Source organism: Rhipicephalus sanguineus, chromosome 1 (assembly GCF_013339695.2).
Source record: "Rhipicephalus sanguineus isolate Rsan-2018 chromosome 1, BIME_Rsan_1.4, whole genome shotgun sequence".
Classification (NCBI taxonomy): Eukaryota; Metazoa; Arthropoda; class Arachnida; order Ixodida; family Ixodidae; genus Rhipicephalus; species Rhipicephalus sanguineus.
In genome coordinates, this window is record NC_051176.1 from 190,146,125 (window position 1) to 190,290,303 (window position 144,179).

The 144,179-nt window shown below is 43.4% G+C and overlaps 1 protein-coding gene across 5 annotated transcripts; it reads right to left on the reverse strand.

Annotated features, from left to right (window-relative positions):
- Positions 1–1,423: 1,423 nt before the first annotated feature.
- LOC119404214 (golgin subfamily A member 2) lies at positions 1,424–115,182 on the reverse strand. 5 transcript variants are annotated; one of them, XM_037670789.2, is made up of 23 exons: positions 114,973–115,182; positions 114,494–114,574; positions 114,358–114,395; positions 112,753–112,857; positions 106,279–106,504; positions 104,766–104,961; positions 96,832–96,938; positions 96,054–96,112; positions 95,884–95,944; positions 79,557–79,727; positions 71,682–71,789; positions 69,525–69,609; positions 64,835–64,917; positions 54,754–54,972; positions 51,625–51,738; positions 45,481–45,630; positions 38,986–39,099; positions 30,998–31,127; positions 20,030–20,212; positions 16,787–16,893; positions 15,071–15,188; positions 9,502–9,723; positions 1,424–3,561 (listed from the first exon to the last, which is right to left on the reverse strand). In XM_037670789.2, the coding sequence occupies exons 1-22, from the start codon at positions 115,048–115,050 to the stop codon at positions 9,518–9,520; spliced, it is 2,739 nt and encodes a 912-aa protein (XP_037526717.1). In that variant the 5' UTR covers positions 115,051–115,182; the 3' UTR covers positions 1,424–3,561; positions 9,502–9,517. The 5 variants fall into 5 exon arrangements, with proteins under 5 accessions (XP_037526717.1, XP_049274264.1, XP_037526710.1 ...); XM_049418307.1 differs by having other exon boundaries at positions 114,358–114,420; XM_037670782.2 differs by having other exon boundaries at positions 9,506–9,723; positions 114,973–115,164.
- Between the last annotated feature and the right edge of the window lie 28,997 nt (positions 115,183–144,179).

Sequence of the window (144,179 nt, forward strand, 5' to 3'; positions counted from 1 at the left end):
ATTCGCACAGCTCTACATATAACACTTTTTCGGTTCTCTTCAAGTGATGAAGCTACATTGACCAAGTGCTGTACGCAGCAAGGTTTCATTAACTTTATGGTAAATGTGGAGGCAAACGAACACGGCTAGAGCCACTTGTCACTACAACTCTAGCAAAGCTTGTACACATTCGCAATGACAATCTTCTTTCATTCACCGCTGAAATTAAATATACAGAAGCCTCCACTATATATATGGGCCTCCACTGGCCTCCACTATACATTTCACTGGTCAGCTCAGCCCTGTAAGATTTTACACATAAAGGTATGCAGGTAACTTGTAGTATACTTATTTAACAGAGGATAATCGTATGTGTGCCGTGTACATTGTACACTAAATTACCATAATTATGTCTTTGTCCATGATAAAAGATGCTCCCATGTGGCACAATATTTCAAATGCTGCAAGACCCTCTATCTAGCACACACAATGCTCATAATTGTCCACACAATATTACACCTAGGTAAAGGAAAGTGGTATACTTATCTAAACAAATAAGAGACAACAGTAGTTTTCTCCAGTACTCGGACATTTTGCTTTCAAGCAGTTTTTTTCATGTTTTGCAACAGACCATCGAACAAGATGTTGTTTGAAAATGTGTCATCTTTTTCAAGGTCTCAACAGGCTATGGATGCATCCTTTTCTTTTTTTCCTTTCTGGGAGGGTGTCTAAGTTGCCCTTGAAGAACACTAGCAATAGTTATCAGAAACCGTCAAACAAGGAACGTCGCTGGAACAAACGTTTCGACAAGAGGACTTGTCTTGGTCAAGGCAGATGCTGCTCTAACAAATAATAATAATAATGTAGGGTTTTACGTGCCAGAACTACAATATGATCATGAGGCACACCACAGTGGAGGGCTTCAGAAATTTTGACCATCTGGTGTTCTTTAACATGCACTGACATCGCACAGTACACGAGCCTCAAGTATTTCCTCTTCCTTGAAATGTGACCGCCGCAGCCAGGATCGAGCCCATGACTTTTGGGTCAGCAGCTGAGCACTGTAACCACTGTACCACCGAGGTGGACATCTGCCCTAACAAAGACAGGTTCCTATGTTGAAATGTCGGTTCCAGCGACATCCCTTGTTTCATGACTTCACGTATCTATCTTACCATAAACTGCTGTGTTGTTTGAGTTACCAGCAATAGTAGAAGCATAATTTAAATGTTATAGTTGGGTGAGCAGAATTTCCACTTGGGCTTGTTGGTACAACATAGTGAAGAGAACAGTGCAGATAATAATGAGGACGAAGAAAGGCACAAGTTAGACAAACGCAGTGCTGCTTTAAATTGTGACTGCAACCAAATTGACTCAATAAACATAAGTCAACATGGTTCTGTATAACTAGCCCATAAAAACTTAAAATAGGACCAGTAGTAACTCTCATATTAAAAATTTATTAAACCTTCACACATTTACAAAAAAGCAATGAACAGAAACTGAAATGCACAAAATTTGCAACAAAAATAATGTACCCTTACTTGCGTACTTCCAACATTGAAAATAATGAACAGGACTAACAAATCGACACTTCGAACAGAGGCTACCTACACATACAGTATAAATTCCGTATACATTCTACTGTTTGCAAATAGCAAAGCATCTTTACAAGATCACAGCTATGCACCTTCATGCAAATGATCATGTCACACTACATGAGAAATCATTAGCTGCACAGCTCTCCTAACAGCTGAAGCAGTTTCAGTATAGTCAACTTTACAGAACCAGTCAGTATAGAAAGAGTACAAAAATAGCATTGTTGATGACAGACTAATGTAACATGTATCAGTACCTCTATGTGGTTGCAAAAGAAAAAAGAAAAGAAAAGCCGTTCTTGAGCTGCAGGATTCCTACTTGTATGGTTAAAGTGGAAGCAAAGGCATAGCTGCAAAGGAGACAAATGTAGGTTTTGTAATCTTCACAGTAGATCTACAAATATCCCGAACAATCACTGACTTCCAAACAAAATCCACACTCATGCTAGCAGCTTATACATAAATTGCTTGGATGAAGGTCATCCAGGCAAATTACCAACTTGGCTTCATCATTCCACCGTGACCTTTACTTATTCACATGCTCAGGTTTCACTGTAGTGCAGAAGTGATGCTGTCTTGTTCTAAACTCTTCTGAGAAGTGAATGCTTTCAAAGGTGAAAAGTGCGAAATTAGAAATCAAGCAATAAAATACTGAGAAAACTGGGAACATAACGTGTAATGGTTTTATTTGCCTCAATTCTATTATTGTCATTTAATGCTCAGTGGCCACATAGCGGCACACAAGCAAATGATAAAAGGTGAAAGGAATGAGGGAAATCAGAATTATTACAAAATGCAGCCTCTAGTGCAAGTTATAAATCTGAAAGAAGTGGGATATACCAAAGAGTGCTATTTCGAAAAGCAGCTGCAGTGTCATGATAATGGAAGGTTTGGTAGGATCAATGTTGTTAAATAGTCTTTACTCATCTGGGTCATAGAGCTTTTATTTTGCTTTCAACTACCTAGCCAAGCAAGCCACTCATGCATTTTACAGCGTAATTCCTGAAGTTACTAAGCGTTCAAGCAATTATATATTTATAACATGAGTTGATAGTAAACCTTTCTTAAACAAGTTTTCCTTTGTTCTGGATGAATTTAGGTGAAACTTTACACTACACTTTTCAGAGTGAAAAACTGCATGGAAAAAATTGACAGAAGAAAGCAATTGAAAAAAGTCTGTTTTTTCTGAAAAGAAAACTTGGTAAAAAAGTCCGACAAGTCGCTGTTAGCTCCTATTGTGTTATGGTTTAAAAACTTCTATTTACTTTGAATGGTTCCGCAGCATTCAATTTCAAGATATAACTGTTTCACCATCAATCACCTTATAAGCAGAGGAAATAAACATAACACATGTAATTATAAGATGAAGCGTGCACACAATCGAAACCTGGCAAATTTTTTTACAGTTACCTAGCATATTTTTTCCCTAGTTTACTTGGGCAGTATTAAGGCATGTAACATCCCAGTGCAAATTGCTTTTCGGAGGTTAACAAAATAAACTGTATGTTTTTGCAAAGAGTTCACATAAAACCTGAAGTTCTTCTTCATAGAACTCTACAAGGCCTCGTGAGGCTTTACAGCATGAGCAGGACATGATCAAAAACACATTTTCAGAGATTTGAGTCCTAAAATATCGATTTGCATTAGCTACAACATGCTTCACATGCAATACAATCATGTGCACAAAGGAAAGTGACTCATAGCTCAGCCATGCAGTTAAGCAATGAAGAAAAAAAAAGAGGTAAATATGTATCATTTTGAAGGGCTTGAGGAAACATACACTATACAACATATTAAAACATTCAAGGCACTGTGGCTGTCTATCTTCCAGCTCCTTGGAGCCCTGTGCTACACTTTATGAACCAACAATAGCCACTGATGGAATGTTCCTCCGTGACTGGGACGGTAACACCAAAACACTTCTGTGCGTTTATGTGTTTAACATAAAGCTGGGTTTCTTCCACCACATCCAACAGAGATGACACTGAAAAAAAAGAAAAAGAGAGAGAAAAAAGGGATTAAAACATAACAGCCTCACACTGTCAATGTTGAAACTTTTCAAATTTGTCCTACATAGTTTGAAGGGCTAAAGAGTGTTCCCAACAGAATCATGACAGCTGCCAATTTGAATGCAAATTAATACGTTAAGAAATCTGCTCCAAAGAGATGACAGGAGCAAAAGAAGTTTGGTAACAAAGCCAAAAAGGGACCTGGACAGGCTTGCAGACATGTATGTTAATATGTGAGTCAAATATGAATGTTAGCAAATGTACACCTGTTTTTACTAAGCAACATCTATGGAGTTTATATTTATTGGAGTGCTTCGACGCACTCTGATAAACATCTTGGCACAGCCAAGCTCCACTGATGGATGTGAGTTTTTTTTTACCACATTTTGAAATGCAAATATACTATCACAATTCCGGTTTAACAAAGCTTTTTTAAACACATGTACGCACCACAGCGCTCATTATCAAAGGAAGAGGATAGTAAGAGAGGAAAGAACCCTGCAGTGACAAACACCACCATTTCCATAAGTCTATCCACTACAGCACTGAAATGAAATTTTTAAGTTCCAGTTTCTGTTTTTATCATAATTCACATAACACCACAATTCTGCTCGAACTCCAGAATAACAAAGAAGGTTTAAAGTGGTTCAAGGGCTAAGTGAAGGCTAAATGAAACCAGCACAACATGATTTTGTATGAAACTAATATGCTTGAATCAGCTCCCTAAAGAGCAGCAAAAGTGACAGTCCCTACAGTAATTTCACAGTCCTGCACAGAAAAACAGTACCCGCAAGTATAGGACTCGCAAGTGCTGGAAACGGCAGCTCAGGGCGTGGATAAACCAAGGCTTTATACCTCGTTGCTCAATAACTGTTTCCAATTGATGTATTGCTCCTAGCTTTGCAGCAGATGACTCCATACTGAAACCAAGCATTGCAATATCGCAGAATGCATGGGGAAAACAGTGTGCACCTTCAACCTGTACAGGTGGCGATGGTGCTGTTGCTGTAGCCATGGCATTGTTTAAACTCCTGTCATACAGGCACCAGTACACTCCTTCATTTTTATGTAAGAAAGGTACACTCAGTGTCACGTAACCTCCATGTAAGGAAGTTTAATGCAGTTTTCTGCAAAGGGAGTTCTGCAATTCCCATTGACAACTAAAGGGGGTACCCTCGCCATCAGCAAAATGAAGCTATGAAAAGATTCTGAACACGCAAGTGTTGCAATCAACCCAATAATTATGGAGTGAGTGAGACAGGGGATAGCAATTCCAAAGAACATTGCAAAGAATTCCTGTACTTGGGTCAGCTGCTCTACCAGTGGCCATGGCTCAACAAATATTCACCAAAACAAGTGTGCTATTGCGAGAACAATCGTCACCACAGGCACAGGTTTCTGCGATAAGAATGAAAACATAATGTTGCTTATATATTAATCAATTATGGATTTCCTAAAAATAATGTATGACATTTAAAGGGTTCTTAGACACAAAAATTTGTAAACAGGTGTAAGCACAGCAGCAGTTAATGGGCTCCTTGCAGCTTCTTTTCCAAGCTCGTCAAGTGCTATGTAACATGGTTACAACAATCTAACCTAAATCTTTTTTATAGAGTTTTATATTTATGGATTTCAAAGGAGTTTGCATCTGCCTGTGTGATAGATCGGCATTACACATGTATAATTTCAGTTTTAATTTTGTGTGATTGGTAGACTCGGTGATTCGACCGCATTATTCATGAATTGCAAGCATCCTTATGTTAATTCCAGGCAATGTTGGCGGTAACGTGTCGCAAGTAATGGCATTACCAGTAAAGTGCAACTTTTTTCAGTAACTTATTAACATAATTGTTACCATTTTGAAACTGTAACGGGTAACGTACTTCCATTAGCATTTTTCAGTAACGTGAGATGTCAGATTACTAGTTACTATTTATTCGAATTATGCTAGGAATTTTACACAAAACTCCTTCATCTCGTAGGTGCCCATTGCCAGAGCTATCAATTGTCGCAGCAGTGGACTGCTATAGGCCTGCCAGGCGTTGAGAATAGCAGCGTCATCTAATGCGTCCATTGAGCGCCTATTTACCTTAGGTGCGGACGTATTCACCAAGAAGTGAGGCAATCTGTGTGACGACAGCTTTGAAATAGAGCTGTTGCTTAAATTTGACAAGTTGTAGTCGCCAGCAAGTTGTTCCTGCAATAGTATGGCACTGTTTTTCAGTTTTGTTTTCAAGATAAAATCTTCTTTATGTCTGCAACTGTATACTTTTCTGGTTGTTGAATTCTTGAGCAAGCAAGGCTGACCTTGAACACTTCACATAGACCTCGCAATTTTCCCGGTAAATGTATAGATGGAAGGGAGGTATATTATGTATATTGCAAACATTTTCCCGGAAATATGCAATTTAAGCATTTCTTTACTGCTACAAAAGCTGTGCATATATTTCGTACATTACTAGAAGCTCACCATCAGAATTACAGTAAATTTGTTGAGAGATCAGTGATGTTTTGTTTTCTGAGAGCGTTGATGATGAAATCTCATTTTCTGTTTATTGTCACTTTACGAAATGGCTTTACCATGTGCCACAAAATTATAAGCCATCCCACACAACTCTACAGTTAACATTATTGTGAACGTCGGCCGCCTTGGTAACACACGTTGTGTGAGAATAACGTTCAAAGGTGACTGTCTCTCCTCCTACGTGAAGGTTGGCCAATTTCCTCACCAGGTTTGACCATTTATTCCAAGACCTATGCAATGCTTCAACTGCCAGAAGATCGGCCATGTGAAGTGTGTTTGCAGGAACTCTGCAGTGTGGCCCCCAATGCGCAGAACTGCACTTAGAAGACAACTGTAGCGCAACCATGTTGAAGTGTCCTAACTGTCAAGGTGCTCACAGTGCTTCTTCTAAAGACTGTACGCACATAATGAAAGAGATTTCTATTCTTAAGCAAATGGTGCGAGACAGCTCAATCCACAAAGAAGCCGCTGAAACAGTCCAGCAAAGATGACGTCGCTGTCCTCACGACAGACAACGTCAACTTTAAGAAGTAAGTCACCTCTTCCGGGAATACCGCCAGCTACAGTTAACAATATGGCAAATGCAGACATTCGAAAAGAGAAAACGAGCAGATGTCTCTCTACCAAGGAATGGCTGCCACTTACACATACGCAACTTGTGGAAGAATCACAGCAGAAGTTGCCTCCATCACACCAACCTGCTTCAACAGAGGAGTTGTGGAGTACAGATCAGCAAGTGATAGCTGTTCTGCGACCCTTAAATAATGCCTTTCGTGTATTGTTAAACGACATGCACACAACGTCAGCCAGAAGTGCACTTCAAGTACTGGACACTCTGAGTCCAGTACTGGCAAACCTTCAGTAGATAATAACTCACCAACCACTGTCTTCCAGGGATGAGGTATGAAAGGCAACAATATTTCATTGGTGTGCCCAGTGACTGAGATCACACACTGCCGATTTCCGTAGGTTCGTGCACACCAATATGTTTCCCATCATTGTCATCTGCGAATTGAACTTATCGAATGCAACCAGACTCTCCAGATATGAAATGTTTATGTCGGCTGCTGTTGGTGAAAACAGCAAGGTTCTGTTGTTTACTCGCCGTGGCCTCACGTACATCCCTCAGTCTGTACCACCTGATGATGAGAACCAATATGTATGCCTAACAGTGAAGGAAAAGGGTCTTACTGTCACTGTTGTGGGCGCCTAGCTGTCTCCACCAAGTAGATTTGATCACAAAAGACTACGATACATCCTGTCATCCACTACTGGCCCATGGGTCATCATTGGGGACTTCAATGCCCACCATACACACTGGGGAAGCACAAAGATCAACACGAAAGGCAGAAGTCTGACATCTTTTGCTTCAGACAATGAGCTTTGCTTGTTAAATGATGGCAGTCCCACATTTTTACGTGGCTCTACATACAGCAGCTGCCTTGACTTGGCTTTTGCCTTACAGACCCTCATCAGACGTGACGGGTGGTTTGCGGACATAGAAATGCATGGGAGTGACCACATTCCCACATATGTAAAGACCAGAGGACTGTCGCCTTCCAAGGTACACGACATCATCCAAAGAGTAGACTGGATCAAATTTCAGTCTCTTATGGAAGAACATTGTCAAGACAACATCTCTCTTGACTTGGAAGAGACAATCAAGAGTACAGTGCAAGACGCTATGTGTACTCTCACATGCTCATCGAAAGTAACGGAAATCGATGTAGAATTAGAGCAACTTCAGGCACTCCGACGACATGCTGAATGAAAGTACCAATGCACGAAGGCACTGTACGATTTACGGACTGCTGGATGCTTACAGAAGATGATCTAACGCCGGATAGACAAGCCAGAGTCGCAACGTTGAGCTGCCTTCTGTGAGTCGTTAGACCCTTGTAAGCCTTTATCCCACTTATGGAGGACCGTAAGAGGGCTCCGAACAGCCCCCTGTCCAGCGGTCTCCATTCAACGCTTTAGCCCTGTCTCAACAGCAATCGGATGTCGACGTGGCTGAAGAGTTTCGTGCCAAGTTATTCGGCCAGCTCACTGATCACAATGATCACAACAGATCACAACAGATCACAATGATCACTGCAGAGGTAATACACCACCAGATGACAAAGGACATCAAGTCACTTTTCAGTGGTTACCTAGTCACTGCGGTGTCATCGTAAATAAGCAGGGCGATCAAGCTGCCCGTTCAGCCCATACAGAAGAAAACGAACTAACCCTACCGCTTTCTAGGACCAAAGCTGCACAGAGGCTTCAATTGCTTGCTCGCCAATGCACCATGTCGCAGTGGAATGAGCCGCACTTCAGGCATGCCTGATTGCACTCAATTGACCCAACCTTAAGTCTTCGAACCCCATCGAAGCTTCACCGAGCAGACGCTACCCACTTGTGTAGACTATGGTTGGGCGTTGCGTTTACCAACGCCCATGTGTTCTTCACTGGGATGGCTGACACAACAGCCTGTGACCACTGCGGCAATGAAGAAACCATTGCACATAACTTTTGCGACTGCCCACAGTACAGTACACAGCGACTATCCCTTTGCAACGTGCTCAACAAATTAAACGACCAACCTCTGTTGGAAGAGAGTATTCTACGACATTGCCATGACACAACGTCACAGACGAAGGCCCTGCAAGCGCTACTGTGCTTCTTGCAATCGACCGGTCTTTCTGAACAACTGTAATCAGAATGCCCTTACTGTGTGTGTTGTTCATTTTTTTATCCTGTGTGCATGTGCGTTTATTTTTCCGTTCTTTTTGTTTTCTCTCTCTCTCTCTATGCCCTCTTTCCCACTTTCTGACCCCTATATCCCCACCCTAGTGCAAGGTAGCAAACCGGATGCAAACACCTGGTCAACCTCCCAGCCTTCCTCTTTTATCTCTCTCTCTAGGCCGTCATAATATTGCTAAAGTTCGGCACACTTGTGCAAAGTATTCTCCTTATATCAGTATTTCAGCTAAAATGTTTGTTTGGGCTGGAGATTTTATGTGAAATATAAACATGAGCTTTATTAAATTGTTATTCTGGGTTTCTGCAGCGAAGGCGCACTGATTAAAATTTGTGACAGTGAAGTAACGGCAGAAGTAACATGCATTACTTTTTTTCGGTAACGGTAATTAACGCGTTACTTTTTTTTTTATAGGTAACGTACAGCAATAACACGTTCCTCTTTTGTTAGCCTAACGAGTAACATATTTAGCTACCTTTTTTTCTGGTAGCGCTTACAACACTGATTCCGGGTCAGTAAAGAAATCATAGCAAGCAAAGAAAACTTGCCAAACCAGAAAAAAATGCATTTTTGTTTAACAATGTCCTTTATATTGATGATATAGCAATCAAAATGTTGTTCATTAGTACTTTACAAAACACAAACCTGCCTCAGTTTGCTCCTAGACAGTCAGCAAACGTCCTGAGCACACAGGGCATGGATGGAACGTGTCCGGAACAGGTGAGCCATCAACAGCACTTGAGCTTTCAATCTCGGTTAACAGATGCATAATTTTTTGTGCGGTGACATCTTCCTGCTTCTCATCTGAGGAGCCATTATAAGATTTGCTCCCAGTATCTCCAGCGTTTGGTCCATTTTGAAGAGCATCTGTAAATGTTAGCAAAGTATTGATTAGCTCTACCACATGAACTTCAATCATTTCACATATAAATTGTAGATTGTAAACATTAGTAGGTACAGAAATTTAAAACGTTATTCCCTGTTCACAAGACATAAACAAAAAAAAATCTGTTGAGAGCAAATATAACCATTTCATAAATAAGTTTGTAATGCATTTCAGGCACTTGCCATTATACTTGAACATGTATGCACGCTGTCTATTGTAAACACATTGTCGATCATATGGAACATACATGATACAACAAAAATTTTCAGCTAGTAATTCATCAAAGGTGCGTCAATAAAGTTGTTTTGTTTTACTGGCAAAGTGCTGATGTTTGTAGATGCAACTGAAATTTGCGACGACATCCATCCATGATGGAGGAAGTAGGTAACGCCCACTAGGCACTATCATAGAAGTCACAGCGTGTAGTGTGCAGTGGCTGTGAGTGGCCATCAGCAGTGAAGGCTGCATCTACTGTGCCCCTGGGACCAGCTTGGATAAGAGTGTCAAAGTGCACATGAAGCGTGGACACGTGTTCAAAAAGTAAGACCTCCTAAGACTTATCAGAATAACAAAAACGTAATCTGCAATCACTTCAGGGCAATCCACAAGATTCCACATCAAGCATGTGTGATCCACGGACTTTCTCGAGAACAAGGGATGCTGTTCTACAGCATCAGAACTGACTCTGCATACAAACCGGCTTGGTAATTCAAGACTGGGCAATGCGCGTCCAAGCTCTGTGCCTTCTGCAGCGACAATGGCGACATTGAAGACTTTATTTGGCTTTGCCCGCAGTTTGATGGGGACAGAGCAGCAATGGTCTGCAGCCTGCAAAGGAGTTGTCATAGGCACTGGACATCTTAAGATGTCGTTTTCCCAAAGGGCCTGCGGCAACAAGGAGGAGCGTGCAACGAATTTTGGTTGCCTTCCTGCGAGACACTGGGCTGTTTGACGTGTTGACTGACCCCTACAATTCACGGGACGCTGAGGCGGAACCATTGCCGGCCATGTAGACCAGGCTAACCCTACCTGCTGCAACATCACAACCACCACCACCAGCAGTACTGCTTCACTGGGCCCTTCCACTCCTCGGACGCATTTGCCAATGCCTCCAGGAAGTAGTTCACTTCTGTCAATGAAAAGCTGCAACTTACGGGGGAGTTGGACCGATGCACACAGCACTGTCAGAACTTAAATGAGTTTATCTACTATGTGGCGGCCACACAATATGACAGGATCAGATAGAAAGTGCCCTAGTTGGTGAAGGTGAACCGAGTTCTGCACCAAATGCACATCACTGGCAGGATCTGGCAGCAAGGTTGACCTCTCCAAACTTGAAGGCACTTGCAACTGTGACCAATGGCCTCTTGGAGTGAGCACAGTGCTGACCACAGAATTGACCTCCACCACCCATAACAAACCAGGTCACGTACGCACAACCAGGCCCGTAGCCAGGAATTTTTTCGGGGGGGGGGGGGGGGGGGCAGGCCCCCAGGGCCCCCCCCTGGCTACGGGCCTGCGTACAACCTCTCATGTTTAGTGCATGGCGTTTCTGAGTAAATGACAGTGACCCAGCATGTGGCAGCAGTCTTCTCTGCGCTGAAAGCTATGACCAGTTCGGTACCTGAGTGCATGTGGACGCTTAACTAACCACCAGTGAGGTGACAACTGCAAAGAGTGTAAAACGATATTGTTTGTCAACAATGCAGTAGCACTGGCCACACTGTAAGCAACTGCGCACACAGATGGCACCAGGACTGCACTATTTGCTTCCAGTGCAACTGGCCAGGACACTTTCAAGCCCAATGGTCTAGAAATGGGTGGCACTAGGTACTGGCACAGCAGGTGCTCACAGTGCTGCTATGCAAACTGCATCTGCAGCCGGAGGGAAACAGCAGCTCATAGACGTTCCAATAGGATAAAATACATTCCACATTCTGCTCAACACAGGGTCTAGTGTGACCCTACTCGGTCTACCAGCAACCAGTGTGCCATGGCCTTGGGGAGCCAAGAAGTACAACAGCTACCACGTGCGGAATGAAGTGGGATGGCAGTGGCTACATTTGTGCCAGGACATTGTGCTTAGCAAAGACTACCTGACAGCCACAGACATGTCCTTGCAGATTGGCTTGGGAGTGTTGGCAATAGGCATGAATCACATACTGTTATTCCATTTGCCAACACTGACAAAAAACCTAGCACTGGACCCAATGAAGGATGCATTTTGCCTGGAAGGCTGCTCAAGCAACAGACAGATATTGTGGCCTGCAACACGGTTGCTAGCTTGAGGCAACATGATAAAGTGATGGACAATTTTAAGCTGCTGGAAGAGTATGGGGTCTGACCCCCCTTCATGCATGGTCGTGTATGTGTTTGTATGTGTGCATGTACCCTGCCCGTGCATCAGAACTTCATCAATGTAGACGTGGGTGGTGTACCAGTTACGGCTCTAATTGACACTAGCGTGCACGTGTCTGTTATGAATGCTAAACTTCAAAATCACATGAAGAAAGTCGTGACTCCTGCTCCAACGCCTGTAGTCTGGGTTGCTGATGATGTAAAATTAAAAAATGTACAATATGCAAAAACTTTGAGGTGTGTGTGTGTGGGGGGGGGGGGGGGGGGCGGAACCCCCAAGCCCCCCTTTCCACCCAGGCTTTGCCACATCCCTGTGGCACCCTGCTGAAGACATGAAAACATGCAAGATGCCAAGACTGTCACATCAGTTCCCCATGCTTTCACGAGACAGAACTTCAGAACCAGTCGGCAGAGGTCCTGGTCCACACCACAGCATCAGCAACATGCTTTGCATGCCCCAGAAGCAGCACTATTCTCTATATCCCAATGGTTGCAGCAGGGTGAAAGCTACGAAATGTAAGCAAGCCACGTGCTTGCGCAGCAAAACATAGTTCTATTTGTAATTTCCTTACAGTTGGCAAGGTTGAGCCATTTCTTTTCGTGTTTTGCACATGCTGTGTCACAGCAATACATGATACGTTAATCCCACGTTGCATGTGCTTCATATACCTTTAATTATTGTGTTGGTAATCAAACAGTAACTGTGGTTATGAAGCAACGTGGCAGTGCCAATGCAGACGAGACCGCCTGCTTTGATCCGAACTTGCACTTGCTACTTGCCCATTATCTTCACAGCAATAAATAAACGGTGAAATCTGCTATTGCTTTGTGTCGTCTTACGCTGAGAACAAAGCATAGAACTACTTGTAACTACTTTTCCAGTTGCCCTGTGACTAGAGGTAACATCAGTTGAAACCACCTCACAACAAATTAGAGAAAGCACATAGATCTGCCATTACGCTGTGCCAGAAATACTTGCCGAAAAAAACAGATATGCACATGTCCGCAAGCATGATTCCAAGAAAGCGCATACCTCTAATAGCCCACAATAAGGATATTTATAGGTAGCAAGAGGTACGTCAACCAGTGTGTGTTTCAGTCAAGCCTCCATTTCCCCTGTATTTAGCCACAAGTGCAACTCAGTTAAGACATGCATACCTGTTAAAATGATGACAAACGACCTAAGCCTAAAATTGAAAGAGTGTAAATGCTCAATTTTGGGGTTAATATTCTTAAATTGCACAATGGGATATGAAGGATGCTGTAACAGATTGCGTTAAGATTAATTTGTAACATCCAGGGTTCTTTAAAACATAACGTAGTTCAGCGCAAAAAACAGGCAACAGACGAGTGAGAGGACAAGGACACAGCGCATGCGCTGTTTTGATAAGCCTGTTTTTTGCGCTGAACTACGCTATGACTGACTCGTTCCAACTCGCCCAACAAGCAACGTTGCTTCTTTAAAACATAACTAAAGCATAGGGGAAGAGCACTTTTGCATTCTGCCTTCGTCAAAATAAGGCCACCATGATTGAGAAGCATACCTGTGACATTGTACTCGGTGCCGAAAACACAAGTTGCTGTGATCACTTTCTTGCAGATATCTGTGAAAACGCCTGCTTTGGCACTAATATGCACTTCTTGAGCCTACAGAGTTTTTTGTACAGTGCATACTGTGTACTGTATTTATATCCTCGGGATGGCTCATGTAGTTGTGGCAGCAATGCCTTCATTTTAAAAAAAAACCTACCACTTTTTTTTTTCAGCTTCCTCTGCTGATGAAACTTTCTTTTATTTACAAGACGTGTCCACACTAAACAGCTTTTTAGCATTTGCAGTTGACTTTTCTTAACTTTTCTTAACGGATGTATGATAAAGCCCAATATAAAACAACCACCATTCCCAGTTTCACGCATCTCAGACGACATTTAAGGTGTTTATTCAATCAAGACGATCATAGCTAAGTTTCAAAAGTCCAGGAATATTGGTCAAGGTGCCTTGAACTTCTAAGACTATGCAGTGTTTCTATTGACTAGCTGATTTAATTTCCTTCTGGTCTTAACAGGCGTTAAGGGTGCGTTAGAAAAAGAGGGCACCCAAAAATATACCAGTGTACAGTTTCAGTTAGGTTCATACATATGCCAAGATAACTGGCTGAGAGCATGGCTCAGTACTCACGTAAATTATGGCACTGGTGTAATTTTCAGTTCAGGTTCAGAATAGTAAGAATAAACCATGAAATATCCAGAAAGTTAATAAAAACTTTATCCAGAAAGTTTTGATAACTTTATATGGGTAGCACACTGAAAATTGGCTCCAGAGTTTTGTTTATTAGGTAGCATTTAACCGCTCCTAGTAGGTTGTAATGATCTCATGGCATAGCAGCTCTGAGTTTCTAAATTATACTTAAAATTAAATGGAAGATGGGACACTTTAATGGATCAACAACAGGTGAATACAGATTGTGTTTGCCTTTGTTTGCCCACTGTTGATAAATGGCAATTAAGCATTTAAATCTAAGCAAGAGACAGCCAGATTCTGATCTCCCATTTAGCCGTACAACAAAATCATATCAACGTGTTACCATTTCTCACTTAAAGTACATTTCATGCAAAAATTTAACACGAAGTGGAATGTTCCAAGAAACCCACGCAGCTCTCTCCCCTCAGGTGCATAAACTGTAGGGACCATCTCTGTAATATGCCGCCATATCACAGGCTCCTACAAGGCTGCTGGCCTTGCAAACATAAAGGTATGCATTTGCACCAGATGCTTGTTTCAGTTTTTTGTAACAAGCACATAAATTTCACCCTTGTATAGCAAATGGCGTGAAATTATTTTAGATGCTCTGATTTCACAAAGAAAAGTATGTTACTTTCTAATTTTCAAATTCGAATTCAAATAAGTTTTGAGATGTTCTTCAATGCCTTTCTCTGCAACAAAACAGATACATAAGAAATGCACACTCACCAGCAAACGACGACACTGTGAGGGCTTTCCCTGGAAGAGGCAGAAGGGGCTCACCCGATTGCTGTTGGCGCTCTTCCAACAAGCGCACAATGAGGCACTGTAATTCAGCCAACTTGGCCTAGAATTAATGCGAAAGCCACAGTTAAAACCTTGTAACCGAGGCTGAAGACACCAAATACATCAAAATGCTGAATATTGTAATAGTTAGAGTGCATGCAATGACGCTGACCTTCATTCTCTCAATTAGTGACTGAAAATTATTTGAAGCTTGACTCCAACCAGGAAAAAACTTCTTATTCATTTCTTAAAAGCCAATTGCAATTTAACTTCAAATTAAGTAAAATGCTTCATTTGACAGGGTATAAACCCTCATTGCAAAATTTTTCGACTGCAATAAGCAGATGCATCACAAAAACCTAGTCAAGATCAACATGCCTAGTGCCAAAACTTAAGGATACCATACATGATGATACCACAATTCCCGTACTTACACTTATTGGTGATTGTTCTCAGAAAGCTTTAATTTGTCCACATACACAGCATTTGCAGCTTATCAGCATGTTGGAGAAGAAAACATGAGCAGCTAGTTGCAGCACTTGGCAGCATAGAACTCGACTATGCCCTAGCAGCAACTGTGGAAGGCGTAGCCGTCACCAGCCATAAGTTGACAAGGAAAAGCAGTGCTAAGAAGGAGGGGCCTGTAGCTGCCTTGACACAAGGTGTGTCTCTTAATTTATGGTGTTTGAAAGGAGATCTTTTTTTAGGGGCTCGTTTCTTTGTTAAACACAACGAGCGCCTTCCATCGTAGCTGAATTGGTAGAGCATTGCACACGCAATTCGAAAGTTATGGGTTCTGATCCCATTGACAGAAAGGACGATTTTTCGTGCACTTTAATTCATTTCAGTTTGCGCCATAATTATTACACTGCAGTCGAAAAGAACAATTAATGTCCCCTGTGCTTTCCTTGGTTTAATTGTCTGTTGGATTCATTTGGTTGTGTTTAATTTATATTTATGGTGTTAATGGTTTGATTATTCTGTAACCTAAATGCTAATACTATTTAAAAAAACCTTTAACGGACCCAAGTTTAACAGTGGCAGGGTATGAGTTACCAAAAAGGATGGAAATAAGGTGAGAGTGAGCAACAAAAAAATGAAGCATTCACAAAAAATAATTTACACAGATGGCCGTGCATTTTTCTTTCATCCAAAATTAAGTTTCACTTGTTCTAGCAGAATTCTGGTTTGAGCTAGTTGGTACTGGTTCATAACTGAGGATACATTTGGCACAAATCTAACGAGGACACACAACACAAAAGAACAGGACGCGCACTCATCATGTGGTTTGGCTTGTGCTATAAGATCGTCTTTCCGCTGTGAAATAAAATTAGTTGGAAGTTCGGCGCCCGTCCTGTTCTTTTGTGTTGTGTGTCCTAGTTCGATTTGCGCCAAAAGCATCCTCAGTTATAAGTTTCACTGATTATTTCATTTTTCTCAAAAGAAAATGGTACATTTACCATGGACTGCATAATGTCTACATATTTGTCTTTGATGCTAAGCTCCCTCCCAATTTCTATAATATATAAATGGATTATAAACATTAAAAAACATTGACAGATATTCCAGACATGCAGGGTGTATTCAAAAGGCAAAGAGAACTGTATAAATTATACCCCCACTCATAGAGATGTGCAAAAAAGAAAGAAGGTTAAAAACCTTGAGATCTTCCCGATCCTTAGCAAGCTGTGAAATGTAGTCATCCTTCTCTGCAGCACGCTTCCGCATAATACCTCTTTGTACCTGGTACAAAGCAATGTAGTCAGCTGCAAAAGGATAGAGGAAGAGAGAACATTCGCAATTACTTTAAAAATAAAAAAGCTCTCAATCGCTGCTGGTCATGCCAGACACAGAATTCTAAGCTATTTAAGGCAAATCGGAAGCTTTTTTTTTTATAATGCGAACATTTATTTATTTATTTATCTTGTGGTCTAGCATAAGACATTAGAATGGCTGGAGCAATCATTTAGCACACTAGAAAATATAGCTAAGCACTAAAATTTATGACCCCGGGCTCAGGTGATTGTATGGAACTAAAAAAAAAAAAGAAAGAAAAAAAAGAACAGTAAAACATGGTTTGTATGGATGATAAAGTCCAAAAAAAGGACACTGTTTAAGGTCCCTATAGAGACACACCTATGCATTTTTTCTTCTTTAAATACATGTTGCAATAAGATATGAGGTATAATAATAAAAAGCAGAGATGGTCATGTGACTTAACACGCCTAATCAAAAGTTTATTTGCACGATGTGAACACACATGCATATGCACACACACGTAGGAAGGAAAGAGTAAAATAATGAAAATTCTAAGACCTAAATATGAACAATGACCCCTGCAGATCATTTTTGCATAAGAACAGCATACATAAATTATAATTTACAGAAAATTCATAAATGGTGTGAGCAATGAAAAATGGTTCTCAACGCCCAGAAAACTGTTTTCATGAAAATAACCAGAAAAAGCTATTGTCTTTCCTTTCCGTACTCGCTTGCATCAATTCCGCTTGTTGAAGTTACAAACTACAAATATCTCGGTGTCACTATAACAAACATGCTGAAATGGAATTCACACATATCAGACATATGTGCGTCCTCCTTCCGAAAACTCTGCTTACTCAGACATAAATTAAAACAAGCATCAGCTAGGCAAAACAATTAGCATACTTATCAATTATTCGACCGAAGCTTGAATACACCGCTATTGTTTGGGACCCACATATGACACAAATCATTGATGTTCTCGAAAGGATTCAGCGAAAAGCTATACGGTTTATTTATTCAAAGTATCGGAAAACTGACTCTCCAACACTTTTAATGTGTGAACATGGTATTCAAACATTGCAGCTACGGCATACGATACAGAGACTGAAGTTTCTTTTTCAGCTAAAACACAGAAAAATAGCTTTAAATCCAGATGAATACATATCACCCCTTTTAACCCGAGAAACGAGGCATCGTCATGCTGAGTGCATTACGCCCTTCAGCACCAGAACCAATGCACTTAAATTTTCATTTTTTCTATGTACGACAAATGAGTGGAATGCCCTTCCATTGACATGGTTGCATAGTGCTGAGCTAATAGAGCAAATGATTAAATAGATGTATTAGTATGTCGTTTTGTTTTGATGTAACCATACCTACTGTATTTTATGATTACTGTAGTAATCGCGTGCGTATATACATTCTACCTTTGTTGTGTGTATCACAATGCATGGTGATTTGTTTTGCCTTTTTGTTTTGTTGCACGGATCTGTGTACAATGTATAATGCTCAGTTGAATGTATATGTAACCACTCCTGCTTGGGCCGCTCAATGGGCCTGCAGTATCCTATAAATAAATAAACAAATAAATAAATTTGCCTAGAACTAGCCGGGCTGACCAGTGGCATAGCCAAGGGCAGCACACCGGGCACGTGCCTCCCTCCTGAAATTTCTTTCCACCATGGGATATAGAGCACAAAATGACACTCGACCACACTTGCCTGCCCGGCCCCCACTTTAGATCAAGGGTGTACTCTGTCATACGAACAAAACCCGTAGGCAAGGCCAGTACAACCCCCCCCCTCCAACCCCTTCTTTTTTTCCCCCTCCCTTAGTTCCCTATTTGGCATGCCAACTAAACCCAATAGCCCCTTCCTGTCTTTTTCTTCCCTTCACCCCTCTTGCTTTCTCTTTTCCTTTTCCACTTCTGAGGTTGGGGGAGAGTGAGCAAAGCATGCACAAATGCACTGCTAAGGCAGGCAGCTATTGCTTTGACAAAGACAACTCCCCTTGCCAGAATGTTGGCCCCAGTGACATTCCCTGTTCAATTATTTCTCATCACTTCAAGCCTCCATCATCTCCAGAATGTCTCTCTTGTCTGGATTTCCTGAGGCTAGTAATTGGTAACTGTAAAAAGTTACATTTTTTTCTATAACAATTAGAAGCCAGCCAAAAGTGTACAGCAATGATGCCTAGAAAATTACGCTGCAACCCTAAGGTCTTTATTGATTTGAAGATTTAGAATTCCACTTGCTCTGGTTACTGAGCCACCAGCAATTATAGTGATAAATTTTGCGATTACAGGATGGGATTAGCTTATGCAAGATTAAGGTAATTGGAGATCGCTGGGGACGGGTGGGGGGAGAGGCTTTTTTTCTTGCAGTAGTCATAAAATAAGCTGGTGAAGATTACGAGGGTAACCAATGAAAACTAAGCAATGCTTTCCGAATCATTTACTCATTTACTCATTAATTATGTGGCGAGTACCAAAAATCTCTTTTTTATAGCAATACTACACCATTTTCAAACCTGACATTCATTTTATGGACATGCTATGTTAAATTTATACGTATATTTTAGTATTCTTTAGACATTTATTTGAGTTAAAAGAAGTTTGATAATTAACCTTCTCACATCCAACAAAATCTGAGAGACACAGCACCTTCTAAGGTCGGTTCTTACACGTCGCCAGTCTCTATGATTTTACGAAAGTACCTGCCTGAATAGATTGCATGGGCATGTGACATTTGTATCAGCACCTCAATGCTATATGTGTACAGAGCTCATTTCCCTAGTTCGTTCAGATAAAAGCATAGTTTATTTTCTTACACACATAGATACAAGTTAAGATCACATCTCAGTTCCCCATTTTTACTCCACTTGCTGGATTGCCACACCATATGGTGGCAGTTATAACATGCCACCAAATGATGTGGCTAGTTACACAAAATGCACACAAGGATAAACATCCTTGTGTGCTGTCCGCGAGCTTTATGTTACTTTCAAGAGATAAAGACAGGCACTTACACAAGCACACAGTAGCAATAATAAAGTTTCTGGCTCAATCAGCACAGCAACAGAGCACCCATGACTGGGTGCTCCTCTGCAGTACGTATGCACCCAAGAATGGCCACTCACCTATGGTATCTGTCTCCCCTTGCAGCTGAGTGACCAAGTGCTCCAGCTGCTGCTTCTGATCCGACAGGTCAGCTATCTGTTCCATAGTAGCCTTGAAGCGGTCCTCAAGCTGCTGCATGGCTCGTTTCATTTTGGCATAGCCTTCACGTGTCATCTCCTCTTGCTCATGTGACAGGAACTCCTCTGTAAAGTATACCCATAATCACATGGTGCAAGATATATACCACAACACCTTGAAAAAAAAGAAAACAGCTTGTGCAATGGAAAGACGAATTTTTTTTCTAGTACAGAGGTGCAAACAAAAACTCGGGGTATTAGCCACCTTAGCTTTTATTCGAAAGACTCTCAATACAATAAGAAAGCACTTGTGCAAGCATCAGTCCACAGAAATGTGCAGTACCCGTACGGCGGTAGAAGGGCGTTGAAAGGGTTATGGTTAACGAAAGTTACACCCTATCACGCTTGGAGTCCAACTACACTACCATGCAGAAAGAGTGCCTTGCCGTTGTATGAGCACTTGCTAAGTTTAGACCCTACCTCTACGGCCGTCCACTGAAGGTCACAGTGGATCATCACTCGCTGTGCTGGCTGGCAAAACTAAGAGACCCTTCTGGACGACTAGCACGGTGGAGCCTACACTTGCAGGAATACGACGTCACCATCATGTATAAGTCAGTTCGCACACCCGAAGACATCAACACGTCACACACGCCTATTGAACCCACCAATCAAAACCTTGAAGGTGACAGCACTTTCCTTGGGGCTTCAGCAAGCAGATGCTGAATTGCAACCAATAATTGAAAATCTAGAGGGCTGCAATGTATTTCTGCCTCAGCACATAGCTCGCAGATTTTCGTCCTTTTGTTTGTGACAGTGAGCGTTGTACAAGAATAACGCTGCTGCCAGCAACAAAACTTATCTACTGGTCATACCAGCAGAGCTGCATGACAAAATTCTGTTCGCCTGCCACGACGAACCTCTATCTGGCCACTTGGGCATCACCCGAACCCTTGCTAGGGTATGCAAGCTTTACTACTGGCAGAAACTTGCCACTTGCGTCTTCAAGGGTACTTGAACACGTTTTCCTAAGTTACACCATCTATTGCAAGACAACAGCCTATGAGCTGCCTATGTACACCCGTGAGCAAAAGTATATACGGACCATGGAAGCACGAGCCGAAATCGCTGTATACGTCGTCTAGTCGCGAGCCGTCTGCTGTCGAGAACATTGCTTTGACGGAATAGCTGTCGAGAGCATTATCCTGACGGAATTTGTCAGAGAAATGCTCTTGACAGCAGACGGCTCGCCACTAGTCGGCGTAGACGGCAAAGGTATACGGACAACAATGGTCCGTATACTTTTGCTCACGAGTGTACATAGATGTACAGCACAAGATGTGGGATGAGGCATTGCCTTACATAATATTCGCGTACAAAAGCACTACACATTGTGACATTCATGGTTTTAGGGACATTAGATCTTTATGACTATCGTAAATGCTTCATTTAGCACCGAGGCGATGCTCTTCCAGAAGGAGAGGTAATGCCATGCATTTAATCCACCTGTGAGAAAAAAGCAGCTGAAGATGCAGTAGTTCATGTGCCAGTGCCTTGGTTTTGACTGCGCTGCGTTGACCCCTTTTGGGACTCGGGCCTCAACACCTTCATTTTGTAAGCATAGCCTTTCTTTTGAACGTGAAAATATCTACAAGGTTTTCTATGTGTAACGCAGTTCCTATATTTTAAAATCTTGGTGCTCGATAGCTGGGACACCCTTATACATAAACCTCTACAGGTGGTCGGTATAGTAATCTGATTCTTTATTTATTTCATTATATAATAGCAAGTGACAGACTCAGAAGCTCAGTAAATGCAGAGTGCTCCCTAAAGCTGATTTCAGATCAGATCATCAACTACTAATTGCAGAGGTATGTAAAACCATTCAAGGTTAAAAAGACAGCTATACCTGCTCATGACAATCTTGATCGTGTCCTACATGAATGTAATGTAGCTGTCAGATATCCATTTAAAGATTTCGATCTCACTGACAGGGTTCCTAATGAGCTTTGGAATGATATAAAAAAATTTTTATTGCCAAAAAAGCTGAAGAACACATTCCGAAAAAAGAAAAGCAAGAAGAAAATCTTGTGCATCTCAAAGGAAGCAGTTAGCATAGCACAAGGAAGAATGTTGGCCGAATCAAATAATTACAAAGCATACACAAAATCACTAATTGGCAAAAACAGACTAGGGTATTAAAAGTGCAACTCAGGCTTATTGGTATGGCGTATTTTTGATAACTATGGTAGCACAAAGAAACAGGACACAAGAAAGGCACAGTGTGTGTCTATTCGTGCCTTTCTTGTGTCCTGTTTCTTTACGCTACTATAATTATCACAATCAGACTAGGGTAGACAAGGAAAAGTATATAGGGCCCAGTGTAAACAAATATCAAAAACTTTTGTACTTTTGTTTGATCAGTTATAGTGAATCTTTTGATTCAGTTGATGACACCAAACCCTCAGTGTATTTTAGAAAAATGGGAATTCCTGAAAGCCTTGTAATTCTACTAAACAAACCTTTCCACAAGACGCATTTAGCTCTTGCTAAAACATATGTTGGTAGCACAGACTGGCAGTTAGAAAAGGTATTAGGCAAGATTGTATTGTTTCCCCATACTTATTTAATTTATACATAAAATATGTGCTCAGAAACTGTGGTTTCGATTTAAAAGAAAGGGATATTATAACAGTAAAAATTTGCGGATAATATTACCAGGGTCATTTAATACTTTTCTTCTGGTCATGAAACTCCTGCCAAAATTTTATATGGAGACAAAAGTGGTGTCAGAGGTGCCGTCGTGAGTAGAAGGCGGACGATCTGCCGTATTTGGAAGGGCAGTCACGCATTCGCGTGGGTCCAGAAAAAAAAAAAAATTTGCTCATATTTTTTTCAATGTGTTCGCGTGTTCGCTAATTGAACATAGAAGCGATGAGTGTTGACCAAATAGCATAGCGTGTGGGTTGTTTACTAAATCAAGTCATTAATCTTTAGCAATGGTCCATCCAAGGCTGCCTGTCAAGTGATGCAATTGCCCTTGTGCTCATACCAACACCAGTGTTTATTGATCCCGGTGTATAGTTTAAAAGTCAAGCTTAAATTGTGCATTACACCATGAATAAGTTTAGCTGACCCACATATTAACATCACTTGCACAAGAAGTTATGGTGGGCCCCATCACGGGCTGAAGGTCCACAATGCTTATTCTCCCACTAATTGCCTATTTATTCAGGGGCATCACGAAGCTGCCAATGAGAATTTCGTGTGCAAAACAAGCAAGTCAGAACATGAAGCCATCTTGGCACCTACTGCAGAGGAAGCTGTGAACAGCATGTGCTAAATATAGGCAGTATTTACGATTTCCAAGCGAAACTTCTTGCATTTACACATACATTTTTATAACACTGATCAGTTTGTACCTACAAGGCTTCCTTTTTTTTATTCATTCATATTTAGTGTCTTAGTGACCATTAGTTCAAGGTTGGCATTCCAATAATGTTGCCTGCATCGAAGTGTCTCTCGCACTTACTTCGATTGAACATACTTCAATTAAAAAGAGGGCACGGCTCGATTCCTAGCCACTGCAGCCGCTCTTCAATGGGGAGAAATGCAAAGACTGCCTGTGTGCTTAGGTACACACTAACGAATGTTAGATGGTCAGAAATAACCCACAGTCCGCCACTATGGCGTGCTTAATAATCATATCGTGGTTCTGGCATGTAAAATCCCAGCAATTATATTATTATTAATATTATTATTATTATTAATTCGATTCAAACAAGAATCCAGCAGTACTTTGTCGCAGGATGGCTCTGTTCCACCTGTCGCTTAGTTTCGCATAGGCTGGTAAACAGAATAATACTTTTTCGTCGACACCATTATATTTGGAGTGGCAGCTTCGTACACAGCAAGTGTTCAGCATTGCTGCTATGGCAGTTCTAGCATGGAAGCTTGGTCATAATACATAACAAAACAAATACAGTTCAAAATAAACGGGGACAAGAAAGACTAATAACAACGACCAACACTGTGTGTACATCAGTCTTTTTTGTCCCGTTTATTGCAAACTGTACTTGTTTTGCAATGGCAAATTAAAAACATTGATGTCACCACACGGAGAGACATGTTAAGGTGAAACAAATACAAGCATGCACACACCATGCCGACACCGCAACATGCCACCTTCATAATGACTAGAACACTTATTGCGTCTCCTTCTAGCTATGCTATGCCACGACGCAGCAACTGCAGGCGCTATATGAGGCTCTCCCATAGCGTTACGCGGGAGTTTCACGACAAGTACAAAAGTACTGAAAGGCCCTGATATTACTTTAGCAGCAGGAAGTATAAAGGATTAAAAAAACAGTGTTGTACGGAATGGCGTTTCAAGGAAAGACGTTCTAGGAACTAGTTCCATTTGGGAGGAACGGAGGAACACCATCACTACATTAAGGATCGTTGGAACTGTAACAGTAACTCGTTACCTTTTTGAAGGAATGGCAGAGGGAACGGCGTTCGATCTGTAAACATTGCACATCATTGAACAGACACACGCACGTACACCGTACATAGTGCAGAGCAGGGCAGATGGGCGACTGCGTGAACTAAAAAAACTACCGCTCGCCTGTAACGTGACTATGCTGCATCCTTATTTTCACTTCAAGGAACGTGCTGGGGACACAGGAAGCATGCAGCGCTGAGACCAAACACGTGCGGGAGGGATAGCTGATTTTTTATTTTCATTTTGTCTGAGCCATTATGTACAGGAACCAAGAACCGTTCTGGAGTCTGGACATACCGTGGAGAACTTTTACTTGACATTTGAGACTCATGGAATTCCAATGTAAGGCCGCCAGCAGAAAAGGACACACTTTTTTTTTTTTACCTTTTCAATTTTTGTTCGACCCACTCGAAAGTTGCTTTTTTTTGGCTGCCTATTTGGCCGATTCAACTATATGTGCCCCCTTGACCTTGAGGGCACAGAGAAAGAGGAGGGGGAGGGAGGAGGGGGAACCATACAGGTTACAGGAGCCAAGGTGCCTGCTCGTGGTTCCAGGAAGTCTTCAAACGTCAGGGATAGCAGAGCCAATTTTGGGGTGTGATGCACACGGGACAGAGGAAACCACCACAACGCTCGTGGCCGCAGAAAGTGAGTGAAACACCAACGTGCTCATCATCGAAACTGCGCACGGTGGCCTCCTGTTGCGTATGAATGAGTTGCCTGCTTTATGGGCCCTGATGTAACCATGGCGAGGTTACACTTTGGTTGGCCCGTTGGGTGGGAGCAGCTTGCCGTGTGCAACATACACTTCCACCGTTTTCTGTTCGTGAGCTCACCGTCTGTGTATCTTCGGCCAAGTTCCTGGGAGTGTTTTTTATTGTCGTGTGGTGGGCTGGTTTGATTGTCCCTTTAAGACATATCTCGTGCATGTTGCCTGCAGCTGGGGACAAATCTCAGCCTTTTGACACCCGGCTTTGGGGATGGTGGGGAAGAGGACAAGCAACGTAGTGGATGTGGGTGTTGTAGTGGCACCTGCCCAGTGCCTTCAATGGTTACGTCTGGGCAGGACTTTCTTCAATGTGCCAATTATCTCTGCGGGTGTCAGTCCAGTTCAGTTCAACAGCCGCCGCACTGGAAACGTCTCTCATACAATAAACGACAGGGCGAGGGCAGGCTCAGCTGGCGCTACAAGAATGTATGCTGATTGTTGCTTGGTTGACTTTTTCTTATTTTTGTACAACACACCAGTACTCTCAAGCGCTTCAGTGGAGCGGCTCTTCAACATTGCCAACGAAGTGCTTGACGAGAAAGTTTCTCTGTCAGACTTCAACATCAAGATGCAACTCTTGATGAGTTCAAACAAGGGACTTACTAAGTTGCAAATATGTATGCCGGACATTCTTTTTCAATCATACTGCAATATTGAATCCGTACTTATTGAGCGACTACGCATTGTTCCCATCGATGCAGTTTCTTGAGCAAGAAATTTAGTTATATTGGGGCATATGAGGAACTTTCTATATGAACATCTGAAGTGCAGTTTCTGACTGTGCATCTGAAGACAGACTTCGAAAGGGCCACATGTACTGCACTTTTTTTCTTTTCTTTTTTATTGGCGCCAGTATGCCCTACGGCATAAGTTAAATAAAAAGAAAGAGTTCAGTTTCACGGATAAAGGCCAGGAGCGGTCGATGCAAAGGCCCTTGTGTCCAGCGGGTTAAGTCAGGTGGTCGACCGGGGTGGTAGTCAAGGCCTCGTAGGTGGCGGTTGCGAGCCTTGTGAAGGCCCGGACAGGTCCCGAGTAGGTGATCGATAGTTGCCTCTGTGGCTGGGGCAACGCAGAAGGGGCATGTCGTTGGGGGAGGCTGTGCACCGGATGTCCATGCAGCCCGGATGGCATGAGTCAACGCGGCGCCCACACGAATCCTCCTGAGCACAACCTCCTCTCAGCGAGTTAAGCCGCCGGGAAGGTCCGATCCACGCGGAGGAATGAGTGCACGCGTGGAGCGCTGGAGGGTTTCTTTGTGCAGGAGCAAGCTGTCTTTTGGAGACAAACGAAGTAGGGGCAGCGGGTGTTGAACTTCCGCTGGATGGCAAGCGGCATCTGCGGCTATTTGAGACGGTGTAGACCGACGGGTCCACAATATACGGACAGGGCAGGCGCGCAAGTGAATTAGTCGGTGCACATCAGAAGCGATATAGAGGGAGCTGGTTAGTTTCCGCAACTCTCGAACTGCCTGCGTGGAGTCCATATAGACAAGCAACCTATTGAGTGAGCAACCTAACATTCACATCATGAATGTTAAGCCGTCCCGTATAGCTGTGAGCTCCGCCAACACTAATGGGAATGGTGCCTCCGTTACACAGCAGCACGTATGTTGCGTTTCAGGTAGCGTGGGGACGAGGCCGGTGTGCAAAACGCAGCTATCGATAGCTGCATCTACATATACTGCTAGTGAGTTGTCGATGGTAGTGACGACGGCCTCCTGTACCACTCGTCGGTTCAATTGTCGCAGGCGAGTCAGTGGTCGGTTGTCGCTGGCCTGTGCCTTGAGCCATGGCGGAATTTCTGGCAAGGGTGCGACAGGCTGTGACAGCGTTGAATGATAGTAATGAGCTAGAGCCGCCGCCGCAGGAACAGCTCGACTTTTTAGGTGGCGAGCCATTCGACGCTGGTGTACGATTTCGTTGATGGTATTGAGCTGCGCTTCCATCTGGAGGGTCGCGATAGGTATTATGCGAGGAAGGCATGTGAGGCGAGCACCAAAGTTGCAGTTAGACATGCCTAAAGTATGTCTGGTGCTCTCCAAAAAATTCGTCTAGGAGCGTTTCATTCAATTCTTTTTTATCTCCTTATAACCTGCTGCCGGTGATGTTCAAATTTGTATAACATACATAGTTCGATGTGAGGTTTAAATTGCTCGCTTTATTTCACCTCAGGACTATCGGACATTAATTTAATATATAATATTTTAATTTAAAAATCAAGTGCAATGTTAATGTAACGACACATTCCAATGTTGGAAATGTAACTGGAACGGTTTTAAAGGAACGAGGAACACGCTTTCATTCCTCTTTTAGAGGAATGTGTACAACACTGTAAAAACCCTCATTCTCAAGTTAAAAGAAAGCGAGATCACTGTTTCTTCTTAAACATAAATAAGAATGAAGTCATAACAGGGGAAGAATAGATGACTGAGGTAGTCCAGAGTTTGATGAAAAACCATCTGGCGAGATGGACACATACTAGTGAGAACAGAACAGAAAGACATTCACCACAATAAGAAAAAAAAAATGCTTCGAGGCTTGTATGGGCCCCTTGTACCCAATAAAAACAAAGATCCACGCGGTCCTTGCTAATATATGTCAAAAGAAAGGAGCAGTGCGTGACAAAAAAGTCTCAAAGCAATTTACCAGGCATGCACCCATGCTCACTGCACCACGTTTCTGACACATAAGGAAGTACTCTGCACCACTCTTTTTGTTATGAACAAGGAGCCCATAGGGGCCTCAAAATGCCGTTTGATGCGGTTTGTTTTTGTTATTAGGCTTCCTTACTTTGGCAAGTATCTGTTTATCCTTGCTTCATGATTATGATAAACAATGAAGTCATAACATTTGTAGAACACTACAAAAAATAGTTGGTCTACAAACGAAATACAGCAGAAACTAGTATTAGGAAAGAGAAATATGGGTGGACTCTCATAGAATACGAAATACAAGGATGTTAGCCTCAAAACTAAAATTTGACAGTTTCATGCCCTGGTTTTTTTCCCCATGGTGATGTGGGGTGTGAGTTGTGGACATTGTGAGAATAAGTCAGTCCTATTGAACTATGGTGCTGGCAAAGAGTTTTGAGAATCTACTGGACTGCCAAACGAACAAATATCTTGGTCATAAGAATACAAACCCGAATGTTTTTCAGAGCAAAGATCCTGAGACCTCAAAGTTGTTTATCTTGGTCATGTCATGTGGACGCATGACATGACCTAGCATTAAGGTGGCTCAATGAAGCACAGCTTAATGCTAGACAAAGTGGAAGGTGAAAGAAAATGGAGCCACCCATGCACAAGATGGTTAGATGGTGTTCTTCAGGTCACAGGAAAATTCCTTGCTGAGACTGAAGAACTTATGTTAAATGGATCTCACTGGTGTTCAAATACTCATGGCATCACTGAAAGTTGAAAGTGACACAATGGTTCTTAACTTCCCGTTCACCACACACATGCCACTTAAGAATTCAGAAGAGGGGAAGACATTTCTTTTTAAAAAGTGTCTTTTCCATATTTTAGTGTACATCTACACTTCGTAATGAAAAAGATGAATTACCTATACCTTGCCAGAAAAAGAGCTACATATTTTTCATACTGTTTACTTACTGCATAAGGAGAATTTTTTTATGACATCTTCCAAAGAAATTTCAAGGGTGTTTTTCTTACATCTCTTTGTAGCAAGTCAGAATTTACAAATTTAACAGGAACTATTTTATAATTGTTCTTTTACAAGTACTTAATAATAATAATATCTGGAGTTGAACATCCCAAAACCACGACATGATTATGAGAAATGCCATAGCGGAGGGCTCCGGAAATTTCGACTGTCTGGGGTTCTTTAACGTGCACCTAAATCTAAGTACACGGGCCTCAAACATTTTCGCCCCCATCAAAAATGCAGCTGCCGCAGCTGGGATTCGATCCCGCGACTTTCGGGTCAGCAGTCAAGTGCCATAACCACTAGACCATCGTGGTGGGGCCAAGTACTTGGCAAGTGAGAATTTATGCCTTCATTTGTAGCAGAAAAAGCTGTAATCGTCAAGTTTTGGACCAATGTAAAAACATGCACAATTTCTTACTTTCATTTTAAAAGTTTGTTCTTTCGAAGCTCCAAACGCAAGTTTATCTGAGACTTTGTTAATGACTAAAAACATGAAAAATTTCGTTTTCATGGTTTTATGCCTGTGCTTATCAGGTAGCTTTGAGTTTGGGAATACACACATCCCATGAAAATAGTGTATCAGAATGACATGCTTTTGTAACTTTTTTTAAAAATATAATAATATTAGGGAGTTTTAGCTTGTAACGTATACTTCTTTACGTTACCGTGTTACCGGATACCGGATGGAATCTGCGCATGCGCGAACCTTTACGGAACCGTAAAGGTTTACGGAACGTAAACTACTCGGCGTATAGGCTTTACGTTTACGGCCCTATCTCGCAAATCCACCTTCGTTCGTGGCTACTCGCGATATCCGCTTCGTGGAGACTCCAGCCACCGAGTCAAAATAAGCCTAAGTGCGAGCACCACTTACGATCACCTTATTTCAGCCGGATTACCGAGGCTAGAGCGACCTGGAATACGGAATCCGCAAACGTAAGAGGCCTAAAGACGCTGACAGGCTGGATAGGTGGCGCCATCTAGCGGGACCAAGGTGTACCAGGCTAACACAAAATTGTTATTGCAGAAACATCGGGCATTCTACTCCTAATGTAAATGCCTTGCAGCAGGATTATTACGAATGAGTTGCCTTTTCAATCATTTTTTCCCCTCAAGAACACTAAGCAAGAACAAACATGTCCATGATTGTGGTTGCGAGAAGTGTCACAAGATGTCGACACCATCGCCCGGTAACCTGGTATTGCTACAGTCCTTCGCTTATACCGGGATACTGCACACGTTAAAAACCTCTCTTATGATTTTGCCGCAGCGTAATTCAATATTATCTAAATTAAATGTAGTTTAAATGCTGTTATCATCACTATTTAGTGGTTTGCGCAAACGTAAAGATTTACGTACGTACGTAAAGGTTTACATATGGGCAGCTAAAAAACTTTACTAAAACTCGAGTTCCGGTAAAACGGTAAACGTAATCCGGTAATGGTAACGTAAAGAAGTATATGTTACTAGCTAAAACTCCCTATTAATATATTTCTTTTAGTTCCGAAACTGCAGCAGACCAAGGAAGACTGGGATCAAAAGACTTTTTACCACACCTGACAAAAGTTCAGTGACTAATTCAAGCACATGAAGTTGTAGCATAACATTCACATAATAACATTCTCACACAATGATTTACGTAATAACATTCTCAAATGGGCTAAGTTGAATTGAAATGATGTTATTACTATGTCACAAAATAATGTAAAGGAACACTAGTTACCTTTAAGGGAAATGAAGTTTAGTTTTATTCGTTTAAATAATGCAAGAGCAATATATAAAAATGTGAAAAAAAGAAAGGAATGTGGAATATACTACCTGTTTGTATTATCTCATAGAATCGCTTTCAAGACAGCAATGAAGAATATTCAGCTTGTCTCACTGATTAAAAAAAAGCAGCAGTTTTGTTTAGGGTTTGCATAAAGATACAGGAAGCAATAGCATTTCTTAACTGAAAGAACTTTCTGCCTGACCTTCACTCTTTTTGAACTCCAACAGCTGATGTTGAACTGCCTCTCTCTGTGTCCGCTGTTCGTCCAACTGGTGAACTAACTGGTCTCGTTCAAGTTCCAGCTGTTGTACAGAAGCTGATAATGATGCCACCTGTAAAACAACAGAAAAACCACTTTGCAGCTTAGAAAAAATTTTCCCCAGACACATGTTGCTTTTTTGTGACAAAGCTACAAGATTGTACACCATGGAAGCAAATGGTCTGACGTTCTTTCTCCCATATTTTCAGAACATGAACGAAGAGGTCTAAGTAAGATTTAATTTCTTTTTCTTCAGATAAAAAAATTCAGGCTGCAATAGGCTGAAAAATAAAAAAGTGAAAGAAGTAATTATAATAAAAAAAAGTGGTACTTAAAGAATGGCATTGTACCTTCAAGGGTCCCTGCAAAACCTTTACAAGTAGTCATCAAATGACCACATCCTCGGAGCTTATTGCCTCATAAATCTCTTGCTGCAAAAATTTTTCAAACCTGTCAAGTATAATCAGCGTTCCAGGGATATGTCACAGGCTCTGAGCACTTTTTCTGTTCTTTCATCTCGATGAACGCGGAGGAGATGGAAAGAGGGCAGGAAGCTGCATCAGCACACGTTGTGGCCTTGGACATGTTGGAATGCCTCGTGGTGGCCACAGTACCTTCACAGCACAAGAGGACAACTGTCATATAGCTGTGCTCCGTGAGAACCTGGTGTGCAGCGACTTTGTCCTGTGTCAGCTTGACTGACAGATACACTCAAACCTCGATCAGAATGGCTGTCAGTTGGGCTTGTTGGTTCAATATCTTAAGGGTTGAATCGCACAAACGAGACAGGGACTAAAAGAAGAGACGACAACACACAAAGTGCAAACTACCAACAAAAGTTTATTTCCTAAGCACACAGTTTTTATGCACCACTCTTGCGCCACCAGGTAAGTACAACAATGACAACAATGAACTTCTTAGAAATGCGAGCTCTTTGCTAGATAAGTTAACAGACGGTGTGCTGACACATTCGGGGCCTAATCTAACAATGCCACCGCCATAATAGCAATATGAAATCTAATGCATGTACTAAGAAACACAAAGTCACCTATGTTCCTTGCAAGAGTAATGTTGTGTATCGGATTCCAATTTCTTGTGGTAAGATATATATAGGTCAAACCGGAAGGTGTATTAATGACAGACTTAGAGAACATAACAACAATGTAAAAAACGGACATGACGGATGGTTTGCGATTCACTGCAAGACATGTGGGTGCCAATCTGTGTTCAGCGCATGTACAGTTGTCGCATTGCAGAACAATAAATTGACGAGAGAAATTATCGAAGCTGAGAACATTGTTAGATTAGGTCCCGAATGTGTCAGCACGTCGTCTGTCAACTTATCTGGCAAAGAGCTCGCGTTTCTAAGAAGTTGATCGTTGTACTCACCTGGTGGCGCAAGAGTGGTGCATAAAAACTGTGTGCTCAGGAAATAAACTTTTGTTGGTAGTTTGCGCTTTGTGTGTTGTCGTTTCTTCTTTTAGTCCCTGTCTCGTTTGCGCGATTCAACCCTTAAGATCAAACCTTGATATAATGAATATGGATATAACGAATTATCGGTTATAACGAAGTAAATGAAGAATAGTCTTGTAATAGATACAGTTAATTTCGTGGCAGATGTGACTTTGTCATAATGAGGTTTGAATGTAGTCAAATACAGATAGTGCATACTGAAGTGGTTTCAATTAGCTAAACACCAGGCGATGTTTGCCAAGGCCTCTAAGTAGCAAGGTATATAGGCGAGAGCAAGAGTGCACTGGCAGTGTACCGACACTTTTGGAAATGACGATGTACATTGGCAAGCACAATCATAGCAAGTTCAGTACAGGAAAAGTGACAGATTCAGGCCCATAATGTTCGAAATACCATGGGTGTGTAGGCCCAGTGCTGCCTTGCATGAATGTAAGAGAAAACAAAACATTAAGCAGACGACTGTCAATCGAGACCAGAAGTGCAAATATAAGGCTCTTTTTTAAGTGCTTTTGAAGATGGAGACATATTTCCTATTTACTGAACTGAAAACAACCAGGAGTACTAACGAAGATGTTTTTGTGATCATGAAATCAGCCAATGGTCATGTATGTCCCAACAACTACATAGTTTGCAGAGAGAAGAGCAAGAGATTTGTAGCTGTCTTTGAAATAAAATAGTGGGTTACCTGCAGTGTGAAGTGCTATAATATTTGGCTCACATGTTCACAGGAGCGTAGACTACTGATTGGCAACATTCTCTGATTATGTTCGAAAAGTGCTGCAGGGCCCCTTTAATGTATTAGCTACCTTATTTAATGAATGAAATGTCAACACAAAGGTTGTATAACTGGCATACATATTGGTTTATAGTATAAAATGTGGAGAATTGTTTACATAAAAATAAAACGGCCTAAGCACAGAGCCTTGAGGCACACCATGCATTGAGGTAGTGCTTATAAGACATGACACCTGAGAATATTCAATCGAATTTTATGCTATTCAGTATTTTCTTAGGCTTAATAATAATAATAATAATAATAATAATAATAATAATAATAATAATAATAATAATAATAATAATAATAATATCAAGGGTTTTACGTGCCAAAACCACAATATGATTATGAGGCATGCTGTAGTGGAGGGCTTCAACATCAGTATTCAATGTACTAGAAACAAACAAATAGGCCAACAGTTACCCCCGAATGCAGAGATGTTACTTGGCTCGTGCCTTCAACTTGACTTGAGCAAGTCGGCCCGAAGCAAGCAGCGGACTAGAAAATGCCCAAGTCGGGCTTCGCGTTTCATAGACGTTAGGCTGTCTTGCTTGGTCAAGTCAAGAACAAGCTTCAATGCAGAAACACGTTGCTCGCCTGGTACCGAGGTTAATAATGAAGTCGTTGGCGTAAGGCACGTGTTACAGCAAGAAAAGTTCGTATATTTGAAAAGAACTATCCCATCAAAGTGCTACAAGCATATTTTTGTCATTTTACTGTTAACGAGCGGCACGTGGTTCCCGCCGCTACCGCCGCAGCGATGCGCAGTGTTGCTTGTGTAAAGCGTCCGTTGCCCGCTGGTTTCAGTGGCCGCCCAAGCGCGGCGCGTTACTCCAAGCTTGCTTGTTTTGGCGTGCGCGCTAATAGAATTTCCCATAAAGATGCGAAACAAGGCATGGTTTGCGTTGTGTCCTTTCGTCGTTTTTTTTTTTCTTATCGAACGCGGAGTGTATATGCACTGCCCTGGCTCGCAAGTTTTAAGCGAGGTATCGCGAATTTTCAAGGTACTAGCCTTTCTATTCGCCTATGGACATGCTTGTAGCGAGCTAGGTTGCAGTTATATATGAATAAATAAAAAATGCAACAAGTTCTGGAAACAAAGTGTACAAAGCCCTTATTCAGGCCCATGTGGGTGCCGCCACCCAACAAAAGAAGCTAAAGAATAGAACTGGAAATGCTAATAATTTGTCTACTTTCGTTGAACATCTGATTCTTGGTAAACAAGACAAGAAGCGGGCGTCGGGATCATGGGCCGCGGCGGAATTTTGCCTCGCGGTGTGCAGCAATGCCGCGCTGCATGTTGGTGAGGGGAGGGTGGGGACGCACATGGTCAGGATATGTTATCTGCTGGAAGCTTTATCGCGAACAACGAAAAAGACACAGCTAGGCCTGCCATGTGCGTCCTGCGAGGTGAACGAAGAGCTCATCCACGTATTTGTACGAGAGCACCTGTTTGTAATACAAAGCGACGAGGGAGTCCCAAGAAAAGCTTCGCCTTGTCACCAAAAAATTTGTGCTGGTCCGTGGATTAAACCCGCACTAGGGGAAGCTCTTTTTTTCTGAGAAAAGCTTAAGGAATTTTTCGTATCGTTGTGCTGCAAACTGATGCCTGTCAAGTTTCTCAATCCCACACAGCTGCACCGAACGAGACAAAAACGACGTAAAATGTTGTGTACTATGAAAACATTTTCCTTCTCATGCTTCGTCGCCCACGTCACTTTTCGAAGCGAAGTCGTCGAATCAAGGAGAAAGAACCATTCGCTGAGATGTCGCAGCAAGGCACGTTGTGGTCCCAAGAGACACCACAACGCAAGGCGGCCCCGCGCTTCACCGAGGACGAAAAAAGTGTGCTGATCGATCTTGTGAGGCAGTTCAGGCACATTATTGAGTGGGAAAAAAACTGATGTTGCGTCAGTGGCGCAAAAAAATCAAACGTGGAAAGAAATAGCCAAGCGCTACAACGCCAACCACGGGATTACCAGGCGCCACCACCTGCAGCTCAAGAAATGCTGGAATAACCTCAATCAGAAATGGAAAGAGGAAGCTGCAAGAGAAAAGCGAGAGCGCCACAAAACTGGTAAGAACAACATTTTTTTGCATGACTGGTTCACTTGAGCTATTATTCTTGTGATCTTCCACATGTTTTTCGGGAGATGAGTGATTGGTGAGCGTAAATACACCGAGGCTATTAATGCGCACGTGTGTGCAGTCGACACATCCTGCAACGCCAGGGAATTCGGCCACTTCATAAAAGTCCCACATAACTTTAGGAAATCCCGCCGGCTGCGGGAAGCGCACCAGCATCGAGTACAAGTGCTTTGCAATGAGTAGGGTCACTTTTCCGACTGTGCGGCACACTGTCGACTGCGGAATGTGGACGAGATCACCGGTGACTGTCTGGAATGTGCCAGCGCCGTAAAACCTGAGCGCCATCAGTAGCTGCAACATGGGAGGCACAGGCTCTCCTCGGTTGTCCCCGCTTTCTTGGAGCGGCAACTGCAGCACGGCGTTCTTGGTGAACCTGTAGCGAGCATGGAATTGTTCCTCGTCGTACAACTCCATCGGATTTCCTCGGTCACATAAGGTGGGTCGCGGAATCTTCGGCAGGCAATGTGCCTCAGAAAATGCTACGTTCATAGCGTGGCAAGCAAATTCAAAAGTGTACAACCTCCGCGCGACGTCCATTCGAGAGGCGGCCATGTTGGAATAACGCATCAAGACTGTTTCAAGCTAGCCCCGCAGCAGACTTGAAACTCGTCCTGACTTCGACCGAGCCAAGTCGACCGCAAGTCGTCCGCAAGTTCGAGAACGATTTATGGCGAGCAGCAAAGCTGTCTTGAGTCAAGTACGAGTCAAGTACGAGACAAGTAACATCTCTGCATTCGGGGGTTAAGCTTAACACAGAGAAAACTTCATTTTTACTAAATTTTTGAAGAAGTGGGCTAAATATATATTCAGTGAATATTCATAGTGAAGAAAAAAAAATACAGGATAGGATGCCTACACTGTCTGGCGTCCTGTACAAACAGGATAGGACTGGCGTCGTACCATGTCTTCTACTTTTTTCACTCGGTTTTCAGTTTGCGCCACAAGTCTCTCACTAAGCTATAGAGTCAAATCTACAATGTCCATATGATACTTGCAGTACACTACCAATTGAGATTTTTTTTAGAGCTATTTCTGCTTTAACAGTGGTGGTTGACCCAGTTTAGGATATGGAGAAATTTTGGAGCAAGAAAATGGCTGCTTTTGAGCAAGTTTGGAACAAAAGGAACTGTGTTTTGGAGCAGGTTTGGAGCAGGTACGGAGCAGACAAAGTGGAACTTGGGATTGCTTGGGGCAGTACAGTCTCACTTTTTCATATTTATATTAGTGTGCAAAGTGTACATACTGCCGTAAAGTAAACAAGGAGGCAAGACCAACAGACGGAGAGCTGCTATCAAAGAGGCTCCTCACACGAAAGAATGTCATATACTGGCGTCATCGCAATATACTGTAAAATCCCGAGCAAGCCCCCCCCCCCCCTACGGTGAAAGATAATCCAACAAGATTTGGAGGAGGAGCCCTTGCTCGGTCATGGATCAAAATTTAAGATGGCGGCGGAAGAGCCCTCAAGAATAAAAAAAAATGCACACCCATGCTTCTAATGAAACGCTTTATTGAGTACGCATGCATTCACTGTTTCCAAAACTGTGAATGGAGCAGTGAAAATGGCGGGTGGGTAGGGTGGGGGGCACTCGCTTTGCCATTGGCGCATATTCCAAATCTCTCAAGAAAAAGGAGGGGGTGCTTGCTCGGGATTTCACGGTACAAGATGGGTACTGCTGTGAAGCATTAGTTAAAAGGCGAGCATGGCGCATACAATTTCTGCAAGTGGCTTATGTCAAACGTCATTGCAAACAGAAATATCAACCCAACCAAAAAACCAGCCGCCTAACCATTAAAAAAAAGGAAACAAAAGCAAAAGTCTGTGAACGAGAACTTTGTTTGCAATTGATGCATGTTCAGAACATTGTGTCATCGCCCCAGCTTACTATGGCTGATGCTCCATCGTACTCAATAATGATTAACTATTAGGTGTGTAAATAATTGCAGAATGCATACTTCTAGCACGGGAGCAATTGTAAGCGCTAACACTGATTGCCGAACATGTGTCACGTTCTCGCAGATGCTATCGAAACGGCATTACAATTGGCATACCCAAGAACCTTGAGCATTACAAATGACACACATCATTTAAAAAAGTATTTTTTTTCGAAATATATCAAATTTTTGCACGTCCAAATCTTCATTCACGTGAAGAAGTCATTTACAGTGTGCGGTGTCTAGAGCGGTAACCGTGCAACTGACATGGCTACATAACAATACGCATAGTGATTAGCAAAAATTTAAAACAATATTTTAAAAAAAGTTACTTGTCTACATATTACTGCCAGTTCTTCATCAAGGGAGGTGAACTTCCGGACAAAATGCCGAGCTGTCAACAACAAAAGTCCAGCGAGCGTGTGGCGACACCAATACTTTGGTTAGGCCAAATACCATAATAAGAAAAAGTGCATTGGTTGAAAGTCGTCGACGGCAATATGGAAAAGCTGTTGCTATGTTTGGTGCTAGACCATGAATATTTGAGGCCAGAAATGCTCGACTGCTGTGTAGGTAGGTGAAATAGTGAACTTTGGCACACTTGACTCAAACAGCACTTGTCTGAATGGGCACACCAAGGCACAGCAAAATGGGCTGCATCAAACGGCACAAATGGTGCAGATGGACCACCAATGCACCTACATCTGAGCTTGGATTGAGCAGTGTTGACTTGAACGCCAACACTGCTGCACAGCCATGACAATAGCAGTACAAGACTCATTAAATTGCAGGAGCCAAGCACAGGTGCATTTAAGAGCTTGCAGAAGATGAATAAGTCTCCAGGTTATGTATGTGAATATGTGCATGAAACTGGACACAGTGTTTCTGATACTTTTATTTCACATGTAAGAGGCCACTTTACTTCCATCCAGCATTTTGATTGTGGTCTCTTTTTTTCTGTTTGTTATTGCTAATGGATGCATGCACAAATACTGCCGCAACATCTTGGCAGCATTCAAATAGTGCACCCATCACCATGCATATTGGACACCACGCGCCATATTGTAGTGCCACACAGCAACCACCATGGCACGAGCAGCTGGCTGGACCTGCCTCGCATGCGCCACACGTTCGAGGCTTCATGTGAAGAGAAAGAGAGCTGAATGACATCTTTGGAGTTCGATTGACTTGCAGTTTTCACGACCATAGTAATAATAATAATAATTGTCGGGATTTTACGTCCCAAAACCACCATATGATTATGAGGGACGCCGTAGTGGAGGGCTCCGGAAATTTCGACCAACTGGTATTCTTTAACGTGCACCTAAATCTAGGTACCTCTAGCATTCCGCCTCTATCGAAATGCAGCCACCGTGGCCGGGATTCAGCCTTAATAAATAAACTTATTTTATTAGCCTGTGTTCTTCAGTATCGCTAAAATATGAAAAATTTCCAACGTGCTGCGGCACCAATGACAAGCATCAACACAGCCTCAGGCTTTATGAATGGACTTGACTGCAGAATGACCTGTTAGTTTAAGGAGTTATCGTACACTACTCAATTTTACAGTAGTTAAAATAGGAGGAACGGAAGATCTTACCAAGTCGTGGACTTTGCCAGAATCTTTCTCCTGTACATCAACAGCCATTTGTGCCCTTTCAGCTAATGCCTTTCGGAGGTCTGAATTCTGGGTCACCAAGGCATTTGTTCTCGCCTGGAAAAAAAATATGCAAAAAAATATTGTAAATACGTATATGCACAAATTACCAACCTGATTGGCTAACCAGACAATGGAGAGCAACATTAAACTTTAGTAAAACTTGTTGTTGGGCTAGTTGGTGCATGTTACAAGAAAATTCGACGACGCAAACCACCGAGAAGAAAAGGCGAAAGGAAAGAGCGCTCTTTCCTTTCGCCTTTTCTTCTCGGTGGTTTGCGTCGTTGAATTTTCTTGCAACATTAAACATGTTTGCCTTTTTTTATTAAGAATACAAATGTTTAAGCTAGGGGCGTGCTAATATCAAATTTTCAACTGTGAAGCAATTTCGAATAATGAAAACCAAGTGCGAATCGAATAGACTATTTTTCGAATATTTTAAAATGCGAATAGTACAATGTACATGGCCTCTGCAAGTCTTTCAGATATGTTGTATCACTGCTCTTTATTAAACACTCTTTGCTAAGCTTTGAGGTGGTAGCATAGGTTTATTGCATCTTGACCATACCACTCTTATATACACAAGTTTACAAAGAAGCTTATCAATGTCGTCCCTTTCTGTGTTGCGTCTATCGCAGGACTAACTTGTCGCCCAGCGATATCTGATTAACACTTTTCGAGCATGCTCAAAAAGCGCTGCCGATCGGTAGTCGAGGCTCCCGAGAACACGCGAGTCAAATATTATAGCGATGCGCACGGCCTGGAATTTACAATAAATTCTCAAAGTCAGCTGAAAATCGCTCCCTCTTCTCTCGACAAATGATGTATTAGTCCGCAAAATATGACGCGATTGTCGGCAGTTCCACCATTGGCTGATGTTATAATCACGATAACACCCTCATTATTACTTTCGTTGTTAATTTTGAGTTCAATAAGTAGATAATATGTATGTTTATATTCTGTTATCGCGTTAAAAACACCGAACAAACATTAATATTAGCACTTCCGGTCTCACCGACAGCTCGTCTGCTCGTAGTTGCGTGGTTCCGTTTTCTTCGCCATGCGCAGTGCCGAAAACGTGAATATTTCTGTGCTTTTGACCATCGCCGGTTGCTGTTGAGAGTGGCAGCCGTTCGAGTGTTGCCTCGTCAGCTGAGAACTGCATCGTCGGCACGTTCTCACGACCGACCGAGGCATGGGCGCAGCGTGTCTCCGATAACAATGCTGGCGTCCGGTAATGGCGGCGCTTCGGGGTCGTCTGCCAGTGCCGTCTTACGAGGCGGTGTATTGGAGTATGGGCCGAAACCGATCTCAGCTGTCATTCGTTCCAAACGAGCGCGCATGTTTGCTTCCATGGTTGGCAGAGCGATGAAAACACTACGGCGTTCGAGGTGCACACCCAACATTACCAAACCGACGCGCAGTTTTCAAGCACGCGCGATACACAGCGCGATCGACTCCGCTCGACGAGAACGACGCAAGCCGACCGGAAGTGGCGGCACAGACCACGTGGTTGCGCCGAGACGCCAGAGAGAAAAAAATGAAAAAAATGCCGCCGGCGCTGACGTCGCCTCCTCGCACCTCCGCCCTCCCTCCCTCCCCTCACGCCGCGCGCAGCTTTCCGCGCGCTCGCTGCGTTGAGTTGAGAGAGAAAGCTGCGGAACGTGATCTCTATAATTTGGTAACACCACTTAGACTTGACGGATTCGAAAAATTTTTGCGGCATATGGCTCGTGAAGAGTCATACGTCAATAATGGGACTATTCCAATATAACAAAGAAAGGTGTTGCAGGGCCCCTTTGAAGACCGGTGGTGATTAGTGGGATTTACCCAATTTCTGTGGCACATACCTGTTTAAGATGATGATAGTTTTCTCATAGACCGCACAGTGGCACAAACCCGTTTGATAACGAGCTTTCTTCTTCATTTTTGTAAACCATTAGTGAGTAGTGGGATTTACCCAATTTCTGTGGCAAATACTTGTTTATGATCAGCGTTACCACGGCTCCAGACATGAAAGCCTCGACTAAGAACAGCTGTGCTGTTAAAAAAATTTTTTTTTCGTCAACCAGACATGAAAAAGTGAGTTTGTTGTACAGGGTGATTCCACGAGAGATCGAACATGCCTGTCCAGTCGCAATTCTTGTTTTGCCTGGGTTTTTTATATGTTATGTGGGCACATTCAAAGTGCACGGAACTGAACATTTTATTTCCAAGAAACGCTCCCAGCGCGGCAAAAAAATATTTGAAGGTGGCGGCTCGGGCCTCCTGTTTTTGCTCACTGCAATGTTTTCGAATTTCACGGCCGAATTTAGTGCGAACGATAAATGATGTGTCGAAAATTTTTTTCGCTGGATTTAATACGCATTACAGTGAATTACATCCATGCTTTTTTTATGCCGTCCTCAAAAAGAAGAAAATGTGAAAAAATGGCAAAAACGGCCGAAATCAAAGAAGGGTCCTAAGTTTGAGGCGCCTTTGCTATTACAAACAGAAACTTGAAAACAATATCAAATAGAGAAAAGAGCCTTTGCAACATTTATACGGAAGATCATTTTCCTACAGGCAGTGCAAAAAAACAAAAAAATAGTTAAAGAAGCGAGTTTTTTCAAAAAAGTACATTTTCAAAGAATAAAATAAAAAAAAACTCCGGTCTCAATTTTGACGACAACTTTTTATCGAAGAGCGCTTATGTCAGTGAACACAGGGTTTTAATATCATATGTCCTCATTTGCTTTGTTTACGAGATATAACTGGCCAAAATGAACCTTGTTGTGTGTGCTCACTTCAGTGCGACTGATGGTTGTTATTGGCTTGCATTGTACGTAAATCTCAGTTTTAATTATTCTGCTGCAGCAAAACCTTGCTCTGGTGGCTTTTTGTCAAAAAAATGTGTTCTCACATTTTATTTGATTCTAGCGTATGCGAAAGTGGGCTGCTGCCACCCTCTAAATGGCTAACGTGTAAACAGTTTGCAGCCTACAACCTAACAGGCACCTAACAGGCACCAAAGGGTCGTACATGTACGGCATAGCCTGTATCTTTAAAAAGCGCACCATTTTAGATCATTTCACTTGCTAGGAATGTGCTGCCAGACTTCGGGAATATGTGGAATTTTTTTCATGCGCCGATGTCTCTCCTTAGTTTTTTTCTTTTGCTTCCCAAAGTGGTGCGCCGGCTATCGCTTGCCCATCCGAGCGCGTTCGCGGTGGGGCTGGTTTGAAACGCGCGGCTTTTTCGATCATTTCTCTTGCTTGGCATGTGCTGCCACGCTTCGGGAATATGTGGAATTTTTTTCATGCGCCGGTGTCTGTCCATTGGTTTCTCTCTTATATATATATTTTTTTGCTTTCCAAAGCAGCACAGGGGCTTCCACTTGCGCATCAGAATGCGCGCATGCGGTGCGGCTGGTTTCGGTTTCGTCTTTCGGGTGCTTATCGCTTCTCGCACCCGCAAAGCTGATGGCTATCTGGTTTCTAATCTTTCAAATGGTGACCGCTTGTGACTCTCTCGTTTATTGCTCCCCGGGGCCCGATTACATCTGTTTCCGAGTGGCGCTAAATTATACAAACGACGCCGCCGTGGTTGCGCTCCCTGTTTTGGGGAGCCACAAACATTTTTTACCGGAAAAATACTCTGGTGCGCTTATTTTTCTATGTCTGTGAGCTATGAATACAATGCCTAATTTCTATTTATAAAAAATTGTACAAGTGTTTTTTTAGGATTTTTCTTGATGTTACTACGAATAAACCATGTGTATGTAACAACAAAAATGATTTTTTTGTCACTTCACTGTCCTGCAAAAGAATTTTAGACAATTTTTTTTCTTAAATAGAATCGTTTGAAGAATTTATTTCAGCAATAAAAAAATTACACATTTTTGGACTGCTTTCGCAAAAAAATTTGACCCCTAAAGGGTTAAGTAGGCACTTTTTGATGTATGCGTTTTTTACGCATGACGAGAGTTCAGTACAAAGATGAATACTAAAAGCACCATATCAATCAACAGCAAACAACTTGCATAAGCAAGAGCATCACACAGCGAAAATGAACAGGAATATGTAACAATATGCAACAAGGCGTAACTATTTTGCTTATGCAAGTTGTTTACTACTGATTAATAGGGTGCTTTTGTCATTCATCTTTGTACTAGGCTCTTTGTACTAGGACATGTTGTGCATGCTGTTTTGCTGCAAAGAGTTTGTTTCTTACACATTTCGTACAATATGACGACTTTTTCATCACACAATCAGATGAATACAGCATACAATTTAATGCATGTAGTACATTTGTTTATGTTACAAACTCTTGAAATAATTCACTTTTGCATGACGCAGCCTTCCTACATATTAAAGAAAATTTCAGTTACTAGTAAATGGCAGGCACAAAATAACTCCAGATATAAACGTGAATAAGTGTGGTAGTCCTCTTTTTCCATTACAGATAATAATCTTGCCTTAGGTGAGTGTTTGTTCCTTAGCAGAATTCAAACTTGATGCTTGGGTGCACCGAAACACTGTGCATACAACACACATTCTCTTTTCCCATTCAACACAAAATATCAGCTGCTCACACTTAACTGTCTAAGACATACCAAAAGAACTATTTTTGGGGCAAGTTGGAATTTAAGTACACTATACATGTCTTTGGCACAAAGGATTAAGAATGGGGCAAGAAGATAGGAAAGACACAAAGAAGCATCACCTACCAACAGTCTAATAGTGATTAAACAGTAAAGTTGGCACCTTTCTGTACTTTTCTGCAGTTCATAGTTGTTGCTTCCTTGTATCTCCCCTTGCTCCATTCTTCATACTTTGAGCCATGAACAGCATGCACAGGGTGCATCAAAAATGCTTGCACAGTGCCAGTTTCAGGTGTATCTCACGAAAACTCCTCACTTTTGAGGATAATTTTTTTTCTGTTTGTGCTTGTCTTATTATAGTCTCTTCTTTTTTCCGCACTAATTGAAACTTATGGCTTGTCATTCTTCAGAAAAATTATGCCATGATGTGCTGCAATACTTGATTTTGCCAAGGCCAGCATTCTGGCTTCTGTGATCATGAAAAGGCTTCGTGTGTAGAGGTCAACAGTTCATTACACCATCCATTACGTCCTTGAACTTGGGACATTGGGTACCATAAAAAATGAGTGGGCAGCCTAGGTCCATCATTAATAAGAAAAACATTAAACATTAAACAGGTTCAAAAATGCATCCGGTACAAAGTACGGTGAAGCATGTGCCAAATGGGCAAAGACCTAAAAATCAGTCAGACACAAGTCTGATAAATATATCACAATGTGTTTGAGACAAAGAAATACAAGGTGCAAAAGTGTCACACATTGACTGTGAAAATGCGAGAGGCATGGCTTCAAAGTTGCTGAAAGCTCACACAACGCTTTGCCAGGGCACAGCATTACTGCATTAAGCTCTCCAATGAGCATTTTTTTTTTTTTACGATGGAGCAATGCTTGAATGAAACAAGCAGCAGGTCTGTTGCTCAAACTGTTGAGGAGGCAAATCAGAGGGGGAAATTTTGAAGATGTCCAGTAATTTAAAGCAAGTGATAGTCTGTGCAGATATCATGCTTCATAGAAAGTTGTAAATTGTTTCATTCTAGAAGGAGCAGAAATGAACAAGACTATTTATCTGGAAGGAATTCAGAAAAAAAGAAACCTCACCCGGTGGCTATTCAATGGATTATGCTGTTAGTGGTGTACTTCGATAGTAAAGGCTGCAGCACCCCCCTCTGCAATCTGGAGTCATTCAAGCATTCACTAGTGATGATGTATTCCAGAATTCTTTAGTGGATACTTTTCCCATGCATCAAAGGGCTTATATTGTGGCTAAACAGGGAATTTTTTAAGATAAGGAACTTATATTGTTATATTTTTATGCCAAACACTTAGCCACAATACCTCTGCTTTTTTCATAAATATTGTTTTTAATGTTTCAATAAAAGCTGCCTGAAAACCTTTAAATCACACAGTATAAATTCCACTTCTTTCATTCAGTATTTAGTAAATGTTGCACATGGTAGCAGTGACACAATACCATACCATGGCACCCATGCAGCAGAAAGCAGTCTTTCTACATCCCAGCAGTGACCTCAGTAAATGAGCAGGGGTCAAATTCACAAAACTCTCTTATGAGCAAATTTTTGCGTAACGGAAATCTTGCAGCATAATGCTTTCATCATTATACACAATGACCAGTAGCATGAGGGTTGGCTTAGGCTATATTCTGAAAATAGCCCGTGTAATGCAACTTTACTGCATTTGGCAGTTGTGCATTTGCATATATAGCTTACCACCACTGCACTTTGGATCCGTGGTTGCCAAAACAAAATCATGGTCATATTATTTTTGAAGTGAGCTATGGAGCTATACTGGTGAGAGGAAAACTGCCCACAATTTAGAGAAACGTGTTTAAAGGCATACCTGTGCCTGGGCAAGCTCTTGTTGCAGTATCTCAGTGAGTTGGCACTGGGCCTGGTAGTGGCGCACACGGTCAGCCAGCTGACTTTGCTGATAGTGTTCCCGACTTGACAGTTGCTCAAGGCCCTGCACTTGACCCTCCTTGGTAGTGAGCTGAGAGTAAAAAAAAACCTCATCACACCTTTCAATGTCTGTAAATTTAGATCTGTTGAAGTGAAGCAGGCAAATAGTGCTACGTCTCAGGTTATATGCAGTCCAATCAGTGTTAAAGTGCACACAGGCACTATGCCTCAACAAACTCGCCCACCATAAAAACCACTGCCTCTTTCAGTCTGCATGCAGTGCCCACTAAAGGTCAGGTATGAAAAGAATGAGGCAATTTTATGTCCAAGCTACACAAGCATTTCTGTTCACAATGGTGACCTCTTTAAATTTAGCAGCAAGTTATTCACATTGTGCAATTTTTTTTATGAGTGGAGCTCAAATGTGAGTGGTGCAAGCAGAGTGGGCCGTGATTGACTGTAGCTTTGTGTTGTCACCAGTGACACTACACTTTTAAAGCAGTTTGCACCCTTTGGGAAATCTTGTTGTCCTACAACATTAATCGTCACCTGGCTTGCTTTTGTTTCCTTTCTTAGAAGTTTGTAACTCGCCATTCTCCTATCAAGAATGCTATGTCACACTGATAGTGCACATGCTGTTTATGACCTGAAAGTACTAGGCGTGTCACGGAGGCACACAAGAGAGATGATAATTATTACCGTGAGACAAAGGGGCACCTCAAAGGGTGAAAATGTTTTAACAGAGGAGCTGTTTAATCTATTCGTTCATCCGGTTCGCATGACCAGAAAACTATCATCACCATGAACGGCTTCTCCTTATATGGCATCTCATGTTGCCTAGCACCTGGCACAGCTGCGCCTAGCGCATGCAACACAATAACTCAGCCAGCATGCGCTTTCTTTGTCCTCTCCTTCATCTTAGGATTGACTATAAATAAAAACAATTTGCTCTTGGCGACGTACATTCAAGAAATGAGGACAGCTCTAGTACACTTTTCTGCATCACCTAGTAATTTGGCAGAAAATAAGGCCTGTGGTCAGCCCACCCATTGAGGTTGACACGATGGATGTGCAATGTAGGCACTTCTTCAATGCATGTGCCTTCTGAAGAAAAAAGAGAAGCACAGAACGGAACAAAAGGGTGAGAAAAGAGAGAGAAAAACAGACAGGAAGAGAGAGAAGAAAAAGATATAAATAAAGAGGAAGGGAGAAACAGAGAGATAGAAAGGGAAGAAAGAAAAAAAATAGAAAGAGAGAGAAAGGAATAGAAAGAAACAGAGACAAAAAAAAAAGAGAGAGAAACGAAAGAGAGGAAGAAAGAAAGAGAAACAAGCAAGGCAGTCCAGCTCCGTTGTTCCTTCAGGCTTGGCACCACTAGTGCAAAGCTGCCTCAATTTTTTAGACTGTATAATAGGGTGGCACCGCATGCAAAGAGTGGCTCTACTTAATTGCCGTCATTCTAAAACTTCAAAACTTAATTGGACTATAAATAAGCTTGCAGAGGTCAAAGCTGGTGAACCAAGGTCTCTATTCAGGAGCTTTTCACCTTCAAATAAAAATCTTTGGGAGGTTTTCATAACTGTAAGCTGCCACAATGGAAAAGCATGCCACCAGGTGCACGCACAGTTGTCTAAATGTACAAGCAGCTATGAATGCAATACTACAGCATCATACGTCATTTTATAGGAGAGAAATATGTTGAGATCCCCTAAATAATACACTAGGTTGTCTAAAGTGAGTGAAATTTATAACCTATCTAAAAGCAAGACATACTTATTAAGTGCCAGGCAATAAAATGATTGAATATAGCTCAGAGTAACAACCTCTGCTCTAAAGCAGCAGAACCACTGAGAAGAGGGCCACGTGTTCTGATACTCAAACAAAGGCAAATATTTGAAAAGTCTGAATATTGAACACTTGAACCAAAAAACAGTGGAATAGGGAATGACAACTGCCACAGCACAGCTGGTAGAGCATCACACGCACAATGTAAATGTGGTGGGTTCAGTCCCCACTGGCAGCAAATTGTTTTTTTCAATTTGAATTCATTTTCCCTTTATCTCATAATTACTGCACTTTAATTAAAACTGCAAATAAGACCCCCTATGCTTTCCTTCCCTTCTTCACTTGTTGGCTTTGTATGGATGTGTCTAACAATGAAATGGGACCCTCAATCCACTCCCCTTCTTTTGCTCATTAGCACAAAGTTTACGACATTAAACGTTTCCAGTAAAGCTGCAGTAACTGACCACGTCCAAGTGAGTAAACATGCAGAGACATTTCAGGACACATACAGGCACACTGACATTGATTTGGTCAGTGATTGCAACTTCATCATGTTAGCTGACTGGATGAACTTATGTGAAACTCTTGCCTATATATTCTACTGAGAAGTGTGATCAAGGACCTGTAAAGTCCCTGAAATGTCTTTGTGTGTTTAATCACACTGGTCAGTTACCAAGTTCTTCATTACCATGTCACGTGACCTGTGCTTTTGTATTTCTGTGCTTCTGAATGCGCTTTTGTATTTCTCTCCTACTGGTATGTGGTCACCATCGCTGGGATAGAACCTGTGACCTAAAGTTTAGCAGTGCAATGCACTAATAACTCCACCAGTACTAATCTAGCCATTTCCCCATATCAGTGTCTCATTGCTGTAGATCTGCATGAAGAACACAAAACAAGGTGCATAATGTTTGCGTAACATGGTTAAGGTCTTAGTAAAACATGAAAACTGTGATATAAAACTTTCGAAGCCCTTGATATCGACACCACCACACTCATACTTGCAATAGTACAAATTGTGCCTGTAGTTAGAGATGCAGCTTAACTGACAACTTTCCAGATAACCAATGCATACATAGAGATGCATGATAGAAACTGACACACAAAGCAAATTTCAGCCCTTTAATTTCTATGAAGATGTAGTCCATAGTAAAATGATGAGCCTGCCAAAGCTGGTGTCTATCATAATACATTTGTTATATTTGGTAAACTACCATGTCATGATTTCTCACAACAAAAAGCAGAAAAACACAACCAGGATTGGTGTTCATGTTTACTTTACTACAAGAAGAACTTTACTACATTTGTGTATTTATAATGACATTTTACTATTGCAATGTCCTTATGCCTGATGAGTCATAGCACCATGAAACATGCTATTATAAAGTGATTAAATGTTCAAGAAAGCATGTTTTCTTGGCTTATAAATGCACAGGTAGCTAAGAATAATAATGCGATATCATATGATATCATCCAGTGAATGTCCATTTTCTAGGGACTGACTCCTTAGGGACCGTAAAATCTTCCAGCAAATCAGGTAATCCAAGAAAACCGAATCATGCCACTTTACTGCCTCAAGCACTCAAATCACCGCAGCCATGTCTGAAATAGCTCTGAAAGCTTGTCATTACACTTATTGGGCATCTCAGTGCTAGTACCAAGCCATGACACAGAGGCCATAAGCATGTATAATTATGGAGCACATGCAATGTTCTGTGACAGTGGCCCTTTCCCATTTTTGATATGCATCACCGCAATACATTGTAAATGCTAGACCTGGTCACACCGCTGCATTGCGGCAATGCTATCTGACCACCACTGCCATCAATGAACAAAAGCACAGGTTCAAGGCTGCAAGATAATCAATATGGCAGTGGTGGTTGCTTCAAATAATACCATTTCAGACCTGCAACCACAGCAGAAAGTAAAAAAAATTCGAACGAGACAGGGTTTAAGTGCTTAGAAATTTCAGACGTCCTTTCTATGGGATACATTGTTGTGCTGCAAAGCATTCGAAGAAAGCAGGGAATTTTTCAGGGCTCATTTTTTTTTTGTTGATACAACCTTATCGAAAACCAGCAGATAATGAAGCCAAGGAAGGTATAGGGGACGTTAACTGTACTGTTCTAAGTGCATTATAGTAATTGTGATATAAATATGATATGGATGTTTGAGTTTATTTAACCATGTGACAAGTACATGAAAATACACTGTATACGTGGTTTGGTGCAAAGGGAAAAAAGCTGCATTTCACAGCTTGACTGGCCCCTTCACCCAGAAAAAAATCAAAATTACAAAGTTACAAAAATTACAAAAAATTACAGGCAGCGTGTGACACAGATATATGATGTGATATAGATATATCTATATCACAATTACTACAATACACTTAAAACAGTACAATTAACGTCTCCTATACCTTCCTTGGCTTCATTATCTGTTGGTTTTCATCAAGGTTGTATAAACATCCAACACATGTCCGAAAAATCACTTGTTGACTGCAAGTTACTTGGTGCGAATGCATGTGGTAGTGCCACCAGAATACACATTGCAGGAAACCAGCAGATGTGGTAAAGATGCTTAGCTGAATATGGATGCTACATACGCCCAGCAGGTGTTCAGATTTCTCACCCGCTTAGGCAGTAAAAAATTATCCACAGCACAAGAAAGAACCACTGACATAGAGTGCAGAAAACTCACTCTAGTTTATGTGCTCTCTGTAAATGGCTCATTTAAGTGGCATGCTACCTTCAGTAAATATTCAAAAATAGGCAATAAAATCCTAACCTTCACTCTAAGAAGATTCTGGTGGCACTGCAAACTGGCAACTCAAGTGCAGTAACTTACTCCATAGAGGTTCTGGCCACGGTGTAAGAAGGAGAGGTGACTCAACACGGCAAGCGAGCATGGCGAAATTTTGTTAGGGTTCACGTACGTGCTCGTAGAGGGCGCTACATGAATGGGGGCTGCTGACCACTAAGTGCACCCACAGAATTTATACCGAAAGCCGCGTCACTGCATTCCGGGCTTTTCTTGCAATGCATCTTGGAAGGCGCGCTGTTGCTGTGCCTCTCAGCTGGCCTCTCTAGTTTTTTTTCTCTCTTTCGATAGATAGCTGGGGCAGTCTGAAAATATAGTAGGCACTGCATCTTTCAAGAGGAACGCTTTCCAGGGTGTGTGAACCAAGACATTACCACTGCAGAGAGCCTTTCAGGTTTTGGTCACGAGATGTGGCTCAAAGTGCCTTTCGCAGAGGCGGTCGGTAGACTGCAACATCCGATCTTTGTGAGGCATGGTATTCCTCCATACCCGAAAGCGCTCTTCTTCTTTTGGCGCGGAAAACAATGAGAGTTTCTCAGCACACGACTTGTACCCTGTCGTGCAACGTGGGGCAAAACACTTCTTGCCCATCACTCCCTGGGCCCATGCACCTCGCATAAGTTCACAAGATGAAAGAAAACTGTCATGGTGTATGAACAGTTACACAAAACACGAATAAAGACATTTGGGCATGAAACGTGGTGTTGCGGACAGAGCGAAGTGAAGTGGCGCCCAGCAGTTTTACGCACATTCTACCGGCCCCATGCTCCTAGCGCCGTCTGGTGAAAAGAAAACGAACATGGACAACATTACGACGTGGCTGCTCCGTTGCACCTCCAAGCCAATGTGTCACCTCTCCTACCTAGACCGTGGTTCTGGCTAAGGGAACTTCATAACATAAGGGTTACTGTTCATGAAAGTGCTCATGGCAAAAATCTAATACAGTTAGCTGACTTTCAAAAACATCAATATGTCATAGGGTGGTAGTTTGGGATAGATGGTGCAGCATTATTAACGAGGGTAAAGCGCTAAAAGTACGATGTAGACTATTCGTTTGTTCGCCCTAGTCTACGTCGTTCTTTTACTGCTTTACCCTCGTTAATAATGTCAATACACGTTTTTATTAATCTTTTGAAGGCAAGTTTGCTGGCTAACAAGCACAGTTTTAATAAATATTCCTGCACTACCACATTAATGACCAGGAACAACTCTGAGCTATGCATGGCAACTTTTGTTGATCACTCAACACTCCAACCCTCTATAGCATTGGACGTACTCATCACCATCTTAGCTTTAAATGCTGAGAAAACCACATGAGCCTGATGGCAACTAAAAGATGTGCAACTATTTTATCTCACGAACTTCAACACAGCAGCTAGCTCTTATATCTATTTTTGCCCCTCCTCTCTGAAAAGCCTTCAGGCGATTGGGAGTATAAAAATAACTAAATAAATAGACCACTCTTCAGTACTCCACTCACCTGGTCCCTTAGCTCACGCAGCTCCTCCTCTTGCTGCCCTAAACGCTCTCCAAGTTCTTTGGTAACATGCTGTTCCTTCTGAAGCTGTTCAGTCAGCTCCAGCTTATCATTGCTCTAGCAAAGCAAAAAGAACCACAACGTCTTTATTACACAACGCTTGCACTGACAATAATGAATAGTGAGAAAACCTATGCACAGAGCCCATCTTGATACCAATTCAAATACCCTAACACCTTATATTCATATTCCTATAGGGAAACAGACAGCACACAAGCTAAAGGCCACAACCAGTGTTGCACCCAGACAGCACAAAAGGTGATAATGTAGTTAAACCTCAATATTTAGCACTTGACCAAGACCACCAGGAGATTCAATACAAAGGATATGTGTTCAAAGGCAGACGATGCTCAGGCAACAAATATATTTGCTATATTAAAGATGCAGTTGCCTTTTTTCCATGGTTCCACAATTGCAGTAAATTTGTGAAGTGCATACCCATACCTATTATACTTTGATGACCCTGCTGTCACCGGGCTCTATCTACACCCATAAATTACACCTGCTCTGCATTTGGCTCCCCTCATTTCTCTCAGTCTTCTGTCCTTCCTTTCTTAAACAAAGGAATCAGCTCTCTTCCTTGTACACAACCGTAAGACAGGCAACTAAGTCAAGTAGCCAAGTTCCCCAACTAGGGGTGCACAGAAGACATGACAGTGGTTTCACTTACTGACGTGATACAAATATAGGCTACATGTGCTGGAGCTAACAATATTAACTTATAAGTTATTACCTAAAACATTAGGACATACGCACAAGCATGTGATAGCTGTAAGCAGTGGGAGTGAGCACTAAAGATCGATACACTACAAGCGACCGCAAGTGAGCTTAGCCAAAAGAAACTTGTCAAGACCTTTTCTATTTCTACAGCCAACAGGCACTGCGACAGTCTAAAAAATCCACCAGTGCAGTAACATAAACCCATTCCATTTTTGTTCTGCTCCAATCCACCTGATGTCAGATTTATGTAACCATCGACACAAACACGGGCGGGAACAGGCAACTTTTTCTTAGCAGCCCAATCAACTTATCTCCTTTCTTTACAAGTAGTCCCTTTTTTAAAGTGAAGCATTCTTGCTGAGTTCAAAGCACTTTTTCTTTGTGTGCATCAGCTAGTGAATTTGGCTTCCAACAATGAACATGTTTATGGTGTCATGGCACCATCTAGGAAGAATGAAGCAAAGCCATGGTTTATGAGTGCAATGAAGAATTTGAAATGGCTCTTCACTTTGAAGTTCCTCAAGACCTTAAAATGCATGGTAGAACCATCTAGGAATGGTGCAGTGAAAGAAAACTTTAAAAGCACAAAGAAGCACTCTAACTTTATCGCTAAGCAAAGTAGAAAGTGAATTCATGAATGACACATTCCAGCCCTTATGTAAACGTGGGTGCTGAGGCACGCTGCGCAACACTGTTATGCGCATTTTTTTTTTTTCATGTTCATACTTTCACCCCTTCCCTTGTTCGCACCCTCTTTTCTTTGAGTGCACACTCAGGTCACGCCTTATGAAAGAATTAACAGTTGTTAGTTTGTGCCCACCCATCCTTGTTGTGTTGTCTGTGCCTTCCATGAGTGTTCTTCTGTACCGCATATGCAGCGCAAAGCTCCCCAACCTTTGTTTAGCATGTACCAACTAGCCCAAAGGGGTGCTTCACAAAGAAGCAAGGCAAAGTGGCACCACTGTTTCAAGTGATGAAGGGGGAGAAGCATTGCCAGTGGCTCACATCAACTGCCACTGAAAAATCCATCCTACATACGGTTCCCTGCAATATTTGCCCAACTCCTTCCACCCAATTTTCCTAGCAACTGTGAATAAAACATTACTGTTTCAGCTCTTTTCTATCTCCATGTCCCATTTATGACTCAGCTAAAAAAAAAAGGTGCTCACTGCTACTGAGCTTATGGAATGCAAATGCAAGTAGGCTGAGGCCAAACACTGCAACACTTTTTGAACCTACTCAGAATTCACTGCAGATCAGTAGTTGAGGCTCTTGTGAACATGTGAGAAAAATATAGCACTGCACAGCGCACAGAACTTGCACTTTCGTTTCACAAACAGCCGAAAATGGCTCACTTTCCTCTCAGCAAACCGAAACACACAAGGCCAATGGCTGATTTCATGATCACGAATGCATTCTCAGTAAAGTTTATATTGGTAGTTTCGAGCTCAATAAACAACAGATATAAATTTATCCCACTTTAGAAACACCGAAGTAAGCCCTCTTGGTACTTCCTGTCTCTATCAATGGCTGTCTGCTTATTCTGTTTCTTCCCGTGTTCACACGAGGTGGCACACAGCAAATAGCCCATGCTATTTCGAACTCTACCGACCTGAGTGAGTTGCTTGCCTCGCACTGAACACACTACCACAGTACCACAGTACTTATCGGTTTATATCGTCAGTTCTAAACCCACCGGTACGCTGGCCAGTTCACGCTTTCTCCTTTACATGCCTTGCGAGCTAGACGCCTTGGCAGACACCGCCTGGTGCTTAGCTAATTGAAACTGCTTTAAAATGCGTTATCTCGGTTTTGCGACTATCCATCAGTCAACCTGATGCAGTACAACACCGGTGAGCACCAGGTAGTAGCAGAGCTTGGCCATACCTTAGAATAAGCGCAGCGCAGTAGCACAAGTGCTTGTGTGCTGCATAGTTAGTGCGGGCACGACAGGGTGCCGCGGTGGTGGTCTTGCAATTACTCGCGATCATACTGGTACTGTAGTTTTTTTTTCCAAGTTTGGTTGAGGCAGTTTATCAGGAGATTTATGGCCGCGATCGCACAATCGTGAAGACAGGGCATGAATCAGGAGTCTCCCGGGCAAATCGGGAGAGTTGGCGGGTATGCGAGGCTATGGCATTGCACAATGCTTCTTGGTGAGTTCACTTGTGCACGCGAGGGGCTTTGTAGGCCCCACAAAAGCTTTTGCAGACCCCAAAAGGCTTGTAGACCTCTGTTTGCGAACCACTGCATTAAGGGATGGAACATAAGCAGTTCTTAAAAAAAAAGGAATGCAGTTTCAAGAGCTTGTCATCACTCCACATGGAAACTATTCACCAGAAAGAAACACACCAACTTGACAAAGACGTCCTGCATCTCTTCTAGCTGTCGCTTTAGCTCTCGGTTCTGGGACAGAGCCCGGCTGGCAGCCACCTTTTCACTTTGAATGGTCTCTAGGAGCCGGCTGCTTTCTACATGGTCCTCCCGTAGTCGCTCCAAGGCTGCTGCAAGCTCCTCAGCATGAGCCTCACGCTCTGCCAATAGCTCACTGAGCTGCTTGTTGTCACTAGCCTGTGAACATAAGAGCACTGGTTAACATAGACATCTTCACAGAAAAGGTTTTCGTTTTAAGCCATTTTCAATGTGCCAAGAAGTCCCAGAATTCAATCTCATACCACTTTGCAAACTTATTATCAGCATTCTGCACTGGCTAAAATTAACTGCATTAAGCTTTCATCACACCGAATTCATACTATTGTGTGGGAAGCCAGTGCAAGCAAAATGTCAAGAAACTGCAACGGGAACTGAACTGAGTATTTTCGTCTAACTGGAATTGCAAATTCTGTTGTCATTTTGGTACTGATGACGATGTATGGCATTTAATGGCACAAGGCTGTTCTGGAGCTGCACCTGAACCAAATAAAACAACAGAACTGTTACAAACAGGTTTGCCAGCATCTCAAAATAGTCCGCAAAAAAAGAAAAGGAACCATTCTGAACAGGTTTGACAGATGAATCCGAGTTGCATGTAAATTTGTATCATTCCTAGGCAATTCATGGTTTCAGCTGATGAAATTGCCTGCTAAAGAGAGCATCCCCATGGCCATTTGAAAATGTCGAAAGCCTAGTGCTTCCACAGATAATATTTCTTTAAACCAAAAACTCAAGACTAATATGCTATAGCCAGATTGCAAACTTTTGAGCATGTGATGTTCAATCGATTTTTTTCAATAAAGTGCAACATATGCATGAAAAAATCCATAGATGCATGGTATACAAACAGTTATTTTGTAGACATTTGCACCATGAGAACTTCATGTCGTGTACATTACAGTGTGAAAAAATTGACTGATTGCAGACAAGGAATGAATCTTCACGCTAGGTTGAGAAAGAAGTGTAAAGCCGGTTGAAGCTACTCAGTTACTTTTATTTGCCCATCTTAGACAGTTCCGGATGGCCCCAGACGCCGGTATGGCATTTGTTTTAGGGGCGAAGCACCTCAAGACCTCACAATGCCTGTTCGTCCACCGTAGTCTACAGTCGAAACGCAGGTGCAAAACAGCTGTGTATAAACCGTCTACAGAGCGAGCATAGCGCACATATGGTTTAAAAATAGACCGTACTCGGCGCGGCACCGCTCGACAGCTGCTTGAAAACAAGCACATCGATTAACAGGTGACAACATGCACAAAACCGTCTACAGAGTGCGTGTAGCACGCACATGGTCCCCAAAAAAACGTTCTCGGGCGCGGCGCCGCACGACCTCGTCTTTGCCAACTTCAGGCTAGATCCGATCGAAGAACCATTGGCTCTACATTTCACGGACCACAAAGCAGTAATACTGAATGCAAAACGGAATCCACAACTGAACACAACAAACGAGTTATGACGAATAAAACACATTGTATATAACTGTAACATGCGTTGTCACTCATTTACATGCACGAGTGGGCAATGTCACGGGAGATTAACGGTTACTGAACGATCTCCAGTGCTTCGCCCACTCATCATCATTCACTTCGTGGATATGCGTGGATTTTTTCTCAGGTACCTCTCGGAAGCTCCTCCCAAAAATGAACATGCATCTCACCATGACCGGCTGGATCCACGTTCATTTTTCACATAGCGGCTGGCCCCCGGGTGGCCCAGAACTGCCAAAACGATTTCGTTCTGGCAGCTGGTAGTTGACAGTGCAATATGTTATGCATGGGGCCACCTTAAGGTGAACATGCGAAATTTTCGCCGTGCTCTTGCGCTCTTGTTGCTTTTCTTACTGCTTCACACACATTCTCGTTGATTGATTAGTGGGGTTTTTGGCGCAAGGGCCATGGGTGGCCAAAGAGCGCCATGTCTCGAAACACACACATTCTCGAAATTCGCATTGTATGCACAACCAATTCGTCCTATTGTCTGCGTTGTGTGCTGCATCGAGCATGTAGATATTGTTACGAATATATTTACCTTTTAAGTATGGAATAGTCCAGCAGTCAAGATGGCGGTTGTGTATTTTCAGAACACCGACACGTCGTCTGCCTCTTCTTCGCACACCTCACCACAGTCATAGCTGCAACCCCGCTACATCGACCTCCGGCGGCGAAAGCACCGACTCAGCGCTTGTTAGCAGGTGGTGGGCGAAAGGTACGGCTTCAGGCGAGCGACATGGATGACGTTGGAAGACGTAGAGGGTGCCGTATGGTCCAGAGGGGCGATGTCATAGGTAACCTCAGTCACCTGGCGTAGCACACGGTAAGGACCGGAGTACTTGGGCAGAAGTTTTTCGGCCAGGACAACATGCCGAGACGGAGACCACAGAAGAACAAGGTCACCCGAATTGAAGCGAACGATCTGGTGGCAACTGTCGTATGTATGTTTCTGGCGGAGTTGCGAGTCTGAAAGGCGTCGATGGGCGACCTGACGGGCCTTTTCGGCTGTGCTAATAGCGTGGCGAGCATATTCGGTGGACAGGTGGGCAGTACGAGCGTGTCGAACGGCAAGGTCGGTTCTCTTCCATACAAAAGGTAAAAGGGAGAATATCCAGCAGTGTCGTGGCGCGAGCTGTTGTAAGCAAAAGTGACAAAGGGTAGCGCAATGTCCCAGTCGCGATGATCAGTCGAGACATACATGGCGAGCATGTCAGTGAGCGTGCGATTCAAACGTTCTGTGAGTCCGTTCGTTTGGGGATGATAGGCCGTCGTAAGCTTGTGCTTGGTTGCACAAGAGCAAAGTAGGTCCTCGATTACCTTGGATAAAAAGTAACGACCTCGGTCCGTGATAAGTTAACGAGGAGCGCCGTGATGTTAGATGACGTCTTGTATCAAAAACTCGGCGACGTCTGTAGCGCAGCTGCTCAGGAGAGGTCTCGTAATGGCAAAACGGGTCGAATAATCCGTAGCGACGGCGACCCATCTGTTACCGTTGTTAGAAAGTGGGAAAGGTCCCAAAAGGTCGAGGCCGACACGAAAAAAAGGCTCAGCAGGTACGTAGATAGGTTGAAGGAGCCAGGTGGGGTGCACAGCTGGCCTTTTCCGGCGTTGGCATGACTCGCAAGAAGCGACATAACGATGTACGGAACGGTAGAGGCCGGGCCTGAAAAAGCGTCGGCGGACACGGTCGTACGTTCTGGCAACACCAAGATGGCCGGCCGTTGGTACATCATGTAGTTGCTGAAGTACGGTCGAGCGGAGATGAGTGGGTACTACAACTAGTAGTTCCTGTCCCACTGGGCGCATGTTCCGGCGGTATAAAATGCCGTCGATGATGACGGACATGCGAAGCGAACTGTCCGTCGAGTCAGTATTCAGGCGGATGATTAGATCTCGTAGGGACGCGTCACGCTGTTGCTCGTCACCGATGTTGCTCGTCACCGAGGTAACAAAGGCACATAGACCATTTAAAGCAGCACAAAAGCGTGTCCATCATCCGCTCAAACGTGGCCGGCGCATTGCACAAACCGAATGGCACGACTCTGAATTGGTAGAGACCGTCAGGCGTTACAAAGGCGGTCTTCTCACGGTCAAGGTCGTCTACGGCGATTTGCCAGTAACCAGAGCGTAGGTCTATCGAAGAAAAATAGGTAGCACCATGAAGGCAGTCCAAGGCATCATCAATACGAGGAAGCAGGTAGACATCCTTTTTGGTGATCTTGTTTAAATGCCGATAATCCACGCAGAAACGCCAGGTGTTGTCTTCCTTTTTAACTAAGACTACAGGGGAAGCCCACGGACTCGAAGAAGGCTCAATAATACCTTTTGTGAGCATCTTGTCAACCTCCTGTTGAATAACTTGGCGCTCTGATGGTGAAACTCGGTAAGGACGCCTGTGAATTGGAGCTGCATCACCGGTATCTATGCGGTGCTTGACTTGCGAGGTTTGACCTAAGGGCTTACCGTCAAAGTCAAATATGTCAGAGTAGGTCATAAGGAGATCACTGAGGTCTTTAACTTGAGAGGGAAAAAGGTCTAAGGCAATCATCTTGGTTATGTTGTTGTGCAGTGTAGAAGAGGTGACTGCGTCGACTCTATGCCGGTTTGGAGAGACGACAGCGGGCAGTTCGGGTGACACCGATGAGATCTGGCACTCATACGACGGTGAAAGAGTAGTGAGAGCAATGCCTTGTGGTAGGACTTGAGGGCTCAATCTGAAGTTCAGAGGAGGAAGGCACGTCTTGTTCGCTGTAATAGCTACAACTGTGTACGGAGAGGAGACGTTGCGGGCCAGTAGAACACTGGGAGAGGGAGAGACCACGTAATCCCCATCCGGTACACTGGGATATGGTTCAACAGCGACGCAAGTTAGGGCTTGTGGTGGCAGACGAACAGCCTCAGCACACGAAAGTTTCGTCTGAACCACCTCCGACACGTCGGCGGACGCAGGCAAGTCGAGTTGTACAACACCGGCCGAGCAGTCAATGACAGCAGAGTGGTCAGACAAGAAATTGAGTCCGAGGATGACATCATGAGGACAATGAGCGAGAACATGAAACAGAACGGACGTCTGGCGGTCGGAGAACCTGACACATGCCGTGCACATTCCGAGTACAGCTGGAGTTCCTCCACTAGCGACACGTACAAATAGGGACTCAGGCGGCGTAAGGACCTTATTTAATCGTGCACGGAGATCAGAGCTCATAATAGAAATATGTGCGCCGGTATCAATGAGGGCAGTAACAGGCAGGCCATCCACTTCCACAGCAAGCAGGTTCTGGTCCGTAGTGAGGGTCAGCAGAGGGTTTTCAGGTCGGGGGTCGAATGCAGCATCACCTCCGGGAGCTGCATTGCTCAGTTTTCCGAGTATGGGCGTCCAGTAGGGCGGGGCGATGAATGGCGACGGGGCTGAGGCGACCGGGAGCGACGATCGTGTGGGGACGGCGAACGGCTGGAGCGTCGGACCGATGTCGTAGGAGCCTCATCGTATGGTCCACCGTCACGAGCGGGAAACTGCAGGGGCCGGTGGTTGTCGTCACGTCGATAGCCAGAAAACGAGCGCGATGGAAAGGTGCAAGAACGACAGTAGCGGGAAATATGTCCTACACCGTGGCATCGAAAGCAGATCGGCTTGTCGTCCTGCGTTCTCCACTGGGCAGGGTCACGATAGCGGCGAAACATTTCCGGTGCACGAGGAGGCGTTATAGAACTGACACGAGGTTCCGTCAATGAACATACCGGCTGCAGTCCGACATTTGCAAGCTCCTCCCTCACAACCTGCTGGATCAACGAGATCGTTGGTCGAGGATCATCAGATGACCGCGTCAGGAAAGATGGTGGCGACGCCGCCTCGATTTCTCGGCGCACGATGCGAACTACGCTCTCGTTGGTAGGCGGTTGACCGTATGGCGGCTGAAGGTCCTCGCAGGATGATGTAGCGGCCGTGTTCGGAAGTCGCACGAAATGCTGGGCAATGCGGCGACTCTTCAGCTCTTCGAACCGGCGGCACTCTTTGATGATGTCGTCCACGGTTGAGCAGTCTTTAGACACAAGTAAATTAAACGCGTCATCTGCAATTCCCTTGAGCAAATGGCTTACTTTGTCACTCTCTGACATGTTGGTGTTGACACGACGGCAAAGGGCCAGGACATCAAGGATGTAGGAGACGTATGATTCGGTGGAAGTTTGTGCCCGACAGGAGAGTTCTTTAGAAGCGGCCCTCTGGCGTCCGACGGCTCTACCAAATAGGTCGCGAAGCTTCTGTTTACAGGCATCCCAACTTGTTAAGTCAGCTTCATGAGCCTGAAACCACGCGCCTGCTGTTCCGCAGAGATAGAAGTCAACGTTGGCGAGCATCATTGTAGGGTCCCACCTGTAGACCGCTGCAAACCGCTCGTACTTCGCAATCCAGTCATCGACGTCAACGTGGTCGGTGCCGCAGAAGTTACCGGGATCGCGCGGTTGAGTCAATACGACCGGTTGTACCGGCTGTACCGGTTGTACCGGAGTCGCGGTCGAAGCGGCAGTAGCAGAGTTGCTTTCTGTTGACATATTGAGGCTGTCCAGGACACGTCCGCTGCGGAGTTCCATCTTGCGTAGTACCCAGCACTTCCACCAAAAATGTTACGAATATATTTAACTTATTTACAGTATGGAATAGTCCAGCAGTCAAGATGGCGGTTGTGTATTTTCAGAACACCGACACGTCGTCTGCCTCTTCTTCGCACACCTCACCACAGTCATAGCTGCAACCCCGCTACAATATTTTTGAAGATCGGGTAAACATGCACGGTGCCCACCAGAGAAAACAGTGAAAGAACAGCTATCTTCGATGAGCGAACGTTGCAGTATTTTACTTATGGTAAGTTGTTTCACAACAGAAATAGTTATTCTTTGTGGTCTAACTGCAGCTGGGGTCGGGACTGAGTCAGCATTGTGGCCAGTATTGCAGCCATAGAAAAGCAGATGGCGTGGCAGGCACCATAGCGGATGTGGCCAGCAGATCACGCACTCACATGGCCCGGGACCACTTGGGACTCTTGGATCACGTGATAATGGCGTCATCTGACGTAGCTGCCTAACAACAGCCGAGGTGCTCGCAGGCCGCTGGCGACTGGCCCGAGACTTTGTGAATTGAAAACACTGATGCTGTATTGTTGCATTTCCCTGCTTCGCTAATTCATTAGTTATACTGCTTTCACCCTTGCCACTCACCCATCCACATTATGCACAATTCGATCACATTACAACTAGAATGAGTACGCCTTTTATTCAAATACAACAGAGTACAAGATATACTCGCACCGTCACATTACAGTGCCAACGAGACATATGGAGCTGGTGGCAGTGACTAAGTAGATAGTGCATGCTTCTCTGTCGTTATCCCTTCATACCTCTCCAAAGGTGGGAGAGGTGGGAAAGGTGTGTACTTCTCCCACCTTTGCTCACAATCTTTCCATTTCCTTGTGAAGTATACAGTCTCCTTGTGCTGTTCTTGCCAGAGCCAGATGGATTGCACAAACAGGTCTGCTTTAACTGCTCACAATTGTAGAAGTTAATAAATAGCTTCAGTGCACAGCCCTATCAGAGTGCTTAGTTACCGAGCTATTGTTTCTGCAAAAGTAAGCCTCACTTGTGGCCTTGGATTGTTGCTTGTAATGTGTACTGTCCAAAATGGGAAAGTATAGTGTGTGCTTTACGCCAAAATGTTTTTAAACACCCGTATATTTCTACATACTTAAGGATCTCTTTGAGCTCATATGTGCCAATGATGTGCCACAATGAACAAATGAATAGAACTGCTTCATATCGTTCATTATACAAACTTTTTTTCAGACATATTGAATACTCTGTACCTTGTTTTTATGCCATATAGTTAAAATAGTTTTTGAATACTTCAGATCATCATATGTAGAAGATCAAACATAAAACTGAAGCAAAAATGCAACAATTTTTATCACTGCCACAGTGCAAATACATATACATGAGAAGGTTGGTGGCAGAGCATGACGAGCCATACAAGGAGCCAGACTTTTCCAATTAAACGAAAATAATCTACACTCAAACACTGGGCAGACTTGAGGTGGGATACAATACATGCTCAAATACAGCCTTCACGTCATGGCTCTACTTCCTATCTATCACTGCAGGTGGTTCATGGTGCTGTCACCCTGACCTTTCCATACGAGTAGACTATACTGGATAATTCTTCCATGTGTGGGGAAATAAGTCATGTTTGTCTAGGTTGGTTACTTTTGCCTTTAAAATGGACATCTGGAACAGGAGGAAGAGATGGATGCTCTCTTTCTTTCCTTTCTTTCAGGACATGGAGCCGAACAGAATTAGCTGTGTTTTAGAAAAATTCTAGCAATGAAAGTTCGGATGATGTGTTTAAAGTTTAAACACATGCAACCGTATAACAGAAATACTGCAAGAGAGCCTTCAGCATATTTTTTTATGGCTAACACTTCATGCATATTAAACGTTGTACTTCAGCATTGTTGAGCACAAACAGATAAATGGAATGCTCACAATATGGGCTACAAATAGCACTGCGCCTTCCAAATGGTGATGTTGGTCTTTTTTTCTCCATTTGAATCTTTGGCTGTGCACCCACCAGGCTAACAGTTGTGCACATAGTTGCATGGTTTTTATGTTCATCGGTAATCTTGTTTGCATGGATGATTACGAGTATTCTTGTTACTATTTCTTCATTCAAAGCCACTGATCGCCTTGCATTGCTAATGTCGGCAACTTGCAAGTGGCATGCGTTAAAAGTTGGGACTCGACAACTAACTGAAGAATGTGAAGAATGTTCGCCCATGGCAAGTGTTCTGCACAGTCTAAAAAAAAATAAGTACTATTTCATTCAAATGAGCAGGAAACTTTGGTCATAGGAAACAGAGCCCACTGAAAGCCTACCCGGCCTTTCATGTTTACGGCTACGGTATCGGACAGGCAAACTGTCTATCAACGCATGCTTAAAGAGGTACTGACACAAAAAATTTGGTTTGGAGTTTTTTTGCTGCAATACGTTGCTGGGGTCTATTAGCCATAACACGGCACATCGCTTCCTGCAGCGCAAGACAGATAATTAATTACAGTCTGTTTATTACTGAGCCATCTCAGTTTCAGTTTTGGACAGCTCCAAGAACGACAAGCCACCAGGTACAACTAACACCCTCCAGCGTGTGAAACGACACACAGAACTGATGACTTTTAAGGGCTCGTTTTTCTTTGTTAGACACAATATTAATGAGAACTAACAGACAATAATGCCAAGGAAAGTATAGGGGATGTTATTTGTAATAATTGGAATATAAATGTGAAGAAAGAAAAGTGGACGAAAAGATGACTTGCCGCCGGCAGGGACCGAACCTGCGGCCTTCGAATAACGCGTCCGATGCTCTACCACTGAGGTACGGCGGCAGCCATCCCCCGTCCACTTTGTGGGGTATATATGTGCATTTAAACCTAGGAGTGTTAGTCAGCGCCGATCGCAGCCATGGCGGCGAGTGTGGAACGCTCTTTTTCTGCCTTTTTGGCATCACGTAGCACGTGATCTTTTTACGAGCTGGCAGCTGACCAATAAGCTGACCAAGTGGTAGAGCATCGGACACGTTATTCGAAGGTCTCAGGTTCGGTGCCTGGCAGCGGCAAGTTATCTTTTCGTCCACTTTACTTTCTTCACATTTACATTCCAATTATTATAAATAACATCCCCTATACTTTCCTTGGCATTACTGTCAGTTAGTTCTCATTAATATTGTGACACATTTCCATGCTGCCTGCATCGCCTGCTGGTGTTCTTTCGCCTGCCACATGTGCTGCGCCGTAGTCGTCATCCGGCAGCAACGACTCTCTTGAGGCTTCCACTCTTTGCACACGTTTGCCGCGGGCACGGGCTCGATGGAGACTGCTGTCGTACTCGCTTGCCGGTGGAAAGCCATACAAGCGACAGATAGTGGCAACGCCATAATTGAATAAACGTCGCTGTTACGAACTTTACACTGCAATACAGCCGTGAGTCCATTAATGACTGCCGACAGTTCTGTCACGACCTCTTCACGCGCCCATTGCCCAAACAATCTGATTTCAGGGATCGAGCACACGTATACATTGCAGCAGAGGCGTCAATTAAGGCAGTGAAGGGTAGGAGAGTGGGGTGGGGGGGGGACGCCCTCCTTTGCTCTCTGCCTGTGTGCCTTAGCAGCCCTATTTAGTGGCTGCATTTAGTTCTGGACATGCAGTACAATGCTGGAATAATGGCGGGTTTAATTCCCGGACCAGGACAAATTTTTCGGCAACTAAAAAGCTTTCTTTCTGAGAAATCCAAATGGATTTCCTCGTGACTTCACGCTACACACAGGTGGTTGTCAATTTCCCTTTTACGAACCATAAAATTTAGAATCTGTGGTGAGTTATGATCTATTAGGTACAGCACACAATATACATGTCAGGTTATTTTGCACACACTGCTTTCAGCTACAAGCAAAACATGCAAGTATTACCTGGGCTTCACAAGCTGCCCTAAGTGTTTCCACCTCTTGCTCATACTGCTGGAGCTTCAGTTTAACCTCAGGATCTTCAGAAACTGCAAAAAAAAAAAAAAAAAAAAAAAAAAAAAAAAACAAATTTAAGAACTCAGCACTTAAGTGCAGAAAATGGGTCAGCAAAGGAGCATAAGAAAAGCAATGCACCATACTTTGCTAAGTATAGCCAAGTCTCTCTCTCTCTTTGGGGGAGAGGGAGGGCCATACTTTGGACATGGCCCGATACGGACAAACATGCAAGTGAACACATATGGTTTTATGCATATATAAATCATGCCATTGTACAAGACTCACCAATGAAAAGTTTGGGAGAAAAAAATGTTACTTATAGCCTGAAAAATACAGTATATAATGTTCTCATTACAGCCACATTGAAGTAAAGACAAAGTAGCACTGTTCACACCTTCCTATTCCAAAATACGACCAACAGGAACCGGTTTATGTATTTTGCATCTGATATCCAGGTGTCCCATTCACTGAGGTCATTTCTCTTTTTCAACAATTTCATTATGCCCGGTAATAGATATCCTCTAATATCCTCTAGTTCAGCAATCTTGACCAAAGTGATACTACAACATCCAGAGTAACCCTACCTTCTCTGCCAACATTTGCAGCTGGATCTTCACTACTTGCAGTGTTATCCTGCATTACACCAACACGAGCCAAAAAAGGCCTATATAACTTTGTTCACTCTTTCTCTCTGTTCTCGTTGTAGACTGTAGGTACAGTCGACCCTCCTTGCTCAAAGATGTTTTCCCAGGTGGCTGCATCAGAAGTAAGTACGTTTGCACAGTAGTATGGACATGGCACAAACGCTTAAATTTTAACAAAGTAACTCTGGATGCTAGTGCCACCTTGTACCGTAGTTACTTCGCCAGAAGACGAGGTTGGTTCCCCTTTTTGGCTGGGGATAATGTCACACATGATCACTATGTGCACTTGTCAGTGTGCCACACTGGACCAACCCATGGATGCCTTCCCTTTCCCTCGCATGTACCTCCATTCACTAAATCATGACAGGCAACTTACCAGTGTCCTTAAAGTGGAACATGTAAAACATTGCATTCTACCAGTTCTAACATACGGGGCAGAAACTTGGGGGATAACAAATGCAATCAAGAAGAAATTTATTTATTTATTTATTTATTTGTTTATTTAATTTATTTCAGTCATTTCATTTTAATTCACTGTTAAGGGTTAACAATATGACTAAATTGACAAGTTAACAGCAACAGAAATTACGGACCACACAGTGTGGGATGTAACAAAAAATGGTAGGCGTAACATTAAGAGATAGGAAGAGCCCAGAGTGGACCAGTGAACAAACAGGGGTAGCTGATATCCTCATCCTTGTTGACATGTGACATTAGTGGAATTGGGCAGGTCACGTAATGTGTAGAGTAGATAACCGATGATCAGTGAGAACAATGGAATGGATACCAAGGAATGGGAAATGCAGCTGAGGCCGGCAGAGAGTTAGTTGGGGTGGTGGAACTTTGCAGGGATAAAATTGAATCTGCTAGCACAAGACAATGTAAACAGGAGATCATTGGGAGAGTCCTTCGTCCTGCAATGGACATAGAACATGATGATAACGTTGATGATGATGACGATGGTGCAAGTAACTCTTTACTTAAAGGGGTTATGAACCACCCTTCGGGCATTGCGAGAAAACACATCTTACGAATAGCAGACACTACTATGAACAGCTCAGCCAAATCCTGCAGTCATGCACAGCAAGGAGAGTTTACAAGTGGAGCACATGGTTTGTCATTTTCTCAGGTGCCCTCTTTTCATACAGAGGCCTGTGCTCACTCTCCTTGGAGCTGCCGGTGCCTGCTGTTTGATGTCGAACAACAGATAGCATGCTATTGGCCAAACACCAACATAAATCAAGAGCAGCGTTTGGATCAGATGTGCTTCTTGCCACAGGGTGCTGCCAAGTGCCGGCACCGCGCTCCATAGCCTGCTAACATTACCCAGTGAGCCACACTCACTCACAAAAATAATGGGAGAGAGCGATCGTGTTTTATCACGCGAGCTTAAGGTCATGACGTGTGCTGATGTAACTTCTTCCCCCTAGCCAACTCTCCCTGTGTAGTTTCCAGTGCGTTTGTCAGGACAACATAAGAGAGAAAGTGCTTAAAGCGCATGACAAATCACTGTACTCCATTGTTTTTGACGAATTTGAGAAATTTTTGTGGCAATCAATTCATGAGGCACTAAACTCCAATAATGAGGTCATTCGATGATTATTTGAAGAAGTGGTTCAGAACTCCTTGAAAAGAACCCTCAGCATGTCCCATAGCAAATTTCAATTATACATTGGAAGTTGTAAGACGTGATATGGGGATGGTTTTCCCACAAGACTTTTTCCAATCGATCATTATTGGAGAAGTTAGAAGACATTAATCTACATTGTTACTGTACCTCCAAGAAGCAGGCTTCAATGTCAATACAGACACTCTCCCCCTTTCCTTTGGGTAGTGTCCGCACAGGCTGGGTACTCCTAACTGCTGTAGGCAATCATGGTAGCGTGTCATGTTTATGGGAGAAGCCCCACCTCCTCTTTTTTTTTTTTCTCTCTTTCTGTGTGGTTTTGCAGAGCATGCATTGGCGGCTCCTCATTGGAGTCATCCTGAGGAGTGTCTGTTACATAGTACTCTCTCTCTCCAAGTGCGCTTCCCTCAAGAGGGAAAGCACCTGGCCTTCCATTTTCAATTTAAACCATTTCCATGCTATGTGGCTCTGTCATTTTTTGTAGACACAATTCCCACTGACCAACCTACATGCTAGAATCTTAAAGAAGGACATAACAGTAGCACACAAACCAACCAACAGAATAAATCTCCTTCTACTGAAACCCAAGGACCGTCCACCAAGACAGAAAACGCAGGGTGTTGTCTATAAAATCAAATGTTCCGACTGCCAGGCCGCATACAATGGCAAAACAAAAAACTTAATAGAAAAAGTTAAGCAGCACAAAAACGATGTCAGGACGTTCTAAAGACCACAAAACCCCCTTGCAGAACACTCAGAAGATGCAGACCACAAGAATGCCTTCAAAAAAACCAAAATCCTAACAACAAAAACTAACCAACAAAAACGACTGTTATTGGAGTCCCGGTTCATTTGAAATACCAAAAACAACTTGAACCATTGCAAAGGAAACCTAACATCACTTTACATTCACAGCCTAACCACAGCAAAAAAAAAAAAAAAAGCAAGGAAAACGAAGCCTGGAGTGAACCCGACCATCTCTGGCCGGCCCCAGCCAATCAATCCCATGCAACCGTGGCAAGCACAACACCCTCAACACTCTCACCGCCAAAGAAAACGCGCCTTCCCTCCACCTCCTCCTCCCCAGCTGGTCCGTGAAAGAAGTTAAAGGTTGCACCTCGACACCTTCGCTGTCACTCGCCCTGAAGAAGGAATCTAGTTGATTCCGCAACGTCTTTTTTTGGTTGGAGCCTTTTGAAAGTATTAATTAATTAACACAATCACACAGGCAACTCTGTCAAAATGCAGCTTTAGGGATTCCATTGATTGTCCTTTATTCCTATTTCCTATTCCTATTTGAGTGAAATAGTACTGCTGCAATCTGTTGCAACATTAAGAGATGGTTTAACAAATGACAAAAGCAAGCAAAAGTTAATTAATTAAAAGAAAGACCCACCAAGGCTTACAATAATTAGCATCACTGCAGTGCAATCGTTGGCAAGCATATTTGGTAAAAGCACAAATTCAGGAAGAATTGTTATTGGTATCAAAACACCGTGCTCAGCTCGATCACTTCAAAGCTTTTATTAATTTGCCTATCCCAATAACTTTCAAAAAAATATATAAGCACTGTAACAAATGGTATGAAATAGGCTTTTTACAATTTGAGTGACCCAAGGCCCCTGGAGACACAGGTTGTTAAGGTAGTCACTGTATTTTACAGCTGATCATGATGAAAATACATGTACTTGTTTAGTTTATCATACTGATTTGAAATATGCAATAGTTTTTTTGCTGGTACATTAATTAATCCAGGCAGCAAACAACCTGCCACTCCATTGTTTCTCAAGACCATAAGAAAAAAACGTGCTTATTAGAAAGCAAACATTATCGGATAGCTAGATATTAGAATGTTCAGTAAGTGCAAGGCTGCAAGCAGTTCTTTAATAGTCTTTCTGCAAATCAGCAACGTTCAATACTTGTACCATGGCTACTGAAAAAAAAAAAGCAATATCAATTTTTTCAAATAAATATATAAAAAATTAAAATTCCACACACTGCTCTACCTGATATATAGACTGGGATTTATGTTAAACAAATAATTATACCACTTACTCTTGATCATGAGATATCGCTCTAACAAACAAACGACCAAAAATCTTTTCAGTCAGCTTGAACATGTTGCATAAAACTACACTGCGGGTAAAATACTGATTTTATAAGAATTTAACTAGGTCTTGCATGTGAAAATATGACAGTAGATTTCAATAATGCAATAAATATTTTTCTTTAATGGTTTTCTTGGCCTCTACAGCCCATGTCCCCCGTCAGCAGGCTCTATTCATTATTTAATTTAACAAAAGCCCAAACTATCTCCTGCATAAGCAGGATCACAGTATTGCAAGGATATCACTAAAAGTCATCCTACCTTGAGAAGTGGGTTGTGTGTGTTGACTTAACAATTCCTGCAGCTTCTTTTCAAGATTTTCCTTTTCTTCAGATATTTGTGCCAACTTGAAAAATGAAACAAGAATAAATGTCCACCCAAAGTTAGTATACAAGAGGCCTAACACAGTTATCAAACACATGAAGGCAAGTTAACATGTCCTCAGCATAATCTAATGATGGGCTATTTGGTGAGTGTTCATAACTTTTTTAGCACAAACAAAATGACACAAGCGCTTTGCCCAGTCTCCTTTCATGCTTTGTCTTGTTTGCACTAGAAAAGTTATGATTAACATGCCTATAGCCCTTATGGTATAATGAGTAGACACAATTCTAAAATGCCTTTTTTATGTTTCACTAGAAAGAGCATAGTGCTGGCATTAGCATCACTGTTAGCATAAGTCAGCAGTTTTCTCTCACACCACAAGACAGCATATCACATGAATTTTTCAGTGATTGTTAGGTTTCCTCACTTATAGGCCATTCAAATTTTATATTAACCTCATGATATTCTGCTAACAAGCTTCAAATTCTGCTAACAAGCTTCAAATCTAAAAGTATGTTTCTTGCCATACCAGCATTTTTTTTCTTGCTTTCTTTTGCAATTATGTAAATTTTGCTCACAAATTCAAATAATAGAAGAGTAGCACAGTGCAGACCTACTGTTAGACATATGATTTTTTTAATGTGGAAATTAAATGCATCAACAGAAAAACCATACTCTTTTAGATACTAATGAAGCATAAAAGCATAAAATGGCATTCCAGGCACTGATGATGAAGTGGAAAAAAACACGGTCAATGACAAGAATATTTAATGGTCAATGGGTGTACAGCGTATGGCTGCAATACACTAACATTTTCTCATTTTCGTGCACAATTAGGTCAAATGTTCTCTTAAAACAGCAGACACGTTTTAAGTAAACAAATAATGAAGCCAAAATGCCTATTTACTTCATTAAATTGTAAAGTTTAAAAAATAGGGGCCTCTGCTCCCCTTGATCTTCCCAAAAAATATATTTGTACAACCATTTCATTGCTTACAAGTGAGATGTGATAGCGTATATTGGTCATAACAAATAGGAGGCACCTTTGTTAGCTACCTGTGAAAGTTGCACTGGAATGCTTTCTCAAAGTCATCCACACATTGGTTTTTGTTGATGTTCCCTGCCTTATCAATGAGTGCATGCATGTTCAAAATTTTTTCTAAGCTGCTAACGAGCGACCGTGTCAAACATCATTAAATGACCATAAAAAGCTCCCTGATATCAGTGGCAGGCTAGTTAAAGGCAAGCACCACTTTCATTTGCTTTTTGTGTCAGTCTAGGCCTTTTTTTGTCGTTGCGGAGAGAGGGAGGGTATAACTGGGATGAAATAAGAGGCTTGTAAAAACATTCTACAGCAGAGTTAAATCTGTTAGGCCTCTTGATACACAAATGAAAATTTCACAGGCTAATCATAAGTAGCTTCGCTACAATCAGTCTGTAATTTCCAAGGTATTGGTCTCTAAATCTGTATCAACACAGGTCATGAATTAACAACACACGCAATAACAGATAACCAATTGTCTATTAGTGTGACAGAATGTATGCAAATGGAAGGGATGGCCAGTTAAGGATGGCAGAGAATTGGGTGGTGTGATGAAATTAGGAAATCTACAGGCATAAGATGGAATCAGTTCATGTATTTGGAGATTGTTAGGGGTATTTGGAGATTGTAAGGAGAGGCCCTTGCCCTGCAGTGGACAGTACCTGAAGAGAGCTGTATGCCAATTAAGGTGCTAGACCTCGAAATTAATTATCACACCAAAAACTTTATTCTGTAATGAATTAAGTTAGTATGCATACGTACAAGCATACAACATAAATTAGTATAGTTGTAAGCATTAATATCATAAAGAATCTTACAATAACAATTTGCCTTTTTCCCCCTATCACAATCAAAGCCACTGATACAAATCACATAAGCTTCATAGAATTTGTACTGTTCCCTTTGAGTTCTGCACATGCTTTAGACTTAGCACAGACTTGAGCTAATCAACTGAGGAGTTTTGATCTAACGAAGTAGATTTCATTTTGTTTTCATTCCATCTTCTTAAAGCAGTAAAAAAAAACGCAGCTGTTTGCAAGCTCATTTCTCACCTTAGTTTTGTGCACTTCAAGTTGCTGTGAAACGTTATCCACATAAGCCTGGTAATGGGACGCCATTTGCTGCTTTTCAGCTGTAATCTGCTCGATAGCATCTTTGTACTGAAAAATTAAAACAAAATCAAGACATAATGCTAACAATGCAATATAAGGACTAATAATTCATAAGCTTGTCAAGGACTATCATTTTGCAGACGAAAAAAAAAAAGCACCATCTGACATGCTCAATAAGGTAATGGAAGTATATCCTTTGTCAGTAAGTTCAAGGTCTGATCTTTTCATTCCTCTTTTATGGCATTCAAACTCAAGATATCAGTGTTATTCAGTCACTTCCTATGGGCACAGAGCAGACATAACCTTGAAAGGGTTTTCATGTAAACTCACCAGGTGGCACAGCTGTGTTTACTAATGCACTGTTCAGCTTGCTGGCACACACAGTTGCACATCAAGTGAGTGGCACAATGGGAATAAATTCCAAGTAGTGAATTAACTAAATTCTGCATCAGATTAGAAAAAACTCTTTGTGGGACATGAAATATGAGTCAACAAGTACAATTAAACCTCTCAAAACTTATGACTGACATTATCAAGGGCATCGAGGATGGGACAAAGCTTAACATAACAAATACGGGCACAAGAAACTAATCAGACCTAATAAAGTAAATGTGACGCTATATGGACAGATGGCGTATATATAAAAGGAGAGGAAGATGAAGAATAAAGGCAGTGTCTGCGCAACTATATGTCTGCCTATGCACACATCCTCCTGCATGCATCGCACAAGCAGACAAGATGAAGACCTTACAGCTGTCTAGACTGCCTCATATCACTGATGGAATTATCAAAACCATGCCATAAATGTATGTCAACCACAAAAGCAGACATCCACAACGTACAGTGAGCAACATCACGACCCCACCTATATCGCTGGACATACATTCCCAAGTACACAAGATAAGAGGATGATGGGCACACAGAAGACTGGTCCCACCTTTTTGAGCGCACTGCAACCACTGCATAATGGTTGGAATGAGAGATGGTCGCTAAATTAAATATACATGTCATCGGCGAGACCTTCCTCTTTTATCTGACACACATTTTTTTATACACATCGGTTACCTCCTTGTATGTCTTTAACATGCCAAATTAATCATGTTGGCATTAAAGCAACTGACAAATTCCACCCGTTATCTCACTTGCACAACCCACTGCATAGTTTCAAGTTGCATAAATCTTCTATGAAGGTCCTTCCACAGACTATGCTAAACACATTCACTTCATTTGTGAATGATAACTCGAAATTCAAACACTATACACTTGAATACGCTGCTTCTGTGTAAGACCCCATGCGTGCAAAATTGATCACTGCCTTAGAATTTGTTCAGAATAGCTCAACTCGTTTCATTTCCTCCAACCACAACCCCACTTCTAACATATCAGCCATGAAAGCCATCTTTTCCATTCCATTCCATCTTTAGGTACACATCGAAAACTTGCCCGCTAGAACTTGTTTCACAAGACGTACTATCATTCCAATCTTCATGATACATACACCCTTCCACCGCAGTATATGTCTCATCGCACCAATAACTGACAACCAACGTTTTCGCGAAGCACTAACCAACGCTATTTAAATAAAAGCTTAAAATAACAGAGAGCTGAGCTAGTTGGTAAGCATTCATGTTAAAGAGACAGGGCAAGCACACACGGACACAAGAGAGAAGTCAAGACACCACAAATGCCGACTAACAACTGAAGAGGCGCACAACGGCGGAAAAGAAAGAAGGCACGAAAACTTATCTGCGCATGCCCAAGCAATAGGCGAACCTATCAATTCGGCACGCGTGGTGGTCTACGTGAGATAAAAGCCTGCTTTATCCTTACTGTTATTATTACTCACTGTATTTGTTTTGCCTTATGTGTGTATGCATGTATTTTGTTCCCACCCCCCTCTGTAATGCCCTTGGCCTTGAGGGGTAAATAATAATAATAATAATAATAATAATAATAATAATAATAATAATAATAATAATAATAATAATAATAATAATATAGATCTATAACCAGAAGCAAGTGGCAGGGCTGCATCCACTGTTACTATGTGCAATGCCCAACAACCTGTGGCCTGACTCGGTCTTCAGTGCCATCTATACCAATTAAAAAAAAGGGGCAGCAATCAGTATGTGCGATAACATGAAGCACACATTCTTTAAAGCAAGACATCACAATAAAACCAACACGAACATATGTTCATTTCTTAATGGAGTCCCTTTGCGTTCACGAGCAACAACTAAAGTGTTCACATATGCACATCATAGTGCTTTACATCTAAGCTCTCTTTAGGGCATTTGACCTCGACAGCAAAGTGTCATTGAAGCATCATGAAGGAGTGCCAGCAGTTACAAATGTTTTACAGTGTTGTATAATGATAGTCATAAAATATGAATAGCATTACAGCAGCCTCTGGAAAGTTCTCTGGCCTGCCAGGACCTCGATATCAGACAAGCCAAAACAGAAAGTTAAAGGGCAGCAATTACAAGAAGGTTGGATTCTACAAGAATATCTTTGACATGAGCAGCCACAAACAGCAGCAACGTGAAAACCTCAAGGGTGGCACACACAGACATGAGAGCAAACAAGCCAATTTAACCAAAGGCTACCTCCACAAACAAAAAATTATTCAAGAAATGAACATTGGGAAAGACATCTTTAGTGTCAGTTATCAGGAATGCATCTATTAAGAAGACAGCTGTGGTGACACCACACACAACAGCCAAAGTGACAGGGGCAATTCCGTGATGTACCAGAGCAACACAAACATCTCTTCAGGAACCCCTGATATAGAGAGATTATTTCAGAAAACCTAGATGTCCAAACATCATAAATGAACAGATGTCCATGCCCCCGGTACATGTCATGCAAGAGCAATATTCCAAAAATAATTTTCCATATGTATTTTTTGGCCCTTACAGCAATCAAGAGCTACCGCAGTTCCAAGTTTTTTATGTGCCGAACCATTATACCGTTGTGACAAGAGTGGAAATTACACCAGTATTCATGCATAACAGTGCTTGCAGTTGTAGTTCATAGCACTACAGTCATGCTTGCCCACCTCAACAATGTTGTACATGTCGCTAGACTATTTGTTATCTCTAAATTGCGCACTGGCTTTACACAATACACCGAGTATTTGTCGTACCGTAGAGTTGTGCAAAGACTGAGAAGTTTGGAATATCAGTCAAATATTACATTTGTATTATGTATTCGTATTCAATTCAAAACCTCATATTAAAAAAAATTTTGAATATATGAATGACTTGAATATTTGAAAAGATTGCATATTCAAAATGAATGTCTTACAGAAAAAAAACTTCATGTCTAGGACCTTTTCAGCAAGTGCAGAGACCAACTGAACAATCAATACAACTCAGCAAGAGTGCAGCGATACCCACAGATAAACACAGGAAATTTTATATGTAAGCATGATGACAGCCACCAACACGCTTGCCGGTAGAACTTATCACCGACAGCCCTGATAAGCATTTTCAAGCAACTATATCTGCTCTAAAGTGCATGTGGCTTAGAGGCGCTGTTGGTGCTGGTGAAAGCATACTGCACATATTTAATAGGCGACAGCCTATATGCTGCATTGCACCACCATTTGCTGCCACTACGTTGTGCGGGACCGCTTAAACTGTGCACTGCTGTGCAGAAACCAAAGCAGCTTGCCGTCGCAGCATTGGCCGAACAAGATAATCGCCATACCCTTGCACAGTCAAGAGCAGTGCGGGGACAAAGAATCTTCACTATGCACGAGCAAATACATGCATACAGTACAGCAAATGTTTTGGCACTGCCAGAGTGAGCTTAGTAGACAATGTGCTGAATACAACTAGCTAGGGTTGATCCGCTGTATGTGGAAGCAGATATCATGTTTCATAAAGTGCCACCAGTATGATGACGGTTCGTCCAATCACAGATTTTATGTTAATAGTTTACTAGTGTATTGTTTTCGGCATAATTATATGGTAAAATGAAACTGCTGGTGAAAGAAGCATCTGTCTTAATTATTCAGTATTCAATTCGTATTCCAAAAAACCATATTTGCACAATGATAGCATAAGGCATTTTTTTCATACATTCCCTTGCATGCTTCTTTAGAGTACTCATATTAAAGGGGTACTGACATGGAAATTTTCAGTTGTTTTTCTTGCATCAAATGAAAGGCCAATCCATCAATGGCCCACAAAATGTACTGGTAAATGTGAGTGCATCCTGAAAAATCATGAAAATTACATGTTTTTAAAAGCTAGTTTGGTTCCTACTGTACCATGACATCATAACACAGTATGAGATTCTTTTCACGTGGTTGTGCAAGATATCATAACATTTCCCTGGCCGCTCCGCTTCATGGCTCCGCTGATGACGCACAAGAGGCCCATTTTGTACGTTTTAGTACCTGACATCATCACAACTCGCCATATCAACGCATGAAGTCACCAGAATTGACACTGTATCTTGACGTCAGGTTAGTGTCGAAGTCGGTTGGTGCGCCATGTGAAAATTGACTTTAATACCAAAATAAAATATCTTACGCATATTATCGCAATATCTTGCGCATATTACCTGAAAGAAAAACGTTCTTGATTTCCAGTATCGTATGGGAAGTGCAATTTTGACAAATGTTTCTAGTTTTCGATATCTAGACGTTGTGATATCAAATGACCTAAACTGGCGCAGCAACGCTGAAAATGTGTGTTCTTCCTCGTACAAAAAGCTGTGTTTTCTTCGAGTAAAACTACGAAACGCAACCAAAGACATCAAACTGATGGCATATAAAACTTTTATTCGGCCTGTTTTGGAGTATGCTGCCGTAGTTTGGAGTCCCCACCAAAAAGGCCTCATAAATGAGCTGGAAAGAATCCAAAGACTTGCAGCCAGGTTCATATGTTCAAGATACAAAAAAACAGACTCAGTTACCGAGATGCTAAACTCATGTAAATTGGAACTGCTTGAGATTAGGCGAAAGAGGAACAGAATAAAATTATTATTTCAGATTCTCCAGGGTCAAATAAATATTGATAAAGGTATGTACATACGGGAACCTGGTAGAATTAGCAGAAGAATAAACCATAGTGCAGCCATTAGAACATATGTCACCCGCACAAACATCTTTCGGTATTCGTTTTTCCCCAACGTTATCGAAAACTGGAATGCGCTACCTGCACATATTGCTGAGTGCATGGATGCAAGGGCTTTTGAACATTTGCTTGACAACTATATGTTACCTAAAAATCGTTGGATGGTGTGTTGATGTTTTGCTTTCTCTTTCTTTTTGTCATGCCAATGTTGATTTTTTTTGTTACTGTTGAACGTTGACATTACTTGAGTGTTTTTATATACCAATTATTACTTTTATGTACTCCCTCCCTGTAATGACCCACAAATGTGGGTTAACAGTATGCTCAATTAAATAAATAAATAAATAAACCAGCATTTCCTGAGCTTCACACTTACACGGAGCTGTATCTGTTGTGGGATCCCTCTCATGCTCGAAGAACAAATGGACACCGTAGACACCGTAGTGCGATGAACACATGGGCATTTACTGGCACCTTTTACACAACAGCGAGCCTGCCAGCTTAATCATACAAACAACTAAAATAACCCAACAGAAACACACTAGCCTGCCAACATAGCACACACACAATGCATTGCAAATGATGCGGCATCACCAATGCTCGACTCACCATGGGAGTCCGCAGGGACGAGTTGCAGAATCGCCCCACGGACCTCCCTACGAGCAACAACTGTCGAAGAGCAAAGCAATGCCCCAAAGAGAAACAGCTCCACAGTCACCTTGTGGCGCCACCACGTAAACACAATGCCATCTCCCGCACAGTGGCGACTATGCTAACTATGCTGACATCTTGTCCTGCAGTGAAGCCGGCTCGTAGGACGCATGGGCGCCATGAGGCAAAAACACTTACAGGGGGTGCGAGCACCCCTACACTGTATACAGGAGATTCGCATGGCGGAGTAAGGACAGCATCGAAAGTTTGTGTCAGTACCCTTTTAAAAAAGACTCCTTGCTCCCATCATGTTGTTTGTTGCTCATGCATTCTAGGGAGCAGGGGAATCATGGGATGATGTACGGATGGATGGTGGATGGAAGTTGGGAACATGTGGAATACATCTAGTGTTTAGATGACTGTGCCTGCCTATGCCCACAACCTCTTTCTTGTGTCACATAAAATATTTCTTGCCGATATCAATGAATGACAAATGTATGCTTATAATGAACGTCAAATTAGAGCGTTGCATGGGCCTGCGACAACAGCCTCTTTTAAAATTCTATGTAATCATTAATGTTTCCAATGTAAAGTGCAGACAAAAGCATTGAATAGGATGTGCTGGGTAAGTGTCCATCAGATTTTTCATCTTAGATGTACACTTTGTTTCAAAATCTTTTTTTGCCATGTTTTGTCACTATACTTCTATTGTAATACTGTAACGACTTTTCATGTACCGCATAAGCAACAGTTCATTTATACTGTAGGGTATTAGGTGCCATAATGACATCATTATGAGGCACACCATAGTGGGGGCCGGGTTACTTTCTACCACCTGGAGTGCTTTATTGTGCACCTAAATCAAAGTACACAGGAGCACCTCCACTCTGCCCTCACTAAAATGCAGCCACCGTTGCCAGGAATTGAACCCATACCACAGAGCTTAGGAGCACAGCTGCTTGAATGCTATTATACCACTGTGGGTAAAACGTTTCAACACATGAACACACCGAATTTTCACTTGATCGCCAGCCAAAGAGGGCATGACACCAATAATAAAAATCATCATAAAAGTTTCTTCCAGCATGCCTGGCTCTTTTCTGTGCACACGTGGACCTTGGCTAAGCTTAGTAGTGAACGCCCGGGCTAGGCTCAGGCCGGGCCCAGGCCAAGCCCAAGCCAGGTCCAAGCCGGGCTTAATAACACAAGCTCGGGCTCGGTATCACGAGCCCAGACCGGGCTTGCACTTCATAAAGCGGGCCCATGCACTGCTCTACGTCAGATGGTATTTTTTAGTGGAAGGAGGTGGAAGCAACAAAATTATTAAAGAGAAATTATGACAATTACATCCAAAATGCATTAACCATGCCATCTTTTTGCCAGTTTATGCCAAATCATAAATGTACTAGCATATTCATGGTTTCTTTTCTGGATCTGTGCGATTGTTGTGTTATTTTTAAGGCAAATGCCTTAAGTGGCTATGTTGGCACTTCCAAGAGACTTGTGCATCTGCTTTTGCGAGACTGCGCAAGAGGCGCCCAGAAAACCCACAGCAGCAAAACAGCTGTAGAGGAGAGCAAACCGTGCATGTGTGCAGTCATTTCCTCCTCCCCTGGCATACCACTGCACAGAAAGGCAGGCGCGTACATTCTGCATGGGTGCATCACACAGATAGATGAGAGGCATGCAAGCGAAACAGCTGCAAAGGAGAGCAAAAAGCGTACATGTGCAGTCAGTTTCTCCTCCACCAGCATGCTGTTGCACAGAAAAGTGGGCAAAGCGCAATCTGCATAGATTCGTCACACAGGCAAAGGAGCGGCATCTCTCTTCAGAAGTGGCGGCATCAGCAGAGGGGACACCAGCTATGAAAGGCACCGTGCACCCACACCTTGTGTTACAAGAATGTAACATCTGCCAAATTTCTTTCCTTTCGTACTTGAGGATCAGTCTTCAAAAACTTTCATAAGTTGCATCATTACACTCAACTGATGACTTTTTTAGCCCAATTAAACAAATGGCAGTACTCGTGCCCTTATTCCAAATCAAAGAATCAAAGCATGTGATGTGCTTAACATACCTCAGCAGCACGGCGCTCAAAATGTAGCTTCTCCTGGTGCAGCTGCTCCATGCGAGTCAATGCCTCCTCAGATGCTTGGCCTCCCCCAAGCTGCTGGGCATACAGCTGAGCCATCGACAGGTCCTGGCGGACCCTGGCCAGCTCTTGCTGTGCTTCTTCAGCCTCTTTTGACTGCAGGCACAAGGCAAAGCCGGTCATAAACACAAGGGATACAACTATTTTCCTCCCTTTCAAGCAAGAGATGTGGCAATTTGGTTACAAAAACTGTGCACTACCATTAAAGCTCTTTAAGTGCTTAAAAAATGAGCTGTATAATCTACAAGTCGTTTCAATGAAGTTGCCGTACAGCACTCTCTTCAAACAGAACATCAAGGAACCAGAAACATGCATCGCATTAATCAGGAGTTGAATTTACTGACAAAGCTGAAGGGCAAACTGCTTCCTTTAAAGAGGCAACTACTTCATTTCATAGAAGAAACAGATTTTATAGTAGAAACACATTGCACAGGAGGGATAAATGACAAAAAAGAAAGGAAATCAGCTGGCCACTGACTCCTACAAGCCTGATACTAGCACTAAAACAAGCACTGCGATTCTCATTTCGGCACTCCTCAGCCACATTACTGAGTACCGTTTTATGATTCTCGTGATTTGCCGAACACAATCGCTAGTTTTGCACAGCAAGACTGGTGGAGGTATTCTGCAGTTTGTTCAGTTCTTGAAGGAGCCTGGTGAGAGTGCTCTTTTGGGCACCATACTATGCAGCAAATGCTATCAGTCATGCCACCACTCTATACTTGTCATGGCTTTCAGCTTTGTCTCTTATGCGAGTGCACTGGGCATTGGTGCAGCCATTAGAATCACTGACCATCACACCAAAGCCAACTACACGAACGACTTCAGCACAAACACAGACTTCAAGGCAGCCTATCAGTGTTACTGCTCTTAGGGTTCCTGCTTCTTTAGAGATTACTCAAATTCAAGCATTCCGATTATGAATTATCTACATGCTTTTAAAATTAATCACTACAGATATGAACACTTCCAAGGGTCGACTTTTCATTGATATGTAATATGCTGAGTCCTTAAAAAGCAATTATCAGACCCTTTAAGGAGCCTTTAACGGTACCTGTCTTACCCAACTTTGATTGCTTAATGTGTCTGACCACCGACAATGGCGCACAAGTTACAGCTGTAAAGAAACTTGTTAGGAGGTGCAGAATGTTGGATTCTGAAAAGGATAGACTAATGGATGCATAAGATACATGAGCATGCGATTTTGATGTGGCGGTATAAAATTCATACAGAATAAAATTTCACCTGAAGTTCTTTGAAGTGCACACAGATGTGTGCCTCTGAAGCATTCCAAGTGATTTTCACAAATGCTGGGTCACATTTAATGAGCTGCTATTGCCACGATGGCAATACCTTTGCTAGAGCCATAATGAGACTTTGGAGCAGAGGGACACCCATTTTATCACCAAGTTTCCTCACAAGCAGTAAGGGGAGCTCCTTTGCTGTAATAATTTGTAGTAATGCAGGCTTTTCTTTATCTGGCGAGTTCCTTGCAGCTCCACCTGAGGCACCAATGGACTTGAAGTTGTGTCCATTGCCTCGTTGGAGACGCCATACCTCCTCTATCGCGAATGTTCAGTTATGTAGTATACACCGCCCGAGAAGGTGGGGCTTTGGAAGCCACCAAGTCAAAGGTCTACGGGCTCTCATTAAGTGACAGCCAAGTGTAAATCTTGCTGCTATTGCCAAGGGTGGTACAGTCATAACCACATGCTTTGTGGAGTGGCAGATATGAGATCTTGCAGTGGTACTGGCCCCTCATGTGCTGCATCAACTTGATCATCAACTGAATCAACAGCATCAACTGCATCAACCCTGTTACTTGAACAATGGACACACACTTTGCACTTTATGGAAAGAGACGTTTTCTTTCACTTTGATGGCGACGGTACTGTGCTAAGCTGAACAGAGGTGAGAGCGGGGTGCCTTCCTTGGCGCTCTAATAAAGCGAGTCTCAGGGCTGCAGTGAGGCAGTCTCCCGCTGGAAGCCATTGGTATCAGTATGTAGTCTCTTTGGAGCTACACTGCCAGCATGCCGATACTTTGGCATACTTGCTTGGCCACCCAACACAGTGATGACATCTTTTTCTTTTTTCCATGTAGGACAGGATCAAGAGCATGCTGCATGTCCATCATCGCAGTTCAGGCAGTGGAGTGTACCTCTACACTTGTCAGAGACATGTTTGTGCTCACCACAATTGGCACAAGTTTGCACAAGTGCCTTGGAAGTTTTGTGAACCATGACCAAATCTTTGGCATGTGAAACATCTACACAGATTCAGGATATATGTGCTACACAGACACAAGTTGAATGACAGTTAACACTTAAACTGCAGTTACACAACAATTCCCGTGTTTGAGTTAAGGAGCCCCCTTCCAGGTATGGCATTGCAGATAAGCAGACAAACAAGTGAGGTGTGTTGATCACTAAGCAGCAATTGTTTCTGCAAGTTATGAAACACCTGCATGGTGCAAAAATGGTTGAAATGTAAAGGCTACGTGCCCTTTGTTTCGCAGAAGACATGCTACAAGGGTGAGTGAAAGGTCATATGCACATATGCCTACGTCACTGTCGCCCTATGAAAGTTCCACAGCCAGTTTAAAAGTCACATGTACGTGCAAGACTGGTTGTGGAATGTCGCTTGCCATGGTCCGTGACTTCGGTTCTTCATCCAATGTGGAGCACACAATGCCACTACCGCAAATGCACTGAGAACCAAAACCAGGAAGAGAGAGAGAAAAAAAAGAGCTGGGTCTCGCCACATCAATATGACATGCTCTCTCTCCTCCAGTACTTGAGAGATTGCAGGAGAGCTGCACGACTTGCGGACACTAGCCAAAGCAAAGACGAAGAGTGTCAGCTCCCGAAGTGAAGCTTCCCTCCTTGAGACATGGTAACAAGACCATACAATTTCTTCTAGCGTGCGCAATAATGAACAGATTCAAAAAAGTACACCTCCCAGATGGCACCTTACAATTTTCAGCGATTAGCCAAAATTTTCAATGGGGCCTGGTGAGGTGCCCCCTTAAACCATGTAGTCATGTGATGAGTTGTAAGCATCTGTAAATGGCTAAAAAAGCTTTGTATAGTATTTTTCTCATAATAAACAATATTAAGGTATGTAGATTATTGCAAAAGTTGTTTCTGTTCCTTTTTACTACAACATTTACTTCTTTTACCTAAAAGTGAGTTCAACAGCCAATACAATGCGAAGCCCATCCACTGGGTTTCTTGTTTACATGCGTGTTTTAGTGTCTGTGCTCCTTTTTGTCATACATATGGTTCCAGTAACGGATTCCCAGATTCCGATAAGTAGTTCAGTCACCAGTTGCAAACACACAACCATTCGTTTGGCATTATAGTATTGCTATTAGTGACAAAGGCGCACTCACCACACATGCGAATGTGGACACCTTATCAGCTGTTTATGGCCAATTGGTGAAGCTTCCTTGTAGCTTTGTGCTAGAAACGGGTGGATGGTAATTTTCAATTCTTATAAAAGAGGTGTGTCTCAACAGGTTTGAGTCTTAGCTGGAGCGAACTGGCGTTTGGATGTCAATGGTAGTTGCAACTCCTAAAAAGCACCATAAACTGGGATCCAGTTACACTGCCATTCAGCCCAGAGGCAGTTATTACTAGTCTTTGCGTGCAGTGTTTTAAGGGATCCTGAGAGCATACTTGTTTCAAAGGTGAGCACAAGATGTTTTGTTGGAACTTCATTGTTGTCCTACTTGACCTTCACCCTTTGCACATGCATCATGTTCTGAACCTTCAAGCCTTTGAAAAGGTTACATTTGCTCACATTCTTGAAATTGTCAGCCGGCAAAACTCCTTTGGAAGATTTATTGAATGGTGTATTGTTACAGTCATTTGACTGTCCCTAAATGCCATGAGAATGGACATTTTTTCATGCTTAGGTTGATCAGATATTTGAAGTAAGTCATTAGTAGCCATTTTAGCAAAACTGCAGTGGTTACCTAGTATGCCAGTGGGAACCTTAGCTTTGTTGAAAGGAGAAAGCATTTGAACTAACTTTTCAGGGTTTTGGCTATGAATAACATAAAACAATAGGAATGTTTCCATGCAATGAATGAAAAATTGGAAAGTTTCTTCAGTGCACCCCCGTGAAAAAAAGGATGACCGGATAGTAAGGCAAATGAGGTTAAAACCATGAATAATTATTTGATTTTGGCAGGGATACCAGCAGCCCACCATCGGGACCAACAAAAAGAAATGAACAGAGACAGAAAAAGCTGAAAGTAAGACAGAAAGATAAAGATTGGAGAGAGAAATATACAGGAAAGGCAATTACCAATTTTCCCCAAGCGAGTCAATCTGGGGTTGCCATCTATGTGAAGTTAGGACCAAAGAGGCGTGTTACCTCTGCCTTTAAGGTCCTAACTCCCAGGATCGCCTTTTCTCTGGGCATGCCTAAGCCATGTGCACTTAAGAGTGGGGGGAGGGGATCCAACACCTATGTGCTCAGGCCTATGGTGTCACCTAATACCAAATGTTGGCCAATGCAGATGCCCCTACATTTACCCTCTTGTACTCAGTCTCACCCATTGCAAAAGGGTGACTAAATGCAAGTGAGTGATAAGCGCAGTGAGTAGAACGAGTATGAGCGAGTGTCCAGTAAGTGTGTATGGATGTACGAATATAAATTATTACCAGTAAGTGGTTTGTAGACTTCAGTATGAATGTAAGTGAGAATGTGTGAGTGGGCACAATTAGGTGGGCAAGTGCCATGTCCCATTCACTCATCCACGTCCTGCATTTTTTTCACACTGTACCTAAAAGCCGTTGAGCATAAGTAGACACAAGTATGAATGTGACTGAGTACTCGTGAGTGGAAGTGGATGTGAGCATAAATGTTAGAGTGGACATAGATGAGGGAGCAAGTGGCCGCAAGTATGAATGTGAGCGAGTGCCAGTGAGTGGGAGTGGACGTTATTATAAAAATAAGTGAGTACCCAGAGTGCGAGCAGACGTGAATAGAATATGTGAGTGAGTGCGGATGAGTACAAGCGTCTGTATGACAATAAGTCATACAGACGCTTGTTGAGTAGGCTTCTGTATGACAATAAGTCATACAGAAGCCTACTCACGCTCACCTGTGAGTGTGAGTAGCATGAATATTAACATGAATGAGTGCTGTTGAGTTTCAGCAGACATGAATATGAGCTTGAGTGAGCACCTAAGATTGTGAGTAGACACATGACATGTGAGAGACACATGAGCATGAACTTGAATGTGTTTCTACAGGTGCGGGCAGACACGAGTATGAATGTGAAGTATTTGCAAGTGTGATAGGCATTTGAGAGTGGATGAATACTTCGTGCGAGAAGGCGCGAGTACAAATGCAAGTGCCAGTCCAGGTAACTGAAGGTGAATACGGACATAAGTGAGTGAAGTGCCAGTGAGTGTAGGTAAGCGTGAATATTTATATGAGTGAGTATCTATAGACCAAAAGTATTTAGCCTCTTCGACAGGGCACTTTGTTTGTTTTTGACATGAATGCTACTCCGGTGTGAGTGGGGGGCTGTGCAAAATGTAGACGACGCAAGTGAGACATGCCTTGCTTGAATTAGGCACTCTGTTTTTGCTTTGAGGCTCATCAGTATGATGAATTTTATGCTCTATACACGCACAAAGAACTAAAGAATATATGCGGGTCATTCATCTGTGCAGCAGTGAGCCGTAACTGGTTGTATAAACAACAAAAGCAAGCAAAAACTGCTTATGGATGCAACATGTGACATTCACGGCGACCACCGTAGCCTCTGCATGTGCGGCGAGAAACCCATTTCGTAAGTTTTGAGTGGCACCTGAAGCTCACAGAGTGTGCAACTCCATACAAAAAGGACTTCGAATTCAGTAAGTGGGCTCGTGTATGTTATGTTGTGATTCTGTCCTGTATTACGCGAAATTTTGCTGCTACACTTCCGTGCATGGCACGTATGTATTGTTTTCCTTCGGGTGCATTATCTCGCATGTGCCTTTGCTTTTGCTGCACTGGCAGTGTGTGGACAGACTGCACCAGACCATGCTGTTCGGATCTGCTTCGTGTCTAAGTCTCACCTAAACATGTATATGCACTACAGCTTTCCTTGCAACTGTATGTAGAGTACAAGAAGCAGGAAATCACTATATTAAACTCCTCTTGATTGAGGTATGCCAAGAGAACAACAAGCAGAGTAAAAATATGGCACAAGGTATAGAAAAAGTACACGCTGCAAATATGTTATCTGTCTTTCAAAAAAAGAACCTACAGCATACAAAAGATGGCCCCTCTTCCATTTGTTCTCTTTATTACTGTTCCTCAAGCCCAAAAATGTCTATGTGTACATATCATAGAAGAATGCTAAGCTGCGCAACGTTGCAACTGCTCTGAAGCAGACAAAGCTACAGCGCACTTCCACTGTGTTGTTTCTGTGGGGTAGTTTCGTCTTGAAATGTCGTGGCTTTGAAGAAAATACACCTACCATCGTTCAAAGACAATAAGACGACTTCAGCACTTTTAGAACCAACTATCGCTGGCAAGTGACAATCACAAACATGCTGTTGCCTGCAGTCACTAGCAACATAGTAGGCTGTCTCCTGCGGCATTTTCGCAGCCTCCAGAAAGCGCTCACACCACAATGAAAAAAACATTGCTTGCATTCACCTTTATTTATTCACATTCACATTTATTCAAAGTCAGTGGGTTACCAGAAGAATCTTCTATACAAGTGGTACGGTAGTTCCACTAAGTGTAGTATGAGCAGCGACAGCAAGTGCACAGTCCCTTCCAAGAATTTTCTCACACGGTCGGATCAAAATGGTGCTGCACAAAGTTGCTCAATATTTTGGTCTATATACAAGTGTGAGTACCAGCAAGTACAAATGTGACCTTCTGTGACTGTACATAGACGTGAGTGTAAAGGCAAGTGTTCATGAATCCGAGTGGACATGAGCACAAACTTGAGCGAGTGCCTGTAAGTGTGAATGAACATACGAAAGTGCAGGGGTGAGCCAAGATGTATGGTTGCTTCATGCACATTTATGTGCACAGTCTTCCAGTATGCCTAATTTTGGAAGTCACTTGCCAATTTTGCAATTCAGGAAGGCAGTACTGTGCCCAAGAATGCACCAGAAGGTGGAAAGGGGGACAAGTCAGGCAAGACTGCATCTTCCACACTAGCACGGCTGTGATGATTGTGCTTGGTCTTCACATGGCTGAGTGCACAGTGTAAGATATACCTATAATTTACATAGTGGGCATGGGCATAATGCCGCAGTGGGTGCAAAGCATAGGCTGGCACATTCGCTCTTGAGTACACGTACACTCTCTCCCTCTTTCACCTCTAAGGTGTGTGTACAAGTGTAAGCAACGAGAGGTGTATGTAGATGCGAGCACAAACAAAGTGGACAGTGTGTGAGTACAAACATGCACCTGATTGAGTACCTACGAGTGTGAGTAGACATAAGTAAAAACATGAGGGCTGGTGAGAGAGAGTAGCGGGTGTGAACATGAGTGAGTACCAATAAGTGTGAGGAGACATCATCATAAAAGTGAGTAGGCAATTCGGAGTGATGGATGGATGGATAAACTTTATTATGGTCCCTTGGAACGTGCTCTAGCATGTTACGGGTTGCTCCCACGTTGGAATAGAAAGACCAAGTCTCTCTGCTGCGTCACCAGCCCGTTGGACTGCCCTAACTCGGAGTGAGTACATAAATTTATGTCAGAGTGAAAGCTCAATGTATGACAATGTCTAAAACGGCAGTATTATCAACAGCAGTGCTCTATTTACCGAGAAATTAAGCTAACTGTATCACACGATGAGCGCCACAAGTGGGACATTTTGGAAGTGGTCCCGATGACGTGGGAGAGTCTGAATACAATTAATCACTAGTAATCAAACTAGCTGCAATAAAAAAAGAACCCGCCGTGCATGAAGAGACATAATAAAATGCTGCTTGTTCGTTTCTGTTCAATTCATGGAAAAAAGAACCTCTTTGGCGTTGCCATGGGGAACGGCGCGGGTGGTTCAAAAGTTCCGTTTTCGCCGAACTGCACTTCGCCCGGCGCCCTGCTTCGCTCACGCGGTCGCGTCTCAGCGGTAGTTTTGATATCGCGTACTGCCGCGTGTGTTTTGTACGCTCATGAAAGTCGCTCTGACAGAAAGTTTGACAAAATACCGCATGCATGTGATGTTGCCGGATGCCCAAATGATGCACGCCACCAGTGCACGCCGCCGCGCAGTAAAGGCGGGCAACGTTGGGCCCGGCAACAGTGACGTGCGAAATACCGCTTTCAGGCGGGTGTTTTGAAGTGCGCTAACGTGATGCGGACCACTAAAACGTGATTTTATTTCAAAATAAGCACTTCCGTGGCATAAAAGTAGCACTACGAGGTTTCTGTACCGCTATTTCAACAATCAACGTCGACTTAATATTTGCCTTTAGTGTCCCTTTAAAGCTGTAAATGTGAATGAATGCTTGTTGGTGTAAGTAGATGTGGGCATGACTACAAGTGCGCAGTGGCAGCTCCAATGAGTGCGAGTTAACGCAGGTATGAACGAGAGTGATTTTACTTGTGAATGTGAGTAGTGAAAGGTGAATGAGTGATTTTAATTGTGAGTAGACATGAGCAGATATGTGAATAAGTGGTGCTGAGTGTAAATAGACCTCAGTATGAATGTACAGCTAATGTGAAGCCTGAAAAAATAACAGTGAGTGAGAAAAATTGTTAACTTATAATGCCGGCCTATGGTTACATTGTGTTAGCTATGCATTACAACTAAAGATGGCACAAATGTTTCTATGCCAGTACCCCCTGACAGCATAAATACACAGGTGCAAGAGGAACTTCTTTGCACCTCTTCAGCTCTGCAGGACTGATCCATGGATGCTTTCTCAATTGCTCAACCACATTTGTGTTTGCGTGGTTGCACCATGAAATGACCTCAGAACTAGTGTCTGGTATGAAAATATTCACTCAGTATCCCTTTGTGAGCACTTGAGACTGCACAGAGAAGAAGAGCGTGTAGGCTTTTAATTTGCAGCTGTTTTCATGGCATAGGTTTCTGTAAGAGTTTGCACACATGATCACCACTGTGCAATCTATGCACCACAAACATCTCTTAGAAATCCTGAAACTTGATGAGAGGCTGTTTAAGGACATGGGGTAGGGTAAAATTTAAAAAAAAATCGAAATTTGGTTTTTTGCTTGTTTGAAATGATAAGGCCTTCCTTAACAATATGTGTATCCAGTGCCCCACACATTTTCCCACATTTTGATTGAACCAAAAGGACCAGGTGTTCAAGAACTGACGAGCAGCCAAGCTCCCTTTTCTCAGACCGTGTACAACCTGAGCTTTCTGCCTCAAGTGAATTTTTTTAAAATCAAAAATGGTAGTTTCTCTGAGCTTAGCAGGTTTTTAAAAAAAGCCTTCCGGCTACTTAAAGGCAGATGGTGCAGGTTTTTTTGGACACGCGTGGCATTTACCGAGTCCATTTGCCTTGTATGTGTGAGACGCGCATGGAGACACGGTTCTGTGCATTTATTTTAAGTTTAGTTGCGCCTTTGTTGATATTGTTGTGGCGGCAAAAGATAGTCTCGTGTTGACAAATCAAAGAAACAATTGAGAAAGTGCAGTATAATTGGAAATCGACACGCTTCGGCTACTAACAGAAACAAGACCGGAAGCACTCGTGCGAGCACTTCAGCAAGTAAGCTTTGTCCTCATTCCACGTCACCACAAGGACAAAATGCTACCTGTAGTGACAATGGCTATGCTTTGATTGATGTGGAGCTTCTACAAACCGTGATTACGAGTAACTGAGTAACTGTATCTGCACAGATTGCAGAGGAACCGTGGCACTCATAGAGAACACAATGGATCGTGTTCCTTGGAATGGAAGCCCTCAGAACGGACACCTTTGAAACCGTTCTAACTTTCAAAAAGGCCTGCGTGACCCGAGTAAACATTCTCAAGGCCATTTGGCATATCGCCCTGATGCAACAATGTGATATGCATTCTAAAAAGACAGGGCGTGCAAACACGGACACAAGAAAGAAGTCAGGACACCACAAACGCCGACTAACAACTGAAGAGACGCACAACGGCTGATATGGTCGTGTGAGATCGACCGCCATCGACAGTATTTGGTCAATAGAGAGACAGAAGATATGACAAAACAAGCCAGGGAACTAAGAAAACAAGAAAAGAAGTGACAAGCTGATTCGTGTGATGACTATATGGCAGGTTGCTATTAATTAAATTGTTCGGTACAACTTCTTTTCGAACAAAACATGAAATAAACTTTGTTTTCTTTAGCTCTCAATATCTCGAAATCAATTTTTTCGTTACATTTGCCCCCTTATCAAATCAACTTGAAAAAACAAGGCTAAAAAAATTACAAAAATGTCAGCACTTGAAATAGACTGTAATTCTAGCTCAATTGCAATAAGAGACACGGATGAATAAAATGAAAGAAACCCAAACGCTTTACATATAGTAGTTTCAGAGAAAATGGGAGGTGTAGGCCTACCCTGTGCCCTTAAGCAGCACATATCAAAGGAAGTGATGGTTGCTGGGACCAGTATGCCGAAAGCAATTTGTTTAAAAAAGAAAAAAGAAAAAGGAAGGAAAAGCCGCAATGCTTAAAAAAGAATTTATTCCACTAAACATCACACCACTATAAGGAACGCTATGGAAGTCCTCATTTTAAGCACCTAAATGAAAATGTCATACTACTGTTGTAAAAAATTAAAACATAAGAAGACATAAAGAAAGAAAAATAAATACAACAATGCTTTTTTTCTAGACACGTGCAGTTAATCAAATGACAATTATTAAGCAAAGTAAAAGCCATTTCTTGGAATTCAATAACTGTTCTCTCCTCCTCGGAGAAAGTAAGATCCTGGGGACACAGCACCCCTTATTAAAGTCAGTTCTTACCATTGACTAATTTGTAACGACTACCAAAAATGAAACATTTGTGCAATCGGATTGTACAGGCATACACTTGTATCGGCAAGTGCCTTCATAGACTGTAGATAAAAAGTCAATGTCTCCGGTATGTTCACTTAAAAAGTGTCTCGTTTTCTTTATGTTGGCTGCTTGGTTTGTGAACTTTAACGTCCCAAAGCCACTCAGGCTATGAACGACACCGTAGTGGAGAGCTCCAGATAATTTCGACCACCTGGGGGGTTTTTAATGTGCACTGAAATCGCCAGTACACAGACCTCTAGCGTTTTGCCTCAATTAAAATGCTACCACCACAGCCAGGATCGATCCAGCACCTTCTGGGTCAGCAGCTGAGCACTGTAACCACTGTAGCCACCGTGGTGGGTCTTGTTTTCTTAAATATGCGGACATAGGTTTAGATCACATTGCAGAACCTTGCCTTAACTTTTCATCTTGAACTGCTGCATCATCTAGTGGAATTTGACATATATAACCTCTTGTTACCAAAATATTTTACCTGAAAAAAAAAAGGATATCACCCAAAACTTTTCATTTATGTTGTGGGAATGCGTAAAAAAAAATTTTCAGGCCATTTGCTGCCACAGTGTGCAATCTGTTGCAGTGTTGCGATAAATTGACAATAGGTGGCTAGGGCAAAAATTATCAGGACCCTTATCAAGTGTCTTCGGGTTCATCTAGAAACGTGACGAGAGTATACCTGTCAGCTAATATAACACTACATAATGGCGCGAGCTTGTTTTGATCCCATGCTGGAGCGATCCTTTGTCTCCACACCCACTGTCAGGATGAAGGCAGCAAAACACCAATTACTGCAACAATCACTTGTTGCGGAAAAAAAAAAAAAAAACTCATCTTGCGAAAAAAACGACAGTGGAAACATGGAAAGAAATGACGAGAAAGGAAAGAATGTCACTCCCAATTGTGGTATGTATTATGTACATGGCAAATGCTGGCATATGCAACTCCGTGCATCAATAGCAGATAAGACAGGAAAAGATTCTGAATTTCAACATGTAGGCCTCCAAAATATTGCCTATACAAAGATGACTAACATACTGCTAATATAAAAAGATCGTGTTTTTTATTTTGCATGCATATTCAAGTAGCAAAGAATTCCCATCAAAACGATCCCTTATAGCCTGTTGGTGACAAAATGCTACGTAACCATTCTTGTTGTAATTTAGTGGCTAATGTTACAACATCACCATTCTTTTATAAATGAATCTATCATACAGATGAGAATAAGTTATATTAATTGTTGTGCTGAACAAGAGATTTCTTTCTGCTGATGATGCAATTGGATGAAGACAAGAGATGTACAGGCAGCATTTAGTGCACGCAAACAAAGGTGTCTTGTACTTCATATGTGGCATTCTTTTTTTTTTTTTTTCAAAAAGGGCCAAATGCAGAAACCGAAACTGGGCTAAATTTCACGGAAGCGTAAAGCACCTAAGTGCCTTTAACTTCTAAAACAGTTGGAATCAAAATGGGGCAATTCCGGACTGTAACGTGAATTCAAAAAGGCAGTTTCTAACAAAAAATAAGCCAAATCCTGCATCTGTTTCAATCAAACTGAGCCACATTCATTAAACCAGTGCTGCGTCAACAATCGTGACCAAAACAACCAGCATGGTCTCATCCAATCTGTTTCTTTGTGTCCCAGTTGCTTGGCTGTCGTGTTTACGCTCGGCAATTAGTTTTTCTAGGGCGAGTTGGCACTTACTGAAGGACATGATGTTGTAGGGCAAAACTCGAATATAAAGAGTAAGAGGCTGACTTTCCTACTTCTTTTTGTCTCTTAGTGTTTCTTTTCAAGCTTAGCGCTACAGTATCATGCCCTTCTTTCGCTCCAAGATGGTATATTTGAAATAGAAGGCAACTGAAATGAAGATAATGAGCACTACTCTATTCCTTGAATAAGAAGTAATCCAAAACGGCACAGCATAAAACGAGCTCAGAAGAAAAAGAAGAGCTGCAGCACTTTTCAAGGCCTTCAATAGATGCCAAGAACAAGAAAACGCTGCCGACAGTCCAGAAGAGCGCACCTTTTGCCAAGAAGGACCACTCGCTCTTCAAGTCTAGTACTCGCCATTACGCCCATGAGACAAAGGACGGCACTGACGGAAGCACAAGGATGATGTTAATTTTATCGCAAAATATTGCTATACCGTACATCGTTTTAAACTTCTTTTACGAGCTAATTCAAGCCCAAATGAAATGTTCCAGTCTATAAGAGCCAAATACAAATTTTACTCCTGAATACCGACGATAGTGGGCTATATAGATTTTAGGTGCAATATGGATTTGAGTTATCTAGGGGACAGAAACACACTGGCAAAAAATTGTTGGAGCAAGCCCGACGATATTGCCAGTAGCAAAAAAGAGTGTTTTTCTCAGTTTCAGTTAAAGTGCACGTGGCTCTTTTTGAAAAAAAAAATGCCACACATTTCAAACAAGACATGGTGCGACAGTGTTGTGTGGTTCCTAGACGCCCTCCGGTAGCATATAAAAATAGTCACTGGACCATTTTCTAAACATGCAGCGCCGTGCTTTCCCCTGTTTTGGTGAGCGGGTGCACCGGCCAGAAAATGTCCATAGGAATGTGAAGGCATTATGTGGAATTTCATTTTTTTTGCAGTATTATTATTCAGTAATATTATTCAATAATCTCCATATACGCCACCAGAAATTTTGCCAAAATATTTTATGTTTGCATTTTTTCCCTTTATAATATTGCGCTATGTATGAATGTATGTATGTATGAATATCCGAATAATGAATACTTACTCTACAGAAGGTATATTTTGAGATAAAAATACTTCAGACCACTGATATTTCTAAATTGTAAAACAAAAAATCACCAATTTGACAAAATCATCATTTTGGTTCACATTGAGACGCAATTTACACCATGTGGTGCTCCAATTAAAAATCAGCTTTATACCTCAATCGAAAGTAAATAAATAGTTCTTATTATACGACAAGTTTTATTATTACATTTTTTGTTTTAAGGAAGGAACTAACTTTTGAAGCTCCCCATGGACACCTGTCTTCCCATTTGGTCATACGGCAGCTTCCTCGTTGAAGTTCCTCATTGCCGTCGACGGGGAACTTAAAAAATTAGTTTCTTCCTTAAAACAAAAAATTGTAATGATAAAACTTGCCATATATGAAAAACTATTTATTTGCTTTCGATTTGAGGTATAAAGCTGATTTTTAATAGGAGCACCACGTGGTGTAAACTGTGTCTCAATGCGGACCAAAATAACGATTTTCTCAAATTTGTGATTTTTTCTCGTAAAATTTGGAAATAAGTTGCTTGAAAATGTTAACACAAAATATACCTTCTGCAGAGTAAGTATTCATTACTCAGATATTTATACATAGCGCAATACTATAGACGAAAAAATGCAAACATGGAACATTTTGGCGAAATTTCTGGAGGTGTATATGGCAGAAAAATTGCAGTAATATTATTCAGCTTCGAACACTTTACACAAATGCCTTTGCTGAATATCTAAATCAAATAGGTACTGAAACAAGAAACCGATACTCTCAGAATAATTTTTCTGACAAACCACACTTAGACGACTTTCTGCGAAATTCGAAAAGCTCCCATGTGACCAAAAATTTTTTTCTCTCCAAAATATTCTAGCAATTCACTGTTTTCAGTGCACTAAAGGAGCACAATTTTTTTTAATGTATTTGAGATGGTCATCAAAATGGCTGGGACGTTTGGCGTGGAATTACCCTACTGTGAAATTTCGTTCCTGCCACTACCTATTAACACTCACCTACGACACAGGCATTAAGTGATGATTGCAATGTACAAAATAAAAATACAGGATATGTAAAAAAAAAAGCCATAGCGACAGTGCAGTAACTTGCCGCAATAAAAACAACAAGCAAAAAAAGCTATGACCTCTTTCATAGAAACTGTTCATAATACGGCAGTGCAACTTGCCTCCATAGAAGTAGTTGCAGCTCTGTTGAACGTTAAGAAATGCAGGCTTATATGCATCTGCCTTTGAGGAGGCACTGCCGTGGACATTTATACTTGTATCTGACTACAGTGCACTTCACATCATCACCGGTAACCATCCCCTACTCCTGCACTGACCTTCCCTGTCACACATGAAAATGCTAAGCTTACTTAATGAACAGGAACATGCACGAAAGAGCCCTGAACCACCTCTCAGGCTTGATGAGAAACCATGTTCCACAGACAGAAGACAGACCTATGAACATCTCAGCGAAATTTCACAGTCATGTACGGTGCATGGTGTTCACAAGCAGAAAACAAAGCTGAAACACCTCTTCAAACAGAATGATGGTGCGGCTGCTTGTGGCTGTAACCTGGCGTCAGCTGGAAGATAAGAGCTGCTATGGCAGCCATCAAGAGCTGCTACTGGACGACAAAGATTTACCCTCATATTTTCAAACACCCGAATCATAGCTGGTCTTTCAAATGACTGAGTCAAGCACAGCGCCACTGCTCAACTGCAAATGACGCAGTGGTTCTCAAGAATTGCTGCTCATTATCGCTCATATGCAAGGACCACTACTGCCAAGATGCAGTGCCACCACTGCCCTTTTTGAGTCAAGGCAGGTTGCTGAGTGGAGGAACCTCCTAGAATACTGCAGTTAATCTCAAGGAAGTGTCTCAATGGGTGCATTCCTTGCTGCTACTACGGTGCACATTGACTCATTTAATAAAACAGGCTGTAGCAGTAGAAACACTCAGCTATTAATTCCAATCATAATTACATATTTCTAAGAGAAAGTGAGCGTCCTCTGTGCACACTCAGCTCCACCCACCAATAGGAATGCCCTTTTGGAACGCAGTAAGTTTAAAGTGGGTAGGAAAGGGGAACACAGTGCACCTAACAACTATTCTCGTGCTCTGTCATTTAATAAATTATTTCAGTAATGTATTTCTGCAAGGCACTTTTACTTGCAGAAAAACATCCCAGAAAAAGTACTTGTGAAGCTTCGAGAAAAGGTGGTTAAAAACTTTTTGATGGAACCTAGTGGCCTCATTTTTAGAACTGCCACTTCCTTTAATACAGTATCTTCAACATTAACTAGATGCAATAAAAGGTACACTCAAAGGATAAAAATATATCATTGTTTTTTAGCAGTCAAGTTAATGCAGTAAAAAAATTGCATGCATGTATTCAACAGTGAGAGCAGTAGTTAAAAGTTAACCACAGCATTACCACACTTGACTACAACACATTGCAAATCTTGGGGAAAAAAAAACAGTACGCACCTTTCTGTTGAGTTTCTCGGACAGTTCAGCCAGCTCCTGCCTTAGTTCTTCTATGGACTTGCTGCTTAGAAAAGCATAGGGGCAAACAGGAGGTGGAGGGAGTAAAAAGAAAGTCAGGTGCTGCACTAAATAACCAAATACTAACTTATGACGCTTGTTCTGTTACACACCTGAGCCTGTGATTTTCTGTCTTAAGACGATCCACTTCTCTCTGAGAGTCCTTGGTGCTCTGCAAATGCAAAATTCACAATTATTCAAAAAGTACAATGGTAAAACATTTAAAACAGAAGCACTGCATTAAAATGGAACAAGATAATGTCCTGCAGAAACTATAACCTAGTGCAGCTATGAAACTCACAACCTTGTGCTAAACATAATACAATGAAGGTCACAGCTGATGAAACACTTATGGTTAAATGCAGTAACAATTTTGTTTAAGTCAACTCCATAGTTATTTTCTTGTTACTGTTGACCACTATCTCCACAGTTATCATTACTGTTACTGATAAAATGATTGAGATCAGTGACGGCTTTCAACCAAACCTTTTTCTTATTTTTTTATTATTGAAGTGGCACAAGCTCGCACAAAGGAGCAGTCTTCCTTCTTTATTCTCTACTGCAAATCTTATACAGGCCTAAGAAGCAGCGTCAGAGAAAAAAAAAAGAAGCAAATATAAGCAGCCTCCTTGCTCTTCTTCTGAGTACTCTGATGATATTATCTTACAGTTACATTTGTCATTCTTACTCTTTGCACATACATGTTCCACATCTCCGGCATTCCACACAACAGTGTCCATCACGCATGAGCGAAAGCATACAGATATGGTTGCACTGCAGCGGCAGCAACTATTAGGGTGTCCATGGTTGAGTCTCACAATAGAGAATTATAACGACGTTGAAAACACTGAAAAGAATACGAACAGCTATCATAATAAAGACACAGCTTACTTTTTCTTGAACCTGACTCTGGCTGCTGGCTGTACTAAGCTTGCGCTCCAGGTCGCTGTTTCTTTCCCGTAAGGCCTTCAGCCTACCTTGTAGCTCCTCTGTTTCCACTGCACAATCGAGAAGAATGAAAAGCACAAGGTTTTGAGGATTCCAACAAAGCCTGGCATAATGCACACACCTTCAGTTCTGCTGAGCATGCACTAGCAAAATTCACACGGACACACATCGTGTCAAACAGCAGCTTGATGTGAGCAGCAAAACTTAAGAGTACCAGAATGGCAATTTAAAAAAAAACTAAAATTATCATGTATTCTATATGTGAAAATTAGCATAAGCAGGAAATTCCTCTGTTTATGTCACTGACACAACACCATGTGTGTGAAAGAAGATTTTTTTGTTGGTGCAAATTTATTAATACTAGAATTGAGCTGTAGCATTTGTAATTATGCTACAAGTGTTACTACAAAATTTTCTGCTTGTATAGTGCTTGAAAATGCCAGACATTCAATCATCAAGCAACTACAGTTAAACCTCAAAATAATGAACATAGATATAATAAAAAAAATATCTTGCCAGTACTACAGTGCAACAAGTACACCTTCATAACGAGTATGGAAGATAATGATGTTATTTTGGTGCCACGTACAACAGCTTAACTGTATGAAGTTATTTCCGTGGGTCACACTCATTTGATTTTCTTTCTGGTCCATTGCAACTGGGTCTGTAGGTTATAAGCTGTAAAATACAATACGCTTTAAAATTTATCCCAGTTTGCACGTGCAACCTGCAGTAAAATTTTAAAAAGTTTAAGAAGTCAGGGCGTGGGTTATATGCAAACTTCCGTGAGGTGTGGCTCCATTGCAGCACTAATTGCACCACAGGGTGTAGTTTCACTGCGATGCAGCCTGTCCTGCCATGAAACCACACCTTAAGGTGGGCTATAATTGAAAAAAATAAGTATATTTGTTCATTACGAATACTTGAAAAACTTCTAAACAGTGTGTGAGGACATCCATCCGTAGGAAATTCACACCAAAGCAAATACCTAATGTCATAAATATTCAATCAAATATTCAATACTCTCAAACATTTGAACAAGTTATTTTGATGCCTATTGTGTGTGCCTGTTCTAAACTTATGGTACCAGTAATACAAACTTTACAAATGCTCTTTTATTTAGCCTGCTGCACCAACATGAGTAAGGAGAAAGAGACAACAATAAATAAAAGGAAAAGACAGCGGCAGCTGAAACTACAGTAATATAACTGAATATATAGATAGTTTTATTGTGCACATCACTACATTTTATAAGTAACAGCACCACCTACAGTTAAACCCGACTATATCGACCTCGGGTAAATCGAATTATCCTTTATATCGAACTATTTTCGAACACGACAATGTTTTGACGTCAATACATATGAAAGTCCATGGCTACATCAAACAAAAATAGCCAGAGCACTTGATATATCAAACATTGGGCAATGCGATACACCCCAAGAAGTTGGCTTTTCCTCAAGGAAGGGGACTTTCCTGCATGCATTTGAGAGAGTGAGCAGTGTGACTAGGAGGGTGTCACGCAGGGCGAGCAGAAACCATCGCTTGCCATCACTTGACATTGCAAGCTTTCACCATGATCCTTCGTTGTCGCATCCTTTGTGCAGGGTTACCGTTCACTTAACTCCCTTTGTTACCTAATGAAATAGCTGCCGTAAAATGGAAAAGCCAGCCTGGCTGTTCTTGGCAAAGCTGGCTATAATTGACACAGCTCAATGTAGAGGAAGGAAGCCTGACATCATCGCTGCATACTGCATTCCAAGAAGCACGCTGAGTATAAGATTGAAAAACAAAGCCAACATTAGGGCCAAGGCAGTAGAGGCTTCCAGCGCCCGACAAGTACGCACAGCTGCCTTTGAAGATGTTGAGTAGCTGTTCACATCCGTATTTTTTCGCCTAGAACCCACCCTTTAATATAACATGCACCCCCAACTACAAACCGTGGAAAAATAAAAACTTAAAGGGCCCGTAAACAGGCTGCGACTTTTTTTTTTACACCCGCCAAACAAGCTCGCTAATCCGTACAGTAGACCACGGCGATCACGTTTTCCGAATATTACAGCGCTGCACGCCGCGCAGACCCTTCATTTCGAAAAACAATTCCCGCGCTTCTTTCCTACGCCTGACCAATCCTCCTCGTACGCACAGTGACGTCAACTCGGCGATCGCCGAGTTGACGTAGCACTGAGCTCGTCGATTGGTCTAAACCAGGTCTCAACAAACAATTGTCAAGTTAATGTCAGTTCCTGTTCCCACCCACCGCTACGAAACTGCGCCTTGTTTTTTGGCCCTGCGGTGATGCGGTTTCGGCCACGCAGTTGTCGCACGTATATTCCTGCACGCACTTCGGCTACACTGTACTTCGGCTGCGTTGTTCAGTTGCCGGCTGCAAATCGAGCGGGGAGAGGGGAATCTCCGGTAGCTCGGACCGGTCGTGCTTGCTCGCGCGGCAAGCGGGGTTTTCTCTCGCGCCCCTTCGACGTCTCGGAAAGCAAGCACGCATTCCTGCTGCATTGTGAACTGTCACAAAGGTTTAAAAATAGTGAAGAGCCGAAAACTGCCCGTCAAGTTACGGAGCACGTGCGACAATATAAACAATAAACAACCAGGAGCTGCAGCAAGCGGAAGTGCATTGCGACTGATCGAGCTCGCCCATGACGTCAATTGTTGACGTCGTCATGTCCGCCCACTTCGTGCCCGAAGTGGGCGGAGTCACGACGACGGGCTACGCCTTTTCGTCCATGTGGTGGAGACGGGTGGTGAGGCCGCGCGAAAATTTGAAACCAGCTGAAGAGGATGTTCTAACCCCTGTAACTTCCTTATTATAGCACGTACTCGCAAAATTCTTGTGGCAGCATGTTCACATAGCAAAAGTGCGCATATTTCTTTTCATTACAATTTTTGGACATCGGGGTTGTTTACTGGCCCTTTAAGAACTTCCCCGCTTATTGCTGTAAGCTGCCTTCCTTGCATTATTATGAAGCAGTGCCGTGAAGCCAACCAGCACACCGAAATTTGAATAAAAAAAACCCAGTAAATTCTTTAAAAGTTTTATATCAACTTATACGATATATCAAACTAATTCCTCTTTTTTAGCCAGTTCGAAATATCCAGGTTTGACTGTATGAGCTGCCTCATTTCGCCACCAAGCTGGCTTGCGAGAAGGCTTTGCATTGCATGCATGCTAGAGACACATGTGGCTGCAGTTGCTGGCAGTTGTTTTTGAGGTGGCACTGTCGACATTGTATAACATGACATCTAGTATAACATGACATCTACACTGCAAACAATTCTGTGAGGCATACAGAAGTTCTTGAACTAAACCATGGCTGGACTACAGGAGAGGTGCGATGCATACATAAATACTGCCCATACTTCTGTCCAGAGAATAATGGGTTGTGTTCCTAATGAATGGGTGAGCTTCCACCCTGCTCTCATAAGATGGCGTCCAAGCAGAACACTGAACTAACGGGCTGCTTGTGACACACACTTTATGGAACTTGTAAAGATCCTGCACGTTCACCCATTGTGAGATGCATGCAACAATGAGAGGAACAAGCTATGTTACAGCCAGAGTTTCTCTATCTTTGAACAAAATAGTGATTTTTTTTTTAAAGCATGGTTCACAAGGACGAGTACTACTGAAATATAATACTGTTACCTGTCACACCTCAACTTGAATGCATGCCATTCTAATCAGTTCAGAATGTATTAATGGAAGCTAGGCAAAGTGCTCAGTAGCATTGATTGAAAAAATATATCCTAACTGATCATGCAAACCATATCACCTATGTACAAAAAACGTCCTTCAACTGTGCGTCAGGATACTGTTCAGACTGTTAGTGTCACACGCATTAAGCCTAAGTTTACAGGAAAAATAAACTGACACAACTGAGTGCAAAGCATAGTGCAGTCTGTAGTGAATAATTTGAGCATTCTTTTTTATTGTTTACGCCAGACCATCCTGACATTTGTGTGTAATATACACTGAGGAGAGCTATAAGGTGGGCTAGTTAGTGTTCACTCATCTTCAAAGGTTGCACTCGACATCGTGTGTCCTGCATTTTATTCGTTCTGTACTGTGTCTGTGTCTGTGTTAACTAAACGCACCTTTGAAGATGTAATACAAGAAATACAAGCCATTAAAAAAATTCCAGGCCTGCGCGGAAAGCGCAGCACAGTCACAGCGAAAGCTGGAAGAGCGGCATTTCTAGAGCCCGTTCTAAACTCTCTTGGGGCTACTAATACAAGTACACTAGCAAGGTCCCCACTACGCCATAAATAACAATATTTGTGAAGATGGGAAGCACCTACAACGCGATTATTCGTCATTGTGCGCAGAAGCGAGGTTCCAGCTACACATATGTAAGGCATTATGTGCACTTTGTTTACGTGACGACTGATGGCGATGAAGAATTGTGGCTCAGCCCTTCGTAATGGGTTGGAAGGTTTAAACGGCTCACCAGTTACGTAATTCGCATTGTGTGACGCCCGGTTGCTATTTAACTCTCCCGCCATGCAATATAACATACATTGACGCGAGAAAGAGAGACAGAGAGAAGGGGGAAGAACTTTATTGAGACCCTGAGGAAATGGATGATGGGCTTATGGGCTTCCTTGGCAACCAATGCAAGTGCACATGCGAGGAACCCACTAGGCTATAAATCATCATAAGTTCTGTGAAATTGAAATGCTTACGTGACGACTGATGACGATGAAGAATTGTGGCTCAGCCCTTCGTAATGGGTTGGAAGGTTTAAACGGCTCACCAGTTACGTAATTCGCATTTTGTGACGCCCGGTTGCTATTTAACTCTCCCACCATGCAATATAACATACATTGACGTGAGAAAGAGAGACAGAGAGAGGGGGCAAGAACTTTGTTGAGACCCTGAGGAAATGGATGATGGGCTCATGGGCTTCCTTGGCAACCAATGCAAGTGTACTTGCGAGGAACCCACTACGCTATAAATCATAATTTCTGTGAAGTAGGGCCGCAGCCACTATGCCATTTTTCGTCATTCAACGGAGAGCCGTGGTACCCGCTAAAACATGTAAGGCATCATGCGCACTTTGTTGGTGTTGTGCCTGATGACGATGAAGAATTATTGCAGAGCCCCTTGTAGTGGGTTGGAAGCATCCAACAGCCCACTCGTTGCGCAATTCGCATTGTGTGACGCCTGGTTACAGAATTCACGTTGTGTGGTGCGCGGTTGTTATTTCACTCTTCTACCACACTAAATTACATATGCTAATGTGGTTGTAATGTGGACATGAGGCCTGTATAGCGTCATTTTGCAACGCAGTTCCAAGCACCGGCATGGCTCTGAGGTACAACACTGGGCTCCCACGCAGAGGACCCAGGTTCGAACCCCGATCCATCCTGGAAATTTTTTCTTATTTCGTTTTTTTTCTTATTTCGAGCGATAGTGGTTACGGACACCGGCGGCGGCGGCGGCGGCGGCGGCGGCAGCGGCGGCGGCAGCGGCGGCGGCGGCGGCGGCGGCGGCGGCGGACAACTACGCCACCAAAAACGGCCGTTGAAATGATCTCATAACAGCTTTCGCTGTAAAAGTATGCTGATGAGCCAGTTGCAAAATTTGTTAATGCTCCTTCATGTGTTTGAACGTGTTTTCTGAACTTTCATAAGTTGAAAGTTCATTAACCTCTAATGCCGTGCACCCCATGAAGAGGAAAAATAAGAAGAGAGCGGGCATCTACTTCCCCTCCACCCTCCTTGCAGATGTCCATGTTGAAGATAAAGGAGATGATGTTGATGATGATAAAGATAGAGTGGACCAGCACAGACAAAAGTCACTTGTTTTCCTGCATGCAGAGTCATCATCCGGTCTAGTCAGCTTAAATAGAAGGGTAACAGTGCCATGACCCACATACGATGATAGGTGGGAACTAGCCCTGAAGTGCAGTCCGCATCTGCGCACAGATAGAGGTTATCCTCCAGTGTTGCCGTAACTCAACATAACTGGAATTTCTGCTGCTGGTGAGGCAAACGTGAGCTCCCAGTGACCTACAAGCAGCCTCAGAGATCAGCTGTGTAAATATAAACATTCACTTCAAGAATGTGCCATCACTGCAACATCTCTCCTATAGTTTGCCACAGGCTGTAATTATCAGCAGTGAAGACGCCAAGAAACACACGAAATGATCATAACAGAATGAGTGCATTTATATTTAAAGCTGAAATTTGGGTTAGTTGGTCTAGACTACATAATATCCCGGAACAAAACAAAGACAGAGAAAGATGCACACAGGACGACCGCTACTGCTGGTGAGGTTGCACTGCCATTTTTATGAGAAGCTGTGTTCCGGTAGCTCTCTATTCAACAAACACATCCTGATTCACACTGCACTTTGCATTTGTGTAAACAGAAGGGAATGTAAATGCCATGCATACATGCTAGCCAAATTGGTGCTTTTATAACTGGAAGTATAGTCATGCCATGATCCATGAGCTCATGCATTCCTATTGCAGTACACCACTTGCATTATTAGCACAGGAAAGGGTGTACCGAGCGCAACATGCCTGTCTAAAACACTGGAGCAGCATGCTCCAGATAGCACAGCGACGTCTACCAATGGCATGTGGTTTGAAATAGTCCACATCTGAGCATGCATCATTGGTAGATCTGCGTGCTCAAATGTGGGCTATCTCAAAACACATTATTGGTAGACAACTGTACAGCCGAGAGCGTGCACCACTGCAGAATGTTGGGCTCTGTAAATATGGTTCATTCCAGTATCCATATATATTTATGTTCAGCAGCTACAGCGAAACAATTATAAAATGAATTTATGATGCTGAGTTGAATTGAACCACTACAGGTGGATTCAATAAGATCAACATGTGATTTGAATTTAACACTTAAGCCCTGTACAGCGCTTCTTTTTATTAGATCAAAAGTGATGCTATACATATTTTTTTATACTTTAAAATGACCATTTTCTAAAATACTTCTAAAGCTTTTTGAACCAAATTGCTTCAAAACTCATTTTACCTCTTACACGTAATATACTATTTGCATTTCTCATTGTCAGAAATGGTACACTTAGGAAGGATGAAAAGCATTACTTTGTAGTGCATATTATTAAACTACAGTGCCAAGTAAAATTTAGCACCAAAGGAAAGTGCAGTTTCAAAAATGCGGCGTTAGGGTGCTGACAAGGTGCTACCATCTACTTAGGAGAACACAAGAAAAGAGTGAATGTGGTGTTCAAGAGAAGAAAAAGTGCTACTATCTATGCTGTAGAATGCAAAGAATGCAGCAAACACGGCTACCATGCACTGACACTTTGAAGCCACCTTACATCAAAAAAAACAAAAAACAACGTGGACAAAAGTCACTTTGAAAACGGGAATATTGCTGTGCATGCGGTTGAGCTGAGCTCACCCAGAGCAAAGTTAGTATTGCATAGTCCAAAGCACTTAAGGCCAACTGCAACAAAATCTAGACTGCCTAAAAAGCCTAGTTTGAGAAAGTGTTCATTAAGTTCAACCACCTGCTAGATCTAGTGTTTATAAAAAGAGGTTCGACTCTCCTGTTGTTTTGGATGCTCCTTTGGGAACAGTATTGACGACATGTATATCTATGTGTCCAGTGCTTTTTCCTGAAAAGAAGCCTCATAAAAGTATGAAAATTTCAATACAATTTCGTTAATGCTTTTCCTAAATAACTCCAGAGTGCCTCACAAGTAATGTGTGCACAGGGCAGTCTTAAAGACAAGCTTCAGTGCAGAAAAACATCAGCCATAGTTTGTCCTGTTATTTTGCCTGTCCAAAAGCTTGACTGCGAAAACTGTTTTGAGAGTGTTTTTCACCCTCGAATTCACACTCTCATTCAAATATCATAAGACACTAACCTGCTTTCTGCTTGGCTGTCTGCTGGCTCTGAGAAAGCGCTGACTGAAGTTCGGTCTTCTCAGCCACCAGTATGCCAATAGTCTGTATATGCACCTGAAGCTGATCATTCAGGGCACCCTGCTCACGCCGACTCTGCTCATCCATTTCCTCCCGTTCACGGTCGAAGTCACGCTGCTGCCGTGCCAGTTTTGCTTTCTGTGTGAACCACAGGAAATGAACCTCCAGATGCCACTAGGTGTTTACTCTTTTTCCACTTCTTTATACTATTCTACTATACCATTATCATAAAATGAGCATTGAACCACTAACATAGGAGAGTTTCATAACGCAGCTTTTTTTAATACCTATGCTACCATGGCCATTTCAATAGGTTACTGTAAAAACATAAAAATTCATAGTCCCAAGTTCTGCATCTACTGAATTTTAATGCAACAATCCCTCCCCCCCCCCCTCCCCAAGAAAACAGGTCTAAAAATTGCCTGTGCAATGCACTGCAATTCAATATAAGACCAATATCACACTCAAATTGTTGGCAACATCTGATCATCAGATTCAGTACAATAATGATTATCGTATTAAAGGGACACTAAAGAGAAACAATGAATTGATTTAGATCAATAAATTGTGCTCTGAGAACTCTAATGTCGTTAATTTCGCCATCATAGGTTTATTAATAGAGGAGAAAATCAAGTTCAAAGTTTCATTTTTAAATTTCGTACCGAAATCTCCCCGCGTGACGTCACGGATTTCAAAGTGTATTTATCGTATTTTGGCACCATTGGTTCAACAAAATTACCCCAAACTTCGTATGTCAAGTCTATGGCCCCCTCAGAGGACAATGTACTTCATTTTTACTGATTAAGAACTATGTAGTCCCTAGTAGGCGGTGTCAAAACATGTGACGTCACGGCGAATGATGCGGAAACTTCTAGGTGGCGTCGCCACCCACAATGCGGGCATCTGCGGTTTTCACGGTGATTTCGGCAGTAGACATGTGTTGGTTGGGAATGCCCTTTTAAAATTTACTGCTAAATCTGGGTGGCGAGTAGCATTCCTAAGCGTTTAGGAAGACAACTGAAGGCACTCATTGGAGCCCATGAGATTATGCCCTCTTGTGTTAATAAGAAGCCACACGCAAGTTTGCAAATTAACTGGGAAGCAACAGGTTGGCTTCTCAAGCTATTCAGTCAGATTTATGTAACAAATTTTCAGAGTGTGGAAATTCCACAAATTATCTAAAGCCTCCAATTAAGCTTGAATTACTGAAGACTTGCTTACAGTAAGACTAAGGTTGAAGAGCACAGTAAAGGTTTGTTGCTAACAAATAGTACAAATAGGGACATCATTTTAAGTTATTCCCACCAGCCCTACTCACGCTAAACTGCATATTATTCTTCTTGAGCTCTGTGAGAACATTACTACAACTACTACTACTACTCTGGCATCCATATTTACACACGCTAATGCGAAATTTAAGAAACTGAGCTTAAGAAAGAAAAAAACTGAACTCACTAACTCCTGCAGCTGAAATTCAAGCTGATCCCTGTCCTGCTGCAAAGCTTCGAGTGTTGTAGCTAATTCTTGGTTCCTTCGCAGAAGTTCGTCACCCCGCAGTGCTCCAGATGAAGGTGAGTCTGCAAGTGTTGCCATCTCACCATTCAGTGCAGCATTGGTATCTGCCATAAGGCCATTCAACTGCAGAGTGATTTGACGAAGGCTTTCAGTAGACGACAGCACCCTGTGAAGAGTACAGACAGCTTAGACAAAGAGCATAGCATAAGGGACTAAGGCATGTGTAGGAGACCTGGCGTCACGAAAGACATGGCACATGACCCTGATTCTAAAAGCAGCTAAATCACAGCCCTTTTTAATTATAAAGCTTTGTTTTACCTTAGTTACGATCACACCCTTGTTTATTTCATGTACATAACAAAGCTCACTTATCCAAGTCCTTTTTAATAAACTTATGTTTTATGCATTTACACGGAGACAGAGTTTTGCCCTCTGTAAAGGCATATATTCCACGACTTCACATACCATTGTCAGCTCATTGTTACCGGGTCCATACAGAATATTGGACAAAATATTGAAATATTGAAGCTACAATTCTCCCTCTACAATTACTACCACAGTCTTCTTTTCTTTGGCTGTCCATCGGAAGCTGTTTGCTTGGCAATAGAGTTATTTCATTTTCTGCTTTAGCATCTTCACAAAATATTTCAGCAGATTCTCTCGTACAGTTGAAAGCTTTCTGGAGTTGGGATTTGTTTTCTTTTAGCATTTCAAGCTCAGAAACAAGCACCCTCGTGTGATGAAACTGATGACAACGCCATACGAGAAAAACTGTGAGTGTGCGACTGGGAAAAGAGGAAGAAGAAGACTGGTTCGTGGAGCCGTGCGCTGCAGGCTTCGATTGTGGTCTGGGGCTTTGGACCCCGCTGCCCAGGGTACTCCCCCAGTCAAACATGAACTGGCTGCCAGCAAGACGTCATGGTGCGGCACAGCGTCTTCGAGCTCGAGCCAGCTAGCCACACGGCAAGACGTGTGCATATGAACGCCGCCACGACAGACTCGACACCACGCTGCCCGGTGCTACGATAATCGTAAAGACGGCGAGCGTGAGTGTGGTCTTCGAGACTTGGTCACGGAAGTTAGGTGCACTGACTGTTAAGGCTACCGTCTAACTTTAATGAACTTTGCACATTGTTTAATCCTATTAACTGTGCATCTTTGTGATGTCCTCTTGTGCGTTATTGTTCTCCTCGTTCATATAAATGGTTTCTTCGAGTTGATTCGCTCATCTTGTGTGTGGTCGATAACCTGGGCCTACTGAGTAAACCCCTTACTCATCACACTTGTCTTGTTATTTCTTTTGGCTTTTCGTTCCTCCAAGTACTCGCTGTACTGGAGCCTTGCCTACCACACCTTAAGCTATATCTCTTTTGTCATTTGCACAGTGAACAGCCCACCACTGTTCTTCGAAGCATCACAGGTGAAAGTTGATTAAAATAGGTGATAACATTTGAAAATAAAGACAGCCATGCTGCTTCCAGGGTTAGAATTCAAAAGGAAGGCAGATAAAGATATGTTGACTGTACGACACTGAACATAAGTCCACACTCGGCAAGCTTAACCTCGTACAGTTTTTGCTTGTAGACAGGCAGAGTGCACAGGTACAGGGTATTATCCTGGAACCCTGTTATTACCACGCACCTGGTGCTTTTTGGCCAAAGTTGACGCTTGTGCCAAGAAAGCCTATTAGTCATCATAGAAGTCCTTCTTTATAGAACAGTGAAGAGACCAAGAACAAGTCTTCCTGAGCCTATTTCTGGCACTGCTATGATAAAAACTGTTTTTTATTTGATGCAACTATTTCAGACCTGTCAACTTTGGAACTTGAAATATACTCCAGTTGTCACCAAGAAATAATACCATATGGTAAAAAAAAATAAACTATTGTCCCGTTATTACAGACGCTGACTTTTTAATATATTAAAGGGGCACTTAGACAAAAACTTACTGTTCTTTTTTTGCATCAAATCAAAGGCCAAGTCCTCAAGAGCCCAAAAAATGTACTGGTAAGTATGAGTGCGTCCTCAAAAATTAATTACGACATGTTTTAAAAGCTAGTTTTGGTTCCTACTGTACCCTGTCATTACCGCACGGCATCGCACAAGATGCTGTGACATTTCCCCGGAAGTTCCACTCCATGGCTCCATTGGTGATGCAGAAATGGCCATATTGTATGTTTTGGTACCCGACACCGTCACAACTAGCCATAGTGGTGCGCGAAGTCACCAGAATTGATACTGTAGCCTGACGTCATGCTAGTGCTGATGTCATTCGGCCAGCCATGTGAAAGCTGACTTTATTGTCAAAATATCTTAGCATTTCCTGAGCTTCACAGTTGCTAAGAGCCGTCTCAGGATAAAGGAGATTTGTATGGCTGAGTAAAGTCAGCTTCAAAAATTGGTGTTGGTACCCCTTTAAAGGAAGAATGAACAGATACAGTAAATCATGTTTTCAAAACATTTTTTTTTGTTAGTTTTGCAGTAATGGATTAATTATGAGAAGGAATCAGAAAATCATCAAAGTTCCATTTTTATCATCTCATGCCAAAACCAGCACCAGTGAACCAGTGTGACAACTTTTCCGGTATATGTTAATACTTGGGCTGCTGTGAATCAGCACATGTTCTTAAATGAGTCCTGAACCACTTCTCGGGCTTGGTGAAAAGACACATTTTACAAACAGAAAGCGCCGTTATGAATAGCTCAGCCATATTTTCTAGTCATGCACAGCACATAGAGTTCACCAAGCAGAGCTTGAAGTTGCCACTTCCTCAAGCACCCACTCTTATTACAGAGGCCTGTCCTCCCTCTCTTCAAAGCTGTCAGAGGCTGCTCTATTTCAGCATTTAGCAGACTGCTGCTATAATCTGATAGCAGACATAAATCAAGAGTGGCATCTGGATAAAATGCACTTCCTGCTATTGTCAGTGTATAATTAGTTGTAGTTGGATAAACAGGTTGAACTAATCAAAAGTTACATTTTACATTTTGATACGAATGATGCACTTCCGGGAGAAGACAGCTGTTGTCTCCTGGGCTCAGCACACACGTGCACGTTCGAGCAAATCTTTCGCCACGCTGCCTTTTCGGCATCGCAACCTTCGTGCCTAGTTTGTTTCAATTAGTTCTACATAAGTGGCCTCAAACGTTATGAAGATTGTGTGCAGCACCAAGTTTCAACACTGTGGATCACATGCAGACTACCCCCATGTTGTTTCAAACACCTGATGCCTCAGTCGGTCACTCACCTTGACTGAGCTCGCTACCGCAGTGCTGGCTACAATATATTCCTTGGCCAAACTGATGCAAGACAATGCCAGTGCGCACCAGATAATCACAGAGCTTGGCCAATTTCACCCACTCAAGTATTCTTGTGCTGCATAGTTATCATGGCTGCCACCATACGCCAGCACTGCACTCTACAGTGTGTTGAACTACACTGCAGCAAGGAACACAAGCATGCACCAGAATCACACCGAAAGTGAGTGAAAGTGTTTTAAGAAAAAAAAGAGGACAAAATAACATAACAATCATAACGTAGTAATTGTTGGGATTTTACGTCAAAAAACCACAATATGATTATGATGGATGTCGTAATGGAGGGCTCTGGAAATTTTGACCATTACGTACGTGTTATTTGATGTGCACCTAAATCTAAGCACATGGGCCTCATTCATTTCGCCTCCATTGAAATGCGGCCACCACAGCCGGGATTTGGTCAGAAGAGAAAAAAGTTGAGTTCATGACGCACACTGACATAGCTTCTTGCCCTTTGTCATCGCTGCCTGCATAGCTTCCAGTGCGTTCATTGGAACGAAAGAACAGAAAAACTGCTTAGAGTGTGCAACGAATTCCTGTCTTCCTGCTCGTACTCAATGGATTCGAAAAATTTTCGCAGCACCTGACTTGTGAGGCAACAAACTCTAATACTGAGGCCATTTGATGATTACTTGGGAAAGTAATCATCAAATTGCAATCAACTGAGGCTATTTGATGATTACTTGGAAAAATTATTTTTTTTTTAAACTTCCTGTGTACAGTTTCTGGCTTCCTTATGATCTGGCTTCCTTATGATACAATGAAGCCTATATTGACCAACAGACAGTTTACACCCAGCTAGAAGCTGTCCAAGACCACACTGTCATGATGAGATGCTGCAGAAACTTGCAAAGTGGCGTGCCTCCTTTGAATAATGGAGCTGGCAATCATAATAATAATTACTGGAGTTTTAAGTGCCAAAACCACAATATTATTATGAGGCATGCCGCAGTGGAGGGCTCCAAAAATTTCTATTACCTGGGGTTCTTTAACGCACACAGAGTACAAGAGCTGGCAATCTCTGTATGGGTAAAACATTGTGTGGGACATCTTTGGCCATAAGAATGACAGTTCTCTGAATTCAATGTGTGGTATCCTCTAAATTTCATGTTTCGTATAGATGCAAACTAATGTGGACATTAGGTCACAGCCTATCAGTATTTAAGATGACAAAAGCAAATATTGTCACACAAATGCTTTCACAGCTGTATGAAAATACTTTCACTATGCAGCTAGAGACTTTGTCGCCCAAAGGGACATGCTTTGCGACGATTCGGCCTCCCCCCACCCCTCCTTTTTTTTTTTGAAGTCTCATTATATGTCCTAGGTGAGCTTCAAACCATAGCATCACTAAAGCTTCCCTGTTTTGAAGCTTCCCTTTCGTTCACAGCCTATTACCCTACTTTTGAAGCAGACGACATGCTTGCTGTGCAAATGTGACCCTTTGTGATACTTCACTATGACTGCACTGCTAGTCTTTTCAGTGATGAAGCTCGCCGCCAATAATTCATTCCTTCGGGGGTGCCCCAGCCTGCCTTAAAGACCTTTCTCATCATAGCTGCACCCCAGCGGAAAAATACAGTGCTGCCCTTCACCACAGACTTGAAATAAAACCATTACCATCATCTAGGCCTACATGGTCTGTACCAAAAGTTCCCAGAATTTTTTTCGTAGCCAGCAACGCCACTTGGCGGGACAGCGCTTTGGGCGGAGAAGTTAGAGGTGGATATAAGCTTCAAAATGAGTTTGGCTTAGGTTGCCTGCAGGCAGTTGTTGTTGGTAGGCCATGCTTTCCGCAGAGGTATCTATCTACTGCACCCTCATCGAGAAAAAAAGAATAGACCAGTTTTTGGAGCAGCGTTATGCAATCAAGTTTTGTGTGAAGCTGAATAAAAGCAGGCCGGAGACGCTCGAAATGCTTCAGAAAGCATATGGTGACAACGCAATGAAACATAGCCATACTTTCATGTGGCACAAGAGGTTCAGGGAAGGTCAGGAGTCTGTCAACGGTGACGACCGCTCGGGACACTCGTCAAAACCACAAACGGACGACTCGGTGCCAAAAGTGCGCCAAGTTTTGGACAAGGACCGGCGATTAAGTGTTAGGATGATCACAGAGGAGTGTGGAATATCCAAAACAATCAGTCATCGTGTTTTGACAGAGGATATTCAAATGAGGCAAGTCTGCATGAAAATCGTGCCAAAAGTCCCGATGAATGAGATGAAGGAGGAGCCACACTGCGCTCATTGTCTCCGTGTTGCTGGCCAAAATGGGTGTGGCAATGCTGCCCCAGCCGCCGTACACCCTCGATCTGGCACCACTGGACTTCTTTTTGTTCCCAATGATCAAAAGAACCTTGAAAGGAGGAACTCAGCATGGGACGGTAAAAGCATCTGCGACGACCTCACTGAAGGAGGTTCCCATTGACGGCTTCCAGGGCACCTTCAAGGATTGGGTGAAGCGTTGGCGACGGTGCATCAAATGAGGGGGAGAGTAAAAAGAGATTGTGAACTAATACTGAATAAATTATTTATAACAAAAAAATTCCGGGAACTTTTGGGACAAACCATGTATGTGCTGGCACACATCACAGTGATGGACCTGCTACTGAGGTATGCTAAAACATTTCAATTGAACCACCATATGCTGCCCCAAACAGCCAGATGTCTAGAAGAGAGCAAAGCTGCATATGCAGACACAAGGGCACACTTGTATGCATCACCTTAACGAAGCAAGGGACCCATCTGGTTCTGTCATACAGTTCATTCTAGATGAGTGCTCTCCATACTGTACCCACCACGAACCTGTGTGGTTCCTACACCACCGGTAGCCCAGCTTTCCTCCCCCACCAGCTCATCCGGTGGATGAGCAAGTCATATATGAAGGGTCAAAGTCATGAGAGAAAACCTTGCACTATATTCCTTGCACTGTTCTGAATATTAGACAACGTGCTTTCTCATGTTAGTGATTTCACAAAAGTTCTTATGCTGTAATTATACAAATGTGCTAACAACTTTAAAATTGATTGGCATAAAAAGTGACTTTGCATGATGGTGTGAAAGCAACTTCCATAAGATTTTAAAAGTTTGCAGGCACCTCTGGCTTGGCTGAACATCATCTCTCAACTGCGAGAGGTCCTGACAAGACTGTGATGTCACTGAGAGAGTTTCCTTGGGCTTTGAGGACTGGGACATTGGAAAACTGCAAGAACAAAAAGGTCTGCTAAATTGCATAAACTACAACTAACTCTTAAGCAAAATAAATGGTCCTATGGGACACACTACAAGTTCTGCAATGACAAGGCCACAATTCATATCACTTGTAACAAAACACTGCAAAGGAAAGGTATACCACTTTGTAAATAAAAGCAATGCCAGTAGTCTGTTGTGAGTATCAGGGTAAAGAAATATTTCCAGATAGTGCAATGTTATTTGATTTTTTTTACTGCTACCGTGTAGGTTGCAGTAGCTTGCACTTGCACTCAGCTGGGCTTTGGTGTGTTTGAAACCTTCCCTTTTTTTTAGTTATGGTATTTTGTTTTATTACACTCAAGTGACTCACGTGTATGCTAAAAATTGTTTTCTAATAAAGAGCCACCTTGTGTGTTTGTTTTGCTGTCTCACTGCTTCTTTGAACACCATGCCGAGATCAAAACAGGAGAACTATATTATAGTGATCACTTAATCTCTACAAACATGTCAGCGTGAAGTTATGTGCCTTGGCACCAGACGCACCTTAGTAGGACCAACAGTGTTCCTGGTACTGTGTAATAACAGATGTGCAAACATATTGTGCTCCTATACAAAACAGCACCTTTAGCAACAACAGCTAGAAGGTGACGTTTGGCAATGTGTTTGGCAACGTTGTTGAATCTAAGCAATATATCCAGAAGAACAGAACATTTCAGCCAATTACAATATTGCACACACAACAAAAAAATATCGCTCGATCCAAGCTTTTCAGTATTCCTTTTAAATATTTCCAATCAATGGCGCAACTGGTGCAGCAAACTAAAGGACCCTCTGGTGCGCTATTTCTTGAATGCAGTCTGTCGTGAAATTGAGGGGCAAGGTATCTAGTTATTCAGATTGATACAAGAAAACATGAAATGTAATTTATTGGTAATATTATGGTACACTGAGGCATAGACTGTCACCCACTGTACAGAAATGTTAAAAGTTACTGTAGTTTGTCAAAAAACAAATACTGGTATGAGCAGCACAAAATAAAACACACACACACAAACACAGGAATGGCAGGACAAACAAGTCTACATCAAGTAAAAGATCTTTAAGATATTTCTGACAGCATAACTCTTGGTGAGAGTTCGCTTCTCAATGTACTGTAATATCCTCAACGAACCTCTTCCATGTTTCCTTGATCATTCGACAACTTTTATTCTTTTGCCAATTTCAAAGAATATGTGATAGAGAACATAGTAATAGAACAGTTTTGAAATAATTTATTGAACTGCTCCAAGTGACGCCTCAAAATTTCTTATGAGGAACCAAGTTCACTGAAGTGGTACAAGTGTTTTGGCCTTGTAGGCACACCTTTCCTGGCGCTTAGCACAGAAAATTGAAATTGTTCTGCGCTAAGCTCTAGAATAGGTGACGATTCTGGCGGGGAATGATAACAGGTATATCTAGTAAAACACACACGCGATAGCTTAGCGCTAGAAAAATGAGAGAAACTACTGACCTCTGCTCATGAAGTTGCTCAGCACTTGCTTGGTCGTCCTGAATGCAGAAACGGTGCACTGAGCTTAAACATAAAACAGTAAACCACCTGCGCAGCAAAAATTATAATCGTCGAAAATCTTGCGCACGCGACATACCTGTACACTCTGAGGTGACAGCGTGTCGGAAGATCTCCGTTTCGCAGTTTTTTTCACAGAACGCTGCTGAAACTGCTTCAGCTGTAAGGCACACGTGACGTCAGGACCAAATTTGTGTTGTCTACACGGAATATATCACGTAAACCAGAAAAAATGCTTGACACGTATAAAGCAACTAATGTTTTTAAGTGGCATTTCAGTCTCAACAGAGACAAATCTAAGTTCAACCAGCTTGGATATCTCTGAACAATCCTGGCTCTGAACCCGAAATTAATGAAAGAATAAAAGACTGCAACAAATTTAACCAGCGAGCAAGATAATTCCCAAACCAGATGTCGGGAAACGCAGTGACAGTAGTTTATAGAGGCGACATTTCAACACGCTCACAGCCGTCAGTTCTACGATTACTTGGAACAACTCAAATTCTGTGTTATAAATGCGCTAACTAGGCATTTCCAGGCGCAAAGAGGGCCTCTCACCTTCTTTAAACCGGCTGCAACTTTATGTTTTCGATCAGCATCGTCTGCCATGTTGGCAGAGCCAGCCGACATGCGCATGGTGCGTACACGCCTTCCCAAATCGCCGCTAAATACAGGGCGAACAAGAAAAATCTGTCAAAAATTGTATTCAGTGTAAATAAACCGCTCTCATACACAGCATTTAGCTGAGGTTATTAAATGTCAGTGTCTAGGTAGGAAACTCTATGGTGTCTAGGGGCTGGTGCATTGCAGCTTCAGAGCATTAGACCAGATTAGACCACAGATTAAACAGTACAGAAAGTAATGAAAGATGCATCCTCGAGCACCGCGTGCTTCTCGACGTAACTATCATTATATAGGTTAGTTTTTATAAATTTTATATTGGGCGTAGCAAAGTATCGCGACGATGCTGTTGCGAATGCTTACACGACCTCCGTGCTCCAGGGCTGCGCGCGATTATCTCAGAGACCACGTTTTCAATATATAGCATTTATGGCATTTACGCAACTTCACGAACCAACAGCAGCACCACAACACGAGCGAAAAAAAAAAATTCAGTAGCACATGCAGATCTGCAGGCACATACGTGCAGACACTCCAAGAAAAAAATTAAGACAGCTTCGGGAGTATGCACTGAAACTGAGCCGCACTGTGGCGCTGCGGTGCCCCGAGCTGGGCGCCATTTTTGCGGTTCTCGTGCAGCAGCCGACCCACGCTTGCTACTGTGTTTGCTGTGTGTACGCGCTAGGTGTTGTGTGGTGTTTCCTTGCCTTCTTTGTTTCGCTTCGGTTTTCTCTTTCTTTCTTTTTTCTTCTCCAATTTTCGCTCTCTTTTTTTCCTCTTTATTTCTATTTATTTATATTTTTCTTCCTATTTCTTCCCTTTCTTTCCCTGTCTTTATATTTCACCCTTGCTTCCTCTAAATGTTTTCTATTTTTATTCTTTTTGCTTAGAGTGCACTCAAGAAAAAATCGAGTATTTGGGGAGTATTTCTGCCATACAACAATAAGCGTCATCCACCTCGCGTGCTTTCCTAGCGTTATCACTACAGTGTACTAGAATTATCACCGTGGTCCCGGTACTTCCCGGTCACGAACGGCGCGCGCGTTATCAGCGTGACATAGCATTCTTGATAGGAAAGTGACGAGAGCCGGGTTTTCAAGAAAGGAAACGCGATCAAGCCAGATGACGATTATTGTTGTGTGGCAGAAATACTCCCGATATACTCGATTTTTTTTTTTTTTTTTAGAGTGTGGCAGAAAGACTCTTTTTGCTTAGAGTGCACTCAAGAAAAAATCGCGTGCTTTCCTAGCGTTATCACCGCGGTCCCAGTACTTCCCGGTCACGAACGGCGCGCGCGTTATCAGCGTGACATAGCATTCTTGATAGGAAAGTGACGAGAGCCGGGTTTTCAAGAAAGGAAACGCGAGTAAGCCGGATGACGATATCATCGTTGTGTGGCAGAAATACTCCCGATATACTCGATTTTTTCTTAGAGTGTAGAGTGCACAACTATAATCGTCAACTGGCTCGCTCGCATTTCATTTATTGAAAATCCGGCTCTCGCCACTTTCCTGTCAAGAATATGCTATGTCACGCTCAGGCCCGTAGCTGCAGGGGGGGTGGCCTAGGCCTCCCCCCCCCCCCAATTTTTTTTTTGATGACACATGGTGTTTTATCGAAAACAAATCAATAGGCGTTTTTCTCAAATAGTCGAAGCTTTCAGCAAGTGCCCCCCCCCCCCCCCCCCCCCCCCCCAAAAAAAAGAAATTCCTGGCTACGGGCCTGGTCACGCTGATAGCGCGCGCGCTGTTCGTGACCGCGAAGTGCCGGGACCACGGTGATAACGCGAGGTAAAATACTCCCCAATTAAATACTCGATTTTTTAGGGTGCTGTAAGAAAAAATGGAGCATTTGTATAGTATTTCTGCCACACAACTATAATCGTCATCTGGCTCGCGCGCATTTCATTTATTCAAAATCTGGCTCTCGCCACTTTCCTGTTAACCCCTTAAGACGAGCAGAGCTCGTCCAGCTCGTCCTGCCCAAACTGTCCCCAAACTTTGGACGAGCAGAGCTGCTCGTCCTAGCGGGATAGGTACTCCCCTCTAGCGTTCAGGACAAGAGGCGCTCTTCTACAGCTTAGATTGCGTGTAAACCACCAGATGGCAGCATTTACTTGGCAATTTATTTTTCTCCTGCGGAAAGAGCGCGGTTTTTGTATGAAAAGATGGCTTGCCGTGGCGGTCACCCATGCATAACTGGCTCGTCAACACGAAAAAGAGGCTTATTATTTTCGTCATCTTCTTCGAGTGATGATCATTCGGATACGGATGATGAAAACAGCTCGAAAACGAACATCGCGAGTGCTCTCTAGTGGATCCTGCTTGATGCGGACAATCCTCCTGTCAGTGGCGCACCGACGGGGGGGGGGGGGGGGTTAGGGGGTTGTAACCCCCCTGAGGCCGACCTAACCCCCCCCCCCTTCGTAACTGCCCAATGTCCTCGTCGCCGAGGGCCCAACGTACACCTTCAAGGGCCCCGCTGACGTTGTAATTTTATTCAGAATGTGGCTTGAGGTCGATTTTTCCTGATTGACTCCAGAAATGCGCTGTATTCACTGACCTGCTTACAAACTGAATGAGTGCAAGCCGCATGGTTTGTGGCTCTGCGTTGAATCCTAGTGACGCAGCTTTGGACGAAAAAGATGCTTTCACGGGCTGTCAGTCGGACCCCTTTTCTTTTCTCGCCCCTTTTTTTATTACTGCCACAGCGCACGGAGATATCCCGGAACATTTGAAACAAAGTATTGTTGGTGTACAATGGTAATGCGTTGCCTAGCCACAGGCTTCGGTGCACAATGTATGTGACATGAAAATATATTAGATGTACTAGCCGCTCACGCAGCTGTGTACGCAAATCACATATAATCCGTTTCACACGAAGAAATCTAATGCACTGACTTGCATGCATTCAAATAATACCTGGCTCACTGGGGCGGTCCTAACGTGTTTAAGGTCTCGGGTACTTAAAGGGGTCATGAAGCACCCCTTGGGCTGATTGAAAAAAAACACATCCTGCGGAAAGCTGACACGGCTATGAACTGCTCTGCCAAATATTACAGTCGTGCGCGCCGCGTAATGGCCACAAGCGGAGCGCGAAGTTGCCGTTTCCCCAGGCACCCTCTTTTCAAACAGAGGCCGGTTCTCACTCTCGTCGGTGGGCGGGGCGTCTGTCCGCTGTACGTCGCAAGAGACATAGCATGCTTATTGGCCGATAGCCGACGTAAATCGAGAGCGGCGTTCGGATCAGATGCGCTTCTTGCCGCGGGGTGCCGCCACTTGCCGGCGCCGCACTCCTCAGTACACGGTAGCCGCACTCGCGCAAGCGAATCACAGCGGGAGAGCGATCGCGTTTCATGACGCGCGCTGGCGTAACTTCTTTCCCCCATGCCATCCCTCCCTGTCTAGCTTCCAGTGCGCTCGCCGGCACGAGAAAAGAGAGAAAGCGCTGGGAGCATGCGCCAAACCCTCGTAACTCCGCTGATTCTTGACGGATTCGACAAATTTTTGCGGCAATCGATTCGGGAGGCAGTACACTCCGATACTGAGGCCATTAGATCATTACTTGGAAAAGTGGTTCATGACCCCTTTAATAAATGCCATCAAATTGCCGCACGGCAAGATTTAATGGCTATAAAGGCGCGAGAGCGATAGTTGCGCAATAAACATGCTATGGTCGTTTTGCCTTGAATGTGCATGTTTCTTCAAATTCGACATCATAAAGCGCATTTTATAGAGCAGTCACTAGCGTTGTCATGTGCATTCAATGGCTTTACTCGCTGTGGAAAGGAAACACGCTTATGCACATTTCCGCGGTGTCGCTGCCAGCGGCATTTTCGGCACTTCGTTTAAAATCCTTGATATCATAGTGAACGTGAATTGTGTCCGTCAAGCAGCATCCTTGTTTTCTTTTAAATAGTCAATGATATGCGATCTCCTTGCCAACATACATTCTTTTTGCATCACAGCTCTGCAAAACACAAACTGAGAACGAGGGCACTCATCCGACGGCCAACTTGAGTTTAGGGAGCTTATCTGGCTGTAAATGCATGTTATCAAGCCCTAAATTCTATAGTCACGTGCCACCGGTTTATATTAAAGGTCTTAGCAATTAGCGCCGCTTTCAACGTGCGAACGAGGCACAATATGTTCTATTTGGCAGGACCAAATCAAAGTAACTATCGATCGACGAAAAAAAAAAGATCATTTGAAGCACTTGCGACGTTCCAGGTACATGTAGTGCGAACCTTCCTTTTCCGTGCTTATCGCATCACATTAAGTTTGCTAAATATAAAAGCTTCCACACAAATGTTTGACTATTTGAAATTATGTGTCCATCTCTATCATCATGCAAATATAACTATGGAACACACCGAGGAACAAGCTCTCAACTCATTCCAGCCGCAGCCGAAAATCTTTCTCAGATACTCTCAACGACTGTTTTTTGATCGTCAAGAGATGCTAAGTCATGAATTTCCTCTCTCGTCTAAATTCCATCGGATTAGAATTTCGTTCACCCTTAAAATATCATTGTTACTTATTGCGCACCACTTTCACCCCCTTTTTTTTATTATTGCGCACCAACTGATATCAGACTCCCTGCCGTTTTCGCAAGTTCTCGTAACCTGAAAATAAAACTATGGAAACAGACCTACACTAGTCGATATGTTCAGTTCACTTCTAGCCATTTAAAAATCCACAATACGTCAGCCGTAAAGACATTAACGCAAGGGGCAGAAACATACCACTGCACACAAATTGAAAGAAAGAAAAAAAGGAAAAAGGCACGATATTCAGGACAATCACCAAAAATGGCTACTTAAAATCTTTTATTCAGAAAGCAATTCACTTCCACAAACACAGCCACGGAAGCAGAGAAATCCAGCAACAGGCCCTCCCAATCAACACCACCACAGAAATACGTCACTTTCGGCTATGCGCGTTCTCTGCCTGCTTCCAAAGACTGGCCGCCGAAAGAGAGAACCCAAGGCATTGTCTAAAAAATTGCTTGATATGGCTGCGACGCCAGCTGCATAAGCGAAACCGAGAACCTCAAAGAAAAACGGAAACGACGTCCCCAGTTTTACAAGAGATCGCAACCCCCAAGCCGAACATCCCAAGACGTATACCACTGAGTTAATCTTACTGAAACTGGAGTCCTCGCAAGCAATTACCGGAAATTAATCCTGGCATATCCAAAGGGCCTCAAACAACGCTAACCTCACTGAAGGCGACCTGCCTCTTATGTACACGTTGGGCCTTCGCTCCTCTCTGAGCAGTGCAAAAAAAAAAGAAAAAAAAAGACAAAGATAGACGTGGGTGTACAGCCTCGCACAGCCCGGCACTCCAAGTATCCCCTTTCTCTGCCCCCATCTCACCGACACAGGCACACGCAGCCATACACCTCCCCCACTTCAACACCCGTCAAGCTCTCGAACTCCTGTGTTCTTGAAGGTAAACATTAGACAGAAGTCTGTCTGGTTGGGTAAGTAAACTGAGAAAAATATTATTTAATCTCCAACCAAATTTGCGTAAACACCGAAGAACCCGACGTTTCGGAACCGGCCTGGTTCCATCCTCAGGGAGGACTTTGCAGCGGCGTTTAGAAGGCACTCTCGGTGCGGTCAATGACCCCACGCATTACCGCGGAGCGTAGCCCATGCGAATACACCGGGCGGGGGGTTCCGAGGGAACGGTTGATGTTTTGAGTGGTTCGCTGAATACGCCACGACTCCAGTAGTAATCTCCTCCTCCATTTGGTTTCACTTTCAAGGATGGCCGTTCTGTTGAAGTCTCTTTTGTGGTCAAACGTCTCGGTGTGTTCGGCGACGGCGCTGCGCTCTTTGTTGAATTTCCGGACGTCGTTTACGTGTTGTCTAATTCGTTCGGGAGAGTTTTGGTCTCGCCGATGTACGATGAGGGGCACTCGGCGCACGCCTGTGTTCTTGTGGACGTGCACCACCGCCGCCGCACCCTTTCATGCACGCCGAACAAGAAAAGAAGCCCTACCCATGTAACACAAAAGAAGCTATTTGCCGTCTAAAAGACGTCTTGAACGGCTACCAAAAAGGGCTAATAGACGTCTTGGTCAAGACATTCCCGTAGCCGTAGACGTCTTTTCGACGTCTGATAGCGTCCCGCTAGTTGACGTCTTTAAAAGACGTTTTGACAAGACCAAGTTAAGGCGTTTTCTAGACGTTTTTGTTTTTTCGGCGTTTTCGAAATTTTGGACTTTCGAAATATAAAATAAACTATTATAACTGTCTTTGCAGCATGTTTGGTCGGCAGCCTGACGGCTACCATAGGAAGATAGAGATTGAAGGGACCGAAAGAGCTCCCGCGAGAGCACTTTCCTGTTTTTCCTCCCACTTCCTATGTCAGTCGTCGAGCAAGTGCCCAAACATTCAAGCAAGATCACTAACATACGTACATACCTGTTCACCCACGCGTGTCCTCACTGTTGCATATATAAATTATCGACGCTGAGTTTACTCGCGTTTATTGCGGACCGAATCAAGTTGTTGCGGTCACTCATATATGCCGCGTGAATTATTGGCTACTTCAGCACACCATACATATCCAATTTTCATATAAAAGACATCGGTTTATAATAAATTTGAACACGTAAGCAGGGGATCAACACGTATACTGTACTAAATAAATGACGTTTAGCGGATGGCGCGCAAATAAATAATCGTGCTTCTGAGCAACAATAAATTATCCCATGATGTTGTCAAATCGGCTTTATTGATGAATAAAGCACAACCAAATGTGGCACAAAACACGTCGGAAGGTGACCGCACAAGGTGAAGCTGAGTGGCACGGCAGCGACGTAAATAAAATTCTGCATGAATGCACTCCAAGTCTCGTCAAAGAAACTGCACTGGCTTCCGCATTAGCTGGCGTGGTCTCAGGCCCAATATCTTGCACAAACAGCAGTGAAGAAAAGCTGCATACAGAGAAAGCAAGTAAGCTACGCAGGATTTACAACAAATAACAGATCATCAAGTCGCTCTAAAGAAACATTTCCAATTACAGATATGATAAAATGCTGTCATGTATTAAGAAACGACAATCAATCATAACCACACCTACAGGCGAGGCGCCTATACGGTAGAAGCTTTGCACTTTGTCAGCGACAGGCCGGCATAGTTGTAAGCATGCTTGCTTAAACTATGTCGGCCTGTCACTAGCGTGCGTGCGTGGAGCCACGAGCTGTAACGCGCAAAACATAATTACTCAAAATAGGGCGAGTCGCACCGGTAAGTATAGTTTCGCGTTCGACCACGCGGTTCAACCTAGCAAAGAACTGTTCACATCTTAATCACAATTCTAAAACCTTTCAGTAAAAACGACAAAAAGTCAGGTGCACTTACCGAAAAAAGCACTCTATCCGAACGTGCACACGTTCTTAGCTGTTTGTCTGGCTTCAACGAAGGTGGTGAGCAGAACAATCGCTTCTTGAAACGAACGTACCGACGAACGTACCGTCGCAAACACACAGTAAAGCTTGTTTCACCAAACACTGATGGAAAATATGCGACAGACAGTATGATCACCGTTACTTGATGCCAAACAGCCCGTAATCCGTTCATCCGTTCACGAACAAAAGCTGACAACGCTACACAAAACGCAAATGACCGCTGGCCGTCGCCTAGCTCTGCTGCCGATAGAGCCGCTGCGAACTGGCGCCTGGCGGCTGGCGCGAACTAGTGGAGGAAGAGGGGAAAGGGGGAGGAAGGAACAAGTATTCTGAAACAAGCCCTTCACTTGACCGAGCTGAGCACAGCGTCACCATTCAACAGAAAAGACACAACGATTTTCACAAAGTGATCCCGCCTATTGCTCAATATTTAGTGAACATTCCTGCCAATAGGTGTGTCTGCCATCGACATTGAGTCAAGGTGGAGCTCCGAGTGAAAAGATGTTCTTGAATGCAGGGGTAAACCACTGATCTCCACTAGGAGCATGCGCTGGCATGCGCGCTTCGACAACACCCGCTTCGAGCCTCCGACTGCGCAGCATCAGTAGCATGCTTGCCTGGCTTGCCTGCGTTTGCTTCTGTTGTAGTTCGCTGTTGCGCGAGCGTTGCGCGGCCTTAGCCGCCTGCTGATAGAAACCCGCGTTACGGAGCGAAACCAATTATTTTGAGGGCTTTGTTTTCTGCGTCTCTTCTTTCACTAAAGCGACAGTCACCGCTCTTTAGACATGCCGTTTTGGCGTCTTTGCGCTCGTGAACAAAACATTTGAAGAATCATTTAAATAGTCGTTGCGCGCTCACTTTCCCCCTCAATGTCTAAAAATGTCTCAAAGTAGACGTTGTGGACTTTTGTGGCAGAATACACTCTGGCTATGTCGTAGCTGTTGAAAACGGTAATAAACAGTACGCAGGCATATTTGAGAGACGAGTGCTTTATTTTGCAAAAATGTCTATTCTTGATCTTCTCGTAAACCAAGACGTCTATAGCCGTCCGTAGCCGTTTCGAGACGTCTTTTAGAGGTTTCGTGTTACATGCGTATTCATGCGTCTCCTTTCCTCAAAATTTGAAGAAGGAGCGTTTCCCAAACGTCTTCACAATGCCCACCCAAACTTCCAAAGATAAGGCGTCGACGGCGTGCGCGCCGGCGGCGTCGTCCGATCCATCCGCCGACCTTTTAGGCACATGTTTTCAATTTTGAAGCAAGTTTCGACCCGACGACACACATGTTTTGTATTTTCTTAGGAGCTTGTTTACTGCCGGCTCATCGTCTGGAATCACCCACCACGATTCGGACATTGCAGCCACTGTAGAAACGCAAGACGAAGAGGAGGGGGGGGGGTGTTGCCACAGACCAGCCTTGCGCCGCTCGTACACCAGGGAAACAATGAGCCACTGCTTCAAGGGCATCCCTTGTGTGTGGTGGCGCAGGCAGACGAGTCGTGTCCTCTGTTCCTTAATGGCTGCAGCGGAGTGATCGTGCATTTTTTCTGAACGTGGCGCGTTAGTGCGGCGAGAAGAAAGGCGACCTCAAGCACGGCTCGTTCGTCGAAGCTACTGCGACCCCACCGAGGCTGCATAGCACGGCCACACGACGAAATTACTTTAAGCACATTCATATTGGTTCCTGCATTTCTGAGCAGCCTTGCTTTTAGTACGCTGGTTCAGTGCACGAGTGTCATTTTTCGTCTGTCAAAGCACGGACGGTGCGGTATCTTCAAAGTTAGGAAAACCGTAGCGTGTGCGCTGTCAGCATCCCACCTACGAGCGCTTTTTTGCACCGCGTCTGTGTGTGGGCGGAGCAAGAAGCCGTGGCACAATGAGTCAATGTTTTTGGGTACGTTTAGCAAGGAAAGGGAAGGACTTTAGGCAAGTGCGAAAGGGTATTTCGGGCGCCACGTTTCCCTTTTTCAATAAACATCTCTCTCTCTCTTTACCATTTCTTTTTTTACAGCCGACGGAAGCTATAAAGTTTGGTGTGCACCCATACCTACGTTTAGTTCGCTTGCTGGAACTTCTTTTTGTGTCTGCTGCGCGAATCAGCGTCGACAATGAGCTACTTAGCCAAAGCCTCCTCGCTGAAGCGCCAGCCGAACACGCTACTCACTTACTTCCCCAAAAAGAGTCCGTGTGCGGATTCAAGAGATGCAGCAACAACGCCGCAATGCCAAATTCCAGTCGTAGAGGAACCGGTGATTGATCAGATATCGTCGTCAGATGAGTCCATCGCCAGCAAGTCCTCACCGACGATGCTTCATTCGACGAACCTGCGCACCCAAATGACCTGGGGATCTACGCCGGCAAGTCGGGAAGTGTGGCTATAATGCAGTTTACCCATGATGTGAGAATTGTACGTGTGCTGCATTGAGCTGTACAGTGCTCGTCAAATGAAACCCGAACAGCGGCAAGCCTTCGTAGTGGTATAGTGCGCGCCGTCCAGTTATCACCATGGACAGGCGCGCATATGCGCAGTGCGGTCAAATCGGATGCGCGCGCTTGTCAATGGGGCTTGCCGCTGTTCGGGTTTCATTTGACGAGCACTGTACATAATGTTTGTATATAATCAATATTTACAGAGTGTACAAACTGGCGCAGTAGTACCCGATATGCATTCATTCAAGTGCAATGAAACAGATGGGTTCTATCTACTATAGGTCACTTAAAGGGACACTAAAGGCAAATAACAATTTATGTCAGAGTGAAAACCCAATGTATGACAACTTCTAAAACGGCAATATTATCAACAGCAGTGCCCTACTTACCGAGAAATTAAGCTAAATGTATCACATGATGAGCGCCACGAGTGGGACATTTTCGAAGTGATCCCGATGACGTATGGAAGTCGGCCTACAATATTCACTAGTAATCAAACTAGCAGCAGTAAAAAAAGAACATTCCGAGCTTCAAAAGACGCAATAAAATGCTGTTTGTTCGTTTCCGCTTGATTCATGGAAAACAAAACCTCCGTGGCGTGCATGGGGAACGGCGCGCGTGGTTCAAAGGTTCCGTTTTCGTCGAACTGCGCCTCGCCCGTCTCAGTGGTAGTTTCGGGATCGCGTACTGCCGTGCTTGTTTTGCGCGCTCGTGAAAGTCGCTCTGACAGAAAGTTCGACAAAATGCCGCATGCGTGTGATATTGCCGGATGCCCGAATGGTGCACAACGCCAGTGCTGCAGCAAGGAAACCGGGTGTGTCTTTTCACTGGGTGCCGCGGAATGAAACCCTTACGCTCGAAGTGGCTTAGTGTCATGCCATTGCGCCAGTGTGCTAAACAGTCAAAACCTCTGCGTGTGTGCTCGCTGCACTTTCGTACTGAGGATTACGAGACGAACCGCAACTTGGTGAAGGCTTTGAATGTGCCCATCCGAGCAAGTCTTTGCCGCAGCGCCGTTGTTGCTACTGTGGGTCCCGCTACTTCCGCTCGACTGCTACTAGTGTCGGCGGCCGCGCAGTAAAAGCGGGCAACGTTGGGCATGGCAGCAGTGACGTATGAAAGTCGTATTTTCAGGCGGGAGATTTGAAGCGCGCTAACGCGATGCGGACCACTAAAAACGTGATTTTATTTCAAAATAAGCACTTCCTTGGCACAAAAGCAGCACTACGAGGTTTCTGGACCGCTATTTCAACAATCAACGTCGACTTAATATTTGCCTTTAGTGTCCCTTTAATTACTATTGTGGGTTTTTCTGTATATGGCAACAACCGCCGTTTTGATATCTCGAAAATTCATTCTTACAGCGGCACAACTCGACAACAATCATAGCTATCGGCAATCTTTAACAGCTAAATATTAGTCTTTTACGTGCGTAACTCGTATGTATTGAGTTTATCCTGCAAAATATGTAGACAGTTCGGTATTTGCGACATGGCAAAACTTACAGTATGTACCTAATGACAAAGCAACCTGCTAAACGGAAATACAAAATTTCCCTTTGGCAGGTGGTTGATTGCGCGCAATCTCCCGGCTTCCAATATTAAAGATTGGAAAATGAGACATCGAAGCAATCTATATGGTATGTACTGTTTTGTACTCTGCCCGTTTTTTTCTGTTCTCCTGCAACTGCACCCAAGAAGAGCACAAGAGAAAGCAGCAGCTTGCGTACGCAAGTTGTTTGGGGCACTCTAATGATTGGGCAGCTGTCTCATTTTCCATTCCTTAATTACTTCTCTTTATTTAGTGGATTTACGCAGAATAATCTCATCAATTCCGAAATCTATATTTTTGTTCGAATTACCAACTCGTAAAAATAAATTCGTGAGGTTCAGGATTTTTTGATTATCTGAATATGTTTAAATTACACTGAGGGCCTATTTGAAAAATTAGGCTGACTCTAGTTGCTAGATTTTAGCTCTTTGCATTATGTCACTTGTTTTATTCGATCCGATGCCATTGCTTGGTTTCTGTTCAAAATGGGTTTATGAAATTGGGATGCTTTCCCAGTTGTGAGCACGTTCTGTCCCTCACTTCCCATACAGGGAAATGTGTCGTGGGTTCAGCCATGTATTTTGTTCCTTTCGTCCTTCTAACGCGCCAGGTACAAACTGAAATAGAATCAATCATTAAACGATATGTTAACTACAGTCTAGAATGGCGAGTGAAACGGGGAAAGCCATAAGACCTATTCTGCTTATGTCACATGTGCATGGCTGTAGCCACTCCTGCGGAGTCTGAGGGTTGTCAGATTTGCCTCGCAGCCCTTGTAGACCTTGGCAAATTCGGAGGATGTTCGTGACGCCCGTACCGTTTTATGCTCTTATAAATTCTCACGTGGATTTCACTGTTTATGAGTGTAGCTGAAGGGGCATTACTTAAAGGCTCGGCTAGTTGTAAACTGACTTTTCGTGCATTTCTAGCGCTTAAAGAACATCGAAAAGAAAAATTACAGAAGAAGGATTGCGCATTTCTACGCAGTTTAAGACTGCAGCTGCTTTTTTATGTTGTGGAGCGCCCACGAAATAAATAATTCATGCGCAATGTTCAAAAAACACACAAACTGGAGCCACATATATGTGGTCGAAATTTCTGGAGCCCTCCTCTACGGTGTGCCTCATGATCACATCGTGGTTTAGCACGTAAAACCCCAGAGTTTATTTTCGAGATCAAACTGAAGGCGTCGATTTATTATTTCCGAGCAACCCCCCCCCCCCCCCCCCCCGGTGCCCTCAGACTATTAGTTTAGAAGGGAATGAACAAACCTTAGTAGAACCTTCAATATGCATAATTGCTGTCTAATAATTAATGTTTATGTGTACACGTATCATAGTGGTGCTTGTTACTTCCTAATCTAAGCGACAAAAACTGCGTGTATTGTGGGAATCGAGCGCGCCCTTCCCTTTGGCGCCTCGTTCCCCAGCTAGCGCGCGTGTTGGCCCCGCGCGGCTCGAGCGCCGGGAACCACCGTTAATCGGCACTATGGCGACCACGGCGGCAGCGCCAGGCCTTGTCTGGTGCAAGCCATGCATCAGCTTCCCGGCGCGCGGGCACGCGTCTGGGCATGCCTCGACATACGCCACCAAGCTAGCTTACGTCACTGCGCAACGCCGTTCCTCATTGGCCGCCAGTGACAACCCCCTTCCCCCTTGAGCCCGCTTCTGTCTGGCGCGGGGGCTTGCCGGCTTGCCTGGCTTGTCCGCGTCAGATGCTCACACTCACAGGCCTTGACGAGAGCAAGGTCTGGGTACGGGCTAGTTGGTATTCCATTTTTTTAAATTGTGATCACAGCGCAAAGTACCCTGCACCCACACATGCGCTAGGTTTCTTTTTGACAGGCTGTTCCCGTTTTGGTGCTTTAGAGTGCTTGATCATGTTGGCTTCGTGTTTCGGAGGGGGTGTCGATCATTTATCATATGCGGTTTTTATCGCATGTCATTTTTTCATAAATTGCTTGTTGTTCGCAATAAAATTTTAGTTGGAAGTCAGCGCTCGTCTTCGTTGCTCTCTGTCTCGTGTCTTACTTTGCGCTGTAATCACAATTTAAAAAATTTGACGAGAGGTTGACGCGCTGCGCTAGCAGGCGGCTTCTCGTTCCCGCTGGCAAGCGTACTCGATCGGTCTTGCGGAGTTCCCTTTACGGCCTGCAAGCCCGTGACTGTCGTACTATGCTGCATCTTGGGTTAATAAACCCGTTGTTGTTGTTACCCTGCCTCGTGCGTGGTTTTTGCGCCGTGTCGGAGAAAACGACGAACCCGGCCGCAGCGTCGTCGCACGCAGCGGCAGTGGAGAACGTCGCGTTCTGCAATGCAGAACCAACTGCAGAAGCTTTCAACCAAAAGGTGGCAAGATTTATGTGCCTCACTTTCTCCATTTACCTCGGCGCCTCAACTGTGGAACATGGTACGCGCCCTCCGACAGCCAGTAGTCCACTCGAGACCACTACAGGCTCTAGCGCTATCTCGAGGAGTTAGCGAACGTGTGATTGCCGAAGAATTTTGCGATCTTATACTGAGAAATGGAGAGGCCGTCCCATCTAGCGAATATAAATCCTCAGCAGAATCAGCTTCGGCGGTTGTCAAGAAGTCCTCTGCGGTCAGTTCATCAATGACAGCTTCACACCAGAGGAGCTCCAATATGTGCTGTCTTCTGTAAAACGAACAAGTTCACCAGGACCAGATGGAGTTACATACGCTGCACTGGCTAATTTGTGCGAGAAAGGAAAACTACACCTGTTGGACATTTACAATAAAAGTTGGCAAGAAGAAAAGGTTCCGGAAAGTTGGAAGATATCGAAAGTAGTACCGTTGCTAAAGCCAGGGAAGAGCCCTATGCAGTTGGATTCGTTTAGGCCGGTTAGTTTGACAAGTTGTATTTCGAAAGTGATGGAGAAAATGATCAATGAACGAATTTTATGGTGGCAAGACATGAAGAAACTACTACCAGAAAGCATAGCCGGTTTCAGAAGAGGTAGATGCACAATGGACTGCATTTTGGACTTGGTCACAGATGTGGAAAACCAACGTACGGAAGCAAACATCACTGTCGCTGTATTCCTTGATGTCCAACGAGCATACGACACAGTGAGTCACGTTCACGTTCTGGAAGGCCTGGCCCTGCAGGGATTCAAGGGCAAGATGCTGCGTTGGATCGCTGACTTCCTGAGGCACCGGCAAATTTTTGTAGTTACACAGGAGGGCCCAACGTCAGAACATGTCGTCAACCAAGGAGTGCCACAGGGCAGCGTGCTAAGCCCTACTCTCTTCAATGCAGTCATGGCGCAGCTCCCGTATAATCTTCCACCTAACATCAGATGTTCAGTATATGCTGACGACATAACTATATGGACGTCTGGTCCATCGTTTTTGGATGTCCAACAAACTTTACAAGAAGGATTGGATTATGTAGACCGTTTTCTAAGAAAAAGAGGTATGGCACTGAGTTTGGCTAAAACAGCCATACTACCGTTTACATTGAAAAGACCTGGAGATTTCCAGATTATTTTGAAAAACCAGCCTATCCAAATGGTAAAAACTCATAGATTCTTGGGAGTGATTTTAGACCGGAGACTAACATGGTCGCCTCATGTCCAGTCCCTTGAACAAAAAAAACCCGCATTTCCCCGAAGGGGAGTATGAGGAAGTGCGAAGCACGGGCTGATGCTATGAGGCGGCGCGCACGACTAAACTGCAGAGCCGAGCGAAGGAGACGGCAGCGAGAGAGCACGCGCCAGCCGACCCACGGAGGTCTGGCCGTTTTTAAGTGCAAAGCACTTTCACTGATGATGATGATCTGTCTTCCGAACTCGTTCCAAAGAACCCGCAACGCGTTCAACTTGTTGGCGGCGTTGCGCACGCCCGAGATGGGGCTCAGGTTGTTGTCGAACCACAGTCGATCGCACACCGCGCAGCTATATCCGAAGCTGCGGTCCAGGAAGTCTCGCTTGAAGCGCGCGTCCGGCCAATCGAATTCGAGGGCCCGTGCTCGCTCGCGCATCGCGCGTCCCCGCGCCAGATCGGTCGGGGTGCTCGGCGCTTCGCACGCTTTCGTTCGTCGTCTCGCCGCCGGCCTGCATCACCACAGGCAATGCGCGGGGGCGCGCGCAGCACGGAGCGGAGGGCGGAGCGCGGCAGTCACGTGGGGCGTGCGTCGCTGCGCCGTTGCTACAGACGCTCCTCTCCTCTGCTCGCGCCGTTGCTATGGGACGGCGGACACAGGGTCCTTATAAGTGCATTCGCATTAAAGGTGAATCAGCCATTCGAATCCTCCGGCATCTCTGCGGGGCAAAATGGGGCTCATACAGAGTCGTTATTAGCCCTACATGTTTGCGTGGATACGCCCCATCGTAAGTTACTCACTGCCGCTGCTGCACGGACTTCCAGCCTCCACCGAAAGGAGACTCCACTTGTTATTGGCAAGGAGCTTGAGGGTATGTCTGGGGCTGCCACGGTCAACTTCCAGTGCTTTAGTGTATGCAGAGGCTCGACAACCACCTTTGGCAGTACTCCGAGCTAAAGAAACATGTCGAAATTATTTAGAATTTTCACGCAACATGAAAGTCATCCTTTATCTGGTGCACTAACACAAAGGACGGCAACGAGACTACAGGATAGTGTATCATCATTTCAAGCAGTAGTACCAGGATTTAAACGATGGAAACCTTCAAAACCACCTTGGACGCTGCCGCCTCTTAACGTTATCTATGAAATAGATGGCATACGGAAGAAAGCAGACATGGCGCCTCTAGTAGCCGCACAGATGGTACTTCATCATTTTCATATAACGCATAATGACAAACGAAGATATATACAGATGGATCTGCACTGAAGAAGCGTCAGCCTGTGCGGTTCTTATACCCGAAATACAGGAAAAGAGAATGTACAAATTATCGCACAAATCTTCATCGACGACAGCAGAATTGGTGGCTATCTTTGAAGCAGTTAAGCTTATCTGCGAGAATTCTGAGCCACGAAAGTGGGTGATATGTACGGATAGCAAACCTGCCCTTCAGCTAATCAGAAATGCGAGATCACTTTACAAAAATGGTGAAATAGCACAATGTATTGCAGAAATGGTGGAATATGCCTCAGCGCAGGGTCACAACATCGTATTCCAATGGATACCCAGTCACATTGGAATAAAGGGAAATGAAGAGGCTGACAGCCTCGCGAAGAAAGCATTGAACGAAGGACGGGATTGTGCAATCCCTGTGTCTGGGGCGGATATTCGACATTTTATAACGCAAGGAGCTAACCATTGTTCGATGGAGAAGTGGTTTGATAGCCCTAAATCAAAGGAATCAGTACTTTATGAAGTTGATCCACACAGAAAATTTTTCATAGCGACAGATCTCCCACGACACTTAGAGACTTTAATCCACAGACTTCGATTGGAAGTAGCCACAAACAGCTTCCTGCACAAGATACATCGATCCAACTCCCCGGAATGCCATTGTGGTCAAGCAGAAGAAAATGTTCGCCATATTCTTTTGGAGTGCGTTAAATACGCGAATGAAAGAGAAAAATTAAAGAAAAAATTAGCAAGTTTGGACAGACGGCCCCTCACATTAAAGAAATTACTTGGACCATGGCCTGAGATGCATCTTCAGAAAAAGGCGAACATCTTCCTGACAGATTTTTTAGTGGAGACCGGACTGGATAAGCGCCTGTGATAGACAGCCAGGGATTGATTTATATGAAAGGTGTTAGTGCATATACTGATAGTAGAAAAGGAAGGTGTGCGGGTGAACAGTTTATGCTGCACGGACTTCACGGACTGCACGGATTGACAGTGTGAACTGCTGCAAGCAAACTGTGTCTTGGTATGATATTTGAAGTGATTTCAGTGTGCGGATTGTTCATGTTTAGGTACCGTTTAGTATTATTCTTTTTTTTTCGCTGCATAACTTCGTGATATGGAGTAGCCGAGGCAATATGGACCTCAACCTCTCCACAGCAAAACAGTTAGAACAGAACAGAACGCGTCCCTACACGGTCGCGCTCGTAGGTAAGCCTAGTGCAAACCTATCTCCACAGTATAAAAGCAATCTTTTTTGGTAGCCTCTTTTTAAAAAAAAAAACATATTTTGCTATGATAACACAGAATAAGTGATTCAACCCTTGACGCTGCCAGTGCGAGCATTTCTGGTTAGCCCCTGTACATTAATTACACAAATCTTTTGTAGGTACCGATGTCAAGAAAAAGGAGCTATAGCTCCTTTTTCTTGACATGCACCTGCCGCAACCTCTCCATTCAGGCCAACGGGAACGAGGAATTTGAAATTTCAGTACCGGTGGCTGCAGCGATGGAACTGGCTCGTCTATTCAAAAAAGGAGAACGGCGCCTTTTGTAAGTATTGCGTCCTTTTCGCTCCACCTGGGGTCGGTGCGCGAGGCTTGCCCTCTGCAAACTTGTGATGTCAAAGTTCGACAACTGGAAAAATGCGATTGAGGCTTTTAACGAGCATGAGAAAAAGTCGTTTCACAGAAACAGCGTCCTTGGTGCGGACAATTTTCTAGAAATTTTAGAAGGCAAGAAGAAGCCTATTGACCAGGACCTTGACCGCGGGCTAAGAGAGCAAATAGCCAAAAACAGAAAAAACCTGACTCCTGTTATTACAACGGTAATCTGGTGCGGAAGGCAGGGAGTTGCTCTTCGAGGTCATAGAGATGGCGGGCGAATAGATTTGTCGCGTGAGCCTGCAGAGAACGAAGGAAATTTCAAGGCCCTGCTTAGGTTGCGCGCCTGCAACGGCGATGATTCTCTAAAGAGTCACCTAGAAGAATGCGGCGCTAATGCAACTTACACGAGTTGGAGAACCCAAAATGAGATTATTTCAGCATGTCATTGCATTATTCTGCGAGAGCTAGTTTCTAAAGTGAATGCTGCTAAATGCTTTGCAGATGGCTGATGAGACAACCGATATAGCCGGCGTTGAGCTGCTTTCGCTTCGCTACGTGGATATGGAAAAAATCGAAATTCGGGAGGAATTTCTGCAGTTTGTTCCTGTTACTGACCTAACGGGAAGGGGCTTACATTGATATACATTGCAACCGAGTATATCAGAGCTCAAGGGTATGACGGTGCAGCCTCAATGAGTGGTGCAGTGCTGGGCAGTATCGAAGATACATGTATCTTCGATACTACTTAGATACTCTTTGGGTATCTTGTATCTGTATCGCGATACGTCTTGCAAAACGAGTATCTGTATCTGTATTTCCGATACATTCAATAATGTATCGTGTATCTTAAGATACAAGATACTGCTATAGAAACACCACCATGCGAAACAATAAACGTCGACCGGAATTCCGGTTCTCAAGCTGATATTGCTGCCACTAAGCCACCTGAATAAAACTAACGACAGTAACATCCTTGTATATTTCCGCCAGAGCGCTCCAGCGAGCACAGGTGATGATGTTTAAGAGTCCCTATTGGTGGAGCAGAGTCACGTGATGGCGCTTGAGCCATCGCGACAAAAACAAGCGCGCGAACGTCTACGCGCAGCCTACCTTTTTTTCTAAATGTTTTCTTTCTTTTTAGTTGTGTTGATGTCATGACACTTGTTCATAGACCCTGCACCCTTCTGCGTACTCCAATGCGTGCGGCGTCTTTTGTACAAATTCTGATGCCGCTATACTGTCGCCATCGAAGGTTGTCTTGCGTGATGCTTCGTTGCAATGTCTCAAGAATGCAAGAATGGGGCCGCTTGGCGTCTCGCGTCTTTCACACATCAGCGATTTGAAACATCTTCTGGATGCAAGCTTGACTTGCATAGTACGATCAGATCGACTTACATGCCAAGGAGATTCTAACAACCGTCCCACTATCGGTGCTGACGTTAGATGCAATAGAACAGGCATTTACGTAACAGGAAATACTTTGACGTACTGTAATCTTTGTTCTTCATGCTAAATTATTCAAGAAGTTCTTTTAATGATAATTTGATTTTAGCACAAGTGCTTTCTTTGCTGTCTTCCGTTTGCATCCCATACATTACCTAGTCGTCTGCATAGTTTTTCGCCCGTCTCTTTATTGTAATACGTCTTTTGTCCTGCTGCTAAAATACGTTCTCTGCTTTATTTTTATTTTTTAACTGTCTGCGAACGTGGTTTTATTTCATATTTCGCGGTCTTTCTCTAAAAGCCCGAAAATATTCACCGCGCAGCATGTACGCTACGAAAAAAGTTGGGTCGGTCGTTTTTAAATTCGCTCTACGAAGCGCAGTTTGCCCTAAAAGTGAATATTAAAAACGTCGGAATGTCGCATAATTGACCTTATTTAATTAACCAGTCAAGCTTAGTACAAACCATACCAGTAACGAGTGCCACATAACGGCAAACCAAATACTTTTGGTTTCATTCAGCGGCGGTTAACCACTTGTTTTTTTAATATTGGGTTCGACTTACGTGAAACAAACTGTATACTTATTCACTTTGATTGTTTAATACGGAACTACCTTGCTATTTGACTTAAATATATTCGTTTTCCTTTTTTTATGTCTCCTTAAAGTATTCTTATTGTTACAAATCCGCACGTAAGCAGAGCTAGAAGTGGCAATAGTGTAAATAGCAGTGAAAATCTGCGGCGTTTGTGCCGCTAGAATACGTCTGAGACGTTTCCTGGCGGCTCAGGTTCTCTCAGAGAACAAATGGTAAAATATTGCACGTCAGTGAGTATGTTGCTAACGAACGCTTTACACCAGCAGATAAGTAAAATATGAAAAATTACTGCAGTTTTATGTCCTCATTAATCAATTGTGAGCGCCGACTATGTAGTTCATCGTCTTTACACGACGCGTCACAAACAATACCGCTACCAACGTTGTTGCTGCTGTACACCTGTTGGTGGATGCGGTATTACGAAAACAATACGCTTGCGGACAAGGTGAGACTGCACAGCGGTATTTGCGCCATCGTGCGGAGGCACTTGCAAGTAGATGGTAACCAGCTAGGTGGTCGCCAAGTAGGGTAGCGACATCAATAAACTGCAGAAGTGTGAAGCAAAAACAACAGCGCAGCAGTTAAAGAGCTGTCTTGTTAAGCAGCCAAACAAATCCCAATAAGTCGCTTAGAAATGGTACTAATACGCCTTGAGCAAGAAAGTTTGTATCTTGTGACACAAAGAAGTATTTTGTTAAAATTAAACAAAGCTGGTAGCAGTTAAGAAATTTTCTTCAAGTAAACACATTTCTACATAGGCCTTTGCTGCTTCATTATAGAGATCTATAACAACAAATTTGCAAATGTATCGAAGTATCTTAAGATACAATTGGGAAGTATCGTATCGGATACAATTATTCCGCGAGTATCTTGTATCTGTATCTCAAATACTTTTTGCCCGAGTATCTTGTATCGTATCGCGATACAATTTCGAAGTATCTTTGCCCAGCCCTGGAGTGGTGCTTACAACGGCGTTCAAGCACACGTCCGACAGCAGTGTGCTAACGACATTTATGTTCACTGTGCCTCTCACAGCCTCAATTTAAGTCTGTCAAGTGCGTGCTCTGTGCCTCAGATTAGAAATTGCATGGGAACCGTGGCGAAAAAGTTTGTGAGTTTTTTCATGCGAGTCCAAAACGCCAAGCTGCTCTAGGTGACCAAATTGAAAAGTTAGTACCAACAGCTCGCGTGACGCGCTTGAAGTCGTTCTGTCCAACACGATGGGTTCAGAGACACGATGCTCTCAATGTGTTTGTAAATATTCTCCATCCCTTTCTGTCTACTCTCCAAAACAGCGACAGCTGGAGTGATCGGGAATCTTCGTCGAACGCTCAAATATCCTACTGTGCGCTTTGCAGAGAAGCGAGTTTCTTGTCTGTCTCTTTGTGGCGGAAAAAGTTTTCTCCATAAGCTTGCCGTTAAGCAAATACTTGCAAACTGTAAACATGGATCTTTCATCCACTCTCACATTGGCTGATGACGTTTTGTTTACTGCACGTAACCTTAGATCCCGAGCTCACGAGGTATTTCATGAACTTTTTTAACATATTACGTCAGTTTGTGAAGAGATTGGCTTTGTTATTGAAATGCCAAGGATCGTTGGTCAGCAAAGGATGCGCTCAAATGTGCCTTCGTCGACACCGGAGGAGTATTTCCGTCGTTGTGTGTTCCTTCCATTTCTCGAAGCTTCACAGAACAAATCGATGAGAGATTCGTGAAGCACAAGAGCATTCTTACTCAATTTAAAGTTCTCCTTCCTTCTTCATTAAGCCTGTTACCGAGCAAGGACGACGAGAATGCAATGCGCATTCTCTGTGAGAGCTACCATTCTGATGTCGGGGACTCCGTGTCGTCTGCCGTGGGGGAGCTACATCTCTGGTACAGAAAGCTTCAGCGGCTTGAAAAACGCCCAATGGGTCCTTTGGAAGCCCTGCAGTCCTGCCCGCCTGGTATCTTTCCTGTGATCCGAAAACTTCTTCAAATTATGGCTACTCTCGCAGTAACGACTTCTACAAGTGAGAGGTCCTTCTCAACTCTGAGACGTCTTAAAACCTATCTTCGCAACACGACTGGAGCACTAAGGCTAAATGGTCTAGCTTTGCTAAATATTCACCGAGAAGTTCCTCTATCACCTGAGGAGATTTTGGACGAATTGGCAACGAAGCCACGACGGCTGGACTTTAAGCTGTAGAGTGCCTCATCCGCAAACGCGCCACTGCTACAAACGCCTGCTTGAGAACAGACCTATGTACGCTGCCTACTGAATTGAGTGGTTTTAAACTACTTCTACAATATGCGTATGCCTGTAGTTGTTTGTTTAAAATTTTTCTTCGCTTGGTTTAGCTATTTCACTTGTGCTTAGATTACAACTTTCGGGCTCTGTCCACATTATATATTATCTTGGTCTTCGCTCACTTCGCCAGTTCATTATTAACGCATTCCTAATGTTAGTATAGGACTGTATAGGTCAACCTGTCTGGCTCGCACATTCTCTTCGTTGTTCCAACTGATATAGCTTGCGCATTTCTAGAGTTAGTCCACTCCACCAGTCATTAATAACTTTCTAAAATGCTTACAAAACTCGCCGCTGCCACGGCTGTCTAGGTAAGAGCTTAAACGGATGACCATATCTCTACAATTTGCCGTCTTCTGTGACGTAACCATCGGCGCCGCTATCGTGTCTGTCGCCAGCGCGACTTGCGTGCTTTCCCTGAGTATGAATTTTCATCAGACTTTCTCCCTGATCCTAACCCCCTTTCTACCATCAGAAGCGAGGCGCTTTTCTTGTGCCCATGCTGGTGACTGAAATAGTGTATAATGCTTACTTCTCTCTGAGTTTTGTTCCTCAGGTGGCCAACATCAGCAGCAAGACAAGAGAACGAGCACACAACTGCACCAAACACGCCTGTGATGACGCAGCTGCCTTGACAGACGCAAATCCTTCTGTCGCAATGTTGGCAAACACGACTGAGGCACTTACCTGATTCGACTTTAATTTTGCCAACGATGCTATGATAATACGCGTCAACGGCCAACTGATTTTCCTACCCTACCCAAACGAATTTCGGAAGTATTTTTCATGATGTCAGGTTAATCTTTCACATTTCAAACATACGAGACGACCTTGACAGAATTAAATTTATAGACCTCTTGTAGACCCGAATAAAAAGTTTCTCGGTGTCTGAATCTGTGTGGCGTCATTTCTCTACTTTTTTAACCCCAGTCACATTGTTTCTATGCATTGATTTATTCCTTTGATATAATATGAGCTCTTTATGAACTGTTGTCATGGAGTCAGTGTATTTATTCAGTCTATGCCTTTCGTGCAAATGCAGCTAGTTAAGGCTGACAATTCACTTTAAGATATAGTTTCACGAGGCTCAAAGGAAGCATAATATATGATGTTCGGTTCTCATAATTTAGAACATGCTGACCTGCAGAATTTTCTTAACAGCATTGCGCGATCGCCATCCGGCCGGTATATCGCCCCCCTTCTCACTGCACCGGGCGGCAAAACTAATTTTGTGATAGAACAGGTTGTTGGGACTGTTTATGCGTGGTTAATAAATTTGCCGGCGGCGAGCTCGCTCGCTTCTTCTTATATTTGCGCATGGGAGAAGCTTGCCCTTCCGCTGTCTGCTCGCGCGGTTTTCTCGTGGCGAGGGGTAGAGGAATGTTTCACGCTTTCACCGTGATGTCCGCGCTCATGTTACGGCGCGTACGAATGTCGCTCGAGCTCAGGGACGCCGCCAAACGAACAAACAGAAGATGAGCGCGAACTATCAAGTGTCACAGCTCGACACTTGAAGCACGCTAGTTTCCTTGGCTGCCTCGGCCGCCTTTGCAACAGAAGCGCTGTTCAAACTGAGAGTATCCATTGGCGAGCCTCACTTCGTATAGCATTAGTTCCTTGCTATCGCATTCATTGCTTCGCCCTTGCGGCGAAACTGTGACTTTTTTTTTTCTACGTGAACTGCTTCGCTTAATGGATTCGTGGCCCTGTCAGGCTCTTGCAAGTTAACAGTTATGTGTCTGGAAAACGCCGAAGAAGTAATAATAATAATTATCATCATCATTGTTGTTGTTATTATTATTTGGCATTTTATTTGCTCTACGATTTTTCCAGCGGAAGCAAGGAAACGGCATGTTACGCAAGCCCCCCCCCCCCCCCCTCCACATACACACGAACTATGCAATCACATGACTTTCGTCGAAATTTGAACCCCCCCCCCCCCTGACAGAAATCCTGGGTGCGCTACTGCCTCCTGTGAAGCCTCCTCGCTTTCTATTCTTGGCCATTCCAGGCAAGGCTTTCAACTTGTCATTGCCAGATGACCTTATGGAATATATTCAGCAGTTTCTTCAAGTGTGCGTCGTTTGCTCTCGGAAGCGAGGAGAAAACGGAAAAAAAATTGAGAAAGGAGACTCGATTTTGGTGCAGGTAGGGTGCCCTAGGTGCAGGAGCTGCAACAGGCCCTCTTGCGTTATTCCGTGTTTTGATTTGACTAAGTATGTGGTACAAATATTTTTTTCAACATCGACAAGCTGCTTTTTAGTACAATCAGATTCGAAATCAGCAATAAAAAAAATAGGCACTTTTGGTTGGGAAATTTTCAAAAAAATAAAGCACTTAAGGGGTATTTAAGAACGCACGCGCCGTTCGTGACCGGGAAGTGCTGGGACCGCGGTGATAACGCAAGGAAAGTACGCGAGGTAGGTAACGATTACATTCTAAGAAAGAATCGAGTATTTGGGAAGTATTTATGCCACACAACTATAATCGTCATCTACCTCCAGTCGTCATCTATTCCAATAAAGTTTTCATTTATTAATTAATTCATATCTATGTCAGCTATCAGCCAATATCAGAAATCTGCTGTTTGACGGGATATAGCTGGCGCTTTGCCCACAGTGAGTGAGGACGGGGCCGCTTTTATGAAGAGAGGACACTTCAGAAAGTGGCAACTTTGTGCTCCGCCTGTAAGCTCTCTGCGCACGACTACAAAATTTGGGTGAACTGCAGACAGCAGTGTTTGCTGTTCGTATAGAATGTGTTGTTTCACCAAGCCCGAGTGGTGGTTCAGGACCACTTTCAAGAGGTCATGAACCACCCCTCGATCATGCTTGGTGAAAAACATGCATCCTGAGAAATGCAGACACTGATATGAAGAGCTCAGCCAAATCTTGCAGTCGTGCGCGGCAAGAGAATATACAATCGAAGCGCGAAGTTGTCATTTTCTCAGGCGCCCTCTTTTCACACATGCAGAGGCCGGTGCTCACTCTCTTTGGAGCTGCCGGCGCCTGCTGTTTGGCATCAAACAAGATAACTTATGCTATTGGCCTATAGCCGGCATAAATCAAGAGCGGCGTTTGGGTCAGATGCGCAATTCTTGCCAAAGGGTGCCGCCACGTGCCGGCGCCGCGCACCATAATCATGCTAACATTACAAATTGAGCCACGCTCGCGCACAGGCATCAACGGGAGAGTGCGATCGAAGCCGGTTCATCACACGCGTTCAAAGTGACGACGCCGTTTCCTCCGTGCCATCTCTCCCTGTAGCTTCCAGCGCGTCCGCTCGTTAATGACGGATTCGAGAAATTTTTTGCCGCAATCGATTCGTGAAAGAATAAACTCCGATAGCGTTCGATTACTAGGAAAAGTGGTTCAGGACCCTTTAAATCCTTGGTTCTTGTTACATGAAGCGCACTGCGTATTCCATTGTTCTATTAAACGTTACTTTATTCAATTTTTCATCTCTTTTTAGTTGGACCACTACCATTACGCTGCTCCAAACAGCAGCGGCCTGGCATGCTCTAGCGGGAGAATCACACAAGCCCTTCAACCTGGCAAAAAAAAAAAAAAAGAAAAAAAGAAAAAAAAAGACTGCTTCACGTGGTTCACACGTCAGTTAACTTCATTTACAATCTACATTATGCACCAGAGAGCAGGTGCCTGCGCACAAATTTCTCCGCACATACAAGAATGACACTATTTAAGCTACTTTTCAGCTTTACTTTGTGAACCCTCCCCTTCGGTATCTGCCATCAGCCTGACCAAACTGCGTCACTATGCCGACTCTACCATTTCATTCTTTGAAAGTCACGTGCAATTTCTAGCGCCAATTTTTGAAGTTATGGAAATGCTGTCGAAGGCAAAGGAAAAAGTGGAATGAATGTGAAGTTAATCATCGGGACGGGCTAGTTGAATGCGGCAAGGGTGAATTGTCTATCTCATCCCCCTGTGTTGCTGAAAGTGTTCGGGCAAACCGGGAGGTGCTTGAACAATGGTCTAATGGATCGCTTCGCTGAAGGCTCAGCCTTCGTCAAATCTGTGCTTGCATTGCAAAGTTTGCAAATGTAAGCCGTTGCTGCATGAAACAAAGGTGCTGTCTAGGCATAAAGATAGGACAGCGCGAGAAATGGCTGAGGCAATCTATATCCACAAGTATGGCAGCATGTGCGTTGCAAGGCCTTCGGTTACGTTACACAAACTAGAGATAGATTATCTAACCGCCAACCTCTAATCGTTCACGTGATTTTTCTTGTTACTTATATTTGCGTTTCCTTCAATAAACTTCCAATTGTTAGTGTCTGCGCTTGTGCGTGTGTCTAATTACCCACGGAGCAAGAATTATTGAGGAGGCGAAACTGCGCTCGCTCGGGCGTCCTAATAAAGTCACGGAATTGGTCACAGCGCTCACGCGCCCTCTGTCGTGAGAGTCCGCTAGCGGAGAAGGAAAAAATGCACGCGTCCCTCTCACCGCGCTCTCCGACGAAGCTCGTCGGTTCAAGGCCATTCGTCGCCGATTCGCCGCTCGCACTCCACGCCCGAATGGATGTGTTTTTGTGCGTCCTCGCTGGCTCCATATTTTAATGCGACAGCGTAAAAGAGCTCGTTTCACAGAAATACCGGTGTCGGTGAGGCTAGCAATTGAGAAGGCGATGCGCACGGGGCCCGATTCCGCTATCGCGATTCCGCTATCGGCCCGAATCCTCTTAAAGGCGAAGCTCAAGCGCACTCCAAGTTTTTTCGGTAAATTAACGAGAAAAATGGCGTCACATAAGGAAAATTACCAGCGTGATATATTATGTGCAACGCGAAATATATATCATGATTTAAGTAGCGCACTGACGAACGAAGACAGAGAAAAAGAAGGTGCACAACACGGGCGCACGGGCGATTCTGTCACGTCACAGACAACAGATGGCAAGAGAAGTGCACCTTCTTTTTCTCAGTGCGCTACTTAAATCATGATGAATCCGTACCAACTAGCTCAAGTTTCAATTCTCATGCGAAATATATAATTTTTGATAACGTGAACTCAGTGAGTTAGGTATAATTTATTTCAACGAATGGACTTACCCTATATGCCATCAGTTCAGATTTAGGTTGTTGTGGCGGCCGCATTTAGATGGAGGCCAAGTGCTAAAGGCCCGTGTGCTTACATTTAGGTGAACGTTACAAAACCCCAGGTGGTCGAAGTTTCACGTTGTATTTTTTTTTTTTTTTTTTTTTAGAACAGCAGACAAGTAGCTGGGACAGTGCGCGGAAAGATTGAAGGCACGGTGTCTCGTAACAACACTGGCCGTTTCGGTTTGTCAAGGAGAACTTCGCCACCAAGCTTGCCATAATAGCGCCGCCTGTCTATGTCACTGCCCGAGAAGTGCTTCTCGCAAACATATAGTCAGGCGTCAGCTGTCGGTCTTTTCTTGGTATGGCGCGAGCCTACGCTTCCAACCTCACTGGGTCACAAGGAACTTTGAAGGTAATTACTTTCTCCTTGCAGGACGCGTATTCACTGCTGCAGTTCGGCACGACACATTTCCGCCCCATCCTGAAGAAGCACTGGTCGAAATCTGCACTCTCCTTTGTCGCGGCGTGAAAAGCGCGCGCAAACATCGAGGAGTCGGCGTCGCCGGCGCAACGCGCGGAAGCCACTGAGAGCGCCAAAGAGAAAGAAACCAGCAAATCGCGAAGAGAACTTTCCCTCCCAAGGCCACCTACGCATGCGCGCGCACAACATGCGAGCGAGGAACGAAAGGCGCTTGCATGCGGCGGCAGACGTCGTCTGCTCAGGGGCCACTATTCGCAGTTCGTTTCAAGCGCCGGCATATAATTCTGGCAGTATCGATTAGTAACTGCAGCTGTCATATCTACCGATTGATGTTACAGACAGAAATCTTAGAAATTTTACAATGTACGAGGCGCTATTACGATTTTTATGCGCCGCGTCCATAGAAGAGCATGCAAAAGATAGCAACTATAGCAACAGGCCGAAAGAGTCATCTGTCGTGCTTCGGCGTAAACCGCATTCCGCCATGACGCTATCGCGCCGCCCTCGCGCGCTGCCGCGGCCTAGAGATTCTCCTCCTCAAATACTTCTTTCTCCCGTGGTCTTACCTGTCCCTGTTTATTTCGCGCAGTTTTTCGTAGTAATGGAGTACCAATTGACTCGCCCAACGCTCAGTCCTTTTAAATTAAATGAAGGATTTCTTTTTTTCGTGCGCCCTTTTGTCGACAGGAGTGAGGATGCAACATCCTTTGATTTAGGCCGCAAGATTCCACGCTCGAATTCGGCAGTGAAAACTGAGGCGGCACTGGCAGGACATAGGCAGTTGATTGAATAATGTCCTACAGAATCTGAAAATGCCGTTTCCACTTCACCTATCCCCCCTCCCCTAAAAGAACAAGGTTAAAGTGGACGGGGGGATGACTGCCATTGTAGCTCAGTTGGTAGAGCATTGGACGCGTTATTCGAAGGTCGCAACGTTCGGTCCCTGCCAGCCGCAAGTTATCTTTTCGTCCACTTTACATTGGTCATATTTACATCGTAATTACCACAAAATAACATCCCCTATCCTTGCCAGGCACGGAGAAAGAAGTATTTGAGGAGGAACTAAAGGAACTGCTCGGCCGCCGCAGCGCGCGAGGGCGGCGCGATAGCGTCACGGAGGAAATGCGGTTTTCGCCGCAGCTCGACAGATGACGCTTCCAGTGTGTTGCCATTTAGTTGCCATCCTTTAGTACATCCACATAAAAATCACGATACTGCCTCGCACATTGTAAAGTATCTCAGATTTCTACCTGTAACATCAATTGGCAGATGTGACAAATATTTTAGCCGCAGTTACTAATAGATATTGCCCGAATTATAGGCTGTACAGCGCTTGAAACAAGCTGCTAGTTGTGGCCCCTGAGCAGACGACGTCTGCATGCATGGGCCCCTCGCTCAAGCATTGCGCGCACGCTTGCGTAGGTGGCCTTGGGAGGGAAAGTTCTTAATTGGTACGAACAAG

Coding starts and splice junctions, on each gene's coding strand:
- LOC119404214 (XM_037670789.2), bottom strand. CDS start 115,050: ATGCGCATGTCGGCTGGCTCTGCCAACATGGCAGACGATGCTGATCGA. Junction 95,945..96,053: donor ACAGAAAATCACAGGCTCAG/GTGTGTAACAGA, acceptor TTTTCTAAGCAG/CAAGTCCATAGAAGAACTAA. Junction 15,189..16,786: donor AGGATCGGGAAGATCTCAAG/GTTTTTAACCTT, acceptor CATTAATTCTAG/GCCAAGTTGGCTGAATTACA.